This window comes from Mustela nivalis, assembly GCF_964662115.1.
Source record: "Mustela nivalis genome assembly, chromosome: 11".
Taxonomy (NCBI): domain Eukaryota; kingdom Metazoa; phylum Chordata; class Mammalia; order Carnivora; family Mustelidae; genus Mustela; species Mustela nivalis.
In genome coordinates, this window is record NC_139030.1 from 23,733,913 (window position 1) to 23,878,091 (window position 144,179).

A 144,179-nucleotide genomic window follows, 5' to 3' on the forward strand; every position below is an offset into this window, starting at 1 on the left:
GCTACACATGCCCTCAACCACCTCTCACCAAGTTAACTAGGAGAAGGAACACCCAACAGAGGAAATATTCAGAGTTTGTGCCCTCTCCATAAAAACTATTTGATATGGACATAAACAGTATGTCAGAAAGGGAATACAGGGTAACAATTATCCAGGCAATGGCTCAGTTGGAGAAAACCATTAGTGACCACATAGAATCTCTAAGAGCAGAAGTGAAAGCCACCCAGGAAGAAGATAAAAATGCTATCAATGTGTTCTAATCTAATATAAATACTCTAACAGCTTGGGTAAAGGCAGAAGATAGAATTTGTGATCTAGAGGAAAAACTGATAGAGAAAAAGGATCAGGAGGCATGGAAGAAACAACTTAGAAGCCACAAAAACAGAATTAGGGAAATAAATGACACCATGAAACGTTCCAATGTCAGAATTATTGGGATCCCTTGGTGGGGGGGGGTGGAGAAAGAGAGAAGACTAGAAGATATGGTTGAACAAATTCTGGATGAAAATTTTCCCAGTCTGGGGTATAGAATCAGTGGTCATGTCCTAGAGCAGAAAGAACACTTCCCCAAGATCAAGAAATCTAGAAAGACCTCAAGACACTTGATTGTGACTCATGAATCATAATTTTAGACAAGAGGTTCTGAGGGCAGCTGGGGGAAGAGATTCCTTATGTACAGAGGATGGTCCATCAGAATAATGTCAGACCTGTCCACAGAAACCTGACAAGCCAGAAAGGACTGGCAAGATATATTCAGGGCACTAAATAAGAAGAACATATAGCCAATAATACATTATCCAGCAAGGCTCACATTCAAAATGGATGGAGAGATAAAGAGCTTCCAAGACTGGAAAGGTTTAAAACAGTATGTGACCACCAAGCCGGCACTGTAAGAAATATTAAGGGGGGTTCTATAAAAACAGAAAGAAATTTCTGACATAGAACAGAAATTTACAGAAACTATAGAAACAAGGGCTTCATAGGCAACATAATGTCCATAAAAATGCATCTTTCAATAATTACTCCCATGTGAATGGCCTAAATGCGCCCATAAAATGGCACAGGATTGCAGATTAAATAAAACAACAGGACCCATCCATATGTCGTCTACAAGAGACCCATTTGGAAGGTAAAGATACATTCAGACTGAAAGTGAAAGGATGGAGAAACATCTTTCATGCCAATGGGCCTCAAAAGAAAGCTAGGGTAGCAATTCTCATATCAGATAAATTAGATTTTAAAGACTGTAATCAGAGATAAGGAAGGACACTACATCACTCTTAAAGGGTCTATCCATGAAGAAGATCTAACAATTATAAATATGTATGCCCCCAAAATGGGAGCTGCCAACTACATAAGCCAACAGTTAATCAAGATAAAGAGTCATACTGACAACTGAACCAGGAAGAAATAGAAAACCTGAACAGACCCATAACCAGTAAGGAGATTGAAACAGTCATCAAAAATCTTCAAACAAACAAAAGCCCAGGGCCAGATGGCTTCCCATCCCTTTGATCTAATTTTTGATAGATCAAAAATTTAAAGAAGAACTAATTCCTATTCTCCTGAAACTGTTCCAAAAAATAAAAATGGAAGGAAAACTTCCAAACTCATTTTATGAGGCCAGCATCACCTTGATCCCAAAACCAGACAAGGATCCCATCAAAAAAGAGAACTACAGACCAATATCCTTGATGAACACAGATGCGAAAATTCTCACCAAAATACTAGCCAATAGGATTCAACAGTACATTAAAAGGATTATTCACTACAACCAAGTGGGATTTATTCCAGGGCTACAAGGTTGGTTCAACATCCACAAGTCAATCAATGTGATACAACACATTAATAAAAGAAAGAATAAGAACCATATGATACACTCAATAGATGCTGAAAAAGGATTTGACAAAGTACAGCATCCCTTCCTGATCAAAACTCTTAAAAGTGTAGGGATAGAGGGCACATCCATCAATATTATCAAAGCCATCTATGAAAAACCCACCATGAAAACCATTCTCAATGGAGAAAAACAAAAAGATTTTCTGCTAAGGTCAGGAACACAGCAGGGATGTCCATTATCACCACTGTTATTCAACATAGTACTAGAAGTCCTAGCCTCAGCAATCAGTCAACAAAAGGAAATTAAAAGCATCCAAATTGGCAAAGAAGAAGTAAAACTATCACTCTTCGCAGATGATATGATACTATATGTGGAAAACCCAAAAGACTCCACTCCAAAACTGCTATAAATTGTACAGGAATTCAGTAAAGTGTCAGGATATAAAATCAATGCACAGAAATCAGTTGCATTTCTCTACACCAACAACAAGACAGAAGAAAGAGAAATTAAGGAGTCAATCCCATTTACAGTTGCACCCAAAACTATAAGATACCTAGGAACAAACCTAACCAAAGAGGCTAAGAACCTATACTCAGAAAACTATAAAGTACTTATGAAAGAAATTGAGGAAGACACAAAGAAATGGAAAAATGTTCCATGCTCCTGGATTGGAAGAATAAATATTGTGAAAATGTCTGTGCTACCTAAAGCAATCTACACATTTAATGCAATTCCTATCAAAATTCCATCCATTTTTTTCAAAGAAATGGAACAAATAATCCTAAAATTTATATGTAACCAGAAAATACCTTGAATAGCCAAAGGAATATTGAAAAAGAAAGCCAAAGTTGGTTGCATCACAATTCTAGACTTCAAGCTCTCTGACAAAGCTGTCATCATCAAGACAGCATGGTACTGGCACAAAAACAGACACATAGATCAATGGAACAGAATAGAGAGCCCAGAAATAGACCCTCAACTCTATGGTCAACTAATCTTTGACAAAGCAGGAAAGAATGTCCAATGGAAAAAAGACAACCTCTTCAATAAATGGTGTTGGGAAAATTGGACAGCCACATGAGAAAAATGAAATTGGACCATTTCCTTACACCACACATGAAAATAAACTCAAAATGGATGAAGGACCTCAATGTGAGAAAGGAATCCATCAGAATCCTTGAAGAACACAAGCAGCAACCTCTTCGACCTCAGCCACTGCAATATCTTCCAAGGAACATCGCCAAAGGAAAGGGAAGCAAGGGCAAAAATCAACTATTGGGATTTCATCAAGATCAAAAGCTTTTTCACAGCAAAGGAAACAGTTAACAAGACCAAAAGACAACTGACAGAATGGGAGAAGATATTTGCAAATGACATATCAGATAAAGGGCTAGTGTCCAAAATCTATAAAGAACTTAGCAAACTCAACACCCAAAGAACAAATAATCCAATCAAGAAATGGGCAGAAGACATGAACAGACATTTCTGCAAAGAAGACATCCAGATGGCCAACAGACACATGAAAAAGTGCTCCACATCACTCGGCATCAGGGAAATACAAATCAAAACCACAATGAGATATCACCTCACACCAGTCAGAATGGCTAAAATTAACAAGTCAGGAAATCACAGATGCTGGCTAGGATGCGGAGAAAGGGGAACCCTCCTACACTGTTGGTGGGAATGCAAGCTGGTGCAATCACTCTGGAAAACAGCATGGAGGTTCCTCAAAATGTTGAAAATAGAACTGCCCTATGACCCAGCAATTGCACTATGGGTATTTACCCTAAAGATACAAACGTAGTGATCCAAAGGGGCACGTGCACCTGAATGTTTATAGCAGCAATGTCCACAATAGCCAAACTATGCAAAGAACCTAGATGTCCATCAACAGATGAATGGATCAAAAAGAGGTGGTATATATACACAATGGAATACTATGCAGCCATCAAAAGAAATGAAATCTTGCCATTTGCGACAATGTGGATGGAATTAGAGGGTATCATGCTTAGCAAAATAAGTCAATCGGAGAAAGACAATTATCATATGATCTCCCTGATATGAGGAAGTGGAGATGCAACATGGGGGGTTGAGGGGGTAGGAGAATAATAAATGAAACAAGATGGGATTGGGAGGGAGACAAACCATAAGTGACTCTTAATCTCACAAAACAAACTGAAGGTTGCTGGGGGGAGGGGAGTTGGGCGAAGGGGGATGGGGTTATGGACATTGGGGAGGGTATGTGCTATGGTGAGTGCTGTGAAGTGTGTAGACCTGGCAATTCACAGACCTGTACCCCTGGGGATAAAAATATATTATATGTTTATAAAAATTTTTAAAAATAAATAAATAAACAAAAGAAATGGAGCTGAGCCTTCTGAAGTGACAACTAAGTAGGGCTAAGGAGAGGTCAGTTCATATACACACAAGACACACTATCTCTTAAAAGTAGGAATTAATAAAGGCTCATGCATTGTAACAATAATCAGATTTGGTATAAATCTGACCATCATTAAATCATCTTTATCTTTTTTCCTAATAAATTAAGAAGTGCCTTTCACATGGATCATATTTTATGGTTCACCACTTCTTTTATGAGTAAATGATTAGCATATACATGAACCCCTAATAAAACCACACAACCAACTTATACTACAATAGTCTACAGTTCTCAACAAACAAAAGACAATCTCTGGGGACCAACATGGAAGTATGATTAGAGATCATACCTATTTGCTCTCTAAACATTGTCTATAAACTGAGTAAAATATTCTTCATACAATTCTGTATTCTTTGTCATATATATATAAATGATCTGGTGATTAATAAAATACATTCAAAATCCTTTTTTAAAAAAGAGTCATATTGATATGAACCCATTAATAGTAGGGGATCTTAACACACCACTCAGCAACAGAGATCACCCAAGCAGAAAATCAATAAGGAAAGAAGAGCATTGAAGGACATATAGGACCACATGGACCTCATAGATATATACAGAACATTCCATCCTAAAACAACAGAATACTCATTCTTCTCAAGTCCACATGGAACTTTCTCCAGAACAGACCACATATAGGGTCACAAATCAAGGCTCAACTGATACCAAAAGACTGAAATTATTACCTGCATATTCTCAGACCACAATGCTTTGAAACTGGAACTCAACCATAAAGAAAAGCTTGGAAGGAATTCAAACACTTGGAAGCTAAAGACCACCCTAGTTAAGAATGTTTGGATCAACCAGAAAATCAAAGAAGAACCTAAACAATTCATGGAAACCAGTGGGAATGCAGACACATTTGTCCAAAACCTATGTGATAATGGCAAAGGCAGTCTTAAAGGGGAAAAACATAGCCATCCAAACCTCACTCAAAAAAAAAAAAAAAAAAGAAAAGAAAAGAAAAAGAAAAAGGAAAAGAAAAATCCAGAATACACCAGCTCTCATTACATCTTAAAGAACTGGAAAATCAACAACAAATTAAGCCAATCCCACTCACAAGAAGGGAAATCATCAAGATTAAAGCAGAGATCAATGAGATAGAAACTCAAGATACAGTAGAACACATCAATGAAACTAGAAGCAGGTTTTTTGAAAGAATCAATTAGATCAATAAACCTCTGACCAAACTAATCCAAAAGAAAATACAGAGGACCCAAATTAATAAAATTATGAATGAAAAGGGAGAGATCACGACTAACACCAAGGAATAGAAACAATCATCAGAAATTATTATCAACAGTTATATGCCAATAAGTTAAGCAACCCAGACAAAATGGATGCATTCCTGGAAACCTATAACCTTTCAAAACTGAATCAGGAAGAAATTGACAACCTGAATAGACCAATATCTAGTAATGAGATTGAAGCAGTGATCAAAAACCTCCCCAAAAAACAAGAGCCCAGGATCTGATGGATTCCCTGGAGCACTCTACCAAACATTCAAAAAAGAAATAATACCTATTTTCCTGAAGCTGTTTCAAAAAATAGAAACAGAAGGAAAACTTCCAGACTCTTTCTATAAAGCTAGCATTACCCTGATCCCCAAACCAGGCAAAGACCCTTTCAAAAGGAGAATTTCAGACTAATATCCCTGATGAATATTGATGCCAAGATTCTCAACAAGATCCTTGCTAATAGGATCCGACACTACATTAAAAAGATTATCCACCTGGGACGCCTGGGTGGCTTAGTCGGTTAGCCGTCTGCCTTTGGCTCAAGTCATGATCCCAGGGTCCTGGGATCGAGCCCTATGTTGGGCTCTATGCTCAGCAGGGAGTCTGCTTCTCCCCCTCCCTCTGCTCTTCTACCTGCTTGTGCTTGCTCTCATTCTCTCTCTCTCTTTCAAATAAATAAATAATATTAAAAAAAAAAAAAGATTATCCACCATAACCAGCTGGGATTTACCCATAGGATGCAAGGGTGCTTCAACATTTGCAAATCAATAATGTGATAGAACAAATCAGTAAGAGAAGAGAAAAGAACCACATGGTCCCCCAATTTGATGCAGAAAAAGCATTTGACAAGATACAACATCCCTTCCTGATTAAAATGATTCAAAGTATAGGGATAGAGAGAACATTCCTCAACTTCATAAAATCTATTATGAAAAACACATAGCAAATATCATTCTCAATGGGGAAAAGCTGACAGCCTTCCCTTGGAGATCAGGAACACAAGGATGTCCACTCTTGACACTGTTGTTCAACACAGTACTAGAAGTCCTAGCAACAGCAATCAGACAACAAAGAGAAATAAAAGGTATTCATATTGGCATAGAAGAAGTCAAACTCTCTCTTCGAAGATGACATGATACTTTATATGGAAAACCCAAAAGACTCCACCCCAAACTACTAGAACTCTTACAGCAATTCAGTAATGTGGCAGGATACAAAATCAATGTACAGAAATCAGTTGCCTTCTTATACAGTAACAATGAAAATATAGAAAGGGAAATTAGAGAATTGATTCCATTTACTATAGCATTAAGAACCATAAGATACTTGGGAATAAACCTAATGAAAGAGGTAAATGATATGTACTTAAGGAACTACAGAACACTCATGAAATAAATCGAAGAAGACAAAAAAAGATGGAAGACCATTCCACGCTCTTAGATCAGAAGAATAAACATTGTTAAAATGTCTATACTGCCTAGAGTAGTCTGTACTTTCAATGGCATCCCAATCAACATTCTACTAGCATTTTTCAAAGAGCTGAAACAAACAATCCTAAAATTTGTATGGAACCAGAAGAGACCCCAAATTGCTAAGGAGATGTTGAAAAAGAGAAAGAAAATTGGGGGCATCATGTTGCCTGTTTCAAGCTTTACTATAAAGCTGTGATCACCAAGACAGCACGGTACTGGCACAAAAACAGACACATAGACCCAGTGGAACAGAGTAGAGAGCCCAGATATGGACCCTCAACACTATGGTAAACTAATCTTTGACAAAGTAGGAAAAAAAAAAAACAGTGGGAAAAAAAATCAGTCTCTTCAATAAATGATGCAAGGAAAATTGGATAGCTATGTATAGAAGAATGAAACTCAAATGTTCTCTTACACCATACACAAGGATGAACCCAAAGTGGATAAAAAACCTCAAGTGAGGCAGGAATCTATCAAAATCATAGAGGAGAACATGGGCAGTAACCTCTTTGACTTCAGCCACAGCACGTCTTCTTTCAAGACATGTCTCCAAAGGCAAAGGAAACAAAACTGAAAATGAACGTTGGGGACTTAATCAAGATCAAAAGCTTCTGCCCAGCAAAGGAAACAGTCAACAAAAAAAAGAGGCAACGCAAGGAATGGGAGAAGATATTCGCAAATGACAGGACAGACAAAGGGCTGATATCCAAGATCTCTAAAGAACTCCTCAATCTCAACACACACAAAACAGATAATCATGTAAGAAAATGGGCAGAAGACATGGACAGACACTTCTCCAAAGAAGATATACGAATGGCTAAAAGACACGGGAAAAAATGTTCATCATCATTGGTCACCAGGGAGTTTCAAATCAAAACCCCTTTAAATACCACCTTACACCAGTTAGAATGGCCAAAATCAACAAGACAGTAAACAAATGTTGGAAAGGATGTGGAGAAAGGGGAACTCTCTTACACTGTTGGGGAAATGCAAGTTGGTGCAGCCACTTTGGAAAACGTATGGAGATTTCCTTAAGAAATCAAAAATAGAGCTACCCTAGGACCCTGCAATTGCACTACTGAGTATTTATCCCCAAAGATACAGACATAGTGAACAGAAGGGCCATCTGTACCCCAATATCCATAGCAGCAATGACCATAATCACCAAACTGTAGAAAGAGCCAAGGTGCCCTTCAAAAGACAAATGGATAAAGAAGATATGGTCCATATATACACTGAATTATGCTTCCATCAGAAAGGATGAATACTGCCCCCCCCTTTATATCAACATAGACAGGACTCTAGGAGATTATGCTAAGTGAAATAAGTCAAGAGAGAGTCAACTATCATATGGTTTTACACTTGTGGAGCATAAGGAATAACATGGAGGACATTGGGAGATGGAGAGGAGAAGTGAGTTGGGGGAAATCAGAAGGGGAGACAAACCATGAGAAACTATGGACTCTGAGAAACAAACAGGGTTTTGGAGGGGAGAGGGTGAGGTGTTGGGTGAGCCTGGTGGTGGGTATTAAGGAGAGCACATATTGCATGGAGAACTGGGTGTGGTGCATAAACAATGAGTGTTGGAACATTGAAAAAAAATTAAATTAAATTAAACTTAAAAAGAAGGTGAAAATAACTATTGAAAGATATGAATTTAGTGCCTTTGCATTACATGTAAAGTGACTAGTGTATGTTGTCTTTGCTCCTTTCTGGTCTGTTACTTTTAGTCTCTCTCTTTGCTTAGAGGACCCCTTTTAATACTTCTTGTAGGGTTGGTTGGTTGATCACAAATTCTTTAGACTTTGTTTGTCGTGGAAGCTTTTTATCACTCCTTCTATTTTGATGACATCCTAGCTGGGTAAAGTATTCTTGGCTGCACATTTTTTTTTTTCATTTTATACCCTCAATATATTATGCTAGTCCTTTCTGCCCTGCCAGGTCTCTGTGGATAGGTCTCCTGCTAATCTAATATTTCTACCTTCGGAGTTTACAGACCTCTTTTCTCTGAGCTGCTTTCAGGATTTTCTCTTTGTTTCTGAGATTTGCAATTTTCACTATTATATGCTAGAGTGTTGATCTTTCTTTTTTTTTTTAAATCCTGGATTTTGATGCCTGTTTCCTTCCCCAGATTAGGGACATTCTCTGCTATAATTTCCTCCAATTTACAGTCTGTCCCCCCCCCCTTTCTTTCTTGTTCTGGGATCCCAACTATTCTAACCTCGTTTCCTGTTATGGTGTCAAGTATTTCTCGAATACTCCCTTCATGCTTCAGTAGTTGTTTATCTCTTTTTTCTCAACTTCTTTATTCTCCATCATTTGGTCTTCTATATCACTCATTCTCTCTTCTGCCTCATTTTTCCTAGCAGTTAGTGCCTCCATTTTTAAAAAATTTATTTATTTTTTTCAGCATAACAGTATTCATTGATTTTGCACCACACCCAGTGCTCCATGCAATCCGTGCCCTCTCTAATACCCACCACCTGGTTCCCCCAACCTCCCACCCCCCCATCCCTTCTAAACTCTCAGGTTGTTTTTCAGAGTCCATAGTTTCTCATGGTTCACCTCCCCTTCCAATTTCCCTCAACTCCCTTCTCCTCTCCATCTCCCCATGTCCTCCATGCTATTTGTTATGCTCCACAAATGATAATTGACTCTCTCTGCTTGACTTATTTCACTCAGCATAATCTCTTCCAGTCCCATCCATGTTGCTACAAAAGTTGGGTGTTCATCCTTTCTGATGGAGGCATAATACTCCATAGTGTATATGGACCACATCTTCCTTATCCATTCGTCTGTTGAAGGGCATCTTGGTTCTTTCCACAGTTTGGCGACCATGGCCATTGCTGCTATAAACATTGGGGTACAGATGGCCCCTCTTTTCACTACATCTGTATCTTTGGGGTAAATGCCCAGTAGTGCAATTGCAGGGTCATAGGGAAGTTCTATTTTTTAATTTCTTGAGGAATCTCCATACTGTTCTCCCACTGTTCTCCCAAGTGGCTGCACCAACTTGCATTCCCATCAACAGTGTAAGAGGGTTCCCCTTTCAACATATCCTCTCCAACACACGTTGTTTCCTTGCTAATTTTGGCCATTTGGCTTTCTGGTGTAAGGTGGTATCTCAATGTGGTTTTAATTTAAATCTCCCTGATGGCTAGGGATGATGAACATTTTTTTCATGTGCCTCCATTTTTTATTGCATCTCATTAATAGCCTTTATTATTTTGACTTGATGAGATTTTTAGTTCTTTTATTTTTCCAGAAAGGAATTCTCTAGTGTCTTCTATCTTTTTCAAAGCCCAGCTTGTATCTTTATAATCATTATTCTCAAGTCTAGTTCTAACATTTATTTATGTCCCTACTTATTAGATCCCTGGTAGTCAGAATGTCCTCTTGTTCTCTTTTTGAGGTGAGTTTTAATGTCTTGCCATTCTATCCAGAGTAGAATAGATGAATGAGAGAACCAAACACTAAAATGGCAGCAATAATCCCATACAATAAAAGGATAAAGTGTAACTGTAAAAATGGAAATTAAAAGACAAGGAAAAAAAAAATAGAAAAACAACAACAACAAAGGCCAGTATATAAACAGACAGGTGAACAGAACAGAGCAATACACTATCTCCTCAATGAGTGTGTTTTGATCAGTTTGTCAGAAGAAACTACATCTCAAAACTGTAAAGAAAGAAAAACTAATATATACAAAAATAAAATTAAATACATTGAAAGTATAGAATATAACTGTAAAGATTAAAAAAACTATAAAGATGAAAAAACAACAAAAAATGAAAAAGGAAAAAAATGACCAAAAAAAGAGAGAATATGATCTGACAGATGAATAGAACAGAGTCATAAACTAGATTTTGGGTGTATTTTGTTCTGTTAGAATAAGCTGCATCCCAAAATTGTAAAGAATGAAAAACATATATATACACACAAAAATGAAGGGATAGAATGAAATAGTAAGAATGAAAATTTAAAAAGATTTTTAAACAAAATGAGTTGATAAAATAAGAAATTAGTTGAAAAAGGAAAGAAAAAATAACACCTATCCTCCTGAAGCTGTTTCAAAAAATTGAAGCAGAAGGAAAACTTCCAGATTCTTTTTATGAAGCCAGCATTACCCTGATCCCCAAACCAGGTGAAGACCACATCAAAAAAGGAGAATTTCAGACCAATATCCCCGATGAATATGGATGCTAAGATTCTCAACAAGATCCTAGCAAACAGGATCCAACAGCACATTAAAAAGATTATCCACCATGACCAGGTGGGATTCATCCCTGGGTTACAAGGATGGTTCAACATTCACAAATCAATAAATGTGATAGAACAAATCAATAAGAGAAGAGAAGAACCACATGGCCCTCTCAGTTGATGCAGAAAAAGCATTTGACAAAATCCAGCATCCATTTCTGATTAAAATGCTTCAAAGTATAGGGATAGAGGAAACATTCCTGAACTTCATAAAACCGATCTATGAAAGACCCACAGCAAATATCATCCTCAATGGGAAAAAGCTCACAGCCTTCCCATTGAAATCAGGAATACGACAAGGATGCCCACTCTCACCACTCTCGTTCAACATAGTATTAGAAGTCCTAGCAACAGCAATCAGACAACAAAGAGAAATAAAAGGTATCCAAATTGGCAATGAAGAAGTCAAACTCTCTCTCTTTGAAGATGACATGATACTTTATATGGAAAACCCAAAAGACTCCACCCTCAAACTAATACAACTCATTCAGCAGTTCAGTAACATGGCAGGATACAAAGTCAATGTACAGAAATCAGTTGCTTTCTTATACACTAACAATGAAAATATGGAAAGGGAAATTAGAGAATCAATTCCATTTACTATAGCACCAAGAACCATAAAATACCTGGGAATAAACCTAACCAAAGAGGTAAAGGATCTGTACTCAAGGAACTACAGAACACTCATGAAAGAAATTGAAGAAGACACAAAAAGATGGAAGACCATTCCATGCTCTTAGATAGGAAGAATAAACATTGTTAAAATGTCTACACTGCCTAGAGCAATCTATACGTTTAATGCCATTCCAATCAAAATTCCACCGTATTTTTCAAAGAGCTGGAGCAAATGATCCTAAAATTTGTATGAAATCAGAAGAGACCCCTAATTGCTAAGGAGATGTTGAAAAACAAAAAGAAAACTGGCGTCATCACGTTACCTGATTTCAAGCTTTACTAGAAAGCTGTGATCCCCAAGACAGCATGGTACTGGCACAAAAACAGACACATAGACCCAGTGGAACAGAGTAGAGAGCCCAGATATGGACCGTCAATTCTATGAGCAAATAATCTTTGACAAATCAAGAAAAAATATACAGTGGAAAAAAAAAAGACAGTCTCTTCAATAAATAGTGCTGGGAAAATTGGACAGCTATATGTAGAAGAATGAAACTCGACCATTCTCTTACACCATGCACAAAAATAAACTCAAAATGGTTAAAAGACCTCAACATGAGACAGGAATCCATCAGAATCCTAGAGAAGAACATGGGCAGTAACCTCTTCTATATCATCAGCAGCAACTTCTTTCAAGATATGTCTCCAAAGACAAAGGAAACAAAAGCGAAAATGAACTTTTGGGACTTCATCAAGATCAAAAGCTTCTGCACAGCAAAGGAAACAGTCAACAACAACAACAAAAAAAGAGGCAACCCACGGAATGGGAGAAGATATATATGCAAATGACAGTACAGACAAAAAGTTGATATCCAGGATCTATAAGGAACTTCTCAAACACAACACACACAAAACAGATAATCATATCAAAAAATGGGCAGAAGATATGAACAGACACTTCTCCAATGAAGACATGCAAAAGGCTATCAGACACATGAAAAACTGTTCATCATCACTAGCCATCAGGGAGATTCAAATTAAAACCACACTGAGATACCACCTTACACCAGAAAGCCAAATGGCCAAAATTAGCAAGACAGGAAACAACGTGTGTTAGAGAGGATGTGTTGAAAAGGGAACCCTCTTACACTGTTGATGGGAATGCAAGTTGGTGCAGCCACTTTGGAAAACAGTGTGGAGATTCCTCAAGAAATTAAAAAATAGAACTTCCCTATGACCCTGCAATTGCACTACTGGGCATTTACCCCAAAGATACAGATGTAGTGAAAAGAGGGGCCATCTGTACCCCAATGTTTATAGCAGCAATGGCCATGGTCGCCAAACTGTGGAAAGAACCAAGATGCCCTTCAACGGACGAATGGATAAGGAAGATGTGGTCCATATACACTATGGAGTATTATGCCTCCATCAGAAAGGATGAATACCCAACTTTTGTAGCAACATAGATGGGACTGGAAGAGATTATGCTGAGTGAAATAAGTCAAGCAGAGAGAGTCAATTATCATATGGTTTCACTTATTTGTGGAGCATAACAAATAGCAAGGAGGACAAGGGGAGATGGAGGGGAGAAGGGAGTTGAGGGAAATTGGAAGGGGAGGTGAACCATGAGGGACTATGGACTCTGAAAAACAATCTGAGGGTTTTGAAGGGGCGAGGGTTTGGGAAGTTGGGGGAGCCAGGTGGTGGGTATTAAGGAGTGCATGTATTGCATGGAGCACTGCGTGTGGTGCAAAAACAATGAATTCTGTAATGCTGAAAAGAAATTTTAAAAAACCAATTAATTAATTAAAGAAAAGGAAAAGGGAAAGAAAAAAATTAAATTTGAAAGACTAAAGAATCAATGGGAAAAAGGCAGGAGTTCTATGTTCTGTATTCCACTAGCAGTGGAGTTTTGCAGTTCTCATTCATGGGTAAACTTGGCTGGATGTTCTTACAGATCTTGGGAGGGGCCTATTGCATTAAATCTCAAGTATCTTTGCCTTAGGTGAAATTGTACCACCCTTGCCAGGGGCCCAAGCTAAGTAATCTGCTCTGATTTCTTCTCTGTGGCTTTTGTTCCCTGAATGTTTTAGAGGGTAAGAATAAAAATGATGGCCTTCCTATCTCCGGTCCCAGAGCTGAAAACTCAGGGCCCCACTCCTCAGTGCACTCCTAGAGAAAAGCAGGCCTGTCTTCTTGGTCTCTGGCTGCACTCTCTTCAAACCTTGCAGACTCTTGTGTTGCACTCTTGCACTGCTCCCCCCACCCCAAGGAAGGAAAGGAGGTCTCACTGTTTCTGCTGCTTTGTTGGGGCCCTGTTCGGAGAGCAGTTGCCTGAATGTGCCGCAGTTTGTGGGTTATGGCAACCCCAAGCTAAGAGCCCACTGCTGGGCTTCCCCACTCCTATACCTTTGAGCCCTGTCACCCTCAGGCACCACCAATCTTCCTTGACCCCAAGGATCCTGAGAGCACATTATTCCAGCCGGGCTTTTGCCCCCGCTTAAACATTTGAATGACTTCCCTCACCAGAGCACACTTCTAAAAGTTCTGATTTTGTGCTCTGCTACTATATCTCTTGTCAGTAGCCAGCTTATGGAGGCTCCCTGCCCCCATGGCTTATCTTCCCATATATCGCCTCAGATTCACTCCTTTGCATCTCCTCCCTTGAGGAAAGTGGTCACTTCACTATTTGTAGAGTTGCAGCTATTCTTTTCTTAGATCTCCTGTTGAGTTTAGAGGTGTTCAGAATTGATAGCTACCTAGCTGAATGCCTGGGACCAGATGAAATTAAGGTCTCCTACTCCTCCATCATCTTGGATTCAGTCCTCTTTTATGTTTTTATTAATTGTTTTATTTATTTGGGTGCTTCCATGTTGGGTTTATAAATATTAATTTTTTTTGTCTTCTTGTTGCATTGTCCCCTTTATTATAATATAGTGCCTTTCTTTGTGTCTTGTTGCAGTATTTCTTTTAAAGCCTAGCTTGTCAGACTTTACTGAACCTGGGTGGCTCAGTCAGTTAAGCATCTGCCTTTGGCTCAGGTCATGAACCATTATCCCGGGATCGAGTCCCATGTGGGGTTCCCTGCTCAGCAGAGAGCGTGTTTGTCCATTTCCTCCCTGTTCATGCTCTCTCTTACTATTTTTGTCTCTTTCTCTCAAGTAAATAAATAAGATCTTTTAAAAAGGCTTTTAAAAAGAAATAAAGATAATTTTAAAAAAATAATAAAGTCCAGTTTGTCAGATATAAGTATTGCTTCTCCGGCTTCCTGTTGATATTCATTTGTAGGTTAATTTTCTCCATCCCCTCACTTTCAATCTGCAGGGTTTTTTTTAATTTATTTTTTTTAAGATTTTATTTATTTGATAGAGGGAAAGACAGCAAGAGAGGAAATACAAGCAGGGGAAGTGGGAGAGGGAGTAGCAGATTCCCTGCTGAGCAGGGAGCCCAACGCCAGGCTCAATTGCAGGACCCTGGGACCATGACCTGAGCCGAAGGCAGACACTTAACAACTGTGCCACCCAGGTGTCCCTGCAGGTGTTTTAGGTTAAAATGAGTGTCTTATGGGCAGCATATAGATGGCTCGGTTTTGTTTGTTTGTTTTTAATCCATTCTGACATTCTATGTCTTTTGATTGGAGCATTTAGTCTATTTATACTCAAAGTAATTACTGATAGCTCTGTATTTATTGCTGTTTTGTTACTTGTTCTGTCATTGTTTCTGGAGATTTTTCTCTGTTCCTTTCTTGTCTTTGTTCCTTTTGGGCTCTCCTTTGTAATCAGAGTAACCTTTAATATTTTTTGCAAGGATTGGCTTAGTGGTTAAGAACTCCTTCAGTTTTTGTTTTTCTGGGAAACTCTTTTTCTCTCCTGTTCTGAATGAAAGTCTTGCTGGATAGACTGCTGCAGATTTTTCCCATTCAGCACTATGAATACCTCATACCACCCCCTCTGGCTTACCTCCCCCGCTAGCCTTTTAGGACATCCCTTATAAGAACTTCATTTGTTTTACTGCTTTTAAGAGTTTTTCTTTATCACTGTGTTTTGCAAATTTAATTACAATATGTCTTGCCAGCTTTAATTGATTTTGATGGGAGTTCTCTGTGCCTCCTGGATCTGCAGGTCTGTTTCTTTCTCCAGATTAAGGAAATTTTTAGTTATTATTTCTTCAAGTAAATTTTTTGGCCATTTTGCTCCCTCTTTTTCTTCTGGGATTCCTATAATAGGAATGTTATTACATTTGATGGAGACACTGAATTCCCTGGTCTATTTTCATGTTATATAATTCTCTTTCATCCAGTTTTATTATTTTCCATTATTTTGTCTTCTAGTTCACTAACCTGTTCCTCTGTTTCTTTCAACCTTCTGTTCATTGCATCATGCCTATTTCAGAAACTATTCATTGTAATCTTCATCTCTGATTCTTATTTTAATTCTTCTATCTAGTGGTAAGGGTCTCATTAATTTCTTCCATTCTTTTCTCAAGTCCAGTGAGTATCCTTAAGATCATTGCTTTAAATTCTCCATCAGGTATGTTACTTATATCTGTTTCACTTTGATCTCTGGCCATGACCTTATCTTGTTCTTGGATAATTTTCTCTGTCTTCTCACTTTGTCTAAGTCTGGGACTGCTTCTCTGTGTTAGAAAAGCCAGTTATGTCTCCTGTTCCTGAGAGTAATGGCCTAAGGTTATATAGGTTATGTAGTGCCCAGGGCCTGGCAGTTCCAGGGAGTATCTCCAGTGTGTTTTGCATGCACTGTTGTGTTCTGGCTACTTTGTCCTTTAGGCCAGTTCTCCACAAGATTTTCCTTCTCTGCTAGAGGAAGTGTTTCCTTTTTTTCTTTATTTTTTTTTTAATTTAAATTTATTTTTTTTCAGTGTTTCAAAATTCATTGTTTATGTACCACACCCAGTGCTCCATGCAATACATGCTCTCCATAGTACACACCACCAGGCCCGCCCAACCCCCCACCTCCCTCCCCTCCAAAATCCTTATTTTTCAGAGTCCAGTCTCTCATGGTTTGTCTCCCCCTCCAATTTCCCCTATCTCACTTCTCCTCTCCATCTCCTAATGTTGGAGGCAGTGGTTTCATCCCTGATGTGAATATAGTTTTAACTAGGTGTGCTCTAGGTTGCTTGTAAAATGAAATCTGTTACCACCTCCACAAACTGAGGCCCTACAAAACTCTCTGTTTGGGAAACATAGTGTGGGCAATTTTTTATGCTGGGAAGGGTCCCACCCACTGGGACTAAGGTGAGTGACCATGACTGAGAAGGACACAGCAGCACAAGGGTGTGGGGGTTAGCAGTTAGGCAGCTAGTGTCCACACTGCACTACTTCCCACAGGTGGCTCTGTGGTATGCTGGGGATGAGGAAGGGAAATGGCACTGGCCAGGCAGTTCCTTTGTTCTCAGAAAGGTATCTCTGTGAATGCTGCCTCTTACTGACATGGTCTAAGAGAAAATCTCCTTACTATGTGCCCCCAAGTGTTCTTCAGTTCACTGTTTCTGCACTGACCATCCCTGGGTTGTTGGCCTGCTTTCCATCCTGGAGCAGCACAGTGCCCTCTCCCAGCCAAGACTGCTGACCTTTAAAACTCCATGCTTTAAGCTCTGCAGGCTACAAGACCTCACAATATTCAGCACCTCTCACTTTTCAAGCCAATAGCTATGGGGTGATGTTCTCCTCTGCTTTCCCCCATATGCTCCTTTCTCTTGCCCTTCTGCATGACCACAGTTGTCTCCCCTCAGCAGCAGTCAGGATCCCTTTCTTCCCTAAATCATGTCTCCACACTTTCTACCTTCTTCCATGCGGCCTCTTCTCCTTAGTTGTGGAGGTTGTTCTGTCAGTCTTCTGTCAGGTTAACTTCTGGGGTATTTAAGATGAGCTCACAGTTATATAGTTGCATTTATGGGACAAGGTGAGCTTAGGGGCCTCCTACTTTCCTGCTATTTTCCTGTCTCTCAGCATTTTTCCACTAATTTTGTTTCAGAAGACTCTTAAGGATGAACTGGTCTTCTAATTCTAAATAAGTGGAAAATTATTTCCTTCCATGATGTCAGGAGAGCTACACTTTATTATCTTCAGCAGAATATCCCCTCCACACACACCCTCAATATATACAAAATATACCAGTCTTCTACTTCTGGCACAGATTTAGTAGGAGCCAGGCCAGACTACCAGAATACAGCCAGGCATGCACTCAGGCCAACCTGATGATCCACACTTTCAACACTTGTAAAACCTTCCTCATCATGGTCCCTATTTTCATTTTTGCATTACCCCCATACAATTTAACTTCAAAACAGAAATCAGAGTATTCTTTAAAGATGTAAGCTAGATCATGTTACTACTTTAGGCAAAATCTTGAATTCCATTTGAACTAAAGGTTAGAGTCTTTACAGTGGCCCAGGGGACCACATAGAACCTAATATCCCAGGCACTGTTCCACATAGACTCTTTGACATCTTTGAATAAATGAGAGTTGGACAGATTCAGCAGATTCTATTTTGAGAGTAGCACTATTAAGATCTGCCAATGAATTTGCTGTGGTAAGATCAGGGAAAGGGAACAATCAAATGTGGTAAATGACTCCTTGATTTTTGGCCTGAGCACCTAGGTAAATGATTATGTATTAACTTTTCATAAGAAAGACCAGAACTAATATACATATGTGGGGTTATAGGTAATAGGTAGGAATTCTATCACATACATTTGAAATTTTAGGAGCCTATTAGAAATCTAATAGAAGAGTAAGGTTATACAGTTGGTTATACAAACCTGGTAAGAGAAAACTAGGTGAGTGTGATTTCACGGAACCCCAGAAAAAAAATGTTGTATCAAAAAGGATGCAGTGGCAATCTATTTTTGATGCTACCAAGGTTGAGTAAAATTATGGTGAAGTTAAAAATGGATTAAACAAATGCAGGCTATTGGTGATCTTGGGAAGATGGTGTCATTTGGGTGGTAAATGGATTAAGGAGAGAATGGGAGGAGTTAAATGGAGGAGAGCTTATACAACTGATTTGATGGTAGAAAGGTAAGTCAGTTCCCCCTTTATTATATCCATTTTTATTGTGAACAAGGAATAAGTTTAACCTTCAAAGTGTATAATTTAGGGATTTAGTGGCAATATTTGCTATATCTAGAAGGCTGTACAACAATTACCACCATTGTGATTTTAGGACATTTTCAATATCTCTCACCCCCAAAAAACACCATATAATCATTAGCAGTCACTTTCCATCTTCTCCAACCCATCCCCTAACCTCCAACCCCTGGCAAGTACTAATTTACGTTTTATCTTTATGAGTTTGCCTATTCTGGACATTTCATGCAAATAAACTCATACAACATGCAGTCTTTTGTGTATGGTTTCTTTCAGCTGGTATTTTTTCAAGGTTCATCTATGTTATATATGTCAAGATTTAATTCTATTTTTTTAAAGTTTTTAATTATTTGAGAGTGACAGTGAGAGCGAGCACAAGTTGAGGGGGATAGGCCGGGAGAGACGGAGAAGCAGGCTCTCCACTGAGCAGGGAACCAGACATTGGGTTCATTCCCAGGACCCCAGGATCATGACTTGAGTTAAAGGCAGATGTTTAACAGACTGACCATCCAGATGCCCCTATTTCATTCTTTTTATGGCTGAATATTTTTCCACTATATGGTTTTACCACATTTTGTTTATTCATTCATCGGTATATAGACAATTGCAGTTGTTTCCACCTGTTAGCTATATGAGTAATGTTCATATAAACACCTATGTATGACTGTTTGTGTAGACATGTTTTCATTCCTTTGTTATACTTAGGAGTGGAATTGCTAGACCATACAGTAGTTGTAATTTTGGCAATTTGAGGAACTGCTAGACTGTTTTTGAAAAAGGCCATACAATTTTATATCCCTAACAGCATTGTACAAGGAATGTATATTTCTCCACATCCTTACCAACATCTATTGTCATCTGACTTTATGATTATAGTCATGCTACTGAGTAGGACATGGTATCTTACTGTGGTTTTGATGTGTATTTCCCAGATAACCAATAGTGTTAAACACCTTTTAACAGATTGTGTTTACTGACCATTTGTATATCTTTAAAGAAATGCATATTCAAATCATTTGTCCATTTACAAGACCAGTGCTCTAACCCCTGAGCTATGGAGGCTATTTGTCCATTTAAAAAATATATATTAACTCATTTACTATTCACAAGAGCTATAAGATATGGGTGGTACAATAGTCCCTAGTTTACACATAAGGAAACTAAAGCAGTGTTTCAGTACCCTGCTCAGGAATGCATAGCCACTAAATCCTGGTTTGAGGTTTAATGCTCGGAACTACAATGCTAAACCCCAGTGTACAGACTCCTGATTCTAAATTTTATCCAATCTTCTTCAGCAATATCTCTGTCTGCACCAACTCCATACTTCTACAATTGTATTTTCACATGTGTTTTAATTTCTAAAGAGAATTTTCTACCTTTCTTTTACTTCTGCATTTTCAGGATATTACTTTCTTTCTTTTTTTTTTTTTTTAAAGATTTTACTTATTTATTTGACAGACAGAGATTACAAGTAGGCAGAGAGGCATTCAGAGAGAGGAGGAAGCAGGCTCCCTGCTGAGCAGAGAGCCGGATGCAGGGCTCGATCCCAGGACCCTGGGATCATGACCTGAGCCGAAAGCAGAGGCTTTAACCCACTGAGCCACCCAGGCGCCCCCAGGATATTACTTTCTATTTTCTCTACCATTTGACCTATAGAATCAGCTTAACTTCCATAAATGATGATTAGGATTACATTTCTAAATTACCTTGGGGAGGATTTATATCTCAAAGGTAGTGTCTGTTAGGAAGAAGCTATGTATCTACATTTATTGGGTCTTTTATTGTTTCCAAACATATGAATCATATTTTTGTTAGATATCTTACAGTTTTGTTGTTGTTGAGAATAGGTTCCTTTTTCTGTTTCACTCTTTAACATATCGCTGATAATACATAGGAAAATATTCATTTTTTTATACTAATTGTGTATCTAACCATCATACTGAACTATTCATTGATTCTAGTAATTTTTTCCTGGATTTTCAAGATAGTTGTTTTCAAATAATTATATACCTGTGTCATCTGTCCATTTTTAAATTGTTATTCAACTTTTCTTGTTTTAAAAGATTTTTTTTAATTTTAAAAGTTTTACTTTAAAAGTTTTTTTTTATATTTTCTAGATCAAAGTTCCTTCCAAATATTCCCTTAGTATCCTTTCACTGTCTGTAGAATCTCTAGTGATGTCCACCCTTATTCTCGATATTGATATTATGTATCTTGTCTCTTTTATTTCCTGAGCAGTCCAACTATAGTTATATCTGTCTACTGATCTCAAAGCATTATCTTTTCGTTTCATCGATCTTTCTCCATTGTTTTTTACTTTTTATTTCTGTTTTGATCTTTATTATTTCATGCTTACTGTTCACTTTGGTCTTAATTTCCTTTACTTTGTTTCTCATGGTGGAAGGTCAATCACTTCAAACCTTTTTTTTTTGTAAATATAGGTTTGATGGTATAAATTTCCAAGGAAAATATCCCACTGATTCTTTTTTATGTTTCTATTTTCATGTAATTCAAAGTAATCTTGACTCCTTTGATTAATGGGTCATTTAAAAGTGCATTATTTAATCTTGTAATATGTGGGAATTTTCAAGGATCTTTACATTATTGATTCCCAGTTTGATTCCATTGCAGAGAACAGATTCTGTATGATTGGAATTTTTTTTTTAAATTTCTGAGATTGTAATATGGCACAAAATATGATCTATCTTGGTAAATGATTCCTACATACTTGAGAAAAATATGTATTCTACTCTTGTGTATAGGGTTTTATAAAGGTCAATCAGATCAAGTTGGTCATGAGTGTTGTTCAAGTCTTCAAGTTCATTTGTCTATTCCTCCTTGTGGTTCTATCAGTTTTTACCTCACTTTTTTTGAAGTACTGTTAATAGTTGCATAAATATTTAGGATTACATCCTTTTGATGAGTTGACTACTTAATCCTTACAAAATGACCATTGTAATCATTACAAAATGAAAATTTTACAATAGAAATAAAAATCATTTCATAAGAATTATGAAGGATTAAGTCTGGTAATACTCTCCTCTCTGAAAATGTCTTTGTCTAATGGCCACCTCAGTGTTCTTTTGACTACTTTTGGCCATGCTGTATCTTTTTCCTATCCTTCTAACATATTTCTGTCTTTATGTATGAAGCATACTTCTTGGAGGCAGCATATAGTTGGATCATGCCTTCAAATCCGATCTGATAATTTTACTGTTTTAATAGCAATGTTTACACTATTTACATTGAATGTGATTATTTATATGGTTAGGTTTGTTTTCTATTTATCTTTGTTAAATATGTTCTTTGTTCCCCCTTTCCTTTTATCCTACCACCTTTTGTATTTTTTTATGAATTTGCTGCTTTGTTGGGTTATTCATTATGTCTTTCTTTACTTATTTTATTGATTGCTTTATCTTGTTTATATTCAAGTGATAGTATAAACTTAAGCTCTACAAAAACTTTAATTTCTCCTCCATGACCTTTATGCTAATGTTGCATGCATCTTACTTATATGATTATAAATCCCACAGTATACTGTTACCATTATTTAAACAGTAAGTTATCATTTATTATTATTATTATTATTATTAAAGAGAAAGAGAGGGAAATAACAGATCAGGGGAGAGGGAGAAGCACAGCTGAGCAGGGAGCCTGACCTCGCTCTCAATCCCAGGACCCTGGCATCATGACTGGAGCCAAAGGCAGATGCCTAACTAACTGAACCACACTGGTGGCCCTAAACAGTAAGTTATCTTTTAAAGGATTTGAGTAGAAAAATATATATATATTTACCTATATAGTCACCAATTATATAGTTCTTTATTCCTTTGTGTGAATTTACATTTTGTGTTTGAGGACCTTCTTATAACATTTCTTACAGTATGTGTCCACTGGTAATGAATTCTTCTAGTTTTTGTATGTCTGAAAATAGCTTTACTTCACTGTTGTTGAAAAATATTTTAGCAGGACATATAATTCTAGGCTGACAAGTTTTTTTCATTACTGTAAATATGTTCCACTGTGTTCTCATTTGGATTATTCCCAATTAAAAAAAAAAATGTTTTCATTCTTATCTTTGTTGTTTTGTATGTGTCTTTTATTTTTGGTACTTGTAGGTTTTTCTTTTTTTTTTTTAAGATTTTATTTATTTATTTGAGAGACAGCGATTACAAGCAGGCAGAGAGGCAGGCAGAGAGAGGAGGAAGCAGGCTACCCATGGAGCAGAGAGCCCGATGTAGGGCTTGATCCCAGGACCTTGGGATCATGACCTGAGCCGAAGGCAGAAGCTTTAAACCACTGAGCCACCCAGGTGCCCCAAGGTTTTTCCTTTTTTACCACCATTTTTTTTTCAACAATTTAGTGATGATAGACCTTGCTGTAATTTTCTTCATGTTTCTTGCACTTGGGCTTCATTGAGCTTCTTGGATATGTGGGTTTATAAAGTTTGGAAAGGTTTTGAACATATTTCTTGAAAAAAATTTTCTGCTCCTCTCTCTCTTTTCTGGTAATTCTAGGCCACTTGAAGTTGTCCCACAACTCACTAATGCTCTTAATTCGGGAATTCCTTTTTCTCTGTGTGTTTTACTTTGGATAGTTCCTATTGCTATGCTTACAAACTCCTATCTTCTGTTACACCTAATTTGCTGTTAATCCCATCCACTATATTTTACATCCTAGACATTGTAGCTTTCAACTCTAGAAATCTGATTGGGGTCTTATTTTTTTAAATCTCTACTTAACTCTTTGAATATACAGAATGTAACCACAATTGTTTTGATGTCCATTGCTAGTAATTATATTATCTGTGTCAATTTGGAGATAGTGCTGACCAATTGGTTATTCTATTGTAGGTTGTATTTTCCCATCTCTGTGCAGGTGTGGTATTCTTTGATTGCATGCATACTTTGTGATTTTATTTTGTTTGGTGCTGGATACTTTTAATTCTCATAAATCTTGAGTTTTGCTCAAGAGTAATGCTGTTATTGGAAACAGTCGATCTGTTCAGGTTTTGCTTTTATGGTTTGTTTGACAGATTGGGAGCAGTTCTGAGTCTAGAGCTAATTATTCCCTGCTAGTGAAGAAGACATTCTTGAGTAATCTACCCAGTATCTTATAAACTATGTAGTCAGGTTGGAGGGAACAGGCACTATTTCTGGCCCTTTATGTGCTCCAGGTATAGGTTGTCTTTATTCCTTCCAGATTCTTTCCTGGGCCTCGGGTAGTTTCCTTACAGCATGGGCTGATCAGGACTTCACTGAGCATTTTCACACCAGTACCACTACACATTGCCAGTTTTCTTTCTGTGTAGCTCTCTGCCCTTTTCCCCTCAACCTATCAATTCTAACTGCCCTAATGTCCCTGGACTTATACATCTGTCTCTTCAATTTGTAGTCTTAACTGGTCTTCACCTCAGCTTCCCTTCCATACGTTAGGGCCTGAAAACTCTCTCAAGTTAATATCCTGGGGCAAAAGTAGGTCTCTTCTCTTGTTTCTTGTCTTTCAAGAATCAATTTGTAATAAATTGTCCTTTATTACCTGGTATCCAGTGTCCTAAAAACCACTGTTTAATTTGTGTTGGTTTTGTTTTGTTGTTTGTTTTGGTTGTTACAGGTGGGAAGGCGAATTTAGACCCTGTAACCCCACCTGTGAGCTTTTATTAAGCAGAGGTAGCAGGAAGCACTCTGAATGGCTCCTCATCAATGTCTTTTCTTCTTTATTTATGATGAGAATGAGAAATTTGGCCTACACACACAAACATGCACACACACAGAAATACGCACACACACACACCCCAATTTTTTGTTTCTCAGATCTTTAAACACACACACACACACACACACACACACACACACGCAGATGGAGCAAACACTGATACCACAAACAACTTCCTTTTCCAGAAACAAGATAATTCCACTGGGGAACACTCCTTTATGTTGTGGTGTGCTAGCCCAAGCTTTATCCTGATAATTTACAAATCCAAATTTCTCCCATAGATGGGAAGTTATAGGCCAGATATAATATACAATTTACTGGGGAAATTGCAGTGAACGTAGAGGTAGGCCTGGCCCAAAGTCATTCAAATTCAATAGTATAATAGCAAGTAAGAGAGCCCTAACTTTCTGGCTCAATTTTATTGCACATCTTCACCCTCAATTCTTACCACCTACCTCAGTCATAAGACTTTTTACTGAAATACCCTATGGGGAAAAAAAATCCTTAAAAGAGGAGCACTATATAATATTAATAATTATAGTTGTATTATTATTACTGATTATACGTCCTTCAAAGAGGACCTCTAGCCCCCCAAAGAAAAGTTAACCAGGAGGTTACAAAATCATAGATGAGGAAATGAATCTAGCTGCCCTGAAGCAGTAAGTATCCTTTTTACCAGTCTGGGAGAGGCTGTGTGTCCACGAAGCTTAGCAGTACACTCATGTTAAGGACAGTACATCTCTCTGTCTTCCCAGCGAAAGTACCCTATTACTACTATCCGCTTCTCCTGTTTTACAATCTGCTTTGGTCAATATTTCCTTAAGCTAGGAAGAATGCTAACCAACACAGAGATGAGAAACTGCTCTTAGAAACCTGTTGACAATATGAGCTAAAAAAGACAAGTTTGGAAAGCTAGAATCAGTATTTTTAAAAATAATAATTTCTATTTTTTAAATAGCTATGGTTTGCTTGCCAGTGGTAATTTAATGATAACTAAGAATATCATATTAGGAATTATAATATGAAGGAGTCTACTGATTATGGGCTAGCCAGGATGCTCATAAAATTCTAACTCCTATTGCTACTAAAGGTAGTCTACGCAAGTACAGATCCAGAATATCGAGTCATATTATGATTGAAATATATGTTTCTACTAATATTCAATGATGTCTTAAAGGACATCAAAAGACAGCAACATATGATATTCAGATATAATGTATTAGTGTGTTTTTTAATACCTAATATAAGTAACAGAAGGAATTAATTTTATGAAGAAAGCCCATCTTGGTTAGGTAGTTCAATCACAACACTAAGCAGCAAGATTAGTCTCTCCAACGTAAATACTTAGTGAGACTCATTACTGCTGTTACAACAAACACTAACTTTCCCTGCAAGGTTTATTGATCTCTTAAAATAAGTTATGTTTCATGGCTGCATTTTTAAAAGTCCTCCCACATAGTCCTCATTTTTAAAAGTCCTTCCTCATAGTCTTCTTTAGAAAGCCAAACTCCATTTTTTTTTTAACAAGTTAAATTAATAAGAGGTGACATTTTTCCAAATAGGTTTGGTTTGATCAGTGATTTTGCTTCTCTTTTTCTCCCCTGGACATTTGCCAATGTTTACAGAAGTTCTGGTTGTCAAAACCAAAGGGGAGGGTGCTACTGGCATCTACCAGACAGATGCAAATATTCTACTAAACCTTTTACAAAGTACAGAACAGCCCCCTACAACAAAGAATTATCTAGTCCCAAATGTCAACAGAACTGAGATTAAGAAGTCATATGTTAGATATAATGCTACTAAACTTCACTATAAATTCCAATTGGGGAATACCTTTGCTGCAACTTTTAAAGTTACATTTGTTTTAAGAAAAAATAACTAGTCTTACTCACAGTTTTTAAATAACCTCTTGCATTTGCTTCGCATCTTATTGCTTCCAAAATTTTTTCATACGTTTTAATCTCATTTGTTTCTCCCTCTGATGAAGTCATCTTTTCCCTGTTATACTACCAAGGATGTGTTGTATAAGAGGAGGCCTGGGGTGGGGAGGGGGACTGTACCTGGGTGGCTCAGGTCATGATCCCAGGGTCCTGGGATCTAGCCCTGCATTGGGCTCCCTTGCTCAGCAAGGAGCATGTTTTTCCCTCATCCACTCTCCCTACTTGTGTTCTCTCTCTCTCTGTCAAATAAATAAATAAAATCATTAAAAAAAAAAAAAAGAAGATGAAGAAGAAGAAGAAGAAAAGGGTTAGGCAAGTAAGGTCACACACACAGATTCAAATTCTGGATGAAAAATCCATGCCCTTTTTTGCTATCTTACAGTTGTGACACTTGTTAAGAACAATATATAAAAATGAATTTAAAAATTTTAAAAAAGCAAATAAGTCATCAACATCCATGAGGGTATGACTCCAAAAGACAAATGTCATATGCTCTCAGGATGGTAGGTGGCAGAGAACAGGGAATGGGTTGGGTGTTTTGGGAGGTGGGAAGCAAGTATGGGAGATAAGAAGCAAAAAGAACAAAGACATTAGTCAAGCCATGGGGATAAGCACAGATAGATCCCTGAATTTAAAATGAACTACTCTGTGAAAATAATTTTTCCCTTATAAATAGGATAAAATCCTTATGAAAACATAAAATGGACAAAAGTGCTGAATCCGACCAGTAAAAGAGAAACCACATTCATTATTTCAAACGGAGAATTTGATACAAGGAATCTATTGTACAGGTGATGGAAAATGTGAGAATAATCTAGAGATTAGTAACCACAGAAAGCCACAACAGTTTTAAATGGGAAGGAGAGTGGAAACAGTATTGCCAGGGCTCAGGGCCTGTCCAGTAGGAGATGGAACCCGAGAGGATAAATAGTTGTTGCTGCGAACAATGCCTAACGCAGAAAGAGAGGGGGAGAAATACACTGGTTTCTCCCTTCTTCCCACCCTCCAGGCGTCTGACAGTGCTTCCAATTGGCCTAACTCAGCAGGAAGCCAGCTGACACAGGGCACAGGAAACAGCTGGGAGCTGGCTAAGATTGGGAGCACAGAAGAGCCAAGGGATGAATCTAAAGGAGACAAGCTTAGAGCCATCACATTGTCCTGTGGGCATTTTGCCAATGCAAGGACACCACAAGTTAGTTCAAGGCAATAAATGAATATTCCTGTACTAAACTGTTTTCCTGCAAGGCAAGAAAAACAGGTCTTAAGTCTATTCTGGACCCAACAAATAAGTAAACTAAAAATCAAACTCAGAAAAGGAATCTGACAGATGAAGCACTGAATAATTTTTCATAAATATTTAGACCTAAGTAGTGACAACTGAGAAAAATAAAAATACAGATAAAACCCTGCTATAATAGATGCTCAGAAAGGAAGTTTGGATTTTGTCACACCTATTTTGCACACAGTAGGCTCCATATTCAAAACAGAAGCAATTTCTGAGCTCTTGACAACATGAAAATAAAAACATTCATCACCTTTCATCTTAAATTTGTAGACTAGAGCAGAACACGATTTTTAAAAGGCTAGCCTAATTTTCTTTTTGGGGAAAAAAAAATACTCAGAAAGTAAACTAAAGAGGCAATAATGTATTACTGTAACGTCTCCCTTTTAACTGGTTCACAGTGTGTACTGAATGTGCATAATTAAATTTAAGAAGTAGCTTGAAATTGTAGAAACACTAGTATGAAACTAGAAATGATGAAAAGTAAAAGCCAAACTTCTAATTGTTATTTCAGCTAAGTAATGGTTAATATTTAAAAGAGATATTATCTAGGGTAATTCCTGGCACATTTGGTTTCTTGTGTATACTCTCAATCTGCAATAGCGAATGATCATTAAAACCTTCAGAAAAGTATACCAGTGATGCTGTTGTTAACTGAGGCATAAAAGTCCCCCTTTAGGGAAGGGGATACCTAAAGCAGATAAATATAAATAGGCACTGAAGTGAAAAAAAATGTAAAGTGTGATTTCTGGTAGCTCTCCTGCCTCAGACACAAGTGGGCCTTTCTGGTCAGTCCCAGCAGACAGGGTAAGACTGAAGCATCCAAAATACAGCACTGGACCTGTTTCTTTGAGTGGAAGAGCCACCAGACAGCTGGATGCAGCTGCAGGCTTATGAGAGTTCAGTGTGTAGAGAACATCATCATAGCTACAGGGTCAAGGAAACAAATGCCATAGTCCAAAGCTACAGTTTCCTAGGGGGGAGGAGGCTTTAAGATTGTAATGGCGGGCCTACAGTGGTAGAAGCACTGTGAAAGCAAATCTAGGGTCTTGTGATGCTGTGAAATCCCAGAGGCTATTTGGAATAAAGGGAGTGTCTATGTGAGCAGCGTGAATAAAAGGTGAGTGACCTAGGCAGGGAATCAAACAGAGAAGCCCAGTTATTAAAAACTAGAAAAGAAAAATATTTAATTGATGATAGGAGGTAGAGGGGAGGGCTTGAACCTGAATCCAGTGTGGAAGAGTTTATATCCTTCCCTCCCAGAGACATTTTTTAAATCCTTTTAGGGTTCAGGTTCTAACTAAAGGCACAACCCCTAGAGTCCTTATACTTTTCCAGGTTTTACCAAATGGAGAGCTGGAAAAGAAAAATATCTTGGCTCTAAAAGCTACAGAAAACTGTGAGGTGAAATTAATATATATTTTAAGAGGAAAATTATATGAATCTTTCATTTTGCATAACTGAACATTGTATTTTTCATGTGGGATATGACTGTATTTTTGAGTTTCACAGGATGTGGAATAAAGCCTCTAAAAGAATATCCAGATATTATGGCAGCCCTTTAGTTGGCCCTTCTTTAGCCTGGCGTAGTTCAGGCCGGGAAGGTCAAGAGTGTGTCAGAACTTTGGCAAGGATGGACAGGCAAGAAGAGGAAGGCAGAAACCCAAATCACCAAGACCAGATCGGGGTAGGGAGAAAAGGGAGGCTTGGGGGAGGGGTGTCTGAGACAGATGCAGAGGTTGGGCTTGACGGGGAGCTGGGAGGGGCAGTGCACTGTCCCCGGAGATGGCACAGCTTGGTTTCTAATTTTGGAAATGGCCATACCAGGATTTCCAAACTGGCAGGCAGGCTGGCAGCAAAGGGCTCTGAATAGTAGAGAGAACCATCTGGAAGCAGGTGGCCACTCAGTGTTATGGAGGGGTATGATGCAGAATCAGTAACACCTGGACAGTAGGGCTTAGTTTCTAAAGGGGGGAAGAGGCAGAAGGGAAGTAAGGACTTAGCCAGAGAACTGAGTCCTTCTAAAGGAGCAGAGAAGTGAAAATCAATGAGTCAAGGAACACTAGGGCACAGAGGTTCCAAGGCTCCCAGGTTCACTTAGTTTGATTGGCTCCTGGGCAACTCCAGGAACACTGCCAGAGCTCAACCAATGGACCTCCAGGACTTCTAGTCTGGGAGTCTGGAGCAGGGCCCAATTCTATATGCTTTGCCCTTGAGAAGAGGGGTACCTTAGTCTAAGTGAAACAGGGGGTCATCAGAGATTACTCTGGAAGCAGGGCCCCTTAATGTGCCCAGAGAAAATAGCTTTAGAGCTATTGTTCCTTGAATCAGGGTCAGAGGGGACTGAAGTGATCTCAATTTTCAGGGAGAAAGCTAGAGACAGGAACCACCCAGCAGGCTTCGCAGGGGCAGATGTTTAAATAAACTCTTTTAGCCAGAAATTGCCCTGATAGGCAGACGGGTGTGTCTCTCTGGGAGGGGACCAAAGACCCTGACCTGGAGACATTGTGATGACTGAGCAGAGATAAAAGAGGAGGAGACTGAGCAGCTGTACCTCTTCAGTCATTTGAGGCTGCTGCAGGGGCTGGTGACCTCTGGCTGGAGAGCACAGTGGAGAGCTCTAGGCTTCCACTGGGACGATCTCCAAGGTCCAGGATCAACCACAACTTCTCAGGTTACCTGACAGCAGAGCACGGCCAGGGCACCAGCAAAGGAGAAAGAGCTTAGCTGGCCAACCTGAAGAAGAGAGAGGTCATCAGGGACTACTAGATCATGGCAGTAGCAATCACTTGGATCCTGGCACACTAAAAGATTTCCAGCAACTGTAAGTGACCCCGATGAGAGTGAGTTCTCAGGGCATGCCTGGAGGGATGGTGTAGGGGCTTTGGATAATGTTGTCAAGGAGATCATTTTTGTTGTTTTTGTCCTATTACATTGTAAACAGGGAATTTGTAGATTAGAGTAACCAAGATTTTTTTCCAAGACAATTTATTGCTTAGGTAAAAGTTTGCTGTTTCCCATTCATTGTGTATTAGTGATCCAAAATCTAGGGATAGTTAATGTTTTAAGAGCCTCAAAAATGTTTCAAAACTGATTTAAATTAATATTTAATTCAATGGCTATAAAATTTAACAGTAAGCCAACTAGTGAACTGCAACTCAACACAACTCTTCACATGGTGATAGAACAAAAATAACAAAAATCACCTTTCTTGTAGTAGACCCCACAGATTATCCAAAGGACCAAAGCATTAAATACATGAGTACATACTTAATTTGAAACAAGAGTATCTTGAAATATTTGACATAAAGTGGCTAGGGACATGAAAATGAAGGTGCCAGAGGAGGACGTAAAGGACACAAAAATGATCCTGTTCTCAAGATTCTGGGTGGGCCCTATCTCAGTTTTCTGGGAATGTCTTTTGAATAAAAAGTACATCAAACTTGCTGGCTCTTTCTGGCTATAGGCATCACTACACAAAGGTTGTAGGTTCTTGATTCTAGAATTCTAAAGTTTTTGGATCCTTAATGAGTATCATATAATGCAAAAGTACTACAAAACTAGGAATTCACATGCAAGGTGAAAAGCCAGAGACCCAAGAAAGAAATGGAGGTATGGGAAAAGGAAATGAAATTACGTGTAAATAACTCACAAGTTATTAAAGAGTTTTAGTGTTTTCTTCCAAATAAAAGACCTAAAATTTATAACAGTGAAAAATAATTAGCAACCAAGTTGTTCTTTTCTTTCCACATAAATTACAAAACATAAATGTCAAATATTTGTCTGGCCACAAGTGTTAGTTTATGGAAGTAAAGCCTGAGTTTGGTTCCTTTGAAGAAAATTTAAGACGGAAAGGGATAATGGCTAGAAAACTATGAGGAACCCAGCTCACCAGGAGAGAAGAACTTGGTTGACATTGGGAAGGTTGGGTATGAGCAAAATGTCCAGGGAAGCAGAGTACTACACTTGGGATTCATGAAATATATCATGTTTACCAAAAAGCTTAATACCACTTTCTTGACTCTAAACAGAATAATGAATTTGGGAATTATTTGCAACTGCATGCTTTAGTTTTTGTTTTTAAGATTTTATTTATTTATTTGTCAGAGAAAACAAGCAGGGGGAGCAGCAAGCAGAGAGAGAAGCAGGTTTCCCACTGAGCAAGGATCCTGATGCAGCAGGACTTGATCCCAGGACCTGGGGATTATGATCTGAGCCAAAGGCAGATGCTTAACCAAATGAGCTGCTCAGGTGTCCCTGCTTTAGTTTTTTTGATAGCTAGAACTGGAAAATAATAGTACAAAACAGGTGATGGTATGGAAGGCAGTGGTGTGTCTATTGTGTGTACCCAGTCACGAAACGGGATCATTTGTGATTTTAACTTAGAAAAGAAAAATAAAATGCTGCAGTCACTAAAATACCAAAGTGGGACGCATGGTTGGTTCTTCAGATGAGCCTCATAGGGTTAGGTCAAGAAGATCCAAAGTCTAGTCCTCATCTGCGCTCATGACGCTCAGAGAACGACTCTTCTGATTTTTACTAACTGCCAACCTATTAATTACAATGAGTACAACTTTCAAGTCATCCACTGAGGAGTGTGAATGGTTTTCTACAGAAAACTAGCACTGGAGAGAAAAATGAGTATCAAAAGTTTCTTGGTGTTTAAGGAGTTAGAACACCTTGCATTGCTTTGAGCAATGCAAATCTGATAAATGACTAGTGGAAGAACACTATGCACAATACCAGTGATAAAGCTGTTACTTATTTAAATATTTATAAAAATCACTTATGGCAGTAATAAACCATAGCCTTTAACAGTTTAGTTTTCCAGTAGATATCCAGTAAGTTCAAAATCAAATCAACAAAGGTAGTTCTTTAGGGGATTGGTATAATAGCATCAAGCTTTAATCCAAGCTTATTGACCACTGTGTCATCTTTTACTTTGTCAAACCATAAGTTTTACTGGCATTAGTTATAAGCCATATTTACTCTTACTCTTTCCTATTACTTTATCAGTGGATAAAGTCACCAAAAAAAAAGAACGGCATGTCCCAACACTGCAGAGAGAGCAAACCTAGGGAAAGGACTTTATGAAAATACCCTGAGGAGCTATTTGACATTCTTGTGGTAGAACGACCTCCAACCAGAACCCAGTCAAGTGTCAAAGGTCACCCAAGTACCACTCATTCCTAATTCCCAATTGAAAAATCTACTTCAAAGATTTATTATAATGATTGTTTGGGTGTATTACATGTATCAGTGCCTAACAATGACTGATCAGTGAAAGAGAGGGTGTGATATAATTTAAGGGGTTGAAAGAAGTAAATGGGCTGGGCAGAAATCTTACACAATTTTCAGTGTTTCTGTCACAAAACATAAAGTTAACACAGACCTACCATGAGTATAGCAAATAATTTAACTGTTCATTGTGTTTGGAGAACACGAAATTTTGCACTAATATTTGCTTTCCCCACTCACAAGTCCCTAGCACACTAATGCTCACTTCCACTTTTGCTTTTTAACCCTTGACTAAGATAATTTTGAACTTTATGGTTATGGTGATCTTACCTTTTTTTTTCCTGCTACTCTTTGGCACTGGTTGTATCCCTCGCATGTTTTGTGTGTTACATCGTGAATAACACAAAGTAATATTAATTTGAAGTGAAGGAGATCTGCTTTCCTGGTATTCAAACTCCATTCACCCTTGAATGAATTACTTACTATTTCTGATCCTTAGCTCCTTTATCTGTAAGATGGGAATCATTCCTACCATGAAACTGTAAAGTTGCTGAGAGGATTTTAAAATATCATCCAAGTTCGTGCTTACAGTGCTCTCGATACAGAGTAAAATAGTATTTTTCTCCCACCTCTCCTTTTCTTGGAAAAGCAGGTAAACAGTGGACTGATGCGCAGTTTTTTAAAAAGTTAAAGGAATTGGGGGGGGGGGGGCTGTCTTTAAATGATATTCGTGCCTGCACTGTCCCTTAAAACTCTTTAAATGAGTGCATTCTCGGCAGCTAGAGCAAGTTTTCGCTCACGAGTGCTGAAACAATGTTCTGTAGGAGGTCACCTTTCTTTGAACTCCATGAGGAAGTCTCCTCATGTCTTAAGACGTTTGCTTAGATACAGCATTATTTACCGACGTTTAGTCATGGGATGCCACCTGTTCTTCCTTTGGCAAGCAAGCTCAGTCGCCTTTAGGCGGACCCCTTCCTTCCTAGGCCTGAGACTTCCACTGCAGGCTCGCCTGCAGCCAAAAACCGTTCCACTGTGGCATTTCATTTGCCGACCTGGAGTTGTCTTCATTTCTCCCTGGAGACTGTATATTGCTGTTTTCGTTTTCGCACTTCACAGAGTTAGGAGCTCGCAACAGGGGCTCGGTAAAAGTTGCACCTTGGCTTTCCAGTCTGGTGCAGCACCAAGGAAATCGTACCGAGAAACGGTGGCCGCCTATAGCACCTACGTCTATCCATTTAAGAGGCGTTATCAGAGGACTTTTTAGGCAAGGAAAGTTTTACGCTGGTCGAAGGGAGGTCCCGCAAGACGAGGGAACCCCTGGTCCCCTCCAAGGGTGCCCCTGCTGCGGGCGCGCACAGCCCAGGGCCCACCGCCTGGCGCAAGCCGCGGCAGCAGCGGCTGCGGCGGCGGCTCCCAAAACCCGGCGGTGGATCCCGGCCGGCCCGGAAGTGCCCGGTGAGGGAGGGAGGAAGAACCTTGCGAGCCCACGCCGCCGCCGCGCGCACGCGCCCTCGCTGGCTGGGGCTGGGGCTGGAGTCGCAACTCGGAAGCCGGAGCCCGGACGGGCCCGGGGCGGGGAAGGGGGGGCTGCGCGGGGGCGGGAGCAGCGGAGGCAGCCGCCCCTGGCGGCGGGTTTGTTTATCCCCGGGAAGAAGTTTAGGAGCGGGAGACAGGGAAGGAAGGCGGGCCGGGGAGGAGGGATGCGGCTCGGTGGAGGCGGCCGCCACAGGGACTCGCCGCCATCACCTCCGCCGCCGCGGCCGCCGCAGCCGCCGCCTCAGCGGGAGAGAAGTCGCTGCCGGGACTGCCCGCCGCCGCCCCGCACGCCCGGGTAGGTGCCCCTCCCCCTCTGAAGTCCCCGCCGCACCTTGGTTGCTTGCTCTTCCAACTCCCAGCCCTTTCAGCTCGCTTGCGCTGGAGCGGGGCGGCCTCCTGCTCACCCACGGCACCCCCATTCCTCCTGGCTCCAGACCCCCTGTTCCGGCGGCGTGCCTTCCCTTTCTCAGGGCTGCTTTTCGCCCCCGCCCCTCAGCCCCACCCGCTACCCCCCCCCCCCAGGCCTTCCCTTCCCAGTCTTGGCTTGCTCCTGGCGCCCCCCCCCCTTATCGATTTCCCAGCCTCCGCCTACCAGGATCCCCAAGACTTTCCTCCACGAACCTCGCCCCTTTTCCTTCGCCAGTCTCGCTCCTTTATACCTACGTATCTCCACGCCCGCCCCTTTATACCTGGTCTGTTTTCTTCCCCTCTTGGAGTAGTGCCCAAAGATGGAAGCCCCTTTGCCCGTCTTCTCCCCCCCGCTCCCCAGCGTCCCCATCACCTCTCATCCCAAACGTGTGAAGTTATCCCTATGAGCCCATGTTAGCGTGAATTCTCTGCTCTCCAGCTAGACCACTCAGTGTTTACTGCGGTGTTCAGGCCCTCAGCCTACTTCCCTACCTCCAAGCACACCTTGCCCTCTCACAAATTCTGTCACGTTCACAAGGGAACATCAGACTAGCTCTGAGGTTCAGGGTTCCAATGTTCACTTTCCTCTTTTATTCCCTTGCGTTATCTTTTCCCCCGACTCCTCTTTCTTTGGAGTCCCTGTGTACTGAGTAAAGGGGAGAGGATGGTCGAGTTTTCTTCCTCAGGGCAGTAGATCCAGTAGAATTAAGATTACCTTTTACTTATCTCAACTTTTGACCTCTTTTTCTGTGAATTGTGTCATTCAGCCATACTTTTGAGGCTGTTGCTGCTTTGTCTATATTTGAATGATCCTGGGCCTAGATTATTCCATTATAATACTTGTCTTCGCAGTTTTTCCTGATAGCTGAAACCACTGTTTCTTAGGAAATTTAAGTAATAAAAGGTTTATACCTTGGAAAATTATATCTCTGCTGCCGTAATGGGAAAGCTGGAATATTTCAAATTATCATCCTGTTATTCTTAGGAGAAATGGTGCCTAGTGGTTAAGAGCTCAGATGTAGCTGAACTGCCAGGATCTAAACCCCTGCTTTGCCACCTACCAGCTCTGGCCTTGGGCAAGTTATTTAATCTCTATGCCTCAGTATTCTTACACATCTAAAAGGGGATAGTGGTATTCTTGATAAGATGGTGGTGATAATTGTATAACTTATTGCAGGTAAAATACAACAGTTCCAGGCACCTGGTAAGCATTCAGCAAATGTTCTTTATTGTCATCTCTTAGCTTGACTTCTCTTGTCTATTGGTGGGTGAATTTTGAGGAGGGAAGGTGGGAATGGAAGGCTGCTTTTTGCTCTTTTTCATTTAATACCTTTTTTGATGTAGTTATGATTCATATTTTGTTACTGTATAAATTAATTCCTTCTGGTGTGAAAAGTACAGAGTTTTAGCTCCTTGTTTGAGGGTAAGTTACTAGGCTACAAGCAAGTCAGTCCCAGCTTCAGGTGTCCTTAAAATGTTACATTTGTTTTGAGAATAGATGAAATACAAAGCAAATTTACAGTAGTGGAAAATGACGGTTTTACTGGTAAGTAAAACTGATTGTTCATACTTACTATTTCTTTATGTTGAATTGGTACTCAAGAACCTGGCTTCACTCAAAAGACTTGTGGCTTTTCTCTCTTAACATATTATGTATGTATGTATGTTTGTTTGTTTGTTTGTTTGTTTTTGAAAGATTTTATATATTTACCTGACAGAGATCACAAGTAGGCAGAGAGGCGGGGGGGGGGGGGGGGGGGCGGAGTAGGCTCCCTGCTGAGTAGAGAGCCCAATGTGGGGCTGGATCCCAGGACCCTGACATCGTGACACCAGCCGAAGACAGAGGCTTTAACCCACTGAGCCACCCAGGTACCCCAACATATCATGTTTATTAATACAGCCATGCCTTGATGTTTCCCAGATTTTACTCACTCTTTAAAACCCTGACAGTTTTTGTCATATTTGCTTACATCCTGTGCATTATTTTCTTGATTTTTTTTTTATAACAACTCAGTTAAAACCCAAATAGGTGCTGTTGGTATTGTTATAAATAGTGCCATATGCGCTATCTAAATAAAGATGTTGCCCATGTATAGCTTAAAATCATATTTTATGTCATCAGTGGAATGTACTCCAAACTTTGAGTGACAGTGACTTTGCCTATGCTAGTCTCACCTAAAATAACCTCTGCTCTTTTCCCCACATACCCAGGTTCTACCTATCTTTCACATAGTTTCTGCCAACACTGGTTTCTTTGTCTCTTGGTTTTCCTGCTGTCTGTATGCAGCATTTTTTGGCTTTGAGTAATATAAGCCCATTCAAGAAAAATGACTCCCTTAGAATAAGACTTCAGAAGTTTATAGGAACTTTGAAGGGGTGGAATGAAATGGACACTTAGCATCTTCTTTGTGCTAAGCACTCTTGCTTTGGTTTTGTACATATTCATCCTTTCTAAAAATATTTAATGAGCACTTACTTCGTGCCAGGCATTGAGGATATGCAAGAGCAGTCCTTCTGAATCAAGAGTTCTAGTGAGTATCAAGCCCTAATGCTCTAGGGCATACAGGGTATGTAATGAATTGACTCCTCTCCTATGTATCTAAAATGGTACTAGCTATGTACCTTGAGAGAGAGAACTGAGGAAATAATCACTTAAGTCAGTTTCTGTAGGGTTTAATTTCTCACAGAACCCTGGCTGAGAAAAGCCCCATCAGAGAATAATAACAGACTCTGCTTTTTTGTAAGTTATTTAATGTGGCACTGACAGAAAATAAGCAAGAAGGCAGATAAAATTACTTTATAAGAGACTGGTAATATTGAGGATGATGATAATCACTAACATTTACAAAACACTGTGCCAGGCACTGCTTAAAATAATTTAATATCTTCTTTAATCCTTATAACAGTCCTTTGAAGACTTTATTGTATCTCAGTTTCAAGATAAGGAAACTAAGAAATTATTTAACAGCCACAAAATCACACAGCTTTGTAAGCAGTGGAACTAGATGATATTGTTGAAGTCTATTACCTTTTGTTGCCTCTCAGATCTTTTAGTTCCTTGTTGGTTACTTTAGACAAAGTTCTTTACCTTTTGGGGGAAGAAAGAAAAAATAATTTCGACAGTGAGGTTTTCCTGTCTTTTTAGGTGGTTTAGGGAAGTAAAGGAGATATAACTTTTGTAAAGCAAGGGGTGCATAGACTTATCCAAGTCTTATACATGACTAGATACTGAAGGCATTTGCATTTTTGTGGTCCTGCTCACCATTATGTTTCCTGACATAGGTTTATTCACTTACCAAAAATTTATTGAATGACGGATAATGTGCCAGGCACTGTTCTAGGCTCTGATGATGTATGTTAATGGAAGGAATGTACCTGTATTTATGGAGGCAAAAGCTATTGGGATAAAGAAGCTAAACAGCTAATTACAAAAATAATAATTACAATTGTGATTACTGCCACAAAGGAAAATTATTTTAAGCATTGAAAGCCCACTAATGTTAACAGGGAATGCTTCTCTGAAGAAATGACTTTTAGGCTAAATCTGAAGGATTAACTGAAGTTACCCTAGTGGTGTTGGTAGTTTCAGCTTTCTAGAACTGAAAATCCTGTCCGTGCTGGACCTTAGCATATGAAGCTGGTTGACGCAAAATGACGCCAGAGCAGATCACAATGGTCTATCATTGTTAAACATTTTGTATTTAAATTCTGGCAATGGGAAGCTACTGGATAATGTTAAAAACCTGAATAAGTTACTTAAATTTTTACTTTAAAAATATCACTTGACTGCTCTGCAGAGGACACACTGGAGAAAGGCAAGTGTAAAGGCAGGGAAACCAGTTAGGCCAGTCCTTCTCAAACTTAATGTGGAGAAGGACCAGTTTAGGTTGGTTTGGTTTGGTTTGGTTTCTAATCTGTACTGGTACCTTAGTGACACAATAAAATGGACGTTGTGGCAGTTGTCAAATTGCTATAAAAATTTCTAAATACGTCTTTCAGTTTCTGTATTTGCCTTGTCTCAGACCAGTAACAGTAGTTCATGGATGACTATTGGTCTACAGAACACACCTTTGAGTAGAATTGAGTTCAGCTATTATAGTAAGTTGGGCAGGAGACGATGGAATGTTAGTCCAGGATGGCAGAAATAGAAAGTAGCTGGATTGGGGGAAAGTTAAATTGATAGGATTTGGTGATGAGTTAGAGTAGTGGGTCTAGAGAGAGGAGAAGGCAGGTTTCTGGGGTTGGTGGTTCTTGTTGGTAACACAGGGAATAATACTAGGGAGAGGAGCAGTTTTTTGTTTGTTAGTTTTGGGAAGTGAAGAGAGTATTGATCATAATTCAGCTTGAAATCTTCATTATATGGCTTACAGTTGATATCTTACTGTGGGAGCTGGTGAGTGGGATTTCCCAGAGAGATGGTAAAGGAATATAATAATCCCCTGTGAATTTTCAGCATTTAAACATTGGGAAAAAGAAATGAAGCAAAGGAGACTGAGAAGGTGTAACCAGAGTTGGGAAGAAACTTTCCTTGACATCGCTGAAGCCAAGGCAATAGACTGAAAAAGGAGTGGGTAATCAACTATTTCAACTATGTTGAATGAAGCTGAGAACTCAATTCAGTTGGCAACTAAAAAGTACTCTTTGGATTGAGCAACATGAAGGGAATTTAATTTTATTATTTGTTTATTTATGGGGGCAGGGGCAGAAAGAGAGAGAATTTTTTTTTTTAAGATTTTATTTATTTGATAGAGACGCAGCGACAGAGGGAACACAAGCAGGGGGAGTGGGAGAGGGAGAAGCAGGCTTCCCATCAAGCAGGAAGTCCAACGTGGGGCTCGATCTCAGGACCCTGGAATCATGACCTGAGCCGAAGGCAGCTGCTCAACCACAGCCACCCAGGCACCCCCAGAGAGAGAGAAAATCTTAAGCAGGCTCCATCTCACAACCCTGAGATCATGAGCTGAAATCAGGAGTTGGATACTTACTCTAATGAGCTACCCACAACATCAAAATTTTTTATTTCTTAATAAATAGTCTGTCCATAAACTAGTTGGTGATGAATTTTGTTTTAACCTGCCAAAGCAAAAATCCTAAATTTAGGATAAAATTATCATATCTATAGTATGAGCCATCTTCATTCCTCAGTTTAGACCTCATGTTAGACCCATGTTTCTATTTATCACCATGTAGATGTTCTACAAGCATCTTAAATTCTACAACTCACGCATCAGAACATATTCAAACAGTGTTTTTTAAGGTGTTTAATACTAAACTTGTAGAAATGTGATTAGACTTAAGAGACTAGGGTCATTGGACAGTTAAATATTGTTACAGTGTAATTAGTATTGTCACTGAAGCGTATTCAGGTTGCCTTGGAAGCACAGATAAGGCATTAGGGAAGACTTGAGTAAGTGTCTGAAAGGTGGAGAGGTGGAGAGGGCAGTCCAGTGTAGTTAGTGGTAGAGGAGTTTAAAGAAATGATAAAGGCTACTAAAGAGGTGATACAAAATACAGGTATTTTGAAAGCATGCAATGGCAAGGAATTGGGACACTAGCATGTGCATGATAGTTTGGAGAGGTTAGTGTGCCATTCAAAAGGTTTTCTCTTCAACTTATGTACCTCTTTCTGTTTGCCGTTTTGATTAATATCACTACCCATGTAAAGGCACCAAGCTTGGAGATACCTACTGAATATTTTCAAAAGTTAAAGATAACTATGTTATCAAAAGTTAAAGATAACTATGTTGTAGCATTTATCGTTCAAGGTGATAATTTATTTTTATTGGTTGGCTTTATATTTCATACATTAACACCCATACTTACAGAATCATTAAGTAATTTATAGCATAATTTAAAAATATTGGTTATGCCTTGGGTTTTTTTTTTTTTAAGATTTTATTTTATTTATTTGCTAGAAAGAGAAATAGCACAAGCAGGGGAGTAACAGACAGAGGGAGAAAGAACCAGGCTTCCCACTGGGCAAGGAACCAAATGTGAGACTCATCCCAGGTCCCTGGGATCATGACCTGAACTGAAGGCAGATGTTTAACCGACTGAGCCACCCAGGCATCCCTGCTTTGGTGATTTTTTAACGGGAGAAATTTAATACATATAACTTTTTTCAAACTTGGAGAGTTGAAAATGAAGGCCTTGGTAAGGATTGCTAAGAGTTTACTACCAAACCTCAGGCTATGGTTAATGATGGTGTTTTTGGACAATGAAGAATAAGAAGAGGCCCCTGATACTAAACACTATTTTAGATAGTTGTCTAAATGTTCCTAGATTTACCCTCTTGCACCGTAGTAGAAAGAACACAGTTCATCTGCTGGGATTACTCTCTGAAGAATACTATAGTTGGCAAAACCTTAATTGGCACAATCAAAGGCTCATAGAAAATAGTGTGTTAAAAGGGAAAATTAAGTTAAATGCATTTTAAACTTTTAAAATAGTAAAGGTTATAAAATTGATCTGCCTTAAAATAAAGGAGGAATGGGTTTTATCAAAATTTGCTTCTGAGTTCAGTGAGTTACTGTGGAAATGTTGTTATTCTGATCTGCTAAGGTAGTTTCCCTTAAATTTTGTACTAGAAAATTGTAACTCTTAATTGTTTTTTAATATCTTTTGCTTTTGCCTTCTCCCTGGTTTTTAGTTCCTTAAATCTTGCTGAATTCTTGTGTAACAACTGTATATTTTTCATATGTTACCACGGTTCTTAGAGGCATACTTTTTCAGGCCTCTTTTTTATATACATATGTAGAGCTCTGATGTTTTCAGACTTGCCTACATGTTCTAAAGGAGGACAGAATAATTACTAGCATTATATTTTGAATTGTGCTCTGTAACTACTATATATGAAACAAAACTTTACATAGATAAAAGATAGCAGATTAAAAAGAATTATCAGCAGATAGAAAATTGTGTTACCTCAAACCATGATTGGGATAGGTTGTTTATACACTGAGAACAAACGTATGATGGAAATAATACATTTATACAATATGAACATGCTTACAAAATACTCCTTTGAACTTGTTGTATTTGCTTTCATTCTTAATTGGATATGAGAATAAATAAAATTAGGAATGACAATTTAAAAAGAGGTACTTTACACTCCTATTGAGTAATGCGATATCTCAAGGGTTGTGGTATGATGCTTTTAAAATACTACTTGAGATATATTAGCAAAGAAGAAACCACTGTTTCCTGTCTGGATATGTTTTTTGAAGCAAATTTAACAATTTTTTTATTGTGTATAAATGGATTTGTACTTCTCCCACCACCCTGTTCCCCCAAGGTAAATTAAGTGACTTTAAGGTAAAGAGTGCAGTTGATACAAGGTGGTTTTTTTCAGTTGTAATTTGGATACGATTTTTGGTGTTTTGGTGGGAAATTCCCCTAAAGGTAAATAGTTTTCATCCTATAAAATCGAAAACAAACACACAAAAAATCATTGAATATAAATTCATTCTGAAATCATCAAGGCAGATGTCAACACAAGATGCTATCAAATACTTAAATTAATTGAATTTGTGTTAGTTAAAATTTTTGGTGGCAATTCTTAGGATCAGTTTAAACCTTTTTTTAGTTATTCAGCATGGAGGTTGAGCTTCAAGTTTAATATGTCCAGTTTTGTTAGAGCTCGAGTGGGCACACAGCTAAGCAGATTGGTCATTTCTGATTGCATTCAAAGTGTATTTTTTATTATGATGATCATCATTTACTTATTTATTTATTTATAGAGAACACGAGCTGGGGAGAGAAAAAGAGAGTCTTAAGCAGGCTCCATGCCCAGTGTGGAGCATGTCGCAGGCCTCGCTCAATCCCATGACACTGAGATCTTGACCTGAGCCAGAATCCAGTCAGACACTTAACCTACTGAGTCACCCAGATGCCCCTAAACTGTATTTTTAAAACTTGAAATTTTTTTTTTATGTGAGCATTTTATCCGTGGCATTTGAGAACTGGCTTGAAGCAAGTGGTATTTGGGAGTATCCTAATTCATGCTTTATTCTTGATGATTTTAATTTTTCTCAGATGTCTTATTTTTACTGTTGTTTTGTCTGTCTGCTTCCTCCCATAGCATATCCCTTATCAAAGAAAATTTCCTCACCAAGTTATATAATGAAACCAGTATTTCTTCCTCACAAAGGATATAACCTGGTCTTTCTACATATATAACATTTGCACATGGTCTGAGAAACTGACAGTACTGTAAAGGTATTTTCATAGAATTTTCTTATAGATTATCATGGTTTAAAGGGAAGAACTTCCCTGTAAAACACTTGCACTGTATTTTTTATATTTTACTATCTTAGGTATAGATAATAGCATAATTTTTTGAAATGTACTTGCCTTCAATTACTGGATGCATCATTATACATGTACCCCAAAGAGAGAAAATAGTATCATTTACAAATATAAAATGCCATCAATTTTAACCCATATTTTTTAACCCACTGAGCCACCCAGGTGCCCCTAAAATGCCATCAGTTTTAGAAATGTTAAAATATGAGAGAAAACGGGCATCTTAGAATTCATGAAATGTGGCATTAATGTACCTCATCTTATGGTTATCACCCAAATTCCTCAAAATAACTAACGTCCCAACATGAAGTGAAATTATATCCTGCTTTATCTTAAAGCTTTCTGAATTCTAAAATTCTGCTTTACTTCAGAGCTCTTTAAGCAGCATAGCACAGAAATTAAGAGCATGTAACCAGACTGCTATTTATTTAATAGCTTTGTGAATTTAAGCAGTTAGCATCTTTGTCTCAACATTCTCATCTGTGAAATGGAAATGGTAATAGTATTTACCTTGAGTGTTTGTTTTATAAGAACCAAATGAGTTATATTTACATTTAGAGTTGTGCTTTATACATAATTAAATGTTTTGTGTAAATATTATTTCTGATTTAGGATATATAAGTATATATAGGATATATAAGTAAATGATGTGTTTAAAAGGGAGGGACAAGGGGCCTTATCAAATGGGTCATTGGTATTTTGGGCACCCAGTGAAGATTAAATTATTTTGTTGATTTGTCTTCTTTTTTTTTTTTTTTCCTATGTCTTTTAACTAAATGTGAGATTGCAGTCTTGACAGCTTTGATAACAAAGTTGCATTTTTATTTTCATGAAAATAATACTATGTAAAGATTCAGCTGAAATTTGCTTTTTTTCATCTGTATTAAAATACAGTTAGAGTTTGACATACTATGACGGATGTCTTGAAAATAGCTTGTGATACACTTATGATTCCTGTTAACCTTATAAGGAATTCATTCAGATATTTTTAAAGAGTTTCAAATTAAAGAACAATGTTTTAATTTTAGTTTAAAACATCATACTTTGACATTGTGAAATACATGGGGGAAAATAATGAGGCAGTTTTTGTGTATTTTGATCGTATATTTTATATGTTCATAATTTTGTTGGTTCATTGGATATTTAAAAATATTGTCATATGCTTTAATAGTAAAAGTAGATTAAGACCTTCCTTTGTACTTCTGGATTTTTTCCTCATTCTCACTTTTGCTTTATTTTCCTTTTTTCTGTTCTATTTTGAGCTCACATCATTCATTTATTCCGTAAGTGGTTATTGACCCAACTACTAAAGATCAGGTTCTGTGTTTACACCATTGTATTGGAAATAGCCCTTAACCTGAAAGCCTCATTATTTGGGATATAATACTGTCTACTCATTGAGTGCTTAAGCACAGTGCTGCAAATTGTATATGCACTCTTTGTTTTAATCCTTATAACTAACCTGCTAGGGCAGGTTATTACTTGTCAAGTGTTTCTTCTAAGTGATTGGCAGAAGAGTGAACTCTGCTGATGGAAGGAAGGTGAAGGTCTGAATGGTCAGGGTTATGGTGGAGGCAGAGCTTTAGTGGTAAAATTTTTTTTCAAAAATTTTTAGTGTTTTCTTCTGGAAAGGATTTGGCTCTTGCATTCTATAACCTTAATACAACCTTCTTTGTTTTCATATAAAAATGGTTTTAAATTAGCATGAGAGAAGAATCAAAAAGTGTTCTCTCCCAATTTTAGACTAGAAGGAGCATGGCACTGGGAACATGATTTTATTACAGACATCTAGGCATCAAGCTGCTTATTTATTTATTAATTTTTTTTAGGTAAACTTTTTATTGACATTTAATATTTAAAGACATACATACTACATCATATAGCAAATACACCCTTGTGTCTGGCTTCTGACACAAAACATTTCTATTTTTTCTTATTTAGTTATTTATTTATTTACTTATTTATTTTTGAGAGAGAGAAAGTGTGGGTGTATGTGCAGGGGATGGTGGGAGAGGAAGGGAGAATCTTAAGCAGGCCTCACGCCCAGTGTGAAGCCAGATGCAGGACTCAGTCCCACTGCCCTGAGATCATGACCTGAACTGAAATCAAGAGTCAGATGCTTAACCAACTGAGCCACCCAGGTGCCCCCCAAAACATTTATTTTTATATGATCCATTCATGTAGTGTGTAGCAGCAGCTTATTCATTCTCACTGTGTAAAATTGTTTCAGTTTAGCTATATACCGTAAATTACCCACTCTACTGTTAATGAACATTTAGGTTGTTTCCAGTTTTGAGCTACAGCGAATAGTGCTCCTGTAGAATATTCTTGTGTATGTAGTATACATTTTTGTAGTATATGTTCCTTGTAGTGCAACTGTTGGGTCATGGTATGTGCTTGTATTCAGTTTTAGTATGTATTACTCTGTTTTCCAAAGTGGTTGTATCAGTTTATACTTTCATCAGTAGTGAATGAGAATTCCATTTGTCCCAGACTCTGCAACATTTGCTTGATATTGTCTCGTTTATTTCGCCATTCTGGTGGGTGTAAAGTGGTACTGCATTGTGGATAGGCTAGGTTTTCAAAATAAACGTGATTTCCTTCCCCACTAATACCCACATACCCTCCCACATGTGCACCAAGGAAAAGTGGAATAGAGACATGTTTATTTTCACAAAACCCATCAGATGATTCTGGCTGCATTGTCAGTTGATAAGATGCAGGAATATAAAGCAAATTTAAGTATAGTTTAGGGAAAATGAGCAAAATGAGCATGTCATGAAAATGATAGTTTCATTGTATAGTTCACTGACTTTCTGACAGATGGCGCATTTCTGCCTAACTGTTGCTAAATGTGGGAAGGTTTTAAGATTTTGCAAGCTGGTGAAAAGTTTTGTAGTCTAGTTTATTGAGTGTGTCTGTGACATTGGCTCAAAGCTTTCATTACACAATGCTGGCATGCACTTGCTCTTAACTTGATTTCTACCCAGACTGCAGGTTGTGTAGGTTCATTTCTTTTGTGAGGTTCTGCTACCTCTTAAATAAGGGAAACGCTGTGTACGCAGCAGGATTTACTCAGTTTTCAGATTTTGAATGTTGAGAAAATTTTACCATATGCCCACAACATGCTGTGTGCTGTTTTATATTTAATTTCTTGTTATATATGGAGTTTTTTCTTGTGTCAACAGAAGGTAGTGTTGCTAATATATTTTTTGTCATCATATTGTATAGTGAAAACCAGGGAATGCAAAAAATGTTCCTACCTGTGAATCCTTTTCAGTGTTAGGATTGTGGTTATTCCTTATTCTTCAATGAATGTAGACCTTAGAATTGATGTAGGGAAGTGCCATTCCTGTCTTTTATTCTTAATTAGTTGTTGACTTCTGCTATTAAAACACACATATAAATTCACAACTACAGATAAGATAGTTTAACCTTTTTAACATTCTCGTAAGCTTTTTCATAGCTAATATTTTTATAGCTTATGATAAATACTTGTACTCTACATATTCTTAAATTGTTACTGATTATTGCTAGTCAAAAGAATCTTGGAATTATTAGCTCATGAGAAGAGCTGAGATGGCATTCATGTCCTTTAAAGTGTTCCCATGAGGTATTAAAACGATTTAGTTTATTCTGCAAAGCATTTCCTTATGAGAGAGGTAGGGCTGGTAGGTGATGGCAATAACCTCCTTTTATTAAGTCCAGTTCGACCAAGTGCTACATCACTTCAGAAAAGACTGGCTTAAAATTTAGGATCTCCTAACACATTGTTCTTCATGGATCATTTTGCTTTATTTCTTTCTCTTTCCCTTTTGATTTATTTTTCTTTCTTTTCCTTCTTTTATTCCTGTAAACTAAGCAGCTATGTGAAATGTTCTTCTTCAAGAAAATATTTTTAAGGAAAATAAAGTCATTTTAATGGTGATGTACATGCAGGGTATAATGATGTAGACATATAAATACAAGTATTTATCAACAGCTGCTCTACCCAGGAACGGTATTTTGCAGAAGTAAGAAATGAAGTCAGACATAAAAATATTAGCTATGAAAACACATATGAGAATGTTAAAAAGGTTGAACTATCTTATCTGCAGTTATGAATTCATATGTGTTTTAGTAGCAGAAGTCAACAACTAATTAAGAATAAAAGGTACAGGAATGAATGGCACTTCCCTACATGAATTCTAAGGTCTACATTCTACATATAGACTACCACCCTTTATCCTAAAGCATACTATTTTGCCAGTTTTTTCCCAGAGATTTTAATAACTGAAAGGTCCAGTAAATGTAGTTTCTCTTATCTTTTTCAAGGATGATGGTTTATCCTGCTTTTACTTAAGATAGTACTAATTTTAATTTACGTCTTGTGTCCCAGCATCCTGGTCTTATTCAGCATTTGTAATGTTTAATTTTTAATAAAATACTATTAATAGTTGAATTAAAATAAGCCTGGGTTGGTTTGGCAGATTTTTACTTCCAGCTGCTGCCACGGTCTAGTGTAGTGGTATGTGAGATACATGTGTAGTAATGAGTTCTGTCTTGAACAGGTGGTAAAATCTGGAATCAACTAAGTATACCTCTCTTTTTCTAACCCTTCTAAGATACAGTGCAACCAACACCTTCCTTTAATTACCGTCTCAGGATGGGGATTTCCATGATTAGAAGTGGGCTGGGATGCAAATGACTAGGAGCAACAAACTCCTTTTGGTCTCAGGTGATTTTAAGAGATAGGTGTGGTGCCACTGCCCTTATTGACTGCTTTAGGAACCATTTCTTCCGTGTCGGGTGCTAGAGGTTGAAGTCACAAGGAGGGCAATAGATAGTGGGAAATTACAGGTCATGTGAGCCAATATAGTGACTGAGTAGTCCTACAATGGAGTGTGTAGAACAGCAGTATTTAATAAAGCTTTGTGCAATGGTGACAGTGTTCTATAATCTCCACTTTCCATTTTGGTAGCCACCAGCTGCTTGTGTCTATAGAACACTTAAAATGAGTCTAGTACAACTGAGGAGCTGAACTTCTAATTTAATTTAATTTAATTTGTTTTATTATTTAGTAAGATCTATTTTGCAACAAACCCTTTTGACAATAGTTAAAAATAGAAATATGTACTTAATGAAAGCATCCACTTAAGAAACCACTCTTCTGCTTATAAAGATTTTTCACATGCTCAGAAACCTAAATAAAGGAGCAGACCTTGGGTAGTTAGGTTGACGAGGAGTAGAGAGGGTTTTCAGAATGGTTGTAGTAGAAGAGAAAGGGAATGAAATGTGAAGTGAAGCATGCTTGCTAGAGAGTGTTTGGAGTGAGGCATTGTGGGTTTTGAGTTTGATAAAGAAGGAGATTAGCCCAGAATGGGCATAATGACTTAAGAATGGAGAGGGCTCAATGAAGTATTGTGAATAAGTATTGGGGGATTAAATTGGTGACAGATGGGAATAAATTCTCTTAAGAAACTGATATACTGAGGCTTAACTTTCATAGTTGACTTAAGCTATTTTAGGTAATAAGTTCCAAGTCAGGATCTTTGAAAAAGATTGCTAAAATTTCAAGTGGGTGAAATCATTCAGGAAGGTGAAGGAGTTCTGATGCTGGTAGATTGGAAATCAACAGCAGTGCAGTCATCCAGTGTGATAGCAGGAACTGCGAAGAAGACATGGAGACAGGTGTTGATATCTTCCACTGTAAAGGAGCCTATCTGGAAGAAAGGTGAGAAGAGGAGAGAAGGGAGAGGAGGGTAAGAGAATATAACATTGGAATCAGCAGTTGCCATACAGTTTTGGCAGAAGATTAGAAAAGTGGTCTGGAAACAACTCTGGTTGGAAGCAAAAGTGGTTGGAAGAGAGGTGCCTGGGTGACTCAGTTGGGTAAGTGGCTGCCTGCCTTTGGCTCAGGTCATGATCCCAGGGTCCTGGGATCAAGCCCCACATCAGGCTCCCTGCTCAGCAGAGAGCCTGCTTCTCTCTTTTCAGTCTGCCTGCTGCTCTGCCTGTTTGTGCACTATCTCCCTGTCAAATAAAATAAAAAGTGGTTGGAAGAACTGTCCTTCCAACTCCTTTCTCTAGATTCTTTGCAGGTATAAGGAAAGGACCTTATTTTAGCAATTCTATTTTATCTGCTTTAGTTAGGTATTTATTTCTCTGACCTTATATTTGTTTCTCCAGTACCTGACCTATTTAGATACTTAATAATGTTTGCTCAGTAAATGCTAGATGAATGTGAAATTGTTCCAGTGTGCTGGAGTTCTAGAACAAAGAGCATTGCTTAGACACTTTCAGAAAATGATTTGAGGGTGCCTGTGTGGCTCAGTTGTTAAGCGTCTGCCTTTAGCTCCAGTCATGATCTCAGGGTCCTGGGATGGAGGCCCACATCCAGCTCCCTGCTTGGCGGTGGAAGGCCTGCTTCTTCCTCTCCCATTCCCCCTGCTTGTGTTCCTCTCTCTCTCTCTCTGTCAAATAAATAAATAAATAAACCTTTAAAAAACTGATTTGAAAACAGGAACTGTTACTTTTACACAATTACCCCAATTTAATTAGGTATGTTTGTATTTGTAAGGGCAATACCAGAAGTAAATTATGTAACTTTACATAAATCAATGGATGGTAGCTTCTTAATGGGTTATTAAGGGTAGTTAAAATATTTGGGGAACTGTTCTTGATTTTTAAAGGTTGACAAGAGGACATTGCAAAATTGATATATGTCTTTCAGATCTTTAGACAATTATTAAAATTGTAATCTCTGGCAATACGTTACTGTGTTGTTTTTGTTATTGGAACATTAAACTCTTGGAGAAAGGAATTGTAGCAAATTGATTAACTTTGCACAAGGCAGGTAGAGTCTTCACTTATTTAAGGTAAAAATTTTTGATCCTCGCTAAATGAGCAGGAGAAGTATGAAAGCAAAAGATTCCATTATGACTTTGTAAACAAACAAAACACAATTGGGGGCAAAAACTTTAATGAAACAAAATGGGGAGAAAGTAGGAAAAGGGAAATACAGCTTTTATTTTAAATACATGTTTTAGGATTTAGGTAAATTTGAAAAATGTCTAGGGTTAATTTTAGTAGATCCAGAATTGGCAACTAATGGCAGAAACTACTGTAAGTACTTTTCTGACCTTCTCTCCTTCAGTACTAAAATCTTCCTGGGTGAGTAATTACTCCCTTTCTGAAGATGAGAATGCTAAGGGTCAGAAAAGGAAAGTAACTTGTTCAAAGGTTGTAAGTCCTAATTTTTTTTTAAATTTGCATTGTTTTATATACAGGTCTTTCAGTTATATTTCAGCAAGTTTTAACAAATGTATTCACCTGTGTAACAACAGCCCAGTCAAGATATAGGTCATTTTCATTACTCTAGAAAGTTCCTTTGAATATTACACAATTCCCAAGAGATATTTGGACATCAGTCTTATCTTTTTCCCTCTATGCCTCCGCATTACTTGCATTAAAAGAGAACTGAAACTGTTAGAAATAGTGATGTGAAAGCAACAGAGTTAATAGTTGATGTAATATTTATTGGAGATCCAAGTGATAAAGGTTGAAAAAACAAAAATAAAACCTGAAAATACACATTTAGGGAAGTTTCACTCTGCTCTTCTTAATAGTTCATGAGATTATTACTGTTTTGTAAACTACTACTATCTTTGAGTTTCATATTGATATTCATACACATTAAACTAATTTATTGAGTGCTTTCTATGTACCAGACACTATCCTAGATGTTTTATATACATTCCCACTCAACACAGTCATTTGAGGTAATTACCATTTATTATTTCATTTGTTGAGATATTACCATTTATTATTTTTATTCTTACTACTGTTATACAAACAAGAAAACTGAGGCTGAGAGCCCTCACACAGTTTTATGATTTGAACTTAAGTCTAATATCAGAAACCAAATTTTTAACCCTGATGGTAGTCCCTGGATCATTCTGTAGTACTAAATTATATTTGGTACTTTGCTTTTTAGGAGGCAATAAATTATACACTGCCTAGGAAATATATAATACTTTTCAAGTAACTAACTTAAGATCTAGTCAGTATGTCTTTGCTTACTATCTGCTGCCTTGTATATGAAGCAATGGTTACATAAATGCGAAAGTATAGTACTTAACACATTTGATTAATTAGAAAAATTGTATTATCAATGAAAACTCTTAGATATAATTTTTGACTAATAGGGGTTTTTTGTTGTTTCTTCACTATATGACCTTAGAGCACATTGCATCTGTGTTTCAGTTTCCCTAACTATAAAATAGAAGTAAGTATTTCAGAGGGTTGTTTATTTAGATGGTCCCATGAGATAATACATGTAAGAGTAAAGTTCTAAAGTGTGAAATAAAATCTTACAGATAATTGTACTAATAACTACAATAAATTTGATTAATTATTTGAGAGAGAGAGAGAGTGCAAGCACAAGAAGGGGGAGAACCAGAAGGAGAGGGAGAAGCAGGCTTCCCACTGAGCCAGGGAACTTGACATGGGGCACCATTCCAGCACCCTGGGAAGATGACCTGAGCCAAGGGCAGACGCTTAACCCACTGAGCCACCTACACACCCCTAAATTTGATTAATTTTGTGCAAGGGCATTGGTTATAAAAGTACTTGAGTGGCTAGGGAATAATTCATTTTACTGAAAAAAATCATATGGGGTTATAGATTGGTTAGTAAAAGTTTTACGAAAGAGGTGGCACTTAAGATGGGCAGATTAAAAGGTATTGGTGCTTAAGGGTTAAGACTAAATTATCATTTGTTAATTAAGATAATTTACTACTCTGAGTTGGGTAAAAGAGTGGTATGGTACTATAACTAACAAATTCATGCTTGGAATAAATAAATTAACTTTAAATTTTTAAAATTGTATCAGAAGTTTATAACATTGTATATAGTGCCATGCTGTCACACGTTTTAAATAAATTATGCATTGGTAATTTCTGATTAAGTGTCTTGTTAGGACCTTTAAGCCATTGCTAAAATTTTCAAAATTTAGGCTAATATCTAGGTAAAACTTGCTTTTAGAGACTGTAATGAACTCAGAGTTACTGCTTTGGTATTAAGAGTATCTGGATGATCTTGTTCCCTTAATCATGTTTGTGCTGCCCAAAAATATTACGGGGGCACCTGGGTGGCTCAGTTGGTTAAGCGTCTGACTTTCGATCTCGGCTCAGGTCTTGATCTCAGGATCATGATGGGTTCAAGCTCTGTGTTGGGCTCCACACCCCTACTTTTAAAAAGAAAAGAAAAAAAAAGACATACACACATTTGGGTAACAACATTTAGTTTTAGTTTTCTGAAATTTTTACCAAAAAAGACATGATTAAGTTTTTACTTTGTTCTCTTAAGCACATTTGAAATTACAGATTTTCCCTGGGAGACCTATAAGATCTAGTTCAAATGATGAGGTCAGGGGCTATCTCTCATCCTTCCTTGTTTCCACAGGCTCTAAGTGTACGTTCTCCAGTGGATTAGTACATAAGAGAATGACTAAAGGAAGGAAGGAATGATTTAAAAAAAAAAAAAAGATATCTTGTAATTTGGCCATATTGAATGAATAGTCTCCTGACTGCTGGTCTCACCCCTTTTTAGTTTACCACAGTTTATATATTACTACAATTTAAAATCTTACCTTATGAGGTTATTAACCGTACTTTAAAAAACTATCATGTTAACTGAAGCTGATTTTTGAAAACCCCAGTACCATCTTTATGAGATTTCTGGAAATAATCTCCTTTTAAAAAGTGAAATATTTATTTGTAGATAGACTTCTGTTTTTCTTATTGTGCCTTGTATATGATGTATCACTTAAGTAATAAGAAAACAATTGAACTTGCAGCAACTAACAGGAAGTATAATTGTAGTTGTTTGCAAATGGTGATTTTTTAAAAGTGGCTTCCAAAGAGCCAGAGTGTCCTTATTATTTTATGCTGTAGGAAAAGCAATCAGGTTCTGAAATGATCTATAGTTGATTTTTTTTTTTAAAGACATACATTGCAGTTTGAGGAAGTTAATGTGATACCAAGTAAGTCTTAGTCTTAGTGTAGGGTATGAGACTTAATGATTCATGCCTCAAATTCTTTGTGTAGCTAAAAGCTCAGTGCTGTGCAAAAGGGCATGTGGCCTAAAATCTAAAATGGCTGGGAATAGAATCCAAATCTCTCAACACCCACCCACGCATCCATTTTTACTATTCTTAAGGAAAATGACATATCTATCTCTAGAAATGCTGTTAAATGACTTCTTACTTTTAGTCTTTTCTTTGAAATTACAATAAAGAAACAGAAATGGAGTGATTTTGGTGGAGTTGCAGTGTATGTATACCCAGGGGTTGTGTAGTTTGTTCTTGGTTTATGTTTTAAGGGAGAACTTTGGTGTTGAATGACAAGGCAACAGTAAGCAGAAGCTTTAAATCTCTGTAGAAACCTTCACCAGCATGTATTAATGGCTTTTAGGATTTACCAAATAGAAAAAGAGTTGGCATTAAATGTCTATAAGTATTTTGCCTATCCTTGTAAAGTTTCTGTGAATGTCTTCAATTAAAATTACCTGCTTACTTTCAGTGTCTGATGTTGAGGATTTCAAAAGAGATTCCATAACATTGGAATAAGACCCTGGTACAAAAAAATTGAAAGCTAGTCCAACTCCACAGGATAATGCTTAGGTAAAATGGAAGATTCAATCAGAGCTGTAAGGACACATGGATGGTTGGGCAGTGATGATGAGATTCTTGTGTTTACGGTATTAAAAGCTTTCTGGTCTAACCCTCAGACTAGATCAGTGGTTCTCAGGGTGAGATCCCTAGATCAGCAGCATCAACACCAACTGAGATCTTTGTTGGAAATGCACATTCTCGGGCCCAGTTCAGGCATACTAAATCATTAACTCTGGGTATAACGAGCCTTCCAGGTGATTCTAATGCACATTTAAATTTGAGAATCACGGGGCACCTGGTTGGCTCAGTGGGTTAAAGCCTCTGCCTTCGGCTCAGGTCATGATCCCAGGGTCCTGGGATCAAGCCCCACATCGGGCTCTCTGCTCAGCAGAGAGTCTGCTTCTCCCTCTCTCTGCCTGTTGCTCTGCCTACTTGTGATCTCTGTCAAATAAATAAATAAAATATTAAAAAAAAAAATTTGAGAATCACTGCCCTAGAGAACTATAACCTGAAAGTACCATTTGTCATCCCTTAGAGACTGAGACTATTAAAGTGGACCATATAAAATATTCTGCTTTTGACTTATAAGAAGTTCAAAGTGTAAGACCCATTGTTTTACTTAGGTCTCTCAATAGTCAAAATAGGAAAGAATTAAGAGCCTAGGTAAGTAGACTATAAAGTAAGCAGAGGTATTGGCTCAACCCCATTTGTTTTTTTTTTTCTTTTTTAAGACTAAGGCCCTGTGTAATTTCATCAGCCGCAGCCATGGCTCCTGGGTGCTGGTGTACATCTCCTACTCCCTGCAGTTCTTTTGGTTTTCCCCTTATAGTCAGGAAGAATTGATCTTCCCATCCTTAGCCAATTTTTTTCTTGAGGGTTTTTCATCACCTCCTGTTCCTTACCTCTAAGATTCTTCTCAGTAGCACCTGTGTCTAGAAATACTGCCACTGAGTGAAATTATTATACTGAGTCATAGCTGTTTCTATTTGGAAGAAGAGACTTTCTCGCATGGTATGCACATTTTAGTGAACTTTAGATTTTTAAGCAATGGCAACTACAAGATGAGTTTTCTGTTTTCATGTACATATATTATAGCCATAATTAGCTATTCCATTAATCCTTAGACCTTGTAATTAATCCTCCTTCTTCTTTAAACACTAAGGCTTGCACTATAGAAATAGATAAAACACAAAAACCTTCAAAAGAGATCATAGTAGACCAAGTAGTAAAATGCACTAAATGAAAGGGGTGACGGAGGTGATAGAGTAGCAGGAGTGTTTAATGTGAGCTCACTATGGCAGTGAGTAAACAATTTCAGTTTTCTAAATAAGCATACTAAAAAATAGTAATAAAATAAATGGGCATACTGTGTTATATACCGCTCCCCCCTCCTGGCTAATAATACTTTTCAAAAATAGAAGTCCTAATTGTGTTGAGATTCATGTTACATGAGAATAAAAAAGAGGATAAGATAGGGCTTCCCTCTTTCCCCTCCCAGTTCAAACTTTTCACTATAAATGGTGCCTGCTTTTATTTCTGTTAGTGGTTTTTATTGATAATGTTATTTTTTATTTATTAGCTCTAGACAGTAGTACCTTCAGGAATGATAGTCTTGGTCCTCTCCTTATCCCCCCATCTCCCAATTATTCATTGTTAATTTTATATCTGCATTTTGTTTTGTAACTAAAATTCTTTTTTGCTTTACTTACAGATCAGTTCTAAAAACTTTAAACCTTGAAATATGTACAATGTGATTATATAACTTAATGTAGAACAAAGTAGAATGGTCTTACAGAGAACAAAATGTAATCGTATGTACATTAAAACTTTACAATTGAAAATTTTCCAAATTTCAAATTCTGGGGGATTCACCTTTAGTTTTTTTTCAATTTCCTCCTCTTCTTCTGAGACCTGTTCAGTTCAGTTGTTTCTTCAGTTCCATGTTTTTTTTCCCCTTGGATTTCTTTTTCATGTGGTTTAGAGCTGTGGTCTTCAAAATGAGGCATCCATCCACATTAAAGAGGGTACGTGGAATAATTTTGGGGGGTGTTGGAATATACTTGAAATTACGTGTTTCATCTGATGATTATTTTTTTAAAGGTTTTACTTATTTATTTGACAGACAGAGATCACAAGTAGGCAGAGAGGCAGGCAGAGAGAGAGAAGAGGAAGCAGGCTCCCCACTGAGCAGAGAGCCCCATGCGGGGCTAGATGCCAGGACCCCTGGGATCATGGCCTGAGCTGAAGGCAGAGGCTTTAACCCACTGAGCCACCCAGGCCCCCTGTCTGATTATTTTTTAATTTTTACTTTAATGTGCTTTAAACATACTATTATAATGGTATGCTAATTTATAAATATAAGATATTATAAAATATTTATAAATATTGAGAGCATATGTTCATATGATTTTTACTTATAAAGGTGTGTCATAAACAAAAACATCTGGATTTCTTTTGATTCAGAATACCTCATTGAGGAATTATCAGTATAGACTAGCACATTTTCCAAGTATTTGCTGTCTGAAAATATCCTGTATTTGGCTTGCATTTATGAATACATTTAAGTATAGAATTCTAAGTTTACATTTTTTCTCCTTATAAATCTTAAAAGCATTAGTTCTGTGTCTTAATAGCATTTAGATTTCAATGTGACTTGTTTCTTTGTGGATAACATGGTGAAATGGAACACTTTTACTAAGATGTGTCTATGTATAGATATATTTTTCACTAAGCATTTTGGTACTTAGTGAGCCCTGTCTATGAAGTTGTGTCTTTCTTCAGATCATGGTAATAGCTTCGTTTTTTTTTTTTTCTTTCTTTTTATATGTCCCTATTTTTTCCTGTTTTTATCCCCCTCAGGAAGCATCTATTAGCCATATTATATCTCTTCAACCTGACCTTTAGGTCTCTAGTTTTTCTTATTTCCAATATTCTTTGTGTTTTAGTCTGTCTCATCAAAAATAGTCTTCAACTTCCTGGCGATTTACAGACCTGTACCCCTGGGGATAAAAATATATGTTTATTTAAAAAATTTAAAAAAAAATAGTCTTCAAATTTATTTTACACTCATGCATCAGTTATGGCCATTTAAAAGAATTTTAAGAATTAATCTTCTCTGACTACTTTTTCAAAGCAGCTTATTTTTGTTTTATTCAGGTGTACTTTATGAGAAATTTCTTTGAGTATGCCATTCTGCCCCCTGTATGGTCTCCATTTCTATCAGTTGTATGTTTTCATTTTTGGATCTTTTCCCAAATGTCTGTAATCCTTGGTTTTTCATTAATATTTTGGGATGAAGAGCTAGGTTATTAAATAACGGTGTCTGGCTGGCATGGTTTTCCCTAAGGTTGCATAGGTCTCCTCCCCATCAGCCTTATTCCCTGAATGGGAAGGCTGTGCATGAATTCAGTGTAAGGGGACATAGTGTTAAAACATTATCTACTTCTCTGTAGATTGTGTCAGTAGGTTGGGGACTACCCCCTTCCCCATTCCCACACATTTCAAAATAAAGAGGACTTTATTTCATGTAGTAGAGTATTTAATTTCTGTTAGAAATTATCTCTTCTTGTCCCATTCCTAATGTCTTTTATTATATTCAGAGTTTGTCCAGTCTGTGTCCTGTTTGTCTCTTAAGCACTGATAACTCTTATAACAGGTGGCCAATTTCCTTTAGGAAGCAGTTCTTTGACTTTGGCATGATGGTAAAAGTCACAGCAGCGAGCCTTGGGAAAGGGGAGGTCACAGCTGTCTCAGCTAGCCCAAATACTGTTTCTAAAATAATTAACCTTATTATTGCCTTGGCCTTTTCCTGCTTTTTGTATTTGGTGAAAGGTTGGTTCTTCTTTGGGCCTCTTTGAAAGAACTGTGGATACTTCTTCTATCTTGGATTGTGATATTTCTCCCTTAATTTTTCCATAATTTTCCCATATGATTGATATCTTTGCTAATTTATTCCCATTTATGGGCCTTGAATTTTTCAGAATTTCTGATCCACCATTATTACCCTTATTTTCCAATCCTACTAATGTCTTTATTCTTTTGTGAAAACTTGTCATCTCATTGATAATGGTGGAAAGTAAGAGACAGATAAATGTGCTCAGTTCTCTGCCTATAGCTATGTTTTGTTTTTGAAGTTCCATCTTAAGTGCAGAATTTGATCTAGGTATTTAGAAATTAGAAAATTGATAGAAGGCTCTATATCTTTCACATGAGTTTGGAAGAGGGTATGAATCTCCTTTGTTCTGTTTTTGTTTTTGTTTTTTTAAGTACTTATATTTATTTTTGCAAGAGAAAGAGAATGAGCGGAGGAGCGAGGTGGGCAGATAGAGAAGCAGGCTCTCTGATGAGGAGGGAACCTGATGTGGAACTCGATTCCAAGACCCTGGGAACATGACCTGAGCCGAAGGCAGATGCTTAACCCACTGAGCCAGCCAGGTGCCCAATGTTCTGGGTTTTTTAAACCAGGCTTAAAATTACTTAAAAAAACATAACTTACCAAAACTGACACACAATATGAAAGGGAAAATCATAAATAGTCCTATTTTGATTAAAATTGAATTCATTATTACAAACACCCCCACAATGAAAACTTACACAGATGGCTTCACTTTATAAGCTCTTCTGCAGAATAGGAGACAGAAACAAACTTCACAGTATGTTTGATGAAACCAATGTTAACTTTTATACCAAAACCAGTCAAGCACTATCATAAGAAAGGAAGGTAAGGAAAATCTCTCATCAGCACCATATGTAAGAACCCTAAATAAACTAACAGCAAATCAAACCTAGGCCTGCATAAAAAGTATTACAATTTCATGACCAATGGGATTTTATTTGAGGAATGCAAGGGCAAATAATATTAAAATCTATTAATGTAATAATAGATTCTATTAACAAAGAAAAATAGATCACCTTGATACATCCAGAAAAAGCTGTTGATGGAATTAAGTGCCCTTTCAGAACAAAAAAATCTTTACAACTAGGAATAAAAAAAAAAAAAAAAAACTTCCTTAATTTTACAAGTGTCTTAAAATATACACCAACACCCCTACAATTTGAGATGAGATAAGGGGCCATTATCAGTGTTTTCATTCAATACTGTACTGGAATTCTAGCCTTAAGGCAAGAAAAATAAAAGGTATAAGAATTGAAAAAGAAAAGAAAAGAGTCAGCACTCATAGATAACATGATTGTATACAAAATAATGAAATTAACAAGCAGTTTTTTTCATGCTGTTGCACACAAGGTGAACAGACAAAAATTCATTTTATTCCTATAAGTTAGCAACAAATAACCAGAAAATAAAAATCTTAAAAAGATGCCATTTATAGCACAATTTAAAAACCAACTTCTAGAAATAAATCTAGTTAAGGATGTCACAATTTCTACACAGAAAACTACAAAATGCTGTAAGAGAGCAAAGTTAAGGGTCATACTCTGAATGATCACAATGACCTGAAATTTGTTTGCAAGGCTTTCTTTATCATGCAAGAATATGATTAGTTTTGGTAAATGTATTCTGTGTAGTTGAGATGACTTTATTCTTTTGCTGTTGGGTGTTGTGTTCTGTCTCTGTATATGTATGTATATATGTCATTAAGGTTGTTCTTTCGCTTGTTGAGGAAATTAGTCTCCTGCTATAATTTTTAGAAGCAGTCCTATTATATGCAGACATATTTAGAATTATGTTCTTGTGTGGCTCAATGAGTTGAGTGTTCAACTCTTGGTTTTCAGTTTAGGTTTTGATTTCAGGGTGTTAAGATTGACCTGGATAGGTTCTGAGCTTAGGGCAGAGTCTACTTGAAATTCTTTCTCTCTTTTTCACTTCCTCTTTACCTCTCCCCCATGCACGTGCATGCTCTCTCTCTCTCAAATAAATCTTAAAAAAAAGAAAAAATTATGTTCATGTAATTGTCCTTTTTCTCTTTTTATTACTTTTTTTTTTTTAATTTATTTGACAGAGAGAGATCACAACTAGGCAGAGAGGCAGGCAGAGAGAGGGGGAAAGCAGGCTCCCCACTAAGCAGGGAGCCCGATGCGGGGCTCGATCCCAGGACCCCGGGACCATGACCTGACCTGAAGGCAAAGGCTTAACCCACTGAGCCACCCAGGTGCCCCTACTTTTCTTTTTATCTTTCCTAATGTTTCTTGCTTTAAAGTCTGTTCTGTCTGATCCTAGTGTAGCTATACCTGCTTTGTTTTGGATAGGATTTGCAAAAAAGTATACATTTTCCCATCCTTTTAATTAAAAACTTTCTTACCCTCATATTTTGTCTTCTGCAAACAACAAACAGTGGCAATTTATTCTTTCCTCACATAGTTTCCTATCATGTTAACACCATATTAAGTTTCATGTTAAACAGCAATTAAATGTAAATGCTTTGTTATTATTGAATACAACAACAACATTAAATTTAAAAAAAAAGAAATTACCGTTTGTATAACATACGGTTAACTAACTGTAGACTTGAATCAGATTTTTGCCAGTATTCCCACTACTGCCTTTTTACCATTCCAAGATCTGACATTGTACTTAGTATATTTAATCCAGTCTGATAATTGGCATAGTTAACATACTTATATGTAAATGTAATATATTTACATTATATATTTAGTATATATATAAATGTAGTTATTTATATTATCTATCATCTTGCTATTTCACTTTTGTATTTTTTTCCTTTTTTGTTGTTTATCACATATTTTTTAAAGATTTACTTATTTTGGGGGAGAGAGAGAATGAGCATACATGCACACGAGTTGGAGGGGCAGAAGAAAAGGGAGAGAAAAGACTCCATGCTGAGCACAGAACCTGACCAGGGTGGGCAGGACTTGACTCAGGGCTTGATCTCACAACCCTGAGATTACAACCTGAGCCGAAACCAAGTCTGAAACTTAACCCACTGCACCACCCAGGCCCCCTTGTTTATCATATTTATAGTTAAGCTATCTCACTTCTCTTTTAGTGGTTACCCTAATGATTATAGTATGCTTCATTTACTTATTACAGCTAATATCAGTACTTAAACTTACCATTTCTCCAAGAATGTTAGAACCTTAGAACACTTTTTATTCCATTTATCCTGATGTCTTTTACATTCTGGAATTTGGGGATCCCCTGTCCTGATTGCTTGAGCAGCTCTAGATAGATGCCTATAAACAGATTTTATTTTTTATGTCAAGTTTTCTACTTAACAGCAGAATTTAAGTTGCCTTTTTATATACATTAATTACTTGTTTTGGTTATTATTCATCCTTACCACCATTTACCCTCATATGTCACTTGTGAAGTTTAAATTATTATATGTGTATTCTGGTATTCAGTTTGTGCAAAGTGTAAGCATGCACATACCCATCCACATTTTACAAATGAAGGAATCTAAAGAAATTTTAAAATTCCTTTAATACAGAAAGGAAAGGACCGGTGGGTATAAGATTCAAGAATCCATGACAAAACCGTGATCCAAGCTGGTCTCAGCATAGAACACTTGCTATTAAAATCTGTGCTGTAGTTTGTGGTCTTCCTGTCATTTATTTGCTTCTTCCAGAATCCAGCTCAGGGACTATCTTCAGGATATCCTTCTTGTCCTGAAAGTGTTCATTATTACGGTGTACATTCCTCTGTCACATTATCATAGCAGAAGTATGCTACCGTGTATCTGTTTCTCCTACAATATTACGGTCTTCTCCAGAGTAGAGACTGTATGTTACTTCTTTGCAGTTAAAGGTACATTAGAGTGCATGATACATATCTAAGCATATAGTAAATACTTACTGTTCTGTCATGAAGTCATTGTATGCTTAATTCAAGAGATTTAAGAAATATATGATACATGTATTATTATCATTTTTATAAATATTTATTAGTCTAGTTATTCTTATTTCTGTGATAAGTCTTAGCAAAACTATTTGAACATGATATATTAAGTTACATATTAACTGATCTCCTTTATTTTGTAATCATAGTCATCATGTATATAAAATTGCTTGGGCAATTTCAGACTATTTTCAGTTATAACTTCATGATGCAGTTCAGAAAACTTTAAGCATAAATATGTTAGTATTTCACAGTTGAAGAATGATTTACAGTTTTTAGTTGAAAAATTAATAAAAATGCTTCCTAAATGTGAGTATATCATTGTTTTCAGTAAATTTGAGAAGTTTTTAGTCATTTCTTCAAATATTTTTTCTCCTTTTTGTCTCATATTTCCTTTTGATGTCAATGTGCTTAATAATGTCCTAGATTTCTCTGTCTCTATTCCTCTTTCTTTCTTCATTCTTTTATCTCTAGATTGTATAGTCTCTATTGATTACTCAGTGAGTGTAATAATTTTTCTCCAAGTATGTATCTGCTTTATATGAACATAGCCCTTTATGTGAAATTTTAATTTTAGTTATATATAGTATTTTTCAACTCCAGAATTTCCTTTTTGTGTGTATATAACTTGAGACTCTTTATTGATGTTCTTTACTATCAGTTTCCTTTTGTTCTTTGGGCATATTTATAGTAGCTACTTTGAAGATTTTGTCTGTTAAATTCAACATCATCTTGGAACCATAGTTTCATCTCCTTTTTTATCCTGTTATGTGAGCCATGCTTTCTTATTTCTTAGCATGTCTCAAAATTTTTGTTGAAAACTAGACTTTTTATACAATGTATAAATTCTTGGAGCTGGTTTTTCCTTTCTAGTGCCTGTTACTGTATCTCACTTGTTTGTTTATTTGATGACTGGCTGGGTTAATTTAACAGAGTCTACATTCCTCTTCTTCTATCCCCACATTCCCTTACACACACACACACACCACCACCACCTCCTTCCTTCAGATGTTTCTCCTAAAGGGGCACAACCTTGAGTGTTCCTACAGTTACTCTGGGATGACAGTAGTTTGAGCAGGGCTCTTTTAGACTATATCATCGTGACTACATGTAACTTTTAAGGTCTCTTAATACAGTGCTAATTACAATCTTGTTTTCAACAGTGCCTCTGGCTTTAATTGCTCTACAGATTAAACTAATCAAATTTGAGTTCCTTTGGAGGGATAGTTTCTTAAATCAGTGCTTGAAGCTTGTTCTGACTCCAGGTAGGTTACTTCTTTTATCTCTCTTTTTTGTTCAGTCTGGCAAACCAGCCAACCAACCAACCTATGGTTTAGTCTTTATGTCCAGTGATTTCTCCAGACTCCTCTCAGTTGCCTTTCCACCAGGGCCTCCACTGTTTTTCATAGCACGTTTGTCCATTTGCTTGCAAATGAAGTATTTCTTAGAGAAGACATTTGAATCTGTATGTTTTATGGCTCTCTTCATCTCACAGGCAGTATCTCCAGATCAGGTCTCAAGTATACAGTGGGGACAATGATGTATTTCTCTTCCAGTTATATCTCTGCTGTAGGATCTGAGCTGTTTGTGTAATGAAGGGAATAGTATACACATGTCTACTTGGGTTGGGTCTCCCAGTGTGGAATTCTCACCTTAGAAGCTGGAATAATAGCAGTCAGTGCCCCAGCAGCTTTATGGGAAAGTTAAAGCCTACATCCCATCACTGTAGGTTGTATGGAAAAAGAGAGCCTTCCCTCCCCCCATATACTTGGTGGCACTTACCTAGTACTTTACCTTCAGCAATAGGTACCTGGAGGCAGGATGAGAAATGTTGATATCCTGACCTTCCCAATAAGATAGACTCCTGAGCCACAGGGGAAAGAGGGAGCCCTGTTCTCGGCTGTACCAGTCTAGAGTGGAGTTGACACCTTCTGAGCTAGGGCAAAGGGACCAGGGGAGTCCTGGTACTAACATCATAGATTCTCACTTGTCTTAAAATCCCTTGTAGATTTTCTTGAGTAAATCTTTCCTCATTTGCCCTCTGTCCCCAGGACCATTTCCAGGAACTACAATAAATGGTTGTAGTTTTGTAATTTTCAGTGGAGAGCAGATCTGTGGAGTTATCAAGCTGTCATGCTTCGAAGTTTTTTGTTTTTGTTTTGGGGTCTGCTTGTTTGTTTGTTTGTTTTTGATTAATAATTCAGTGTCTTTACTGATTATAGGACTGTTCCAGTTTTCTGTTTTTGAGTCAGTCTTCATTTGTATTTTGTTTTTTTAAGGAATGTGTCTATTTCCTCTAGGTTATCTAATCTCTTGGTGTACAAGTGATTAATATTATTCTCTTATGCATTTCATCTCTGTCAGGTTGGTAATGATGTCCTCACTTTTGTTTCTGATTTTAGTCATTTCAGTCTTCTTTTTTGTCTTGGTCAGGTCTAGCTAAAGGTTTGTCAGTTTTGTAGATTTTTTTCAAAGAACCAACTTTTGTTTTACTCCTTTTGTTGTTTTTCTATTCTCTATTTCATTTTTCTTCCCTCTAATTTTTGATATTTCCTCCATTCTGTAAGCTTTCAGCTTAGTGTTTTCTTCTATTTCTGTTAGGACATTACTTAGGCAGGCTATTTAGAACTCTACTTTCATCTTCACTTTCTATATGGTACTCAAAGGTGAGCCAGAGTTAATAGCTTATGGTGTTCTCTCATATTTGGCAAGCATGTGTTTGTTCCCAGATATGCACGTGGTCTTCTAGTTCCCTCTGTTTACTCAGGATCTTTTCTTTGTTTGTTTGCTTGTTTCTTTCTTCGGACTGATTTTAGAAAGAGAGAGAGAGAGCGAGCATGAGCAGAAGGGACAGAGGGAAATGGAGAGGAATCTCAAACAGATTCCACACTAAGCATGGAGTCAAATGTGGGTTTCATTCTCACAACCATCAAATCACAATCTGAGGCAAAACCAAGAGTCAGGATGCTTAACAGGCTGGGCCACCCAGGTGCCCCATGTGGGAACTTTTCAAAGCCCTTTGCCCCCCACATAGCTTCTTTAATTTTTTTCTTCCCAGACTTTCCTGTCTGGGTATTGCTTATTAACTCTTACCCCGTGTTCCAGGCAGCTGCAGCTAGGTAATACATTGGGCTTTAAATGCTTTGACAAAGGCTGCCACCCAGAATACTGCTTCTACCCTGTGGAAGCTCCAACGCATGTGAAACAAAGGCAGGCTCTTGAGCTGATCCTTTAAGGAGTTACAGACCTAGAGAAAGCACATAACCACAGTTCTTTTGGAATAAGTCTGTATAGCTCCCTCTGGTATCAGCAACCTGCACCAGAAATGTGGGCTCATGTCTTCATGGCTGCTGCTTAACTGAGGAAGGGACCATGGTAAGTACATATGTAAACGTACTTCCTGAAATTTTAGCAGTTGCATTCTTCATCAGGCATTTTCCTGATGTAAGTTTTCATTTGATTTCAGAGTTCCAAAACATTTTTCCCAGCTTATTCATTGCATTTTTGAAGGGATGGAGTTTTGGAGTTCACCACTTTGCTATTTTTGATGACATCTATGTTCATATACTTTATTATGTTATCTGTGAGCTTCTCTCTATATAGTTCAGAGATTCATAAGTGGGTAATAAGAATGTGAAGAAATTTCATCACTGTGAGGACAAATTCAGGATATAGATAACTTCTTGTGGGGGGAGAGGAGATTTGGTGGTGGGAGGGCACACAAGGATAGTGGGAGGAAGATGGTTGATATTTTTTGAATATTTGAAGTTCTTTATAATTTATGGAGTTATGTGTATGTCTATGACATATACATTTGAACACTAATTTGGCACTCAGACATTTTGTTAAGGTAGAAAATTACATGTGTTTATTTCAATAACAAGAGACTTGTTTTCCTTTAGTACATAAAACTAGGCAACACTACTTAAAATTTTTAAAAGCCTATGTAGAATATGGAAGAAACTTTTACTTATTTGTTAATATCTGTTGATTGATTATCTTGTATTATTCTCTAGATCTTATTTCTAGTTTTGTGCTCTCTGCAAGCTCTTCTGTGAGAACAAGATTAGGAAGTCCTGAATGTCCTGGACATAGTTGATAGTTGATAGTCTACTGTGCTTTTTTTTTGGAAGAGAAAAAAAAATAGAATACTGGAAACAGCACTGAAATAGACTTTGGGAGTTCTTTTCCTTTCTTCTAATATTTACCTAACAGTAAAGCTTGGACCATTTATTTCTGTACCCAGTCTCTCTCTTGGTCCTCCTCTGTAAAATGAGAGTTGGACCAGGGCTGTTTCAGCTCTGTAATATCAGAAGGGGCAGCTGATTCCATGGAAAGGGTATATATAGGCTGTGAAACCCATTAAATTTGTGTTCAGCCATTTTCTGGTTATCTGTAGTCTAAAGTAAGCTTTCTAACCTGCCTGATGATTTTCTCATGGTTAAGATGGGATTATTACCACACATCTCATAGATTTGTTGAAAGATAAAGAAGTATGTAATGTCTTGTAAGCGCTCAGCGGCATTCTCCATACTCCCATTCCATAACTGCATCATTTGCAAGAATAGTTGGAAAAGAAACAAAAATCTGTAGCCTTTTACTTAGTTGGCTTTATTTATGAACTATGTTGTGAGTTACACTTGAGGAGGTAATAGCTCTTGTAGAGGCATTAAAGAACTCTGTTCTTTATGCTTCTGGTTTTTTAAACTTACTTATGTATTTTATTAATGTTAAGTTAGTTGGTATCTTATGAAAATTTAAATATTAGGAAGATTAACATTAACATTTTCTTTGAACATCTCTCAATCTCTCCTCCTTAGAGAGTAATACATGCACACACACACATTACATGTTTTCTGTGTGTTCATATGGCATGCAAATAACTGTATTTTCTACTTTTAAAAATAATGACAAATTTATTTATTAATATAGAGAAAAATTAGAAAATCTTACCATCCAGATACAGCCTCTATTAATATTTAGGTGTATAACTTATCAGTGTTGATACTGCAGTGCCAAAGTATAACTCATTGATCTTTGTGCCAGTCTGGTTTTTTTCATGCACCTATACTTGTATTGACTCTGGGTGTTATTTATATAAGTAAAATCCTTTTAGGCCTACTCCTTATGTACATATGTATGTATATAAATATAAAATTATATATCAGTAAATATATTAATTAAAATTGTATATACCCATGCACAGCAGATTTGAATACTTTCCCTGACATTAAGAACATTTAATGCTCTTAATGGTTGCATAATCCTGCATGTATATCACAAAAGCATACTGTATTTATACTTAATTTGTTTTTTCCACAGTTGTAATACTTTTCTCAGGATAAATATGTAGGCTGAATCTGGTAAAGAGTTTCTTTAGATACTAATTGTAAAATTGTTTTACAGAAAAGGCTAACTGGGGGCGCCTGGGTGGCTCAGTCATTGAAACTGCTGCCTTTGGCTCAGGTCATGATCCTGGGGTCCTGGGATCAAGCCCTGCTTCTCCCCGTCCCTCTGCCCCTCTCCCTGCTTGTAGGCTCTCCTCACTTGTACTCTCTCTCTCATAAATAAAATCTTTAAAAAAGAAAAAAAAAGACTAAATGTCTGCCTCTCTGCAATTTTGTTGGCTGTACAGATATTAATGATTTAAAATAACCTTTGACCATAGTATAGGTAAAAAATTGAATGTGTTCTTTTTGTATGCATTGATTACAAAGGAGGTTAAATTTTTTCATGTGACTTGCTTTTATATCTAGCTATTTTTCTGAATGTTTTTTGAAATCATTCTGAGTTGCCAGAAATTATATAAATTCTGCTCAGGGCCATCAAATAATGCCATAGGTGTTCTCATATTTAAAATAAAATTTGTATCTTTTTTATTAGAATTATTTCCTTCTCTTTTGCCAGGAATTTCACCATTAAAAAAAAATGAGAAGGGTGATTATTAAAACAGCTGTATAATTTATATTCCCACTAGAAATGTATGAATCTTGTGGATTGTTGTTGCCAGTCTGATAGGTTAAAAAATAAATTCTTAATTTTCTTTTAAGTTGTATTTCTCCAATAATGAGTAAAGTTCTTTTCTGTGAATTATTTGTATTCTTTTTCTAATTTTCAGGAATTTCTTACATACTGGGGAAATTAACCCCTCGTGATGTAATACAGTGCAAATATTTTTCTTGGTTTGTGTTCTTGCAACTGTTCATAATGGTTTATCAGCTTGCTTTAGAGCAGCTGAAAGTATTAACTAGGACCCCTTTCACATATTTCTAACAGCTAACTCTGATAATCATTACTCTTTTTAGTACATTTATTAATTGAATTTGGTTAAGAGAAATAACCAATTCATATTTCTGCTCATATTTCCACTCCCAGCCCAGTAAACAACAGTGGCAGTTTTATCAGTCTGGGCCTAGCCAGGAAAACAGCAGTTTTGCCACCAGATCAGGTGGATTTGATTTGGGGCCAGAGGGTGGGGAACCTGTAGTTTAAATCAACTAAAGGTAACAGACTCAGTAGAAGGAAGGGGAACAGCCTGCAGTTTTGCTAAGTAACTAGAAAAAAAAAAAAAAAAAGTAATAAAAAGCCAGGAGGAACAACAGCAGCCACACAGTAAGTATGGTGGCAACAGATACTAGTGTTAATTCCAGGCAAGTTACTAAAAAGAAGACAATAATCCATAGAAAAACAAATCAGAATTCAGTTACTATAATATATTAATCATTGTCCAGCTTTCAGACAAAAATTATGAGATATGCAAAGAAACAGGAAACTATAACACACATTCAGGAAAGACAGTAGAAGCCAGACTTAAAACTACACATGATACAGTTCTATTTAAATGGAACATCTAGGTAAGGTATAACTATGGAAAGCAGATTAGTGGCTGCCTAAATGTGGGGGTACAAAGGACCTTTGGGGATCATAGGAGAATTATAATACTGTATTGCATTGATGAATGCACAACTGTATAAATTCACTAAAAATCATTCACCTATAATGAGTGAATTTTGTGATATGTAAATTATACCTTAATAAAGCTGTTAAATATGTAGGGGAACTAGTATCTTTAAAGTGACTGTTAGTGATCTTAACTTACTGTTGTGAGTGCTTGTCTTATGTTCTGCTTTCAGATAAAAGTAAATAACCATATGTGTTTTATAAAAGCAGTTGAAGGTGACAACTTGGAGGTATTTAAGACCAGTACCTAATTTTTATGCATAAGTGAGAAATTCTTGTTAAAGTGACAATGGGCAATGCTTTTAAATTACATATTCACTTTTCTTTGAGGCATACTATTTACCATCATTCATCGCTATTTTGGCTTTTTTTTTTTTTTTTTAAGATTTTATTTGACAGAGAGAGAGTGTTCACAAACAGGGGGAGCAGTAGAGGGAGAGGGACTCAGAGCTCTATCCCAGGATCCTGGGATCATGACCTGAACCAAAGGCAGATGCTTAACATGGCTGAGCCACCCATGTGCCCCTATTTTTGCTTGTTTTGTTAAGGAACATCCACTTTTTTTTCTAACCTCTCCTTTAATGCTGTTGTGATTTTTAAGTACTCCTGATAGAATAATCCCAGTGTTATTATTCTGATTCTCTTGCTGGATATTTTGGTGATTCTCACATTTTGCTGTGCTTCAGATACATCACGTGACAGGAACTCTTGTATGTGAGGAACTTGCACAGGTATAAGTACATTTGTGTGAATGTATTAATTTAGTTGTCATACTTTAAAGGAGAAATGACACAGTTTACTCATAAAGGGTTAATTTTAAAGCTGTTTCATTTGAAATATTTTCATCATTGCACGTATCACTTTAATGAAGTTGCATCCCCCATCACCCCCAAATTACTCTTTTATCTCAGTCTTTCCCATCTGAGTACGGCATTGCCATCCTCCCCGTTCCACCAGTCCCAAGCTAGAACCTCTCTTTGATTTATCCTTCCTTTAGTTTTATTCCATCACAAATTCTGTTGATTTTTGTGTTTTTAATTTTTAACAATTTCTTTTTATTTTTAATACTTATTTCAGTTGATAGGACCACATTCCTCACCTCCACTGTTATGCTGTATTAGTCTGTTGTCATTGTCTCTTGCCATACAATTCTTAACACCTCTCCAATTTGTTTTCTTGCTTTTATTCAGTTTATTTCCTGAAAAGTTGTAATTCTGATCTTACTACTATCTAAATTACATTGTTAATCTGCTAAAAATCCATCAGTGACATGACTCCTTTCTTTTCCTTAAATTTTCTCAGATTCTTTCTTGCCCTAGGGCCTTGACAATGGCTGCTCTTTCTCCTCTTACACACACCTTTTCCTTGACTTGTCTTTGCTGTTTTTCTTACCTTTTAGTTCTCAACTCAAATATCAACTCTCAGAGCATAAGACATAACAGATTTTCCCCATATCTAGTTGAAGAATTTTCAGCCATTGCATAAAAATTACTTTCCTTCTTTCTCTTTTCCTTTAGTTTCATTTACTGTCGTTTATTGTCTTACTTAGTAATTCATTTAATTTATTTTTTCCATGTTTTCTGTTTTTGAATGAATTAGTTTTCAGTGGTTCAGTGAATTATAATTAATTTGTAAGGTTTTTTCCTTTAAACTAAACCTTAAATCATTTAAGTTAGTGAGTTTTTCCCCTCAAACCTGGCTTTTGATTTAAAGTAGCTATTTCTTGATCTAAGGGTCAGATGAATAGCACCCCTTCTTTTATAGATTTCTACTGATTTTGTGCCTTAAGAATAACTTCATAATTTTACTTAATATTTTATTCATTTGACTTATTTTGTCACAGTGCTCTAAGAACTTTTTTTTTTTGATATCTGTGAAGTTTTAAAACATAGATTTGTTTTACATGTTCAGAGGTATAAAAATGAAAACTTAACATCATGGTGGAAGTTTTTGTCTCTGTTCTTGCTCTTGAGTCACTTAGAACTCTATAGTAATTATCCTGTTACCCTCAGGCATTTCACAGTGAGGGGAAAAATAGGGCCATCTTGATTTTTGTTCCTTTAAAGGAACACATGTATACTTGTAATATTTTCTTTCTCATTTTGAATTTCACAGAAATATATCTCAGTGGTAGTTTTGTATTTTTATTGTTTATTTCTGGTGCAGATTTTAAATGTGCTTCTTCATTTGTACTTCTAAATTTTTTTATATCTTTTATAGGTCCTTTTGTTTCTGTGCATCTTTCCGATAGCTTTCTTCCATCTTTGTTTTCTTGTTTCATACCTCGGTTTCATTGTAGACACAGAACAAATATTTTCTTATGAATTTTGTATGATGTGCCTATGTTTGAATGTAATCTTCAAACACCCCCACCCACATACCTACAAACTAACTACACTTAGATCCTCTTGAGTTTCACTTTTCTTTTATAGACTTTACACGTTGCAAAGAATCATCCTTTAGTCACTAATATCCTGGCAAGATAATGCTGAATTAATTATGTTTCTAAATGAATGTAGTAAGACAGCAGCTGACTAGGAGGAAATTTTATGATAAGTACATATTATCTGGTAAGGGACACTCCGATTGGGACAAAATCTTCAACAGAGACCTGTTTATATGAGATAGACTTCTGTGGACTTCTGTAGACTTCTGTGGAAATCTATGTTATTCTTCACATAAATACTGCTTGTTAGTTTCTACTCTTGTATTTTGACCAAAACTTAGAAAGATGAGTGACTAATATTTGTAGTTTTCAGGACTGCTCTAACTTCGCAATCCTTTTGATATATCAGAAGATAAAGGTGAATCAGATATTAGTTGACGCTTGAATAACATGGGTTTGAATCATGCAGGTCAACTTATATGAAGATTTTTTTCAATAAATATTGTACAGTAAATGCATTTTCTTTATAATTTTCTTAATAACTTTTTTCTCTAGCTTTATTTTAAAGATACAGTATATAACATATGTAAAATATGTGTTACTCAACTGTTATGTTATCAGTAAGACTTCTGGTCAACAGTAGGCTATTAATAGTTAAGTTTCTGGGGAGGTAAAAGTGATATGTGCATTTTTGACTGCAAGGAGGTTCAGTGCTCCTAACCCCCTACCTTGTTCAAGGCTTAATCATAATATTATCAGTAAGCGTCCATGTTATTTTGTGCTTTTATGTTTATACTCTTACTATTAAACTATATGTTATTTTTTGCTTTGTGGTATTTTGATAAGTATACCTTTATAAAATAAGATCTGTAAGCATTAAATTTGTTTAGTTTTTAAGTGTTACATGTTACAAAATGTTTTGATTTTTTTCTTTTTTAATTATTGAAATAATGAAATTCTTGCACGTTCCCTCATAATCAAATTTGGGAAACTAATTGTCTTATGACTGTTTAAATACTCCCTCTTGATTCAGTCAAACCTTTTGATCAGTAAATGGAACTTCTTTTCTTTGTAGTAAAGTATTCATCTGTGTGGGATATTGCATAAATCTTGGAAGACTGCAGTAAAGTGGCAATGTCTCGGGAACCCAGCCCACCTCTCCCTGGAGATATGTCTACTGGTCCTATAGCAGAAAGCTGGTGTTATACACAGGTACGTGCTGTTAAAAATGCCTTACTTTATATCACTAAAAAATTTTATAGTATTTTGAAAATATTGTAAAGCATTTTGTTAGAGTTACTATAAGTGTTTTTAATGTGACAAGTTAAAAGCAAAAAAGTCATCATTGTAAAAGTGGTTTTCTGAATCTCTTAGGTTAAAGTAGTAAAATTTTCCTACATGTGGACCATTAATAACTTCAGTTTTTGTCGAGAGGAAATGGGTGAAGTGTTAAAAAGTTCAACATTCTCATCTAGCCCCAGTGACAAAATGAAATGGTAAGATTTTTGTTTTGAATTTTTGTTTTTGATATTATCAGCTACTTTATGGTTTTGTTACTGTTTCTTAATGGGTTATATTAGATTTATAATAAGTTCCTAATAGTATAGAGAATTATAAAGAACTGGAGATATTTAATAGGAGTGCTGTTTGTGATATTTAACAACTAATTTCAGCATTGCCTCTCTTTTTTGAATGTTTTAAGTTTTATATTCCTCCATATGAGCTTGTTGTTTTGTTTTAGGTGCCTGAGGGTAAATCCAAAGGGATTAGATGATGAAAGTAAAGACTACTTGTCCTTATATTTGCTTTTAGTCAGCTGCCCAAAAAGTGAAGTTCGAGCAAAATTCAAATTTTCCCTTCTAAACGCCAAAAGGGAAGAAACAAAAGCAATGGGTAAGTGGTTTGGAGTAAAGTCTCTGAGTAACTATGTGTTAACTTATGTACTTTTGCCTAGAAAAGGATATATTTTTTTTCCCCACTGAAATCTGCTTAACCTCAAACGTGCCATGTAGCCATTGTTTAATTCTAAATGCTGGTATGGACATGGTTATTTAATGAATCTTAGACTTCCTAAGACATGTAAAATTTGTTAAAAATAATATTAAAATTCTATTTTTCATGTCCTAAAACAGTATATACTTGTCACTTAGAAAAATAGTTGCTTTTAGGGCATGATTCCTGGCAAATATAATTGGTGTTCAGGAAATAGTTCTCCTTTGCTGTTTTTCCAGATAATAAAATCTGAGGAACAGTGTGAAAGGAGATTGAATGTTCTGGTATTCTGTCACTGGAATTTTTTTTGAGGGATGGACTGAACACTGACCAAGGAAATCAGTTTTTCTTAGTCTCAGGACCTATTAACTTCATTTCAAAGCTTCATGTATATAGCCAACTGAAACTCTTCATAATAGAAGAGCATTGTAGGAAATGTATAGTGTGCATAGTAGGAAAATATATCATGAACTGCCACATTAAATATTTTTAATTTTACGTGATTTCCAGAAGTGAGTCATAGAATCAAGTAATATCATTACCAAAAATAAAAAAATAAAAAAACCTTCCTCCAGATAAAATTTTAAATAATATCTTTTATTGCCAAAGTAATACATAGTTTTATATATATTTTCCTCATGTCTGACATTTATGGTAGTGGAGTGTCTTGGTTTAGGCTGCTAAACACAAAGTACCATAATAAACAACAGACATTGGCTTCTCACAGATCTGAAGGCTGAAAGTTCAAGATGAGAGTGCCAGCATGGTCAAGTTCTGGTGAAGACCATCTTCTGAGTTGTAGATTGCTGAATTCTCACTGTCTTTATATGGCTGATGGAGCTAGGGAGCTTTGTGGAGTCTCCTTTTTAAGAGCACTAATCACATTCATCACGTCTCTACCCTCATGAACTCATCTAATTCTAATCACTGACCTCCTAATACCATCCTTCAGGGGCATGTGATTACAACATAAGGATTTTGAGGGGATACAAACATTCATTCCATAATGTGGAGTCTTTCTATTAAATTTATTACTTGTTTTTCACCTCTAGTTAATACTTTGTGTAACAGATTGTAAATACTTTCTACTGAGGATCTTGTTTATTTTATAATACACAATTCTGTAGTATGCTAGGCATTATTGGTTGTCTTTTAAAAATTGTACTAAAATCATCTTTTAGACTTCATGGAAGTTGTTTTTAGGGATGAGGGGATAGATCTAGGAGTGATAAGAGACTTTGTTTTGTTTTATCGGTTGATGGATCTTTCTCTAGTTGAGTAAAACTTAAATTAGTAGGATAGATGCCCCAGGAACGTTAAAGGATGCCCTGGTGATACAGAGCATCCATTTTTAGAGCGAGAATAAGAAATGAGGGATATGTGTCTATAATCAGGTTTTGATGAGGAGGAATATGGCTATGTCAGTGTATTTTGTTCCTCCTCCATTATTCAAGGGCCCCGCACTGTTAGAGAGATGTCTTCTCCAAGAATTTTGATACGGCTTTTCTTCCACTTAGAGATACAGAAATCTGAATATGAGCTGATTGATGGTGGCCAGAATTTGAATACTGCTGTGAAACAATCTTGTCATGTGTGATATAACTCTTAAGACATTTCATTTATGAACACATATATCTATAACTCTTATAGTGGATATATTGGCCAAGTTTAATTTTTGTGCATTTATTTAACTATGTTATCAATTAGATGATTTTTTTATTTGAATTTCTATTCTGTTTTCCACCAGAAAGCCAAAGAGCATATCGGTTTGTACAAGGGAAAGACTGGGGTTTTAAAAAATTCATTCGAAGGGATTTTTTGCTTGACGAAGCTAATGGTCTTTTACCAGACGACAAGCTTACATTATTTTGTGAGGTGGGTATATTTTTTATTTCAAGGAACTCCAAAGTTATATCTCATGATAAACAAAAATACAAAGTAGAACAATATTGGGTATACTTTTCTAAATTTAAGGGTATATTTTTAAAATTAAGTAATTGGTATAATTGATAAGGTTTCATTTGTAAGTGTTTTACTAGTAAGACTAGATTGTTTCAGAAATCAGTGTAGTAAGTAGCTTATCCTGAAAAATCTGTCATGTGTATAGCTATAAATTCTATATGGTAGTTATACTACATCATACTAAATACTTCTTCCTCCTAGGAAGACTGTGGATATGTATATCTTTTTATGAAAATGTGTAAGTATGTTCTTCATTCTGAATAATTCTAACATAGATGTTCATCATTTTTTTGTCATTTTCAGGTCGACCATATTAAACATGATTAGTAGTATATCAATTTGAATACATACTGAAATAGATACATAATAATGAAAGTGCCTGAAAAGATTGGGAGGCTTTTTGTTTGTTCAGACATTTGGGTTCATTTAATTAAATAAATGTTAGCATTTTAAGAAATAGCATCCCAAATTTTTAAAATTTGCCCGTGTCTATTCACAAATTTGCAAGGTATATTTATTTGTATAAAATGTCATATTTTAACAGTTACCAGCATAGCCCCTGTAATAATTTACACCTATGATTTGTTGTAATTTGAGGTTGGAATTTGCTTTTGTCATTGTTACCATTACATGGTTTTACTCATACAAATTGTTGCGATTCCTCTTTGGAGTGAATTCAAGGATTATGTTATGTTACCAATACAGTTTAAAGAGAATATACATAGTTTTATCAAAATGTTTAAGGTAGTTGATAGTTTTCATAGGAAAACTGATTGAAAAGTTATGATCAAGTAAACTCAGTGTAAAATATATTTCAGACCAATGAGTGTCTTGGAAGTATGGTAGCTTATTTTAACAGCTACAAAATTAGCCTTAATCTCATTGTAGGAATATGTCGAATTTCTTGGCAACATTATAAACTAATTGTATGATTTTATGCTGTGTCAGAAAAATAATTGAAATGTGGCTCTAGAGAATACATAATGCAAATACAGTGCATCTTATTTCCACTTAGGCAAGTTAAATGAACTGTAGGATGAATTTGTTATGAATATAATTATTTGGTTGGTAAAGCGCATACCGCTAGTGTCTTCAGCAGAGTTTATCATTAAATAATTTGTAGAACAAATACTAAAACATTTGCTGCCAATAGACATATATCCAGAGTAATATTTTAAATAAATACAGGTTATATTATTTTAAAATTTTAGCATCCTTAATGTAGACTTCCAGAATTTTAGCAGTTATCGTAAATTCCAACATGTTAAATTTTTTAGGTCATATAATCTTTAAATTTAAAGGACCTTTGGAGTTATGTAATCCAGTTTCAAAAATTTATTGCAGTTAAAAGTCTTTATATAAATAAACTCTTTCGAAAATAATTTCTTTTTTGTTGTTGTTGTTGTTAGAATTCAAATAGTGTTAACAGATATTTTCCTAAGCATATTATATTGGAACCTAGTCAACCAAGAAATTCAGAATGAAGGCTGAAATTAAGATCTTTTTTCAATATATACTTTTGAAGTATGTTTTTTATCTACCTACTAGTGAACTCCTAAAAATATAACCCACCATGACTTGTAAGTTGGCATTGGTCAGATTCAGTTTTGGATAGTTGTAATATGTACCTTTTTACTGATGTAGAGACTTATACTCTGGGCACTGTATTTAGCATCGGTGGGCAAAAAGTAATCTAAACAAACATTCCTCATGCCCTCCACCATTTCTTCCATACCTCTCATTGATGCCCTTCCTTCTACAGCACCTTCAGCACTGCTTGCAGAAGAGGAGGAAGCATTGCACTGCCCTACCTAAAGAACTGCCTCCTCCCCCTCCCCTGCAAGTGGTGCTGTAGACAGGTAAGGCAGTTTGGTGCTACCCTTTTTCTGCAAGACCTAACTTCATCTTGCAACTTCCATATCATGAATCAAGTAGCCAGAGGTAGATATTTCTAGCAGTGTAAAGATCTCTGCCCCTTCTCTCCCTCCCAAAATGATGCAGAAAACAAGACTTGAGGAATACCTTTGAAAAATAGAAAACTGTTTAGATTAGTCCATCTTTTTAAATCCGATAGATTTTTTTTCAAAGATTTTATTTATTTGACAGAGAGATCAGAAGTAGGCAGAGAGGCCGGCAGGGAGGGGGGAAGCAGGCTCCGATGCAGGGCTTGATCCCAGGACCCCAAGATCATGACCTGAGCTGAAGGCAGAGGCTTAACCCACTGAGCCACCCAGGCACCCAGTTCAATAGATTTTAAACCTCATAGTCTTTAGACCCATAGTATTCCATGATTGCTGAAGATTATGTATATACAGATAGAATATATGTATGTATTGAGTATTTCTTGAAGTTAATTCATTTAGAAGGATACACCGTTTTTCCCATCCTATCTTTTTGTTGCTAAGTTATCACTTCTGTTTTAAAATATTTGTGATAATGGATGGAAGTTTGGTTTTATTCTTTAAAAAGCCCTTTTATGGGGGCACCTGGGTGGCTCAGTGGGTTAAAGCCTCTTGCCTTCGGCTCAGGTCATGATCCCAAGGTCTTGGGATCGAGCCCCACGTCGGGCTCTCTGCTCGGTGGAAAGCCTGCTTCTCTTCCTCTCTCTCTCTCTGCCTGCCTCTCTCCCCACCTGTGATCTCTTGTTTGTCAAATAAATAAATAAAATCTTAAAAAAAAATTAAAATTAAAAAAAATAAAAGCCGTTTTATACCAAAATGACAACCTTGTTTATGTCAACCAAATTTTTTTTCGTTTTTTTTTTTTTTTTCCAACCAAATTTTTAAGAAGGATACCTATCTAGGACAGTCAGAAAGTCTAAGATCCGCTATTTTAGAAAATGTGAAATTGGACTATCAAAAGTTTCTCACTGGAGCCACTGTGAGGGATCATTAGATAGTTGATTAAGAGTGGCAGAATTTGTACTATTAGGAACCATTGTAAATTCCTAGCTTTTATTTATTTGACAGAGAGAGAGATCACAAGTAGGCAGAGAGACAGGCAGAGAGAGAGGAGGAAGCAGACTCCCCACCAAGGAGAGAGCCTGATGCGGGGCTTGATCCCAGGACCCTGGGACCATGACCTGAGCTGAAGGCAGAGGCTTTAACCCTCTGAGCCACCCAGGCACCCAATTCCTAGCTTTTAAAACTAGTTTGGAGAATTGAGATTTTTAAAAACTGGAAACACAAGTCCTTCAGTTCACACTATGAGAGACCCAGATTTCTAGGGTAGTCACAGTTGATTAGAATCTGTACGTGTTCATCTTTAGTCTAAATCATAATTCTCACAATTGAGCTAAAACCAAATTTGAAGAACAGTTTTCAGATGTGTTTCATGTTTTGCTTTGCAGCATTTGTCAGTTTTGAATATTATAACTTTGCCTTTTTATTTTGAAAGAACAATAATTTAGCCATAGGAAAGAATCTCAGACTTTTTTCTGAATTTTTTACTCTAGGTTCCATTCAGTAAGAATGTTCATTACCTGTGTTTGAATATGTGCTAGAGAAAACTAAATGTTACTGATTTCTTAATTATAGGTATCAAAAGAAAATCAGATTTTGTTCTGTTTAATTCTGTTAATAGGTTGTTAATTTTTGCTGCATAATATACCTTGAATATACCTTGAATATGTGAAATTGGACTATCAAAAATTTCTCACTGTGGAGCCACTGTGAGGGATCGTTAGACAGTTGATTAAGAGTGGCAAAATTTGAATATACCTTGAAGTATGAAATCTTAATTAAGTCTTAGTTAAAACTTGTGGTCGCCATGATGATACTGTGTAGATGAATGTTAATAATACAACTTCTGAACTATGATTACATATACAAAATAAAAATAAAACATTATCAATATCTGTGCCTCATAAAAATGGCTGTATTTTTTCATTTTATTTTTTCTGTCACCTGATTCTGGCCAAATTTTTCTATTTAATGTATTATTTTGAGTTAGGATAATAGACAATAAATAAAATTTTAAAAATCCTTTCCTAAATTATGTTGTCACATTTTTATGACTTGACTGCATACTTTATGCAAGTAATTGAACTAGTCCACTTCTACTGTCTAGAAATTTTTAAGAGCAGTGCTTGATAGGAAGAAGTGAATATTGTTTAGTGATCTGTAACTAAACCCTGACTATCAACACCAGCATTTTTTAAGTATCATTAAGTTATAGTAGGTGGCAAAATAGGGTAATTAGGTAGGGATTAGTGAAGTTCTTTATTTCTTTTTTGTAGTCATTTTAGAAACAATTTAGAAGTTTAAACAATTAACAGAATAAAGAACCTTTATTGTTGGATTTTATGTATTTATGTATGTATGTACATACACAATATCTTGGCTCTTATATGTAGAAAATCATCTCACAGTGTCTTTGCAATAAATCCTTTTTGAACCATAGTTGCATTAAAGTAGCACTACTGATTTTAAAAGATATCCAAAGAAGTATTTGTGTAGTACAAAGAATGGTCTAAAAAAAAAGTATCTTGAGAATTATAGTCTCTAGTCTTCCTTTGATACTGATTTGCTAGTGTGATTGACACATTAGTTACCTTCTTTGATCTTCCTTTGAAGTCTGTCTGTAAAACACGGTGATTAAATAAGATGATTTCTATGATATACAGGATTCCAAATAGTTATTAATACAAGTTGTAAAAACAATGGCTAATAAAAATATCCTCAGAAAAATAAAATTTTTCTCTAGAAGTATCTGTTTATTCGCATGTGATACATGTTTATATACATCAGGATGAAGATTTAATATCTTCAAATATTTTATACTGGGTCATTATTACACGTTCTGTGTTAGCTAACAAATGACCACAAAACTTAGAAGCTTAAAACAGTAGATAACTAACATGTAGCACTAATGCACTAATGGTTCATTTACTCTGAAATATTTGCTTTACTAATTGACTGGTATTTTCTTCCACTTATTAAATGTAATATGAAATTTCTAATATTAGTAACATACTTTTTCTAAAAAGTCATGCACAAGAATCAGTGGTCTTTTAAGATTTTTCAGTACATAGTCATCTTTAATGAGAGAAAATTTAATCCAATTATATTGAAATCTTTATAAAAGCAGTGTTTTAATCATACTAAGTTTTATTTATTATTTCATAGATAAACAGAAGGTCTACAGATTGAACTAAATTGTATTTGTATTATTCTTACTGTTGATTATATTAAAAGATTTCCATGAATTTTAATGAGCACAATGCTTTTGTGAGAATTCTTGTACTTTACAATTTAAATCAATATTACTAGATATTTAAATCAATTTTACTAGAGTCAAAACATGTAGGAATTACACTTAAAATACTTCAGAAATTGCTTGTCATACACTATAGTTGTATAACCTTTTTTAATACTCTTAAAAAGTCCTTTTGAGTGTGATGGCATGTTTATGACATGTATAATAAACTTTAAATGTTGATAGGTCTTTGGTGTAAGTGAGAAAAATTAAAGAAATTTCTTCCTTCATCTCTCAGAAATGTCTCCTGCTTGTTCAGTTCACCCTCATCTTATGACTTTTATTTTCCTGAGAAATAGTTTTTGTGATTAATTTAATGACCAAGCATTCCAACCAATCGATAAGTCATCTATTTACATAAAATGTCACTTGAAAATGATCTAGTGTTTCTGATCTTTTTCTAGTCTCTCCTTTAAATTGTATCCTTAAATTTAGTTCCCAGTGTTAACATTTATGATCAGGAGTACTTTGAATTATCCAGATTATTTTAATGATAAGAAATCTAAGTATAGACTTAATTACTGATACTAATTTATAAAAGTGTTTTTCTTGCTGTCCCTTTTTTATTAGGTGAGTGTGGTCCAAGATTCAGTAAATATATCAGGACATACTAATACAAATACTTTGAAGGTGCCTGAATGTCGACTAGCAGAAGATTTAGGTAATCTCTGGGAAAACACAAGATTTACAGATTGCAGTTTTTTTGTGAGAGGACAAGAATTTAAAGCTCATAAGTCTGTACTTGCAGGTACTTTTCAACTTTTGGGCAATATTGTACATTTTTTCCATACATCTGTACATTAAATAATGATGCTTAATCTTGTTACAGCTCGATCCCCAGTTTTTAATGCAATGTTTGAACATGAAATGGAAGAAAGCAAAAAGGTAAACATGGTTTAAAGGCTAATATTTAATTTGTGCTAATGTAGAATAGTGAAATGTATGTTTTGAAAGTAACGGTTCATGTTCTCATTGTTACATTATGATTTTAGAAATAGAGGGATAGGGAAAAAAATGTTCTGTAATAGAACAATAGATGTAGCCTAATGTGGGTGAATATTCCAAATAATAGCTATTTTGATGTCCATCTGGTGGCAAAATAAGTGGGTAGTTCTTATCCAAAAGAGTGGTTCTGGTCCATAGCTATTTGAGATTTTTCTGGTTAAGATGTTTATTCTTCTTTTCTAAACTATCCATTGATTTTGGAATTCTGCATTCTTTTTACCACTAAAATAAGATATTTATTAGATTTTTTTAAAAAATGACATAAATTACATCAGTGTTACTGTATGTCTGCTGTAACCAGTATCTCTTTGGTTTTCCCAAATGTTTGTCCTTCACTGTTGTCTTAAAATTTAGTCAGATTAAAGATCAGAAATTGATTCTTTGCTGGTTACATTACATAGCAGCCTTCATGCTCTAACTAGATAACTCCAAAGTTTACTTATATGGCTCTCCTTCATTCTTTCTGTAGAACTAAAGGCTGCAGCAAATAGCTGCTTTCTTTCCTTGGATTGTTGTTCTGCCAGATGCTATGATTAGCTTTCTGATGACTACCACACAAGGAAACATGAATAATGTCAAATATTATTGTCAGCAAAGGGTCAGAAAAGTCTGGTATGGTTTAGTGTTGGATGTTTAGCTTCATTGATCCCTTGAAGGGAAATCAGATACAAAGATGTAGGAATAAAAAAGGGATTACTGCTCAAAAAAAGGGGGGGGGGGATTACTGCTCATTGGACTTGAGTATGTTTTGAGCAAAGAGGTGATAGGCCCAGAGATAGTATGACATGTCATTTTTGCAAAAGGGAGAGTTTCAAGGTAGTGGCTGTGGAATTATATGAAATACCTGACCCTGCTTTTGCTTAGTGCTAGGAATAGCACCATTGGTTTTAGGGTCATAGGCATTGTGCTATGACCTTGGAATTCAACAAAGAAAAAACTAATAGCTGTCTTCTTCTAAGAGAGAGGTTAAAAACTGAACACACATATTTTGTTTGGCCTAAAGACTTTTGTTTGTTTACTCTTTTTTAATTGAAAAATTGAGGTTTTATGTGCCTACATGACAGTACTTGTCTGGGTATACTTCTGTTAGACCTGCTTGCTTCACTTTGCCTGCTTAGCTTACTGAAGATTTACTTATCTCCATTTTAAAGTAGAGTTTAAATAGAGCATTCGGGTGCAGATTTAGTTAAATTATTATCAAAGTTTTGCTTTGGTTCATTTGTGCGTGTGTATGTTCTTTAAGTGTAACTTTTTTATGTTGTTTTCAATATCAGAATCGAGTGGAAATAAATGATGTAGACCCTGAGGTTTTTAAAGAAATGATGAGATTCATTTACACAGGGAAAGCACCAAACCTTGACAAAATGGCTGACAACTTGTTGGCAGCTGCAGACAAAGTAAGTAATTAGGTCTTAAAAAGCTGAAAAATCTCCTCAACTTGTTGTATCTAGAAAGCTATCATCAAAGAAAAACTCCAAATAACTTAAAATATTGAAGAATTAATTTATACTATTTATAGATGGCTCTTGAGCATATTATGAAATAGCAGACATTGAAGATAATATGGAAATTAGATTTTTTTAAATCAATAAGGCATAAAAATATCTTGAACTAGTTAGAATATATAAATAAAATAATAAGATAAAAAAGAAGAAAATATTGGATTTTTTTCTAACTTAATTCCCAGTATTCAGACATTTATTTTTTAACATGATAACACAGAAAGAGAAAAAAAAGTTCTTATATAATGTTCTTTTGTAATGGTGATTTTTTTTTTAAAGAAAATTTATGTATTTATTAGAAAGAGAGAATGTGCCCATGAGTGGGGTGGGGAAGAGACAGAGAGAGGGGGAGAAGCAGACTCTCCGCTGAGGAGGAGTCCAACATGAGACTTGATCCCAGGACCCCAAGATCATGACCTGAGCTGAAGTCAGATGCCCAAACAATTGAGCCACCCAGGTGCCCCTATAATGGTGATTTCTTGAAGTTTGAGAATCAATGCAAAAATGCCAGAAAATCTCAAATCCCAGTAGTTCTCAATCCTGAAGGACATCAGGAGGTTTTTCTGAAAAGTATTGATGTTCATGCCATTTATATCTCTCTATATAATATGTAAGTTTATGCATACGCCTTTGTGTGTGAATATGTGCATGTATATATTCGTACATATATACACATAGACAGAGGGAAAGAGAGAGTATGTGATATTGTACTTTTTTTTTCTTTTTAAGATTTTATTTATTTATCTGACAGAGAGTACAGAGAGAGGGAGAAGCAGGCTCCTCATGGAGCAGGGAGCCCAACCTGGGGCTCAATCCCTGGACCCTGGGATCATGATCCAAGCTGAAGTCAGAATTTAACCAACTGAGCCACCGAGGCACCCCAATATTGTACTGTTTTATAAAATATTACCAGCGGGGCCTTAGAATCTGTTATTTCTTTTATTGCCCCAAGTTGTTATTTAAATTTTTGTTAGTTAGCATACAGTGTAATATTAGTTTCAGATATACAACATGATGATTCAGCAATTCATATATCACCTGGTGCTCAACACAAGTGCCCTCCTTTATTCCTATCATCCATTTAACCCATCCCCCATCTACTTCCCTTCTGGTAGCTAGTTTATTCTCTGTAGTTAAGACTCTGTTTCTTGATTTGCCTCTCTCTGTTGTTTTTTTCTCTCTTTGCTCATTTGTTTTGTTTCTTAAATTCCACATATAAGTGAAAACATACAGTGGTTTTTTCACTTAGCATAGTACTCTCTGGCCCCATTCATGTCACTGCAAATGGCAGGATTTTTTTTTTTTTTGGCTGAGTAATATTCCATTCTATATATATCACAACTTCATTACCCATTCATCCATCGATGGACACTTGGGTTATTTTCTTAAATTGACTATTCTTGATAATACTGCCATAAACATCAGGGTGCATGTATTCCTTTGAGTCAGTATTTTTGTATTTTCTATTTTTAACTTTTTGAGGAACTTCCATACTGTTTTCCAAAGTGGCTCTACCAGTTTGTAATCCCACCAACAGTGCAAGAGAGTTCCTGTTTCTCCACATCTTCACCAACTCCTCTTGTTTCTTATGTTGTTGATTTTAGCCATTCTGACAAATGTGAGGTGATACCTCATTTCAGTTTTGATTTGAATTTCCCTGATAATGAGTGATGTTGAGCATCTTTTAATTGGTCTGTTGGCCATGTGGATGTCTTTGGAAAAATGTCTGTCTTCTGCCCATTTTTAAATTTTAAGTTCTTAAATATATAAGCTCTTCATATATTTTGGATATTAACCTCTTACTGGATATATCATTTGCGGATATCTTCTCCCATTCTGTAGGTTGCCTTTTAGTTTTGTGGATTGTTTCATTTGCTTTCAGAAGCTTTTTATTTTGATGAAGACCCAGTACTTTACTTTTGCTTTTGTTTCCTTTGTGTTAGGAGACATATGCAGAAGGAAGTTGTTACAGCCAATGTCAAAGAGGTTACTGCCTGTGTTCTCTTCTAGGATTTTTGTGGTTTCAGGTCTCACATTTAGGTCTTTCATTTTGAATTTATTTTTGTGTATGGTATAAGCTAGTGGTCCAGTTTCATTCTTTTGCATGTTGCTGTCCAGTTTTCCCAACACAGTTTGTTGAAGAGGCAGTCTTTTTCCCATTGGATGTTCTTTCCTGCTTTGTTGAACATCAGTTGATATATGATTGTGGATACATTTTGGGGTTCTCTATTCTGTTCCATTGTTCTTTGTGTCTGTTTTTGTGCCAGTACCATACTGCTTTAATTATTACAGCTTTGTAATACAACTTGAAGTCCAGAATTGTGATGCCTCCAGCTTTGCTTTTCTGTTTTAAGGTTGCTTTGGCTATTCAGAGTCTCTTGTAGTCCTGTATTAGTTTTATGATTGATTGTTCTAGCTCTCCAGAGAATGCTACTGATATTTTGATAGGGATTGCATTAAATGTGTAGATTGCTTTGGGTAATAAAACATTTTAACAATATTTGTTCTTCCAGTTCATGAGCATGGAACACATTTCCATTTCTTTGTGCCATCCTAAGTTTTTTCATTAGTGCTTTCCATTCTTCAGACTACAGGTCTTTCACCTCTTTGGTTAGGTTTATTCCAAAGTATCTTATCATTTTTGGTGCATTTGTAAATGACATTGATTCCTTAATTTCTCCCTCTGCCACTTCATTATTGGTATATAGAAATACAACAGATGGTTTTATGATGATTTTGTATCCTGAGACTTTACTGAATTCATGCATCAGTTCTAGCAGTTTCTTGGTGGAGTCCCGTCTTCTGCAAATAGGGAAAGTTTTACTACTTCCATGCTGTTTTAGATGCCTTTTATTTTTTGTTGTTGTTGTCTCCTTGCCATGGCAGAAACTTCCAGTACTATGTTAGTGAGAGTAGACATCCTTGTCTTCTTTTTTTTTTTTAAAGATTTTTATTTTTATTTATTTGACAGGGAGAGACACGGCAAGAGAGGGAACACAGCAGAGGGAGTGGGAGAGGGAGAAGCAGGCTTCCTGCTGAGCAAGGAGCCCGATGTGGGGCTCGATCCCAGGACGCTGGGACCATGACCTGAGCTGAAGGCAGAGGCTTTAACCCACTGAGCCACCCAGGTGCCCCCATCCTTGTCTTCTTGTTCCTTAACATAGGGAAAGTCTCTCGGTTTTTCCCCCAGTGAGGATGATATTAGCTGTGGGGTTTTCATATATGGTCATTGTATGTTGAAATGTGTTCCCTTTAAACCTAATTTTTTAAGGGCTTTTATCAGGAATGCATTTTGTACTTTGTCAAATATCTTTTCTGCACCTATTGAAATGATCATACGGTTCTTATCCTTTCTTTTATTAATGTGATCTGTCATGTTGATAGATTTATGAATACTGAACCAAACTTGCAGCTCAGGAATAAATTCCACTTGATTGTGGTGAATGATTTTTTTTTAATGTATTGGATTCAGTTTGCTAGGATTTTCATATCTGTGTTCATCAGGGATATTGACCTGTAGTACTCCTTTTGAGCGGTGTCTTCATCTGGTTTTGGTATTGGTAATATTGGCCTCATAGAATGAAAGTGGAAGTTTTCCTTCTTTTTCGGTTTTATAAAATAGTTTGAGAAGAATAGGTATTAACTCTTATTTGAATGGTTGGTAGAATTTTCCTGTGAAGCCATCTATCTGAGCCTGGACTTTTGTTGTTACAAGTTTTTTGATTACTGATTCATTTCTTTGTTGGTTATCAGTCTCTTCAACTTTTCTATTTATTCCTGTTTTAGTTTGGCGATTATTATGGCAGTTATGTCTTCTGTTCCTGAAAGTAATGGCCTAATGAAGAAGAAGTTATGTAGTGCCCAGGGTCTGGCACTTCCAGGGCACATCTCAAGTGTGTTGTGCATGTGGTTCACTGTTGTATTCTGGTCACTCTGTCCTTTAAGCCAGTTGTCCACAAGACTCTCCTTCTTTGCTGGAGGCCTTGTTTCATCCCTAATGTAGATGTGGCAGATTTTAACTAGCTATGCTCTGGGCTGTTTGTGAAATGGGACTTGACACTGCTTCATCTGGAACTGAGCCCTGCGAAACTATGGGCAGGGTTTGTGCTGATTTTCCGGAGGAAGGGCCTGCTATGTTGGGACTGACAGAAGCTTGACTGAGAAGGGTGGTCCTGCTGGAGTGCAAGGGAGTGGGGCTTGGTGTTAGCAAGTAAGGCAGCCAATGTGGATGCAGTGCTGGGTCTGTATTTATGCTGAGGGGTGGGGGAGTTAACTGGCACTGACTAGCTCCTTTGTTCTAGGAGAAGTGTCGCTGTGAATGCTTCCTCTCAGGGCTATACTCAGAGAAAAGCAAATAATGTGACCCTGATATGTCCCAGACATTCTTCAGATAGCTGTTTTCACACAACCTACCCCTGGGTTCTTTGTCTGCCTTCTGTCCAGGAGCAGGGCATTACCCTCCAAACTCTATCCTAGCCAAGCCCACAGAACTCTAGCCCCACTTATTGCAAGAAGTCATGAAATTCAGGTCCTCTCATTTTACAACCCATCATTTTTGGAGAAACATTCCCTTTTGAATTCCTCTGTGTGCTCCTCTCTCCCTCATCCTTCTCCATGACTGCAACTGCCTCCCCTCTACAGCACCCACAGTCCATTCTCCACTAAGTCAGGTCTCCACACTTCCTACCTTTATCAGTGTGGCCTCTTCTCTCCCTTTAGTTGTGGAGTTTGTTCTTTCAGTCTTCTAGACTATTCCTGGGGTATTTAGGATAATCTGATAGTTACCTAGGTGTGTTTGTGGGACAGGAGGAGCCTAGAGTCCTTCTACTCTGTTGCCGTATTTCTCTCAAGCTGGAATCTATTAATTTCTTAAAACTACACGTGAACCATAGCTATCTCAATAAAAATTTAAATTTAAAATGACATTTGCAGTAGCATCAAAAATATTAAATATATACGCATATATCTAGCAAAAGATGTCAAAAGACTGAACTGATAATTATAAGATATTGATAAGTGAAATTCAGGGACTACCTGAATAAATAAAAAGAGAAATTTTGGGGGGTGCCTGGGTGGCTCAGTCGTTAAGCGACTGCCTTTGGCTCAGATCATAATCTCAGGGTCTTGGGATCAAGCCCCATATGGGGGGGGGGGTCCCTGCTCAGCGGGAAGCCTCCTCCCTGTCCCACTCCCCCTGCTTGTGTTCCCTATCTTGCTGTGTCTGTCAAATAAATTTAAAAAACTTAAAAAAAAATTGTTTTTTTGTTCATGGATCAGTAGTCTCAGTATTAAAATTTCAGTTCTTAAAATTCACTAGTAGAACCAACATGTCCTTAGCAGGTTTTTTTGTTTTGTTTTGTTTTTTGACAAGTGGATATAAAATTTACGTGCAAGTGCAAGAGCCTAGAACAGTCAGATAACTTTGAAAAAGAGATCAAAATGAAAGGCTAAAACTACATGATAACAAGTCTTCCTATAAAGCTTCAGGATTTAAGGGGCTCCTGGGTGTCTCAGTCAGTTAAGCGTCTGCCTTTGGCTCAGGTCATGATCCTGGGGTCCTGGGTTCAAGCTCTGGCATCAGGTTCCCTGCTCAATAGGGAGCCTGCTTCTCTCTCTCCTGCTGCTCCGCCTGCTTATGCTCTCTCCCTCTCCCTCTCTCTCCAATAAATAAATAAAATATTTTTAAAAAGTAAATAAAGCTTCAGGATTTAAGAAGTGTATTGGTTACAAGATAGACAACTTATTGGAACAGAATGGAAAGTACAGAAATAGACTGTTACATATATTGATACCTAATTTTTGATAAACGTGAAAAGACAATTCAGTGAAGAAGGAATAGTCTTTTCAACAAGTGATACTAGAACAGTTGGATATCTATATGCCTGAAAGAAAAAAAAAAATATGAACTTCTTATATGAACTTTAAGCCCAATACAAAAAGTAATGCAAAATGGATTATAAATCTAAAACTTAAAACTTTGAAGAGAAAACATAGGATAAAGTCTTCATAGTCTTGTGTTAGGCAAAGACTTTTGAGCTATCACACCAAAAAACAATACATAAAAGAAAAATTGATATATTAGGCTTAAGTAAAGTTTTAAAACTTCAGAAAACACATAATGAAAAGACAACACAAACTTCAGAAAACACATAATGAAAAGACAACACAAACTAGGAGAAAATACTTTGCAAAGCATCTATACAGTTAGCAGCTTTTATTCAGAATATAGCTGCTAAAAGACTGTTTTTTTAAAAAAAAACAGATTTATTTATTTATTTTAGAGAGAGAAAGAGCACATAAGCAGAGGGAGGGGTTGAGGAAGAGAGAGAGGATCTCAAGCAGACTCCTTGCTGAGTGTGGGGCCTGATGTGGAACTTGATCTCACAACCCTAACATCAGGATGTGAGCCAAAATCAAGAGTTGCCTGCCTAACTGACTGAGCCACCAGGCACCCCGGCTAAAGGACTTTTGCATTCAAACTATATAAAGAACTGCCAAAATTCAATTATAAGAAAACAATATTTTTTTAAAGGAAATATGTATTTCCTTTTTTTTTAAGATTTTATTTGAGAAAGAGCTCGAGCCAGGGAGGCAGGGGAGTGGTTAGAGGGAGAAGCAGACTCCCCTCTGAGCAGGGAGCCTGATTCAGGACTCAGTCCCAGGAACCTGGGATCATGACCTGAGCTGAAGACTGATGCTTAACTGACTGAGCCAACCAGGTGCCCAACAATGTTATTTCTAAAAATAGAGAAAATATTTGAACAGACATTTTCTCAGTTAATGTCAGTTAACTATTTCAAAAAATACTCAACATCATTAGTTATTAGGGGAAGGTAAATTAAAACCATATGAGTTATTTCTACACATGTATTGTAATAGCTAAGATTACAAAGACCACATTAAGTATGGTCAAGGATGTGTAAGTTAGAACTTTTATACACTGCTGATGGAAATGTAACATGTTACAACCACTTTGAAAGATTGGTGACTTCTTAAAAGTTTCACACCATGTGATCTAGTGAGTCTACTATTTTATCTAAGAGAGAAAAAAAGCATATTCCCATACAGTGACTTATATGTGAATATTTATAGAAGCTTTATTTGTAATAGCTAAAAACTGGAAACACCCAAATGTTTATCAACAGAGGCATGCAGAAACAAATATGGTATGTCTTTATGCAATGGAATTTTTTTTTAGCAATAAAAAACATTGAACTGTTGATAAAATAACAGACATGCATGAATCTCAGAATAAATATTCTGAGTAGAAGAAGCCAGTCAAAAATGAGTACATATTTTATGATTCCATTTATAGAAGACACCAGAAAATGCAAACTACAGCAGTAGAGAGCACATCAAAGGTTTAGCCAGGGGTAGGGTGAAAGGGGAGGATTACCAAGAGGTAGGAAGAAACTTTTAGAGATGTTGAATATGTTCAGTGTCATGTTTTAATAATGGTTATATGTTATAAACTTACCAAAGTATAAACTTCAAATATGTGCAGTTTGCTATATATCACTTATACTTCAATAAAGCTGCTAAAGTTGTCATAATAACTAAAGAAGTTATCAAAATTATTTTTTCAGCTTTATAATTCATTCTTCAAGATTGAGCAGTGGCAACATACAGGTACCTCCTGGTACACTTCGGCATTTAAAATGGAGAAGAGAAATTCACTCATTAAGAGTATTGAGCAAAAAAGATTTTTTTAAAGGAATAAAACTGTTTTAAAAATTGACAGTATGTATTTTGCATAAATTGAAATTTCCTAAAGAAAATTAGTCTTCCTCTTGAATTCATTCAAGAGAATCTTAACATTAAGCTTCTTAATATTTATTCAAGAACATCTTCTTAATATTAGGTTAAAATAACTTTGAGGGTTTTTTTTTTTTTATTATTATTCTCAGTCATAGGGGCACCTGCATGCCTCAGTCCGTTAAGCGTTGGCCTTAGGCTTAGGTCTTAATCCCGCAGTCCTAGGATCAAGTCCCATATCAGTCTCTCTGATCGGTGGGGAGTCTGCTTCTCCCTCTGTCCCCACCCCCCACTCATGCGTGCTCACGCGTGCACGTGCTTTCTCTGTCTCAAAAATAAATAAATAATTTTTAAAAAATAAAAAACCTTTTCTTAATTCTCAGTTCAGAGTATAATGTGCTTTAACCTTATTTTCTAGTTTACAGATACCAAGTGTTTTCTAAATTACAAATACCAAGTGTTTAAAACTTGGTAGTTTGAGTAAATGTTTAATTGTTATGTTTTCCTTTTGGATAGTACGCACTGGAACGGCTGAAGGTCATGTGTGAAGAAGCTTTGTGTAGTAACCTCTCAGTAGAAAATGTTGCTGATACCCTTGTCCTTGCAGATTTGCACAGTGCAGAACAGTTGAAAGCACAAGCCATAGACTTTATTAATAGGTAAGCTATGCCTGTATTTCAGTGGGCATGACACCTTCAACATTTCTTCACCGGACTTTTTTTTAAGTGTGTTTAAATCTTCAATGCAGGTGCAGTGTACTTCGACAGCTTGGGTGTAAAGATGGGAAAAACTGGAACAGCAAGTAAGATGACATCAGTTTCTGACTTAAAGTTGATCTGCATACATGAAATTAAGTGTTTGCATAGCCTTTTGCCCATCTGCATAAGTATGAATCCAGATATTAGTTACATGAAGTAAACTGCCAGTTATTTTAAAAATTAGTAATTTGACTTAGTGGATTCTTGAGGCTATGCTTCCTTGTAGATCAGCTTCTAATGTGAACTGGGATCGACATTTTAATTTCTTATGCATATATGCTTATAGTATATAACTGAGTCCAGGTATTTCAATGGCTATTGGAGATCCTTTCCCTGCCCCTTCAGAAAGCATTTCTAAAAATGTGGGAAATACTCATTTTATCCTCTAAGGCGTGTTCCTCCAGATTTGCTTAGAAAGTCTTTATATTTGAATGCTCATCTACTGCTTCTTAGGTTAGCCAAGTAACTTGAATCATACAGTATTTTAGACTAGCTCCTGGTTCAATTTGTTCTTTTCTTTCTCTGATGAAACTGTAAGAGGTATGATAGTTGTTACATGTTTTTAAGCCTGGGCCTTCTGAGTATGAACCACTAGAACTTATTATTCCCTTCTTATGTTTTCTTCTCTCATTTTTAGAATGATTTGTCTATGTTTTATAATTTTTCAAAATCAAAGAAGCGTTGATGGTGTAAAGAATTTGTCCTGCTTTTGATTAGTATTTATCTGTAAACCCTTCAGTTAGTTCTATTTTCACATATTATCAAAAGTTGATATAAGTGAAAAAAAGACAGTGTTAGAAACAATAAAGTGAGTGTTGACCATTTAATTACTTCCCATTGTTTTGATCTATGACCACTTTTAAGTTACTGGTTGTTCCATATATTGATTGGTGTGTGATAATATATTATCATCATGACATTTGATCCTAAAAAATATATTTGAATCAAAAATATAATGTTTTAGCTGTAAATGATAATTTTGTGATCCTTTGTACTTAGCTACTTTCAAGTTCTAATTGTATTCTGTTAAGAAAATATTACATTGAACAACTTTTTTCCACTGTCAACAAATGTTGGTTTATTTCACATCCCTTCAAGAAGCTGTTGTAGGTGCAGATCTTCAATAGATATTTTGTTGAATTAAATAAATGAAAATGCCAGGTATATTGATAGGTATCTTTGTGATTCTGAACAATTAGTTGAAATTATAAACACAATGACATAGAGCTAATATAATGTCAGGCAAATTTAAAAAGTTGTTTTATTGTTATTAGCTACTGTTTAGTTCCACAAACATTTACCTAGTATTCTTGTATCTCAAGCACCATGCTAAGGAGTTTCATATAAAAATGATTAGGAAAAATCTTCTCTTGAGAATTTTATCTATTGATACAAACTAAGTACATGAATATGTTATTATAATGTGGTAAGTAATGTGATAAAGGAAGATATGTACAGGGCACTGGATAAAGGTTGTATGGTTTAGGGATGGCTTTCTGGAGATGACTTCTGAGCCTTTAAACATGAATAGGAATTAGTAAAACTGAGAAGGAAATAACAGGCATTGTGAACAGAAAGGATAGCTCCATCCAAAGTATAGAAGCATGAAGCAGTAGGTGATCATTCAATTAACAGGTATTTATATTTACTATCCAGTAAATACCCTAGGCACTGTGTATATTCAAAGAATATCATGGTGAACATGATGAATGTTCCCCTGCCTTCATGGGGTTTATAGCTTAGCAGGAGGCAAATTGGAATTAGACAAGTAATTGAAATAAAGTGTAACAATAGATACTATATAACATACCCATCCAAGCATATAGCAAAAAAACCTTACCTAAGCTAGAGGAAGAAAGCCTTTTTGAGGTATTATTGAAAAAAACGCCTTAAGTATTAGTAGGAGTTGATAGTATTGAAGTAGAGGGAGAAGAACAGAGGGCAAAAGTTGGAACTCTAGAGAAAACCTGTGTGTAACAGCCATGGAAAAGAGCTGTTGAAAGAGCTGATACACAAATGGTAACAATGGGAGTTAGGACTATGGAGAAAACTTTAACATAGTTCCAAGTATAGAACTTCCAGAAGAATTTAAGAGTTTCTGTTGCAACATAAAATACCAGTAAGGTGAAGATGGTATTTTCATGAATTCATGGGGCCTGATGACATAGAGAAATGAAGTGTTTAAAACATTTTGAAATTTGTAAGTTTTAAAAATAATAATAATGTGTTTTGAAAAGTACTCTTTAGTAAACATAACATAACTTTATTTTTCAGCCAAGCAGCGGACATAATGGAAACATCGGGGTGGAAGTCCATGATTCAGTCTCACCCTCATTTAGTAGCAGAAGCCTTCCGAGCACTAGCATCTGCACAGTGTCCACAGTTTGGCATTCCACGCAAACGGCTAAAACAGTCCTGAAATCTTCCATGAACTGTAGAAAAATGGAATTGACTTTTACTCCTCCAGGTCCAGAAGGATTCTAATATACAAACCATAAGCAAGAGTTGTTTCTGTTGTCTTGTCCACAGAACAGAAGCTGAAAAAGCATATTGCTTGCATTTCAGGTGGATAATTTATGGTTTATTCTTCAGCTTTAAATTAGACTGATTATACTCTAATTCACTTCAAGGCCTTAAATTATCTTCAGTGACTTCTCTTGTTCATATAATACTTTAATTTTTTTATTGTGCCTTGTCATTTTGACTAAGGCTATGCAGGATTGCACTAGGTCCATAATGCAGTAATATTGATAACTGAAGATATTAAGTTTCAAAAGGATCTTCCATTAGTTTGAGAAAAAAGCAAAATGAATTTTATAGGGTTTGTCCTGTGCTGTCTCTAAGTTTAAAACTAGGTTCTTCTTAAAAGCACTTGAATTGGAGATTACTGATAATGTCTCCAATCTAAGTTCTATACATATAGGAGAACCTGCTTACCTTCAAGGTAAGTTACGGCAATACACTGCTTCAATTCTAATTTATTTTTCATTTCAGGGGGCAAATATGCAATGAGTTGGCCCAAATTTTTAGTAAAATTTGTGATGTTTGTCTGTGTGTTGACTGTCCAACAAACTGAGAAAAGCATAACAAACTTTTGCTTGTGTTTTTTGTGGATTTATTCAAGTTTACAATGATTGAGAACTGATTGAGGTTAAGATTTCAATAAAAAGAAAGCATGTTTTATGCTGAATTAATTTTTTTAATTTATAGTGACACACATTTATATGAAGAATTCTGTCCGTGTTGAAAGTAAGGATGACCAAATGTAAATTTAAGGAGTGGGCCAATTAAGAAAGATATAATGCACTTTTAATGTGTAACTTTTGTATGCTAAATGGTACATATATTTTTTTTGTTTTGTTTTTGAGGGAATTAATAAGGTATAATTAATTGTGTCTTAACTTTTGAAAGAATTTTTTAAGACCAATGGAGGCAATTGGGATGTTTGTGATAATAGATAAGAACATAGCCTTGATTGTAGTTAAATTGGTTTAAATTTCAGATATTTATTATTGAATTTATTCCTGTCTTATCACACTTTGGAGAAGGCAACTGAATAAACAAATCCTGGATACTCTACTCTCCTCCTGAAAACAGTGAACTTATATTATTTGCAGACTAAAGGAGAGAGCCCTTAGAAATATGTCAGGCCACACTCTGAACCTTTTTTCTCCCTTAGCTTTCTCCTTTCTGTTTCAGTTACTGTACTAACATTGTGGATGATATTGAAATTCTGCATAATGTGAACAGGATAAACTATTTATAAACTGCTTTTCATGGGCCAGTTCTTTATTATAAATGAATTTAGCTTTAAACACATACACATGTTCAGTATTTGGATAGCTCTGTTCACAGTGGAGTCTGTTCTGGTGCATTATCCCAGAGAAGTAGGAGTGATCAGTGGCAAGTCACTGCATCTGATTTTCTGTGATAGTGACAGTATGCTTTGTAGGCAAGATTTATACTTGACCACAAGGGAAAAAGTGTCACTGGAAAAAAAAAAAAAAACACATATACTTATATATTCACGTACATACTTTATTCCCCCAATTAAAATTTGTATGCTATGTTTAATTTTTGAATTTAGGACAAAAGGAGAAAAATGAAGCCTGAGGATTTAAAATAGATTTCGTTTTTGTTATCTCTTTGTTAGGTAGTCACTGAAGCAATTTTAATATATAAAGAGTGATTCATACTTACATTAAGCAAGCACTGTCAAATAAGCATTTGTTAATCCACAACAAACTGTAGTTTGAAAAGATCATATTTTCAGATAGCTTCATTTCTTTCTGTGTAGTTTAATGGAAATCTTTCTTATGTTAACTTATATTTGAAATTGGAAAAATCCCTTGGGATAGAAGGAAAAAATCCCTTGGGACATGTTATTGGACTCCATCCTGTGTAAGAATACTATAGGGAGTAGAACCTCGCTTCCTTAACCAGATTGAATCTATTAAATTTACAATGTACAAATTTTATACACACACATACATATACATGTTAAGATTTTAATATTTTTCCAAGGTCTTAAAACAAAATTCCTCAGGCTCTAGAACCTTGTTTTCAAAAAAAAGTACTGGTGTGTCCATTTATATCAAATATGCACAGGCTCATTGTGAATTAATTCAATGCTTATATGTACATTTCTAACGATAGTGACTTCAGTAATAACACCCATATAATGAACACTGCAGCTTGCTCCTACCTACTTACTTTAGTGTTTATTGCAGATCTTAAGGTTTTTATTATAAAGTTGTTTTTTGGTTTTGTTCTAAGTTTGGTAGCACATTTTGTACCAAAAACGTCAAACACTGTGCTGTGAGGAGATACACATTTGTAGAAATGTCCACTTTTCAGATTATATAATGCCTACCATTATACTAACAGAATCATATCATAGTTGATTTATTTTTTTTATTTATTATGGGGATTTTTTTTTTTTTTTGGTATTGTGGGTTTTTGAGGCAATGGAAAAAAAAGTGTATTCTGATGTGAGTGCTCTAATAGCCTTTTTATTTTTTCATTTTGAAACTACACACATTGTTTTCAGTAGGGACAGAATCTGTCTGTCCTGAACAATTTTGCCTTTTATTAGCCTGCTCTTGTTTCCCTTTTGTCACCTAAACAGAGCTTTCCTTAGAAAAGTAGTGACTGGTTTTAAATGTTGTTACATGTTATCAAAGTAACCATTGGAGAGGTGTTCATTAGCTTGAGATACAGAAATACTGTATTTGTGCCTTTTTTGTTTTTAAATTTTAACATACATTGGTATTTAGAGCACAAATATGAAGGTGCCATAATGTTATGGCTTGCCATTGTTACCTCCTTGAATATTCATGTGTCATTGTCTTGAAATAGTAATTGGAGAACCATGCATGTATTATGTCATCTGGGTGGGTGGGTGTGTGTGTGTGTGTGTGTGTACACGTACTTGTGTTTGCTTGGTCTTGCGTGTGGTATGTTCAGAAGAGTGAATTTCTGAAAATAGGACTCAGTTAAATGTTGAAAATTCAGGTTAGTTAAAATATTTCATTAAATGAGCTTTATTTTGGGGGCAGTTGATAGAAAATTATAATTTTCAAAAATGTGACCATTTACTGCATGATGAAATGTGAAAACAGTGCCTTTTTAGGACATTAAGTTTAAAGTTAAGTTTTAAAATATTCACGAAGATATCTTAAAAACTTGTCATGAACATTATTAGCTTATTTTTAAACTAGACCTAAGTTAGAATTTAAATTGCCAAAAGCATAATTACTGATTTATTTTCCCATTTAAGTTCTGTGCAGAAATGTAAAACCTAAGTAAAAGATTTTATAAAAATGTGGCTCATACATGCTACCCAGTGTTACTAAATTAGAACACTAGAGACTTCAGTAAATTGTTTTGTTAAAATCCAACTCAACAAGCTTTCTTCCTAGTAAGGTATTTGAAAGATGAATTATTCTGACGTGGACATTCTTGCTCTTTGATGGATAAAATAAAAATATTCAGTGTATTCTTGCAAAAGGAGGTGGATGAATGGGCTTTACTGTTTTCAGATTATAAAAACAGCACTTTTAGCACATAAGAGTATTTTTTTTTTGTAAACCTCTTTTATACAAATTATGAGCTCTACTTTAAGTGTTCATGGAATGATGTCAATTTTAGATCTAGTTGAACAAATATTGAGTGCCTATCATATGCAAGACTCCTCTTCACTAGGAATGAAATCACCACACCGTGTCTTCTGTTTGCAGTATGTGGACTTTATGTTTAGAAAGAAATTCTTATATTTAAATTTTTTTCTGTTTGTTAGAGTTTATCGTTGTATACTGTAACTCACTTAATTTCACATCCAGTTTTTTAGAATGAAGATATAACTTAAGTGAGTCCCATTTTTGAAAATAAAATTCTGCTAAAATTATTTAAAAATTAATTCTGGGGGAAATTGATTTTCAAGATTCAAATGTGTAAAGACTTATATGAACTTTTCAGCCTCATTTTTAATCAGCTGATGTTAATGATGAGATACATACTTTTGTATCTTGTTGCTGAAAATATTTTTTGCATTTCAGCACGTTGAGTTAAAATAAAGTTGTTACTACTTATTCAGAATTAATTGGTTTATTTTGTGTTTATTTGAAAATAAGAACTCTTTCATTTTCAGTTCCTATGATGTTTTGCAAAAGAGCCATGTGTTTGATGTAGTAATTTTAAATTATGCATAGTAGTTCATTCTCCTACATAGGAAAACTAGTATTTTTTGGAACCTACTAAAGACTTATTCCTTAACTATGAGTTATACCTATATTTGCTTTTATGTGTACATTATCAATATGGGAAGATTTATGCTAATGTCCTGTAGCTTTAATGTAGTACTTAAAGATCACCTCTCCACTGGTCCTCCTATTCCTTCTTCATTATTAACAGACAACTTAATTATTTGCTGCCATCAATAAGGGCAGAATTGGGGCAATGCATTCCTGGCCTCGTTTAGTAACAGTAACACAATTAGTGCATAAAAATCGTGGCCAAAGTGGCAGTATGAATGCATAGTTAAAAAAACTTCCATACACCCAACACACATATACACATGTGTATGCATACTACATTACCCTTAGAAGAATAAAGGAAGGCCTGAAAAACCTAAGAACATTGTCTATTCAATTAAAGTAAAATAGGACAGGTAGTGGTTATATTCTAAACTTTAAATGAATTATGTATAACCATTCCCTTTCACTCTGCAGCAGCCAGCATTCTGAATATATATTTTTTAGAACATTGGAATGTAGTGTTTCCTTAGTTCTACCACCCAAGAATCATTTATTTCTAAGAGAATGCCAATAGTGGTATTTGTTTTGATCACTACTTTTTTTTTTTCCCCAATATCCATTCAATTTTAATTTGGTCACACTTTTAAATAGAAGACACACTGGTAGAAATCTTGCATGTGATACATTGTTGCTACTTTTTTGGTATCAGAAAGGTTTGCTTGTATCTGCAAAGGATAGTGGCAAAAAAGGTTTGTCCTTTCTGTTATGAATGCTGCCTTTTCACCTCTTTTTCTATTGCCTTACATTCTTAATTTTTTTATGAAGGATTCAGATATAGCCAGACAATTGTAGGATTTAGGAATAACAATACAGCATACTCACCTATGTGTGCCGCACACACGCACACACACACACACATACACACACCCTGAAACCAACCAAACAAACAAAAAAAACCAGTGTCCTGACAATTCTGATACTTACTTTGCTCTAAAATAAATTTATTGCTATGGCAGGTGATTAGAATGTGCTTGAATTTTTAGCTAAAAAGTTGTGCAATTCATGAAAATGGAATGGGCAGAAATGAGGAAAAATAAAAATGATGTGCAGCTGAAAAAGAGGAACAAAATTAGATGCATCAAACTTGATAAATACCAGAGATGCAAAGCAGGAATTTGAATCAATAGGAAACAAAGCTCATAAGTGCTCCCAGATTACAAAGACAAGAATAGATGAAAATAAAGATGATTCAGTTTAATTTCTATATCCAGATAATTAAATAGAGTGCCAGGCATTGTACCAAACTTGGTAATATAAACAAAATATAAATAGCTCATATCCTCATAAGTGTATTCTTGAAGAAAGCACAGTTATATAATATGTATGTGAATTGTAAAAAAATAATAATATGTATATGTATGTGAATTGTGATAGGAGTACATGAGGGCCATCTAATCTGGGAGGGTGATGGAGATCTCAGATACCCTCTGAGGAAATGATACCTAAATTAAAATTAAGTGGAAGTTAGGCAACTTAGTGGGACTGTCATTCACCCCATTATGTGAAATTCCAGAGGTTGAACCAAAGTTCATGTAGAACCTGTATGGGAATGAAGATGAACATGGCTATATCCTTACGTGTAAGAGAAGGAAAGAGTAAACCAGAAGATGAAGGTCATGATTTTTTTTGAAGGTATCAGAGGAGTCAAGTTTTAACTTGAGGGATTTGAAGTATGGTTGTGTCATGATCAGTAATTTATCAATCTTCAAAAGAACTGCTGAGGCCTAGAGGAGACGGTAAGGAAAGTTCTGAAGAGATGAATGCTCTGCTCTGCGAGGCCAGGAACTCTGAAATGGAACAAAAGGGAGAAATCTGTGAGGAAATACCGCGAGGGCTTGGAAATAAATTGCATATAGTAGAAGGAACAGACAGGATTCAGGAGTGACTCCTGGGTGTTGTATTTAAGCAACAGGATGGAGGGTGGTACCATTCACTGATACAGTAATCACAAGGGTAACAGCAGCTTTGAGAGAAAAGCAATCATTCTGATTTGGAGCCTGTTAGGCTTAAGATTCCTATTGGACATTCTGATTGGGTATGTGAATCTTAGACAGGAGAGTGATCTGGGTTATCAAGTCAGGAATCCTCAACATAAAGAAGATAATCAGTGCATGCAGGTTAGTAAAAAGCATAGGGAAGAAACAAGAATAGAGAAAGTGGCTAACAGCGTCAAATGCTGAGCTGTCAAGTAGGAAGCTAGAAAATGAATTCAATATTTGAAAGAGGACCTGACAGGAGTCTGAAGTGGGGGAAGAAGTAGGTAGGATTGGAGTGAGAAAATGGATGCTCCAAGTACAGAACATAGGATGTTCGGCGAAGACAGCAGGAAAGAAACTAGCTATGGGATAGGGTTTAAGATCTGTTTCTTACTTTGATCTCTTTTATGCTAGGAGAAGTGTGGGTATATTAAGGTAATGACAAGGAGTCAGAAAGTAGAAAACAGATGGGATTATTCAGGTTTTAGAAGAGAGGAGAAATGGAATTAGATACCAGACAGGAAGATTGCTTCGAACATGTGCAAGGGAGAAATGATGAATGCAGAGTCAGACTTATACATTGTTTTGTTTTTGTCTGAAAGGTAATATTTTATGTCTCATTCCTTGTGAAGTCAACTATTCAGAATAAAGGCAGGTGATGGGTTTAGAGCAGGGGTCAGCAAACTTACTTCATAAAGGACTTAGATAGTAAATGTTTTACCTATTCAATTATGCTATTGTAGCATGAAAATGCCATAGACAGTATGTAAACAAACAGTGTGGTTGTGTCCGGTGAAAACTGTTTACAAAAGCAGGCATTCAGCTGGATTTGACTATTGTGCCATAGTTCACTGAGTTCAAAAAGTTCGAGAAGACCAGAGTAGTTTTGGAATAACAGATATGAAAATACGTGGATGGCCCACTTGAGATTGGAGACCATGACTTTACAGAGGATGAGTTAAGGGTAACAAATCTTTAGATAATTGATAATATCAAAGACATAATTGGAAGACAGTGACTAAAGCTATTAATTACTTTTCTTTTAAAAAGATGAAATTTTGGGGGCGCCTGGGTGGCTCAGTGGGTTAAAGCCTCTGCCTTCGGCTCAGGTCATGATCCCGGAGTCCTGGGATCGAGCCCCGCATCGGGCTCTCTGCTCAGCAGGGAGCCTGCTTCCTTCTCTCTCTCTCTGCCTACTTGTGATCTCTGTCTGTCAAATAAATAAATAAAATCTTTAAAAAAAAAAAAGATGAAATTTTGGAGTGCCTGGCTGATTCCATTGGTAGAGGATGTGACTTGATCTTAGGGTTGTAAGTTCAAGCTACACTTTGAGTGTAAAGATTACTTTAAAATATTTTTTAAATGAATTTTGGAAATGAGAAAATAAATAGCTCTCCGGGTAAAGTTCATTAACAGTTATCCAAACCCAGACACAATGGGTGACTTATAAATTGGAAAGATAGTGTGAGCATCCAAGAAGTAAGTATTTTAAAAGTCCTGTTTCTCTGACGAGACTTTAGTGAAAGAAATTCTTACTCAAAAACTTTTAGCTGTGTAATAATTCACTTCTAAAGTTAACATTTAAATTATATAGAAGTAGTGTATTAACACAGTTCCTAAAGTGTAGGCAATGATGAATATTAACAAAAATTAATCTGAGCATAGGAAGTTGAGGCTTACAAGGACTGCCAATGAGTATTAAACTTAGAAGGAAGTCTAACTTATTGTAACATAACGTAAACATAAATGTAAAACTTGACCACAACTCCCTCACCCCAACCTGGTGTGTTCCCAACCCTGCCTGCTCCTCCGCCCCCGCCTTCAAGATGACCTATGGAGACAGCTATTAGCCTCCCTGCAGAGGGGTCTTCTTACCTCGCTGATGAACCTTGGCTAGTTTAGAAGTATAAACTACATAAAATGTAAAAATACAAATGTTACAAATGTTAGAATGGTCATCTATTGTAAATATAAAGGAAACCAGACAGGAGGAAGATGGGGAACTGGAATTGGGAAATAAAAATATAAAATTCTTCCTCTTGCATAAATGGGAATTAAAAATATTTTTTCTACTGATTTTTAAACATTGAGTAATAAACATTTAAGGACTTTTTAAAATTAAGAAGCTTAAACTATCCATTGGTAGAATTTAAAATAGACTACATATATATGCTCCAAAACATTGTGTGTGTGTCACAGTGGGGGAGAACCCAATTAGGACACCAAAAAAAAGAGAAGGCAAAGAAAATTACAAAGATCTAGCAGAAGTAGTATGACCATTGGAATAGGTTAAACACACCTGCTATAAGAAAAAGTTATTTAGCAATGATCTCATTCAGCAGGTTGTGTGAGCTCGAAATGTAATAATGAGAGAGAAATGCCCTATTCTGATAGAGTTTACTATAAATCCAATAATAAAAGCCTTGTGAAAGGGAAGTAAAGGATTTTGTGGAGCACATCTCACAGTCCAGAATTGTTAGCTGGCATAGAAGAAGAAGAGCATTTTTTATAAAGGGCAAGTGTGACAGCCCAGGGGAAAATGGGGGTGATGATTTTACTGAAATACAGTAGAGCTAAAGGGTAGTGCTTTTTGTTGTTGTGTAGTGTCTCTGTGTTTCTGTGTCTTTTCTTGAGGATTGAAATCCAAGTGAGAGAATCCCAGTAGGACTAAGTCAGGGAAACCCTTTTAAGTTCTAAATTGCCCAAGTTGACTAGACCAAGGAAAAAAAGTGGAAACCATTATCAAATAATTACCTCGACAAAAGGCTTGGAATTAGGTTTACTTTATATGGAAATGATTTCAAACTTGGTAGGAACTGATCATTCCCATGATACATGAATTGAAGTAAACACTGAGAAGTACTTTCTTTTAAGCTACTATAAACCAGGTAACCTTAGGAAATTGCAGAAAGTAAAGGAAATCATACGTGTAAGACTGATGCAGCATCCTAGTGGTACCGGTAGCCTAATAAATATTCTCACCAACTGTAATTGTGGATTTGTTCATTTCTCCTTTGAGTCAGTGTTTGAATTTGAAGCTCTTTTTATTAGATACACACATAGTTAGGACTTTTACATTTTTCTAATGACTTGATCTTTAATCATAATAAAATAGTCCTCTTTATCGCTCAATGCTGTCTTGAAGTCTAAAGTTCACACATTAGCATGGTGCATATAATGGCACTCTTTCAATTGCAACCTACTTGTGTTTGTATATCTAAAGTGAGTGTTTTGTAGACACTGTATAGTTGTGTCTTATCTTTTTATCCAGTCTAATTCGTTCTGCTTTTTAACTGGTGTGTATAAACTATAAAATACATTTTATAAATTACATTATATAATTACTGATATGTTAGAATTTATGTGTTGCCTTAATATTGCTTTTCTTTATTTTGTCTTTTGTTCCCTCGTTGCTCCTTTCCTGCTTTGTATTCTTTTTAAAGATTTTATTTATTTATTTGACAGACAGAGATCACAAGTAGGCAGAGAGTCAGGCAGAGAGACAAAGAGGAAGAGAAGCAGGCTTTCCACCGGGCAGAGAGCCCAATGCGGGTCTTGATCCCAGGACTCTGAGATCATGACCTGAGCTGAAGGCAGAGGCTTTAACTCACTGAGCCACCCAGGACCCCCCTGCTTTTTGTTTTTTTTTTTTTAGGTTTTTAATATTTTATTTCTTCTTTTTATTACATATTCTATGTTATTTCTTTTTTTTTTTGCTTTTTAATCTGTACTTTTTTGCATTTTTGGTCATTGTTCTAGACTTTACAATAAGTATCCTTATCACAGTCTACTTTCAGTGTTGCATCATTTCATATAAACTATAAAACATGTACAACTGTTTCATTTATTACTGTCATTTGCACCACTCTTGTCATATGCTTTACTTCAACATATATTATAAACCCTAAAAATCATGTTACTTCATGTTATAGTTATTGTTCTAAATATGTTATAGTTATTGTTATCATGTTATAGTTATTCTTCTATCATGTTATAGTTATTGTTCTAAATACAATATCAAGTTATGGTTATTGTTCTAAACAGTGAATAGCACTTTTAAAGAAACTAAAGAGAGGAAAATTAATGAAAAATATTTTCTATTTACCCATATTTACTATTTCAATGCTCTTATTCCCATAAATCTGACTTTCCATCTATTTATTGCATTTTTTAGAGAGCTCCAGAGACAGTTTTGGATAAGTTAGTGATTGATAATCTGAAAAGTAAACAAATGTACAAACAAAACCATCAACTCCTGGAACCAAAATAGTCCTACAGAGAGGGAATGCAATCAGCATACTTTGTGCCCCACCTGAGAACGATGTTTTTGTACCAGCATCATGTTGTATACACTGAATAGTATCATAACCACAAATTGTGACTTTATGCTCTGATCTTTCTTAGTGGGAAATTAATAATATCTGAAAATAAAAAGTACAAAATTAGGTTAAGAATTTAAGTCATAACAGCAAGCTTGGAGTTTGGAAAGAGGAAAGTAAGTTTAGAGAGGGAAGATCGGACAGTTGGCAGAGTTCGCCTCTGGGAAGCAGGAGTGGCAGTTTAAGGGAGGGACTGCTGTTTCTCCTAACAGATTTAGTTTTACCGTTTGACTTTTCATGTTATATACGTGTACTAATCTGATAATTAAAACAATTGTGAAGCTAATAGGACTATTCCAGTGAGAGGAAAAACACAAGTATAGAAGAAACAGACAAATGGACCAGGTAAGATTTCTGACTACACACATTGGTTTGATAATCCAAAAAGTAAATGGCCTTAAATACAAGAAAAGATAGTTCTTCTGGTCTGTTGAACAAGAGGAAAGGATGATAGGATCAGAGCAAATGATGGTAGTTCTCTGTGTCTGGTGGTAGGAAACTGAAGAGTGTCCTGATTCTATTATCTCTATGACTGCAGCATGAGAGTAAAATGTAAGCAAAGTGTTACTGCTTTTCCCTGAGGCCCAGCTGTGATGACAATGAGAGGGTTTTTTTTTTTTTTAAATAATTAAAAAATTTTTCATTCATTTTCTTTGGATTATTTTTGTTATCATGTTCATCCTTATAGCCTGATACGTTACTACTTAATTTATTTTTTATGCTTCCTTTCATAATTTCTTTTTTCTTTCCACTTAGTCTCAGGTTTACTCCCCTTAAGTGACTTCAGTCTTTCGAAGATGTGTTCTTTTCTGTTCTGTGAAAAACCAAAGTAAGGTTTGTTTACAGATACCTGAGGGCTGTTAGTATCTGCAGAAAGATTACAACTGTCTACGTCATCCCTATAATTTCTTAACTCCTGTGCTTTGGATAGTGTATCGTCAAAATGTTAAACAAGTTTAAAATCAAATGGGAATATAAAACAAAGTCTACTGTGCATAAATTTCTATCTTGTAGAGCCTGTGGATGTGCTCTGAGCCTAAGAAAGGATTTGGTATGCCTGATGATAGTGACGAGAGAAGGCTGCATAGACATTGAAGGATGCTTGGTCTAAGTCTGACGGTTAGAACTTGGGTCCACCAACCACCAACATTTCCTGCTCTCAGCCCACATAGGAGTTATTAAGCAACTGGGAGTTGGTATCACTGCAATTGAATCCTCTATTGCTTACCAGCTGTGTGTTCTTGGGCAAGTTACTGAAACTCTGAATTCATTGCCCCATTTCTTAAAATGTTGATAATAACTTCATTACCTTATAGGAATATTGTGACAATTGAATGACAGAGTAGATATGAATGCACCCGTTACACCTGACATACATACAAGCATATACTTGGCTATAGGAGGCAGTAGCTCCTGTATAAATGTAGGTTTATCATGAAACTAATAAAGCTTCAGCTTCAAAGCTCCCTTACTTGCACAGACGAGCTCCTGCCAGGGCTCTGGGAGATAATCTGGTAATGTGATTGCATAATCAAGTGTTTTCATAAAAACTGCAAAATGTTTTAACTGCAATTTTAAGACCATTGCCTTTTGCTTCAACTTTCTGTTACCCTTCCCCCTTGTACTAGGGGGGGTGTTGGAGTGGCCACAGGAATTTCGAGGCTCCTACCAAGGAAAGATGAGTTGGGAATACATTTAGTTTGAGTTTTGTGGGCTGTATGTATGTGGGTTACAATGTTCACATACAGTTAAGCTACTGCTAGTTGTTCTGGTAGGAATGGCTTCTAGGAATAATCCTATACACACTATGCCATTTCCCTAAAACCTGTAAAAACAACAACAACAACAACAAAAACAGGTACAGGATCATATGTTGTATCATGATATAAACATGTCATATTACACCTGGCATTGAGTAATGGATAGTGAAGGAGAAACAATGTTTGAAAAGTATGGAGCCAAATGGCTTGTGGGAAAGTCTTCTATCAGATGTGTAAATTTTCCAGAGGTGAATTTAGTTCTCATTAATACCTAGAAAAAAACAAAATCTGTGTTAAGAATATACTCAATAATTCACCATATATAATTATCAATGCATGATCATTTTTTTCCTCTTTTGATGGAATTTGTGTGAAATTTATCCCAATATCTATATTTACAGCACAAAACCTGTAGCAGTATTGAAGATGTGGTACACCTGGGTGCAAAGTCATGTTTTATGCATCCCAACATACCGCATCTCATCAATAGCAAGTTGTAAGGCTGACTTTAAAAAAAAAAAAAAACTAGCAGTACTATAACAAATTTCATCAGCCATGTTTCAGGCTGAGTTATATTTGTTACCTCTTTAGAGACAATATACCACAAAATTTCCAATATGAAGAAGTGTTCAAAGGTTATGCTACCTAAGAAAAAGAAGTATAGCATATGTCAGGCAATTAGTAAAAATATGGTATTTATATTGATTTTGTGATGTCTATCAACTTTGATAAGTTTGTAGTTTACTGCAATTTTGTTCCCCATTCAAAATAATGTTCACTTTTCTAACAAATTTTGTAGTAATATTTTAGTTATTTTCTCTAAAGAGCCCCCTCCCCAAATTGTATAAATCTCAAACCTCATGAAATTGACACTGTCTATACAGTGAGATAATGCAGGACAGAACAGTTTTTCCAGAAAGGGACATTAGTTCACTCCTAACACTGCTGAGAGCTTCCAGTAAAGCACTAAACTCAAATGAATCATACCACAGACTGGGCTCCTCTCAGAAATTGACTTCTTTTCTTTTAGTACCTAACTACAGTCTCTTAATTTTCCATAATGGATCAGCTGTATCCTGGAGCAGATGCTGGCCAAAGCCTTGGGGCATCCTTGCACTTAATGACTTTCTCTTTCAAATTAACATGAGACCTCTCAAGTCTTGTTTCCTTCCAACCAAATGGGGCAGCCAGGACATGGGATCTAGAGATACCAAATGATAATCTGTGATGTTGTTTTGTTACTCCTCTAAGTAAAGAATTTCTTAATTTCTCTCTTCCCACCCCCTTTTTTTTAAAATGAAGGATAAATCTAGGAAGTTGTCTTTATGTCTTACAAATCCAAAACGGGGCTTGAATTGTTTCTGAGATAAAAGCAGGTGCCTTTGTTGCGGGGATTAGAAATAAAATATTAATATTGTGGATCTAAATTTAACTTTCATCTTTATCAAGGTTGAAACCATAAGTCTTTTTAATAAGATCTCAATTCCCAAAACAAACTTTTTGAACGAACTTCCTGAGCTAGAAACCATGGGAAAGAAAAGACAGCAGAGGAAACATGAAGCTGCAGCATTTGTTAATCTGAAAATTAAATGATCCTCACATGGTTTGTCTTCCTTCTGCATGGATCAGACATCTGCTTGTTTGTCTTTTCCAATCAGGCAGTGTTTCATTCCTTCCCTTCCTCTCCGAAATGTTTCTTTATTTTCAGATTTGTAGAAAGGACTTTACATAATGGCTATATTTATTCCTTTTGTAGCTCTTGGAATAAAATGTATCTCTCTAGCTCATCTACATTTAAGTTTAGTGATTTCCTGTCTTCTTGGTCACTGTTTGTATCTCTTAGGGTATTGAGTTTGTTTTGTGAAAAAGATGCTGAGAGCCTCTTTCCAAAATTGTCTCAGATTAAGTGACCTTCTACTTAGTCTTAGGACATATATTTTTTAGCTGATGCTTTCCTTCTTTTCCCCTCCATTTCCCCATTCTTTGTTCCTTTCCCTGGCCGCTTTATCATTCAAGGAAGGGTGGGGAGAGCAAGAAGTTATTTGCTGATTCCCATACTCTCTCCTGGGACTTGAAGGTGACTTGGTGTACCCTGACAAGATGACGGCTGATGACATCAGGCAAAAGAGCAGTTTCCTCCTAGAGACCATTTGGATCTGAGACTGGGTTGCAACCATTGATGAAATCAGAACATCACATAAGGAAAGGACACTCTGAGCCACAGAGAGAAGTAACTGATTGTGCATTTAGGACAGTGCTTCTTAGAATTGTGAAATGAAGTTTTATCTTTTTGCTTCTGGGAGAGCTACAGCCCCAATCCTGTTTATGATATCATTTTGAGAAAATATTCACTCAGGGTACAAAAAAAACTTTTAAAACGTTGGACTAGAGCTTATGTCTTTCCAGCCCACTGAACTCAAGGTCCAACCTGCATTTTTATCTATGCTTAATCCACATTCTTCACTTAGTCCCCAGTGTTCTTCTTAATAATTTGTCTCTTACATCTTCGGTCCTTATTCCAGCCACAAGGGAAACATCTTCAGAGATCCAAGCGGAAACAAAAAATGTTGTGTGTATCTTGACTCTTTGATTAGTGTATCCTCACAGACCTTCAGTACCTTTTATGTGACTATCTGAAATCAAGGCTTAATTTATCTATGTACCATGACTATTACATCTTCCATTTCCACTGGATAGGGATGGTCACCAGCTATTTAACAACAATTATTTTTGTACTACACCTTTTATAATTAAACTTAATAGTACAGAAAAAAAATTTAAGTATGCACAAATTAAGAAGAAAAGAACAAGGGAAAACAGGACAACCATTAAATGTCAATATTTGAGATTCTTGTTAGCCAAGACAAAAAGCAAAAACTGATGAATTAACATTATCCCATAAAAGGAAATGTACCAATTCCTCAGATGATACCTTTTTAAATGTTGACTTGTTAATGTAATTGATTATATTACAACATCCCAATAATATCAGCATCTCCTCTGTTCCAGACTCTCATGTACATTCAAAATCTGTAAAATGGCAACAGCAATAGTAACTATTAGAAATCACCATTTTTATAGGTCAGAATACTTACAAATTGCCAATTTCATATGGCATAACCCCACATCTCATTAGCTTAAGATTAGTAATATGGGGAAATTTTATTTCTATCCCTATATCCATTCAAACCCATTGCTCCTTTTAGTGGTAATTTTATCTTCATCCAGAATATCTTTACATCAATATAAGCAAAAAACAAAAAAATAAAAACCAACATAATCTTTATTTTTCTTTGCAAAATTAAAAAATAAAAAAGTAGACCATGCTCAGTTATATGCTTTGCTTTTAAAAAAAAAAAACATCATAATTTTTTATCAGTAGCTTCTTGTCCTCCTCACCTCTCCTCCTGTTAAAAACAAGTATATAAATATTCCATTATAAGAATGTAATATAACTCATTTTGTCACCCCCAATTAATGGATTTTTCAGGTTGGTGGTATTTTTAAGATGACTATTGATATCACCAGGCAAATCTTTGCTATTACGAACAATGTTGTAGTAAATAACACTGACGTTACATCCTATGTGTGCAGATGTGGGATTAAAATACATTCTCAGAAATGGAGTTGGTGGGTCCAATAGTAAATGTACTTGCACTTTGGATAAACACCATCATATTGTTTCTATAGGGGTAGTTTATGTTCCATCAAGCAATGAATTAAAAAAAAAAAAAACATTTCCCCGAAGCTCTGCTAACATGATATGTCATTAAATGGTTAGAATTTTTGCCTATATGATAGGAGGAAAGTAACAGTTGTTTGGTTTTAATTTATATTTCCATTACTATGAATAAAGCTTAGGGGTGTGTGTGTGTGTGTGTGTGTGTGTGTGTGTGCGCGCGTGTGTGTGTGTTTTATTCAAGGAATTCTCCCCATCCCCTGCCTGGCAAGGAAGCTATTCATCACCTTTCTCCTTTATTGTTAAGTTATGAGTCTTATTCTTTTCATTTTCTAGAAGCTCTTTATTCTTTATTAAGAAGATTGGCACTATACTTCTTTTTTTTTTTAATTTTCAGCATAACAGTATTCATTATTTTTGCACCACACCCAGTGCTCCATGCAATCCGTGCCCTCTATAATACCCACCACCTGGTTCCCCCAACCTCCCACCCGCTGCCGCTTCCAACCCCTCAGATTGTTTTTATACAAACTGTAAGTACTTTTTTCAGTTAGTAATATTTTGACTTTGCTTTTGGTCTTGTTTTTTAGTTGAGTAGAAGTTTTTATTTTTATAGAAGTGAGTGTGTCTATTTATTTATCTTTTCTTTAATAGCGTCTAGATTTTGAATCCTAGAAAAGCTCCAAGTTTGTAAAGGAATTTGCTCAAGAAGACTTGAAAACGTTTTTTAGATAATTATTTGATTGATGTGGAATTTATCATATTACAAAATGGAATATTTGAAATAACGTTATTTATTAGATGGCTGTTAAGCTCTTCTGACATTATTTATTTAAAAGTCCATCTTGTCCCCTATCATTTCAAATGCACTTGTATATAGGTCTATCTCTGGATCTTTTTTTGTTCCATATTTACCTTGTTACATTGCCTATTCTTGCATCTATACCACACTGGCTTCATTATGCAAAATTTATTATCTGTTTTAACATCTGATAGTTTTAGTTCCTTTTCAGTGTTCCTCTTTTTCAGAATTGTCCTGGTTTTTCGTTTGTTTGTTTGTTTTTCCACACAGTCTTCAGAATAACTTTTTTTTTAGTTCTTAAAAGTGTCCTGTTGATACTTTTGACATTACAGTACATTTTAAAATTAATTTAGGGAGAACCAACATCTTGTTGTGTTTTCCCCCTGCAAAGCTATACATTTTTTTTGTTGCAATTAGAAATGAGATTTTTTTTTCTATTACACTTTGTAACTTGTTTCCGTTATATATGAAATCTATTGATTTGTGAATACTAATTTTCTACTCTACTACCTTATTGAATTCTCTTGTTGCTTCTAGTAGTTCTCAAGTTAATTTTATTTTCCAAGTATATAATCATATCACCTGCAAATAGTGACAGTTTTATGTCCTCCTTCCCATTTTATATAAGCAATATATGAATACATTATTCATTGTATAAAAAATCAAGCAATACAGAAATATTTTGAATCACAAATAAGAATCCTTTTTAAGCTCCCCAACCAATCATTTTTTTCAAATGCAGCCCACTTCATCTAAAGTTTTTCCTGCATATTTTCACAGGTTTCTATGTAAAACTATGCAGAGTTTTGTTTTTTTATTTTCATATTTCTAATGTACTTTATATACTGTTTTACATAGTTGTCTTTAAGAACCTTTTAAAATAATCACAGATGTAGAAATTTGCAGCTGCAAAACAAAGACTTGCTTTCCTGAATCGTTTGAGAGGAAGTTACTGACCTGACCTGATAATCCATAATCCTGAATACTTTAGTGCAAACTTCCTACATTCGAGGATGTTATCCAAGAAAATCATCAAAGTCAGATAATCAACATTAGTACATTAAAACCATCTAGTCTGATGGGGCACCTGGATGGCTCAGTAGGTTAAAGCCTCTGCCTTAAGCTCAGGTCATGATCCCAGGGTCCTGGGATGGAGCCCCACATCGGGTTCTCTGCTCAGCAGGGAGCTTGCTTCCCTTCTTCTCTTTCTGCCTGCCTCTCTGCCCACTTGTGAGATCTATCTGTCAGGTAAATAAATAAAATCTTAAAACACACACACACACACACACACTCACACACATCTAGTCTGAGATTCCATGGATATTTCAGTTGTCTCAGCAATGTTCTTTAGGACAGAAGAATCCAACTCAGCCTCACTTGTTACATTTAGTTGTAATGTCTTTAGTCTCCTTCAGTTTTTCCTTAACTTTAATGATCTTGACTCCTATGAAGATTACTGTCCAATCATTTGGTAGAATGTCCTTCAATTTGAGTTAGTTTGATTTTTTTCTCCTGATTAAATTCAGGTTACACACAGGAATACACTAGCAGGAATATCACCGAAGTAAATCTGTGTTCTTCTCATTGTGTCTTATCTGGTGATAGGTCACTCTCCTTTGTCCCATTACTGATTATATTCATTTTGATCATTTAATTAAGATGCTCCCTGCCAGGCTTTTCCACTGTGATGTTAGTCTTTTATATTTTGAAATTAGTTAAGTCTTTTGTGACGAGTTACTTTGAAACCAAGTACATATCCCACTCCTTTATGTATTTATTTATGTCCATATGAACATGCATACTTTTCTGTTTTTTTTTTTTTTCAATGGGTTATAACCCATTACTCTCATTATTTCTTTTGATGATCAAATTGTCCCTAATCTAGTTAGGGTAACTTCTGTGGTCTTTTGGCCATGTCTTCTGATATTCTTTAAGCATTTTCTTGTTTCCTAATAGAGCAAGATATTTCAGACTTATATTTTTGCCTCTGCCCTAGAATCAGCCATTTCTTCAAGTAACCTCAGTTCCTTTAGTGGAGAATGGTATTTAGATCTAGGCACTTTGTATGCTTATTGCTACTAGAATATCTGTTCCAACATCCTTTTCATGGACAGAGCTAGAGAATATATGTATATGTATATGTATATGTATATGTATATGTATATGTATATGTATATATATATTTATATGTGTATATATTTTTATACTTATACCTTTAAACTTATTTTACACCCATCTCTATATTGAAAACCACAGGTTGACATCAATACTTCTAAATCCAATACCAAACCACACGATTCCTTGTAATGTTCTCTCTTTTGTACCATATGCTTCTTCTTTGCCAGTGATAAAACTGTCTTACATTATCCTTAATAGATTTAGTTGTTTTGTCAGTTCTCCAGAGTGCAATCAATCTCTTATCTGTACCACCACCCCACTCTACAAGCTTACACTGGTATCCTTTCCACCCTGTTCAGTCCCTTCCATCCTACTCTGGGACACTGTAGCTTCTCCTTTCTCTGGTGTGGTCACCTATCTTGTTCTACCTACATAATGACTATAGAATTGAGGTTGTTCAGGAAGGAGTAGGGAATTGGAAGTATAGCTAGATATCTTTAAAAAACTGTTTTGTTGTAAAATAACCCAAACATCAACTTTGAAATTAAAACCAGTCTTTATTTTAATTTGCTTTGTGTTTTACTTAATGCATGCATTGGAAATCTTTCAGTGTGAATATACACGTAACTACCTCATTCTTTTTAAATTTCCTTGATTAATTCTATAATATGGTTATACTATAGTTTGTCAATAGAAGGATAACGAAGTATACATTTGGTTTCTTGAATTTTTAAATTTATAAACAATAGATATCTTGTACATATTCCTTCTTTGTGTATATTTCATTTTTTCTTTAAAGATTTTATTTATTTATTTCACATAAACACACACACACACACACACACACAGAAAAAAAGAGAAAGAGGCAGGCAGAGGGAGAAAGAGAAGCAGGCTCCCCGCTGAGCAGAGAGCCCAACATGGGGCAAGATCCCAGGACCGTGGGATCATGACCTGAGCAGAAGGCAGACGCCCTACTGATCTACTGATCTACCCAGGAAACCCGTTGTGTATAATTCCATGTAGAAAATACAAAGTGGGATTTCTGGACTGAAGGATATTACTGGTATTTTATTTTAGTCAACATTTTTGCTAAATTTTTTTTGAACTCCCTATGTTTTTTTTACTGATTTGAAAGAAATTCTGCTTATTAAGACTATTAAAACTGTTTCATAAGTTGCAACTCTCTATTTTTGGTCTACAATTTGTTTTTTCATTCTTTTATGGTGTCTTTAAGCCATATATATATGACATACATATATTTATATGTAATATAGATATATATGAGGATTTAAGAGGATTAATATATCCATCTTTTTCTGTAGCTCTCATTGATTTTTTAATTTTCTTTAGAAATTTCTTCTAGTTCTTTTTTTTAAATGGCGTTTCTTTTCCTCTGATATTTTTAACTGGGATATAACTTACATACAACAAAATGCATGGTTCTTAAGTGTACAGTTTAATGAGCTTTTCTTATTGTCAACCTACCCCAATCATATTGAACATTTCCATTACCTCAGAGAATTTCCTCATGCCCCTCTGCAGCCAGTCCTCTTGCTCCAGAGGAAACACCACTAATTTCTATCACTATAGTTTTGCCTGCTCTTGGCCTTCATATTAATGAACTTACACAGCATGTACTCTTTTATGTCTGGCTTCTTTCACCCAATATAATGCTCTGGAGATTTACTAATATGTTGTATGTATCAGTAGTTTTTTCTTTTTAATTTCTAAGCTGTAGTCTATTATATGTTTATGTAACAATTTGTTTATTAATTCTTCTGTTGATGCACATTTGTATTGTTTCTATTGAAGAACCATTATGAATGACACTACTGTGAACATTGCTGTACAAGTTTTTGTTTTGTAAGTCTAGGATATTTTCATTTCTTTGGGATAAATACCAGTGAGTGAAATTAATGGATTGTAGGATGTCTGTATGTTTAACTTTATAAGACACTAGTTCACCGTTTTCCAAAGGGGTTGTACTTTTTTACATCCCTACAGTAAAGTATGAGAGTTATGGTTATTCCACATTTTTGCCCACATTTTTAAATTATTACTACTCCATTGTGTGTGAAGTAATATCTTTGTGATTTAATTGTTAAATGAATGACATTGAACCGTAACTGTTGTTGGTCATCCATATATCTTCTTTTGTGAAGTGTTCAAGAGTTTTGCCCACTTTAAGAAGTTTTTATTATTTATTTTATTTTATTTATTTCTAATACAATTTAATTACTGTATTACTTACTTATCATTAATTTTATTATTGATTTATTGTTCTTTGTGTATTCCAGATATAAATCCTTTGTCAAATATATCTATTTTTTTCATCCTAGTTTGTGGTTTGTTTCTTCATTTTCTTTTGAAGGTTTTTTTTTTTTTTAAGAGTTTATTTATTTATTTGACAGAGAGAAAGAGAGCACAAGCAGGGGGAGCAGCAGGCAGAGGGAGAGAGAGAAGCTGGATCCTTGCTGAGGCGGGAGCCCCATGTGGGGCTAGATCCCAGGACTCCAGGATCGTGACCTGAGCCCAAGGCAGACATTTAACCAACTGAGCCACCTAGGTGCCCCTCTTTGAAAGGTTGTTGTTGTTGTTGTTTTGTTTTGTTTTGTTTTGTTTTTTATCGATTTATATGACAGAGAGAGAGAGAGTACAAGTAGGGGAGCTGCAAAGGGAGGAGAAGCAGGCTTTCCCCATTGACGTGGTGCTTGATCCCAGGAACCTGGGATCATGACTTGAGCCTAAGGCAGATGCTTAATCTACTGAGCCACCAGGTGCCTATGTTTCTTCATTTTCTTAATGGGGATTCTCAGTGAGCAGAAAATTTTACATTTTGGTGAAATACCACTTTTCTATCTTTTAAAATGGTTACTGCTTTTTGTTTCCCATCAATTTTTTTTTTTTACCTGTTCCAAAGTTCACAGAGACTTTTTTTTTTTTGTTTTCCTCTTAAACATTTGGAATTTAACTTATATGGACAGATTTATGATTCATTTTGAATTGATTTTTGTGATGGCATGAGGTAAATGTCAAGGTTCTTTTTTTTTTTTTTTTTCTAAATTTCAATTGAATATCTTGTTCAATTGCTATCGTGTTGAAAAGACTTTCCATTACCTCAGTGAATTCACTTGATCTTTTGTTGCTGTTGTTAAAATGAAATTTGCATAACATGAAATTAACCATTTTAAGTGTAAAATTGAGGGGCATTTAGTACATGCACAATGTTGTGCAACCATCACTTCCATCTGGTTTCAAACATTTCATCACTCCCAAAGGAGACTCATAACCATGGTTGCCCCCCCCAGTTCCTTGAATACTTTTCCTAAAAATCAAATCATCAACAAACTGACCAATATGTTCAGGTCTTGATTCTGTTCTGATGAAGTATGTATCTACCTGTATGCCAATACCCCAATTTTTTTTTATTATTATTGTACCTTTATAGCAAAGGTTTGCAATCATGTTGTGAAAGTTTTCCAGCTTTGTTCAGTTTGAAGATTGTCTTGACTAAGTCTTCTGTTTCAGTATAAATCTTAGAATTAGTTGTCATTTTGCATTAAAATAAAGCCAGGTAATATTTTGAGTGAGATTTCATTGAATCTATAAATAAATTTGAGGAGCACTGACATCTTAACAATATTGAGTCTACAAATTCCATGCATATCATATATTTATTCACTTTAAAAAAAAAAAAGATTTTACTTATTTATTTGACAGAGAGAGAGATCAGAAGTAGGCAGAGAAGCAGGCAGAGAGAGAGAAGGAAACAGGCTCCCTGCTGAGCAAAGAGCTCGATATGGGACTTGATCCCAGGACCCTGAGATCATGACCTGAGCTGAAGGCAGAGGCTTTAACCCACTGAGCCACCCAGAGGCCCCTATTTATTCACTTTTTAAGACTTCTTTTTCTCAACAGTGTTTTCTATTTTCAGGGTAGTGGTCTCTTATTTATTCCTAGTTCTTCAATTTTTTTTTTTTTTGATGCTAAGATGAATGACATTTTAAAAATTTAATTTAGAATAGTTGTTGTATTTAGAAATGCAAAAGACCTTGTCAAATAAACTTACTATGACCTTGCCAAATAAACTTACTAATTCAAATAGGTTTCTGTAACTCCATTAGGGTTTTCTATCTGTATAATCATATCATCTCCAAATAACAACCTTTCTTCTTCCTTTTCAATCTTAATATAATTATTGCACTTCTCTTGCTCAAATGCCTTGGCAGAAACCTCCAATACAACATAGAATAGCAGTTGTGGGTGTTACATCCTTACCTTAGTCCTGATCTGAGAGGAAAAATATTATATATTCATCATTAAGTTTGATATTAGCAGACTTTCCATAAATAGCATTTATCAGATAGAAGAAGTTCATGTGCATTTCTGGTTTTCAATCATTATTATTATTGGTAATTTATTTTGCTAACTTCATTTTTTAGATAATCCAACTTATCTCTTTATTCTCTTCATATAGAATTTTTTTAAGTTAAAACTAAATTTTAATTTTAATTTTTTAAAATTTTATTCCTGAGGTAAACCATTTGCTATTTTTCTCTTATATTTATATTTGATTCCCAAGTATTAAAGATATTTATATATGCTTAAGAGGAATATTGTAATATTATAATTTGCTCATCTTGTAATATCTTTGTCATATTTTGGAATTAGGGCTATACAACCTCAAAAAATAGATTAGGAAGTCCTCTGTTTTCTGAGTGTTTGCATATCATTGTTTTCTTCCTTTCTTAAATGTTTGGTAAAGGCCTAGAATTTTCTTTGTGGGATTATTTTTAATGATACACCATTTTAAAAATATAAAGCTATAAAAAATTTTTATTCCTTTAGTACATTTTGGTAAGTTGTGTTTTTTAGGGTATTTGTCCATTTCACCTAATTTATTCAATTTAGTGGTATTATGTTGTTTATAATATGCTTTTTAAAAAATCTCTCTAATGTCTGTAAGCTCACCTCCCCTTTGGTAATTGGTTGTTTATATTTTATCTCATTTCATCTCAATCTGGTTTTGCTGTGTTTATCCATTTTATTAAACTTTTCTAAGAATGAACTTCTGGTTTTATTGTTTTTTAATTTTTTTCTATTGCATTGATTTTGATTTTATCCATATTAGTTCCTTTCCTCTACTTACTTTAGGTTTGATTTCCTCTACTTTTCATAACTTCTTAAGGTGGAAGTTTACATCATTTATTTTGTGTTTATGTCATTTTCAGATATAAGCATTCAATTAACACTATAAATTTCTCTCCAAGCTCTATTTTAGTTTCCTCATAAGATTTGATTATGTTTTTACCATTTAACTTGAAATGTTTTCTAATTTCCTTTATGATTTATTGTTTGAATCAAGGATTATTTAGAAATGGGCTGCTGAATTATCAAGTACTTGGGAATTTTCTAGACATTTTATTGTTATTGATTTCTGACTTAATTCCATTGCCACCAGTGAACATAGTCTGTGTAATTTCATTTGGAATTTATCCAGACTTGTTTTATGGTGTAGCATGTGTTCTATCTTGGTGAGTTTTCCATGTGTACTTTGGAGTTGTTAAGTGTAGTGTTCTATGCTGGGTGTCGCATTCAGGAAAACAAATGTCAATTCTTGTGAAAGGAAAATTTTCCACAGACAATTTACTAGTGGACTTTTATTCAGTTATGTGTGAATCAGACAGTACCCAATCTTAGCTGATAAGAAGGAACTCTGAAGAGCTGCACAAGGCAAGAGATATCTATAAAACAAAGTGAGGAGGAACAAAGAAGTTATACTGCACATCTACTGATTGGTTAACGCAGAATTGCTTTCCCAGTGTGGAGCAAAGGGAAGTCTAGGAGCGGGTCAGATAGCTTGTGCAAGGAAACAAGCTGTGATTGATTGACTTGAGCCTCCCTATTCTGGGTGAGCTGAGCATAGAAACTTAGTATTTGCTTTGCTGACATGGGCCTTGGCACAAGCAACCCAATCTTGGGCCTGCTTTAGATATCTTAACAGTCTAGTCCTGATATACATATAAACTTTATTTTTGAATGTGTGAAGATATAGGGATGTAATTTTTTTCTTGATAATTGTTTCAATACCTATCGTAGTTGATTTAAAATGCTGCCCTTTACATGTCAGTAACTATTCTTGGCTGCTATATTACTTCCTGGGATCAGGTACACAATTACCTAATATGAGACCTGACATAAACAATTAATTCCACCAATTATTGACTGGAGGAAATATTTTTTGCATAGATGTAATTCATGAACACAATTACAGTTCTTCTTCGTCTCTCTCTATAGCATCCTAGCCTATTTTTCAAAGGAGATTTTATTTATTTATTTGTCAGAGAGAGAGAGAGAGAGCACAGCAGGCAGAGGGAGAAGCATGCTCTCGGCTAAACAAGGAGCCCAGTGTGGGACTCGATCCCCGGACCCTGGGTACATGACCTGAGCCAAAGACAGACGCTTAGCTGACTGAGCCACACAGGGTTCCCTAGCCTATTTTTATGTATATACTACCTTATATGTATTCTAAATATAAGATGACTACGTATGTTTAGGGTGATATATAAAATCCATTCACAGCAACCTGGCTATGCAACGAATCACCAAGAGATAGCTGTCAGAGACTGCACTCTTAGAGAACTTATGACTTGTACTAAATAAATGCTCAACCTATATCACATAATTTGAATTGGCTTAACTTCCTGATATTTTTTCTTAACTCTTACAAATAATACTATTTGGAGTATTAGAATCTTCCTATAATTTAACTAACTGTTAAGTTGTGACTTGGAAGACTGTCTCATGAGAGAAGTGGTATGAGTAGTGGTGTTAGTTGGTCAGGGAAGGATGTGAGGCATATGGTAGTGGCTGACAAGTGTTTACTCTGGCTTCTTCTCCTTCTTCTTCCCCTTCTTCTATCTCTTCTTCTTCCTCCTCCTCCTCCTCTTTCTTCTCCTTCTTCTTCTATTACTTTTCCTGTGCTTCCTTGGCTAGAATTAATTTTTCACTCTTAGAATGCTTAGTGCTTCTCTCTTAGGATGTTGGTCATATACTGATTGGCACTATTATTCAGAGATATGGCCTATTGGTCTATGAAAATGTTTCTCCTGGATATACTTGCACACATACAACAATGGAATTCTTTGTCCATTCATCTGTTGGCAGACATTGGGTTGTTCCATATCTTAGGTATTATGAAAAGTGCTGCAACATACATGGGAGTACAGATATCCCTTTGCGATAATTGATTTTGGTTCCTTTGGATATATACCCAGATGCTGGATTGCTGGATTATATGGCAATTCTATTTTTAATTTTTTCACAGTGGCTGTAACAGTTTATATTCTCACAAAAAGTGTACAGGGGATCTCTTTTTCCATACCTTCAGGAACCTAAAAACATTGAGAATAGAAAGGTGATTGACAGGAGCTGGGGGCTAATGGGAATATGTTTCTCAAAGGCTACACACTTTGAGTTAAAAGATGAGTTCTGAAGTTCTAATGTACAGAATGGTGATTATAGCTAATAATCCTGTATTGAATCCTGTATTGAATACTTACAATTTGTTAAGAGAAAAGATTTTAAAAGTTTTTAACACCTCTCCCCCCACACACACAAACAGTAACTATGTGAACTGATGGATGTGTTAATTAACTTGATTGTGGTAATCATTTCACAGTATACATATATATAAATCATCATCTTGTACACCTGAAAAAATCAATTATACAACCTAAATATACAATTTTTATTTGTTAATCATACCTCAATAAATCTGGAAGAAAAAAATTAAAAACCACAATACTAATGCAAGTTTTATCATTATCATTCTAAGCCTGAAAGAACCAAAATTCAAATTTAATTTGCAATTAATTGAAGGTTTTGTTTTTGTGGAAGAAAAAGCTATAGACATTATGTCATAGTAAAGACTTGTGCAGAGATAAGTATTTATGGAAAAATGATTTTTTATTTGTTTAACTGACAATAGCTGGCTGCCTTAAGCAGATTTATATAAACTCTAAGCACCATTTGAATATAGGTAGAAATGGTTTAGCTACAGAGTTCCAAATATACTCCTTTAAACACAATCATCTCTCATGGCAGAAAAAGTCATGTATGATCTTGGTATGAGTATGAATTAGTAATGTTGGAAGGTAACTTGGAAATTTCCATCAAAATACTAAAAAAGAAGTATACTTTGCAAACTAGCCATTCAAGTCCTATTCACTAATTCTTCAAAATCAGTGTACATACTAGTTTGTATGTATAAAGCTATTCAATGAAGCATTTCCAAAATTGCAAAAAATACAAATGTCATAAACTCTAGTTGATAAAGGGACAGTGAAAATGCTAGTTGTTGAAAATAATATGATAGATCTAGTTATACAGATGTAAAAATATTTCAAGACATATTGCTATGTTTAAAAAAGGCTAGTCACAAATAATACATAGTTCTTGACTTAATTGATGTGAAAGGAGACCATATATGTGTCTAGGTACACTAAGCTACATCCTGTGATTACCTGGGAAGAAGAAAAGGATCCTGGTGGAACATAAAAAAATGACCTTGGGTTTTTGCTACATACAATTTTGTGTTTCTTGAATATTTTAACATGAGAATGTTGTCTTTTATGTAATTATCTTCATTTTAAGAATTAAAACATAGAGAAAAAGTAGAGTAATGATTAATATCTTGCCCTGTCAAATTGAAATCATACTGTAGAGGATAAGAACATGAACTTTATAGTCAGGCTAATCTGTGATCTGAATCTGATTCTAATACTTAACAGCTATGACTTTCTATAAGTTATAACTTCTCTGGGTCTTTTTTTTTTTAATCTGTAAAATAACAATATCTAAATGAGATAATATGTATACAGCATAGACCACAATGTTTGGTGCATAATAATTCTTTGATAGTAGCTTCCTTTTCCCCCACTTTCCTTCCTTTTTATTATTATTGGTATCATATCATTAAAAATGGTTTCAATTTAAGGCGTCCACATTCATGGACTATTTAATGTCAGTATATAGTGTGTATGTGTGTTTGTGCACATATACTGTTTAGATGTCCTAGTTTATGAATGTGATTACCATGGCCAATTTTGTCTGTTAGGTCCCTATGATAATGAGACAGTGAGCCAGAAAACTAAGCTAAGTGGAGTCACTGGACACTAATGACTGCAGTATTGCCCTTATGCCTGGACAAGAGAACTCTTTGGCTCTGAACCTTCTATATTATAGTAACCCATACATCAGGTTCCCGAGACACCAAATTGCTTATACTCTATCTCTGAAAGAATAGTTGATTGTGAAAATTTGGTGTTTGAGTTGCTTCCAGATTTAGAGACAGACACCAGTTTGGAGTTTGAGGAAGTCTTGGATGTGAAGAACATTTAGAGGGTGCCTGGGTGGCTCAGTGGGTTAAAGTCTCTGCCTTCAGCTCAGGTCATGATCTCAGGGTCCTGGGATCAAGACCCATGTAGGGCTCTCTGCTCAGCAGGGAGCCTGCTTCCCCCTCTCTCTCTGCCTGCCTCTCTGCTACTTGTGACCTCTCTCTCTGTCAAATAAATAAATAAATAATATATATATATTTTTTTAATGAGGAACATTTAGATAAAAGAAAAGGTGAATAAATTCATTTGTCCAGTCTTCCCTCTCTGATAGCGTAAATGTCGTAGATTTTGCCTACCAAAATGTCTTTGCCTAGTAGTGCCCAGCATTCATTTACTTTTCTTTTCTTTTTTAGATTATTTATTTATTTACTTGACACAGAGAGGATGCTGGGATTAGGACCCAAGCTGAAGCCACCCAGGCACACCTATTTTCTTGTTTCTCTTTCTGTGCCAATCCATGAATTAGCACTGAATCAACCTCAATTTACATAGTGACAGCTAAATATTTCGTTATATGAAATAATCCCAATATTTTATACATACACACATGCATATTCATGTGTGTGTAAACTATAGAATATATTTGTATAGTCAAAAGAAACCACATGTGAGTTACACAATAAAAATACTTGTCAATAAAATGTAAGAAAATTAATTAGAAGTTAGAAACAAAAATAACTTAAAGAGAAGTAAATAATATATGCAAATAATCCTGAAACTAATGTTTAAGAGGGCACCTGGGGGCACCTGGCTGGTTCAGTGGTAGAGCATGTGACTTGATCTCAGAGTTGTGAGTTTGAGCCCCATATTGGGTGCAGAGATTACTTAAAAATAACATCTTAAAAAAAATTGTTCTCTCTTAGTATAGATTAATATAGAGTCCTGTTTGAAGAGAGATCTGAACAAATCTTACAAGTTAATACAACTATTTTCAGGTTTCTTTGTAAACATCCCAATGTTGAAATATTTGAAATAAAACCTAAAGAAATGTGAAATGGCTCTAGATATTGCTTTAAATAATAACCAAAACTATCATATATAAGTGATAACAATTTTAATAATAAAACTAAATGTAACTTTTTTCTATGATAATTTTTCATATGTAAAAGAATTATGTTTGAAAATAATGTATAAAATTCATGACTCATGTCTTAACCTAGGCATTGTTTTATGCATTTTGTTGAAAATATAAGTTGTTCTTGCCTCAGCAGAGCAGTTTCTCAAGATTAAGATTCATAGAAGCTACCTAAGAACAATAATCACTCAAGAAATTTGGTCTAATTTGGCAATCCTGTCAATAAAACACAAATTATGTGAAAAGCTTGATAACAACAACATGATTAGTACATTTTCTGAAATTAAGGCAAGAAAAATAAATTCTATGAGATAAATATATGATGATTTATGGATTATGTATGCCTTTATTTTATTACACATCTTAACATCACCAGTCCTTCAATAGAACACCCAGGTGGATCACCATTGATATTTTTCCAACTTTCAGTTAAATCAAAACCATAGCTTTCCAATTTATTTTAAAATTTTGTAGTAATGTTAGTATATTTGTCAAAATAAGAGAACAGAACATATTTTATTTAACAATATGTGGCATGAAACATAACTTTGAGATAATTAGACATATGTGATGCGGGTCTTTGTATTCTTATCCTGAGCCCTGCAAATGTCAGGGGCAAGCTAGTATGTTGTGATTACATTAGTGACCTCTCTATACATGCAGTGAACAAGTAACCCTATGTGCCAGAGGTCTTAGCGCAGAGGATCAGATCTGCTAGGAGTGAAGAGTGAGGGAGGGAAGCCCTGACTATAGCACTGCTTGTTTTTCTGTATAAGTGTCATGGTGTTTCAAGCCTGACTCATGATATTATTTCTACCAGAAATACCCTCTCCTCTATATTCACTTAGATGCTTCCTATTTGTTCATCATGTGCCAATGTTGTGGGTTTAATTGGGTCCCCTGAAAAGCTATGTTGAGGTCCCAACACCTGGCACATTTGAGTGTGATCTTATTTGGCAATAAGGTAATTGCAGCTATAATCCAGGTAAGAGGAGGAAGTCATACTGAGTTAGGGCAGGCCCTAAATCCAATAATTGGAGTCCTTCTAAGAAGACCATGAAAGAAACAGTGAAGACGACCATGTGATAACAGAGGCAGAGAGAAGCTAAGGAATACCAGCAACCACCAGAAGCTGGAAGAGGCAAGGAAGGGTCTGGTGTTTTCAAGCCTGTAGGCTGAACTCACAACGTTCTTTCTTGGAGAAATACCCTGTCCTCTTTGTTCAGTTGGATACTTCTTTTTCATCCTTCATGTACCACTCACTGATTCCAACTTTGTTGGACTTTGTTGACAGCCCAGGGCAGGTTTGGTTTTATGTCAGAGTAGAATGTGGCGAAGTATAGGGTGATGCTGTTTCTTCTAACCTTGGATCATATTATTGTTTCTCCTGCAATTGGGAAGAACCATGCACAGTCTTAAGGCAGCCGCCAGTCTTTCTAATATCTCTTGGTATCATCTGTCTAACAAATCGGACTGACACAGCCTTGGATGATTCTTTCCAGCTCCACCTTTTGGACAGAGGCAACCTTGGCCAGTAGGTGCTCATGCTCTAGGAAGGACAGCTATCTTAGCACTTATTCATCTGGGCAAAAAAACAGCCTTTTGCTCCGCAGATGATTCCACCAGATACAATGGCTGAGCTTCTATGACTGATCCCCTGTGTCTGAAATCTTCAGTACCACCTCCCTGGCATTTAAGTCAGGAGCAGCATTTTCCAAAGGACCCTGGTGTCAGCAGCTGCTTGCTTGGGTAACACTAGGTGTAATCATCCACTTATGCTCTCAGATTAAGAGCTGATTAGGCCAATTGTATCCAGATCATTTTTCCCTATGAACAATGGCAGCTGCAGAGCATGTTTTCAAGAAACCTAGTCCAAAATATGAGGAAAAAATATTTCTTTTTTCTTAGAAATAAAATAGATTGTACTTAGCTCCTGAATTTTATTTTATCTTTCTGTGGGTTTTTATAGCAATCTTAACATAGCTATATTAGAAAAGAGCATTTTAATCTGGAGGGAAAAGTTTGCTCTCTCAACAAATCAACATTCTCTTCTCTGCAAAACGTGGAGCTTGAATATGCAAATGATCCCCTAGTAGAAATTATCATTAGTCATGCTTTCACAAAGAAATAATTGAAGAACATTGTGATATATGACAGACAGCATTAAGATTCATCAAGTTTCAATTCTTGGGATCTGTCAGCTTGTCAAAAAGCAGATGTCTGATTTTGTGGCCCTGCTGGTGTAACATTGGACTCTTTCTCTTAGTGCACAATTGTCACCTCCTATAATTTGCTTTGAAATGAACAAGATCTGGCATGGTACATCTTCTGTTTAATGGGCAATATTACAAACAAGATTAAAAGAAATGGCTATAAAGTTGTCTTTGCCAATTGAATCTGGCAAGATTCTACCACAGGCAGCTAATAAGCTTACGAGATATATTACCTGGACTGATCACCCAACTCAAGAATGGCATAGTTTATTTCACAGGCCTTGGGAAATATAAGGGGGGGGGGGTTGTCATTCAAACACTAACAGTTACAAAATCTAGGATGGAATCCAGCAAGAAAACCTGTAGTTCAATTATAGATGCAAAGGAAGGAAAAAGAGATCATTATTCAGCATAACTTCTACTGTTCACTTTGATCTTTGAGATAGAGTTGAGGAATCTGTAAATTTGAAAAGTTTTACTATTAATGTTGATAAGAGTTACCATTTACTGAACCGTTAGTATACAGCACCCATTGTATTAGTGCTTTCCATCTAATCTTCATCGTGATAAAGGGAGGTAAGCAACACTCATTCTCATTACCTAATGAGTAACATAAAGGTTTTAAACATTAACTTGCCCTAAATCAACAGCTAGGAAAGGGCAGGGTCAGAATTCCATCTATGCCCATTTGACTCTAGAGCCTGCACTTTTTAGTCACTGGGTTAAGTATCTCTGAGCCAGAGAAGACCATACTATTGTTGAGAACTTCTGTTTATGAAGCCAACTGAGCCACCTGATTGCTTTGGCTGTGTAACCTAGATCTACAGGAAACATGCATGAGGAAGTGGCGCAATGTGCACTTGGCTCTTAGAACAGATATGACTTCTTCCTAGTTTTTGCTCACTCTGAGCAAACAGACATTCTGTACCTATGGAAGCACTTTAGCCTCTCAAATGAGAGGTTTTAGGAGTGTGGTATTGTGATTTATAATAAGAAATAGATATTTGGTCTTTGTCCCTCTTCCTGGTGGAGCTCGTAAAACCCTTGGAATTGCCTAAGTGGTAAGAGTGATGAAGGTGTTTCATATTCATAACGAATGCCTTTCAAGCACACCTGAGTTTATGTGAATAAGTTGACTTTTGCAAAGCACAGAAGGATGGGGACTGGTTGCCAGAGGAGCCAACCATGTGACTGGCAGGTTGAAACTTTTCAGTCCCAGCCTGCTGACCTTGGGGGAGGGGGAAGGAATATGAGACTGAATCAACTGCTGAAGGCTGATGATTTAATCAATCAATCAAGTCTATGTAATGAAGCCTCATAAAGCCCCAGAAGGATGGGGTTTGGAGAGGTTCTGGGTTGGTGAATACGTAGAGGTTTGAGGAGAGTGTGCACTTAGAGAGAGCATGGCACTTTCCACATACCTTGCCCTACACATTTAGTCCATCTGGCTGTATCTGAGTCATATCCTTTTATAATAAGTAATCTAATAGTTAAAATGATTATGAATTCTGTGAGTCACTCTAGCAAATTAAAAAAGAAGGGGGCCAATCCATAGCCAGTCAGTCAGAAATACAGGTAATAACCTGGATTTGTGATTAACATCTGAAATGGGGGGAGGATCAGGATTGTAGGACTAAACCCCTAACCTGTGGGATCTTATGCTTTCTCCAGGTAGATGGTGTCAGAATTGTGTTATAGGAAACCCAGTGGGTGACAGAGAATTGTTTGGGGTGGGGAAAAAAAACCCCACATATTAGATTTGATACCAGATTATAGGGGCATTGATTAATGTGACTTTAATTCAAAGCTTTCTGTGGCAGATAATTTTAAATGAACTTCAACCTCAAATACTTACAACTCTTTTCTTGACACCTGCTGACCTCCAAACACTATTTTCCAGTCTCTCTTGAGCTAAGTGAGGCCATATGACCTACTTCTAGACCACAAGAAATAAGTGCAAGTCTGTTGGGAAGGCATTCGAGGAAAGTTTGTGCTCTCTTGATAAAGGGGGATGATGAGACTATTGATCCTTGAACCAAGTTTCCCCTCTTCTGTTCTATGAGAAAAATAAACCCAACTCCTAAAATTACTGTGAGTTGAGCTGTTTCTTTTGCTCAGTTACACTCATAACAGCTACAGCTCCCAATATTTAACCATAATTAAATTTTTTTTCTTATTTAGTTTAATTAGGTCAATAGTCATATGTAATAAATAGTATGATATTATCTCCATTTTGAAGATAAGGACAACACAATCTATGGTTATAAAGCTCCTGGTGCAAGAGCTGGATGTGCAAGCCAGGCCTGCAATACCTGGCTGGTGCCCTTCAAACCCTCAGTGAAGAAGCTGTGAATGCCATGGCGTCTTTCCTGACCTGTGCATTAGTAGCATTGAGGGTCTCCAACACCACACTGTTCTCTTGCCTAGACATCCTCTTGCTCATGTGTTTTGTCTGTTTAACTTTGATTCAGCCTTCATATCTCCCCTCAAATATCACCTCCTCAGAAAAGCTTCCTCTGACCATTAATATTACAACAGAGTCCTCATTATAAATTTTCTAGGTACAACATACTTTTCTTTTTTGGCACTCATCACAGTTTTTATTATTATGTGATTCCCTGAGAAGGAAATGCAAGTTAGAGGAAAATTAATGAAGGGAACTGGTTATAAAGATGCTGGACTTGTGAGAAGCAATTGTTGATGAAAACCACTGCCACCCCTGGGCCTGTAGGTATGATGGGGAGAGAGTATATTATCAGAGCCCAAAAGCTGGGGATGCCTGATGGATGCTGGGGAAGAAGCCACATAGTTAGGGAGTTAGAGTCACAGCCAGGGCTGTCCAAAGGAGATAGAGTGAGAGAGGAGAAATATCTCATGGCTTTCCTCCTCCAATAACCCTCCAATCCTGACTGTGCTTCTGTTGGCTGAACTTCTCAAGAAGTCAGAGAGCAAAGAAAATGCAACAGATAGGGGAAAGAGCAGAAAACAGCTCTGAGAGCAAGCACCATACTGGCAAGTTATATATTTATTTATGTGATTTTTTAAAAAGATTTTATGTATTTATTTGGCAGAGAGAGAGGTCTGGAGAGGGAACACAAGCAGGGGGAGAGGAAGAGGGAGAAAGAGGCTCCTCACTGAGCAGGGAGCCCGATATAAAGCTCCATCCCAGGACTCTGGGATCATGACCTGAGCCCAAGGCAGATACTGAACCATTGAGCCACCCAGGTGCCCCATGCTTATGTGATTATTTGTTATGTGGTAACTTATCTCCCATCTAAACTGAGCTTCTTGAGCAAGGGCTGTGTTAATATTACGGACCATTGATTTGTCAGTGTTTTTTTCATTCCTCAGTTAAGGACTAACACCTGTCCTTAATATTTGTTGAATGAATGAATGAATGAATGAATGACAACCAAGAGCACCTAAGAATGGAAAAAAATGATCTACCATATCTTGATAGGCATTAACTTGAGAATGGACATGCTTTTCTCCATTTCTTCCATTAACACCAATCTACTTCCCTTTCTAGAAGTTTCCTGTGAAGTCTTAGTACTCTAACCTGGTGGTATGTTGCTGGGAGAACTGACAAAAGGGAAGAGACTTTGATGCTAATTGCTCACATTTACACACCCATGCACGAATGCACGCATAAACACACACACACACACACACACACACACACAGGCACATGCCTGCACACAGTTTCTTTCCCTTCCCTCAGCCACAGGAACAGGCCCCTGAGGAGGGTATTTTGTGGCTTGCAGAGCCTATCACAGCAGAATCTGTGCAAAACTGGGCAGATGCCAGGCTTCTGTTTTCCAAGGAGAATTAAATAATGGAGTCCAGTCCATCTGAATTTGAGCAACATATAAAATCTGATAAAAATTAAAGTGCTTACATTCATAACTATCTTACAAACTGAGTGAAATAGATTATTTGCAAACATGTTTTTGGTCCTATTTCCAAAACCTGTCATGAAAGTTATTTGAACTGTTTTGGGGAAACACTGATATTTTGGGTGAGCTGTCTTAGAAATTATAACTTCCAGGAGAGGTTCCTGTAACCATAGCCACAGATAGCAGGTGGTAGTGGCAAAATTGGGAGGAAAGTGACATTCCCAGATGTCCTTTCTAATTAATTCTACGTGTTGTGTAAAATTGTATCTGAACCTCCCTTTATTGGCATTGGTAGTAATATAAGGCAGGCAAAGACCAGGCTCCCTGGACCCATGAACGCCCCTTTCATTCTGTGTTTTTTCCTTGATACCCTTCATGACCAGGGTGGGAGAGACAGAGGTGTTTCACAAACATTCCAGTTGCCATCCCACATCTTTCAGCATCCTCACAGGTAGGCAGAGCTACGTGATTGGTTCTGGCTAATGGGTTCTCGTTGGGAATGATGTGTGTCATTTCCAGGCCAAGGTATAGACAAGCTGCCACAGCACCTGATCTGGACCCATGTTGAAATGTCCAGCTTTGGTCACTGAGTCACACATGGAGGGAAGTTGCTCTCAAGAGTTATATGGACCCACAGGAGACCTTTTGAGAGCAAGAAAGAAAACTGTTATGTTAAACTACTGAGATTCTGAGATTATTTTTTACTACAACATAGGCTAGCCTATCCTGACCAATAATGTGTGAATATAATAAAAGCAAAAAGCCTTTAAAACCTTTCTTTGCTTATATTTTTTGGCCTTCTCTGTCTTTTCTCTTTCCTTCAAGAGTTAAAGAGTACATTGGGGTAAAAAATAACAGTCTAAAAATTGAGCTAATGTGGAATTTGGTTGTGACAGTCTTTATTTCAAATATGTTGCTTAAGAGTTAATAATAAAAGAAGGAATTCCTGGTGAAAGTGGACAGGCCAAATTCTTTCAAAGCCACTGAACTTTCATTACAGGATACCTCCCAGGGAGCATTCCTGGGCACAACCTCTGGGTATCATGTAACCTGGAGAGGGGGTGTTGGAAGAAGTCTTCTTGTAGCTCAAGTGATCATCTACACTTCCTCAAGAACACATATTTGTTGGAATAAGACTTTGTCTCTCATTAGTGTTTGGCGATTAATGGGCAATTCAAGAGACACCAAAGATGTGAAGATAAGAGCCTCTAAATGCCTAAAGGCGTTCACAGGGCAATACTCTCGGACTTGTAACAAGACATTAGAACGGTGGCCAGCCATGAATAAATTAGGCCACGGTTACACTTCAGAGCTTACAAAACTGTTTCATGGCCCTGTTTTATTTCTCTTATATACTTACTGCTATCTGAAATTATTATTTATTAGTTTCCCTGCTTATTAACTGCTTCCTTCATTAGTATGCTGTCCCACAAGAGCTAGGGAGTTGTTTGTGTTCATCAGTGGATCTCCAGAGCCTAAAGAATTCTTAATACAGAGTAGATGCTTGATAATGTATTTGTTAAATGAATGATAAGAGAGAAGTGCTCTGTCCGCGTTCATGGCTGAATGGGAATTGAGTTATGCCTGGAGCAGCATGAGTCCAGACTAGGGGAGTCTGGAAGAATGGCTGTTGGGAAGGTGGGAGCATTGTTCTGGAAGAAAACAGGTAGAAGTGGAAAAAGAAAGCCTACCTTCACAGTGTGCCTTAGAGCCACTGCTAGAAGTCTGACACCAGTTAAGTGGCTAAGAAAACCCTGGAATCTTCCGCTTAGCACTCTCTAGCAGGTCACCTTTCCTGATCAAGGGCACACAAAACCTGTGAATGCAGAGTATAACACAGGGAAAACCCAGTTTTCAAAAGTGGCTTCCAAAAAGACATTTCTTGAGGCTTTGCAATATTTCTAAATATTTCAGAAGCTGTATGGTATTTTGGGTGTTCTGTCCATAGGACCTACAAGAATTCATGAGTGCACCATTTTGATGAATTGCCTGTTGACTATATTGTTATGAGAAGTGGCAGAGAAAATATATACAAATGAATTACATTTTTGCAAAATAAAATAAACCCTAAACTAAATATTAAGTCTGAGCTGCCACTGCTTAGGCACCATTTAAGAATCTTGTAGCCTTCCACTGGGACTTTGGGTGCTTGCTTGGTCCCAGGGTCTGCTGTAGTTCACCCTGAGTTCACGCAGGTGCAGCCTGACAGAGCTCAGCCCCAGGGCTGTGGGGGAAGGGTGGAAACCCTGGTTAAAGTGGGAGGTGCTTGGATTACTTGGGCGGGCACAACCTGCAGGGGAGGGGCAGCAAACCTGGGAGCAAGCCTTCGACCAATGAGAAATGGAAGTGGAGAACCAATACAGGCTTCCCCTTTTCCCCCCCAGACAACAGGCCACCCAGCCTCAGTCATTCACAAGGCTTTATAAAAGAGTGTCCCTTGAGATCCAGCCTCTGGAGGCCAGCTCGGTGACCCTTGCCTGTCTCATTCCCTTCTCCCTATTCCCACCTAGGAATTATAGTCTCTGATAAATATTAGCATACACATTTGCCTCAGGCTCAGTCTCCTGGGAATGCAGGACAAAACACTGTCTAAATATTGTCTCCCACGAATTTTCATAAACATCAAAAGAAAGGTAGGACTGGAAGGTTAAATATTTATTGTGTGCACATTTGTTTTTCACGTTTATACCAAATAACATAAAGAAAGGCCAAATGCTCTGAGGAGCCTATGGAAACTCATTGAGATAAAATAAAAGTCCAACTTCCTGCCAGCACAAGTGTTCTTTCCCACGGACTAGAGTAGGTAGACCATATGAATTAATACTTTCATTAGCAAGCTCTTTATAATTTCAAGAATTTTTCAGATTACTATCTCCTTAGGTCTTTGTACTGATACTACTTTTACATAAGGGGAAATGGAAAGTAGGAGATTTAATTGACATGTTCAAAGACAAACAGTGAGAAGGCTCCCAAACAGGGTGTAAATGATCCACGCCTTCTCCTGTTCAACCAAGGGTTCTCCCTTTATACTTCCCTGTTTCCTTCTCCAGACCTAAGTCTGTAGAAAAGCATGCAGACAGATGTATACGAGTACCTGGAGGCAAAAAGCAAGCACACTGGCTTACATGGGTAGAAAAATTCAAATACTCTTTCAGTTAGTAACTTTAATGTAAATAAACCTCAAATTTTAAATATGATCCTGCTCCCTGGAAGCTAATGGAGGTGTTCCCTTTGAGCTGTTTCTGCTCAGGAGGCTTTGTCCTGTGACAGAACATTAAAAGCTTGGCTTGAAATGCATGGGGGTAATGAAAGAGTCCAGGTAACCTGTGCCAAATTATTGCATGCAAAATCCAAGAACCAAGAAAAAGGAAAATACTGATTTAGAATATAAAGAGAAAGAAGAACCAGTAAAGACGTCAACAGTTATTTCAAGAGCAGGAGTCATGAGTCCAGAACTTTATTTTGCCATTTAAAGTGTTTTTCAAAAGATAGCACTTTCAGGTATATTCCTTGTGGTGGTGTTTTGTTGGCATTCACAGTGGAAGCAGGAGAGTGATTTAGGGGGCCACAATAGAGAGGCTGTGCCAGAGGGTACGCCTGGGGGACTTAGTATCTGAGCCCAGAGTCCTTCTGGCATTCTTGGATAGAAAAAACAAGTTGGAGGCATAGACAGCTATAAGTCCCCTAGCTCACACTAAGGTGCAGCTTGGCATGAATTAAAAAAAAAAAAAAAAAAAAACAAAAAAAAAAACAACAACAAAAAAAACACAATCCCTCCCAGGGGGCTCTGTTGCTGTTACCCTCACGTGATGCCTATTGTGCTGGTCATAGCTCTCCTCTGATGGAGACCACTGCTGAAACCCCACTGGCCGTGCTCTTGGTAACCCTCCCAGCACAACTGAGACACATCATGACGGGACTTCTAGAGAGACTTGGCTGTAAACTAGAGGGGAACAGAAGCACAACATGGACTGAACTTAGAAACTTCAATGACAACGGCAAAGACTAATCTCAGCTTCCAGCGAGTCAGTCTAACTGAAATGCACTTCGAATGGGTCCTTGTCACTTAGGTCCTGACTGGCAGCCCTGTGGCAGAGACCACTCAAAGTGCCCCCTCCCCAGAATACACTCAAACTCCCACTTCCCTTGGGACTATGGCCTAACCATCTTTCCCAATTTCGAAGTACTTGCAATCCAAGGGAGAGAGAGGACTAACCCCACCTTGTTCAGGCTCTGGGACTAGGCTTGCAGAAGGATACTTGATAGATAATTTACTCCACCTAGAGAAGGTGAGTCATCATTCCCTTACTCTCAGGATGGGATCTGGCCTGCAGTTCCTTTCCTAGTCTTGTTCACTGAGCCATGCAGCACACACCTGTGGAGACCACCCGCCCTGTCCCAGGAGCAAGGGGTGAAGGGCAGCCTCCACCAGCACCAGCTTTCTCCAGCAAGAAGAACAAAAAGCAAGTCTGTGTTCATCTCCTCAAGCAGCCCGGTCTTGGCGCTCATTACTTATAAATAACTGTTGAGTTGAGAATTCACACGCCTCTCTCAGGATAGCCACATGTTCCAACCACAGGACAATCTACTCCTGTTTTAGTGTGAAGAATTTAATAATTCAGAGATACACTTTGCGAAAACTCCTAATTTAATTGCTATACAGTTTACTCGGTATTTCAATCTTGAGTATATTTGCTACACACAAGGCTTCCCTCAGGGCAGTATCTGGGTGCTTATCTTACACATGCAAGACTAAAAGGGTTTTTTCCAGAACAAAAAGGTAGGCCACAAAGATACATTATAGTTTCTGGAGCAGAACATCAGAAATTGTAAAGAACGGCATTATGACAACTTTCCAGCTTTAAAACATTGTATCCTCAGTTCCTTCTAGAATAACTAACATTTATCCAACAAGAGCACTGGGGAAAACCTTGTTCAGGTGTCCCTGAAGAATCACTCCCTTTCCTTCCTGTCAGACTCTCAGTCTCGCTTGATGTTTGGTGATTATTTTTGGCATACACCCTGGTCCATATTTCACACTTTTAAGGACCCAATTACTGACTTGTGCTATTGCAGGAGTAGGGATTTTTCTGTCTGACGCAAAGTGCAGGATATACGCCAACTCTTTATATACCTCCCTTCTTATTTCCTTTCTCTGGTATCTGGTGTGTCTGGGCGAGCTGCTTTGTGAATGAAATGGGATAGGATTGTCCTGTGACATCCCCAGGCAAGAGCTGGAAGCGCCTCTGTGCAGTTTTCTTTCTTTCTCTTTAGCTACCATTGTCCGTGTGTGTATAGTGAGAACACTTGAGATATACACCGTTGGCAACTTTAAAGCATATAATGCAGTATTAGTCATACTCAGATCCCCCGAACTTATTCATTTTATGACTGAAAATTTGCATCCTTAACCAACATCTCTCCTTTTCTCTACCTCCTAGCTCTGCCTCCTCTTTCTCTATCTCCTCTCTACTCAACTAGCTAACAATTGTTCTCTGTTACTAGGAGTCCCACTGTGATAGATTCCACATGTAAGGGAGATCAAACAATATTTGTCTTTCTCTGCTTGGCTTTATTCTCGCTTGGCATCATGACTTTCAGGTTCATCCATGTTGCAAACCACACATGGTTTTCTCACTTGTTTTTCCCTTTGTTGAAAGACCTGCGGTGGTGCCAGGTAGAAAGAAGGTGTACTATTCGTGGGTCCTAGAGTGAAGCCAAGTGAAACTGAGCTGAAGTCTAATTGTATTAGACAGGTAGAAAGAAGAAGCGACAAGTAAGTATTCCCTGTTGTAAGCCCTTGCAATTCCGGATTGTTTGCAATCCTTCTTTACCCTGGCTGATCATGCAGAAACACAGTCATGAATATGGTACTTTCCATTAGTTGCAGAATAAAACCATATTGTCCTTAGTATGACACACAAGGACATTCAAAATTGGTCCAATGATCTGCTCCTCAGTCTACTTCTTCTGCCAGCCTGTACGGAGATATTTTATTTAATGCACACAGAAAATGGTAACATCAGAACATCACTCTGAACCCCTATTTCCACCTCTCTGAGAGCCTGTGTGTCCCTAGCACCTGACCTACGGAGAAACAGAAATTGCTTCTGACTCTAGTGAATTTAAGGTGGGACCTACAGCTTACTATTAAGTGGTTTACAGAATCGCTGGAAAGACTAAGGGAACCAAGGAGTGGAAGGAAGCCTGTCACACCCCAGAACCGGCTGACAAAGGAGCCACTGCTTCTACCACATTCACCAAACTGCCTTTTCTGTGTGGAGGCTGCCCCTCCAGCTGCCTGCTGCTAAGCCATGCCACTTCTGTGACAGCTGATGCCAGTGTCCCAGGACTCTTCCCTCCACCCCATACCATCCTCAAGCCTCTCATACGCGCCCGTGGTTGGCAAAGTCCAAATCACACCCCTATCCACCAGCTGCAAGGTCGTCTGACAAATGTTCATAACTTCCAGGCTTGCGATCCAGACAGGCATCTTGGAAAGAGGTTGGAATAAATGCTGATAGGATCATTTCTCCATGATGGGATTAATGTTTTTATAAAAAGAGGAAAAGACCAGAGCGTGCTCTCTCTGTCTCTGTCTCTGTCTCTGTCTCTCGCCCTTCTCTGAGGCTACAGTGAAAAGGTGGACACCTGCAGTTGGGAGGAGAGCTCTTACCAGGAACTGAATTGGCCGGCACCTTGATTTTGAACTTCCCAGCTTGCAGAACTGTGAGAAGTAGATGCACGTTGTTTAAGATCCCAACCCTGTCGCAGCAAGGTATTTTGTTGCAGTAGCTCAAGCTTCCCAAGGCAACCCTCCATAAAGAAGCTTCGGGCATCTTGTTTCCTGAAGACGCCTCCAGAGGTGTAGAATGTGGATCATCATTCCCATCTCTGAGATGAGAAATCTGAGCCTTGGGCATGTCACGTGGTGAAGCCAAGACCAAAACTCAGGTGTGCTAGATACTTACTTGCCCAACGCCCCTCTCCCTAAACCCAGGAATCTAATTTTTTTCTGTGCCAGGCCCTGAGACTTTGAAAATCTAGGCTGACAACAGCTGTTTGGAGGCATAAGGGCGTTATCAGCGGTGTGGGAGAGCTCCCCCAGGAACAGCCCACCCTCCCACAGGGCGGGAGAGTCAGCTGCCTGGAAAATAATTAATCCTCAGTCCTCTGATTCCTATTAGGATAGTGTCTCTCTCATTTGTTATCTTTAAATGAAGTGAAGTGGGCGCTATCAGCAAAGTGGTGCTTCCTCCTTGGCTTGTTGGGAAGTGGGGGGGAAGCAAAAATATTTTCCACATTTTGATTTTCACTGGAAATTTTCACCGGAAGAGATAAGTCTTTGTGGGCCATTCATAGACCTAGAAAATCCCATTTGCTGTTACACAAATCTAAGCGGAAAGGAGAATTGCTGATTTCCCTAGGAAATAATGAAAAGTCATTAATGCATTGATGCCTATGTGCATTTAGGGTTTCAGAGTGAGAACACTATTATAATGTTTTCAGTGGCATTTTTGAGAAAATGATTCACTCCCAGGCCAAAGAAATAAATTTTAAAATTTGAAAGTTTGAAATATTAATTTCATAGCCTCCAAATCTAGAAATTATTAAATCCTGGAAGTTTAAGCCAGAGGAAATCTCAGAAATCATCAGTCTGGTAGAATTTAACCAAATTCAAAGCAAGAAACTCTTTGTTCAACTAAGATTTTATAGAGAATTCCCAACTGCATAAGAACAACATTGTTCTTAAAGAAGTGGGGTGAGATGGTCAAGTCTGATGCATGTGACCACTTTTTCACAATGCTCCCACCCACGCCATGTATCCAAAGAAAGCCAGGCTTCAAAAAATCCAGTTCCAAAGGCATAGAGATTGTCCAGCTCAAGGCCATATAGGGAGCACTGGCTCTGGAACTTGGACCCACACCATCTGGTTTTTGTTCTTTCATTGAAAAATCTCGGGGACTTTTCTTTGGTGACTTTTGCCGATCCCCTTCGCCCCATGTCCAAACACTCACAGGCGCCTCTCACTGTAGCTCCAGAGTCATCCCTTTTTGCTAGTAGATCTGACCTTGTGGGTCTTACCTTCTAGGCCCAGCCATTGTGCAAAGCACTCAGGATGCATGGATGACAAGATAGTGTTCCTGACCTTAAGGGGTGGGAGGTGGGGTACAGTGGATGGTTGAGAGGGGAAACCCAGAGACAGCCAGAAGAATGAAAAGATAAAGACATGGTCTTTAGAGCAAATTCTAATAAATCTTGTACAACTCCTGGGACATGTTTTCTGTGCCCAGCTCATCATCTTTCTAGGACTTGGATAGTTAAAGAGAGGGAGCACGATAAACCATCCTTTCTCTACCCAAGCACTGCTCCAAATCCTCCAAATCCTTTAAGGCAATGGCATCTATTTGCATAAAAATTAAGTTAACTGATAACTTAGTTTTCTCAAACTAAGGTTTATCTCCCAAAGTATTTCTTAACCTTTGGTGTCTACTACTGCTTCTCTGTCACTGGAGTTAACAGATGGCAAAATTAATGAACAAATAGCAAAAGAATATTTATGCGAGACGTAGAAGCAAGTGATCCCACTCAGGTTAGCAGCTCGTTTTTTTGCGACCCAAGGGATCAAGGCTTTATGCTACATCCATTCGTACTGTATAAGCTGTCCTATGTTTGGTGAGGATAAATGTTAATTCATATGATAATGAGAATATAGATTTTTATCCTCATATATGCTTAGGATATCTCTGCATCATTTTTATCCTCATATATGCTTAGGATATCTCTGCCCACTATAATAATAGTGGTAGTGTTTGAAAAGATAATAGGTGTCGGAGTAAGAGGTGGGAGAGGGACTTCATCGGATATACTTGTTTATATGTAGAAATTTTTACCATGTGTGACTTTTTAGTTTTCAAAAAAATTACAATTGAAATACATGTGCTTTGAGCATACTGATGCTGGGGTCTCACCTCACAGGTTCTGAGTATGACCTGGGCACTGGGGTTTTTACAGGCTCCCCAGGTAATTAGAACATGCAGTCAAGACCAAGAACTATTGCTCTCAGCTTTTATCAGAACTCTTTTCTATTATGTACTGATAACTGTAATTATTTAAGGCAGGTGTTCCTAGTTTTTTTGAGCAAGGAAGGGCTCCTTGAATGTCTGAATCTCTCATGGCTTTTCATATAACATATTTTTGGTATGTGTTTATTGCAAAAAGATCAAATATCCAAAGTTATTAATAATTAATTTATTAAAACTGAACATATATTTGAAAAACAGTAGTAAGTATATAAGTATGGGTCAGAAGCAATACCAAGGCTCTTTACGGGTAATTCTACATTTTTATATCTTCTCATCTAAGACTCATGTATGTATAGGTACAAAATCTCCTTGTAAAATTCCTGGTTCCTTAGAAGTCCACAGCCCACAAAGTAGAAGTCACTGAATTTAGGAATTGCTTTTCTTGGACAAGACTGTTGGGAGACATTTTGACCTCTTGGGTGGTAAACAGGAAACAGCAGGTGTTTCCATAGCATTGACTTGAGATCTACTTGTTTTTTGTTATTGTTTTATTTAAATTTCTACCCCCGTTCCAATATTCTCTAGAATACAAACTCTGCCTTGCAATCCTATTTACAAGCTTTGCCTGAATATGCACCAGGCTTTTCTCTCTTGATAAGTTTGCTGGGGCCATTTGCGTTGCTTGGAATTATAGCAGAGCACAAACCCTCATACTCCTCCTCCATCATAATGATGCCCCTGCTTAACCTAGGTTTTCATGAAAACCCCTCTTTCCACCCTTCCTTAACCCTGTGAGGTGACCAGCCCTTTTCCTGTTTGAAGTCAGTCTGGCTTTTCTCTTTGAAGATGTCCTGGCTCTCTTGAATTGGATGTCAATGGAAAGGCACTATGAGGATTTTTCAGAGCTATTGACTGCTTTACGGAACCTAAGGAACCTTTGGACCTCCTCTGTAGAATGACAGTGTGAATATGAGAGGTTCATCAGAAGCTCATTAAAAGTAAAAAAATTGCCAATCCTGAATGCTCCATGCCATGTTACCCCCAATTTTACAGTTATGAATTACATTTACTCTTTTTCACTTCCAATCAACCATCAAGTTTCATTTGAGCAAAATTAACAGATGCTAATCTAAGAACTATTCAATATATTGGATTTTCTTAGATATATTACCACACCATGGTACAGGGTATGATTTTTACTAAGCCTTACACATTTTCCTGTCAGTTCTGAAAACTATGGATTTTTTTCTCCTCTCTTGTGCGTATCTGACTCTACCTTAAAGTTAAAATTCATTAAAGAAACAGAAAAGTGTTTCACCCCTTGAATGGTGCAATATATACATAGCTTAACTTGTACCCAATTTGCAAGCAAGCAAGATTCCATCCATCCATCAACCTGTAGTAACTTTTATTTAATTGTATTTTAAAGGCATATGAGGTGGAAGTAGTAGCTGAAAAAGAGCCAAAATAGCCATATTACAGTTAACTAATAGTGCCAAAGGGTTCACCAGAATTTGCTTTTAGGTCCTCGAGAAGAATGGCTTGTTCTTTTATAGATTTTCCTCTTCAGCTGTTCCTCAGCCATCCCTGTGAAATTGTTTTATAATAAAGTTTTCCTCTCTTTCTTCTTTTATATCTTTTTATATAATCACGAAAGTAATACATGTCTATTATAGAGTATTTTGAAAGAAAAAATATGCATTTAAAAAAATCCTTAAAATCCCATTATAATTTACTATTCAGAGATAAGCATTAACATTTGGTTGCATTTCCTTTTCTCCTTTTTCTGTGTAAATGTGTGTGTGTATATATATATATACACACACACTCACAAGCGTATAAACAAAATAGAATATAGTATGCGTATGCATCTTTATGTTCTGCTTTTTGTTCTTAAAATCTATTATTAGCATTTGTTTCCCTATCCCCCATATCCTCTGTTCTCACATTCATTCCCCCAATTCCCGATCTCATTTCCATCCTGCCCTCCTACTTAGAGTTTTCTCCATCCTCAACTTGCTGCCTCCTAGTCTATCTCCAATGCTGCAGTCAAAGGCATTTTTTTCCACTATGGTACCAATCACTTCACTCCCCTATTTTAAAGCCTTTGACATGTTGTCTTTTTGGTCACAGGATAAATGCAGATTCCCTTTATGTCCTGTATGACCTTCACCTCCCAACTCAGGCTTCTCTTTCTATCATAGCCAGATGTTCCCTCTCTCCATATATTTTGTGCTGTTGTAGCATTTCTCAAAGTGTGACTCCCAGACTACCTGCTTTAGTGTATGTGGGGGAACTTTTAAACAATGTGGAATTTGAGATGACATTCTAGGTGCCCTGAATCTGAAATTCTAGATGTCATTCTATTTTCAATTAGGTCTTTAAGTGTTTCTTTTTTTTTTTTTTTACATTCTTTAACTTATTTTTATATTTTTATTTATTTATTTATTTACATGTAATGTATTATTTGGTTCAGGGGTACAGGTCTGTGAATCATCAGTCTTACACAATTCACAGCACTCAGCAGAGCATATACCCTCCCCAATGGGGATTTTTGAATACTCTACAACATAGAAAATTCTTTGCTAAGACCACCTAATAGAAAAATTAAAATCGATTATTTAGGCTTTTCTCATCTACTTTCATACCCCATTGGATCCTCATTGCATTGCTTTGAAGTAATTTTTTTGTGGGTTTTTAAAAAAATTTTATTTATTTATTCGACAGAGAGAAAGAGATCACAAGTAGTCAGAGAGGCAGGCAGAGGTAGAGAGGGAAGCAGGCTCCCCACTGTGCAGAGAACCTGATGTGGGACTTGATCTCAGGACCCTGAGATCATGACCTGGGCTGAAGCCAGAGGCTTAACCCACTGAGCCATCCAGGCACTCCACTTTGAAGTCGTTTTTATCATCATTCTACTCATTCCACAGATGAGGAAACTATTCAGATCAATTGAAAACTTGAAGAGATTTTTCCAATCCACACTACCAATAAGATCTAGAGATAATATAACATTTAGTCTGCTCTTTCCTGAGCTTTCTACTGTATATTACCAGATTCCCACTTTGATCTGTAAAGGGAGAGACTTTGTAAAGGAGACTTTGTCCTTCTTCAAGACCATGGTGTCTACAGATGCTCTCACCATAGCCCCGAACAAACCACCTTTCCAGTACACATGGTTGGTTGGCCTTCTACCACAAACACTTACGATTCTCTGTTTAATATCTTTCTTTTGATCTGAGCACAGGCAGGCTTGAAATGCCAGAGAGTCAGAGCCCCCAGGAGCCAGTGGCAGATGGGAGCTAGAGGTAAATGTTATAGCCTTGTCACCTGGAGTGGGTGAGGGGACTTTGAGGTGTGTCTACAAAGACACCCCAGAGATGTTCAAGTGGTGCACTGCTTCGCAAAGCTTCCTTTTATCCCCTTCCTTCCCTCTCCCATTTCGCATTCTCATTCTGCCCTGGTACTTTCTGGGAATTACCTGCTAAGGAAAGTACTTGAACTCACATCTTGTCTCTCAGTCTGCTTCAGGAACTCAACTTAAGGCAAAGACCCAGCTTTTAAACATGGTTTTTGAATTTCAAGTGACAGAAACACAAATCATGCAGTGATAACAACAACAGAAACTAATGCACATAGCTGAGAAGTCCAGGTACAGACCTGGCCTCTGACATGGTCAGCTGCTCACGTGCAAAGGACGTTAACCTTTCTGTGACTCTCTCTCTGACTCTTCACCTCTCTCTCGGCCCTGACTTCCCTCTGTTTTGTTTTTCTTCGTATCGTTTTATTCTCAGGAAGTCATGATGGTACCTGAGGCAAAAGGAAAAGTGTGCCCTCATTAATCCATATTTGTATACATTTTTAATGTCTAAATTTTTTTCCAGAATTAGATTTTTATTTTTACTTTTTTATTGTTGTTGTTTAGTTTTCTTTTCATAATCATAAATTTAACTCTGCAATCCAGCTGGAAGACTTGGAAGGGAATAAGGACAATATGGAACCCATAGAATGGTAGCAAGAGCACAAAGATTATAGGTTGTTTTGCGCAGATGGGGCTAAAGGGGTGCTTTCCTGAGCCGCAGAAGGAATGGTTTTGTAGTTAAGATAAAACACAAGTCCAATTTGTTAGATTTGTCCACAGTCAGCATTGGTGACCTTCTTGCTGATCTTCTTGCTATTCCTGGACCCAAACCGCTCCATGGCTTCGGTAATATCCATGTTGTCTTTCACTTTGCCAAAGACTACATGCTTTCCATTCAGCCACCCAGTCTTAGCAGGGCAGATGAAAAACTGGGAACTGTCTGTGTGGGGTTCAACATTTGCCACAGACAAGATGCCAGGGCCCATGTGCTTCAGGATGAAATTCTAATCGTCAAACTTCACCCATTGACGGACTTGCCACCAGTGCTATGATGGCCTATAAAATCCCCATCCTGGCACAGAAATCCCAAAATAATCCTGTGAAAGTAGGAACCATTAAAACCAAATTCTCTTCCCAATGTTCAGAGCATGAAAGTTCTCTGCTGTCTCTGGAACCTTATCCCAAGGGCTCACTGTCCACAATGATGTTGAAGAACATGGTAGGTTGACCATGGCTGGGAGGTGTAGGTGACTCTGGTATGATGGTGTTTGCAAGGTCTGGAATTAGATGTTTAAAATATTGATGATGAGTTTGCTTTCACTAGAGTTAAATTGTAATAAATTATCTTCAGAACAAATAAAATACTTATGCTTAAAATATTATTCTGAGTTTTAATACATATGCTTTTCAATTTTTTCAAGATTTTTTTCCAACTACTCTAATATTCTAGGGAAAAAATGGCCATTAAAAATATATATAGAGGCACTTAGGTGGTTCAGTCAGTTAAGCGTCTGCCTTCGGCTCAGGTCATGATCCCAGGGTTCTGGGGTCGTGTCCCACATTGGGCTCTTTGCTCAGCAGGGAGCCTGCTTCTCCCTCTGCCTACCTCTCTCTCTCTGACAAATAAATAAATAAAATATTTAAAAAATATAAATCAAGGGAGAACATTTTTCCTTTTACCTGAAGCTCCAATAGAGCTCAATATATTATCTTCATTTAAAATTTTGATATTTTGTCCTAAGTTATTTTAATTAATTTTTATTTTTAAAATGTAAATTCAAATTATAATCTATCTTTATTTCTGAATCTTTTTGGCACATTCTAAAATTTTGCAAACTGGTGTAGCCACTGTGGAAAACGTCTGGAATTTCCTCAAAAACCTAAAAATAGAACTATCTTATGAGCCAGTAATCACACTACTGGACATTTACCCAAAAGATACAAAACACTATTCAAAGGGATACATGCACCCTATGTTTATTGCAGCATTATTTACAATAGCCAAATTATGGAAGCAGCCCAAGTGTCTGTCGATAAATGAATATATAAGAAGATATGAAAAAAGAATAAAACATTGTACCCCTGGGGCTAATAATACATTATATGTTAATAAAAAAATAAAATAAAAGAATAAAACCTTGCCATTGCAACAACACAGAGTGAGTTACGAAATACGCTAAATGAAATAAGTCAATTAGAGAAAGACAAATACCCTATGACTTCACTCACATACAGAAT

The 144,179-nt window shown here is 36.5% G+C and overlaps 2 protein-coding genes across 3 annotated transcripts; both read left to right on the forward strand.

The window, feature by feature from the left end:
• Nucleotides 1-27,575: 27,575 nt before the first annotated feature.
• LOC309843468 (uncharacterized protein) lies at nucleotides 27,576-72,411 on the forward strand (the record flags this gene model as incomplete). Its single annotated transcript, XM_082688982.1, has 4 exons — nucleotides 27,576-27,832; nucleotides 34,153-34,980; nucleotides 55,941-56,075; nucleotides 72,289-72,411. The coding sequence occupies 3 exons, from the start codon at nucleotides 27,576-27,578 to the stop codon at nucleotides 55,957-55,959; spliced, it is 1,104 nt and encodes a 367-aa protein (XP_082545108.1). The 3' UTR covers nucleotides 55,960-56,075; nucleotides 72,289-72,411.
• Nucleotides 72,293-98,040, forward strand: SPOPL (speckle type BTB/POZ protein like). Of its 2 annotated transcripts, XM_082689350.1 has the most exons (10): nucleotides 72,293-72,425; nucleotides 72,588-72,709; nucleotides 72,955-73,106; nucleotides 74,953-75,080; nucleotides 80,994-81,171; nucleotides 81,253-81,308; nucleotides 82,703-82,825; nucleotides 91,202-91,344; nucleotides 91,434-91,487; nucleotides 93,718-98,040. In XM_082689350.1, exons 1-10 carry the CDS (start codon nucleotides 72,348-72,350, stop codon nucleotides 93,860-93,862), a joined length of 1,179 nt encoding a protein of 392 aa, XP_082545476.1. In that variant the 5' UTR covers nucleotides 72,293-72,347; the 3' UTR covers nucleotides 93,863-98,040. The 2 variants fall into 2 exon arrangements, with proteins under 2 accessions (XP_082545476.1, XP_082545477.1); XM_082689351.1 differs by lacking the exon at nucleotides 91,434-91,487.
• Nucleotides 98,041-144,179: the final 46,139 nt, after the last annotated feature.

Coding starts and splice junctions, on each gene's coding strand:
- SPOPL (XM_082689350.1), top strand. CDS start 72,348: ATGTCTCGGGAACCCAGCCCACCTCTCCCTGGAGATATGTCTACTGGT. Junction 72,710..72,954: donor CCCAGTGACAAAATGAAATG/GTAAGATTTTTG, acceptor GTTTTGTTTTAG/GTGCCTGAGGGTAAATCCAA. Junction 81,309..82,702: donor AAATGGAAGAAAGCAAAAAG/GTAAACATGGTT, acceptor TTTCAATATCAG/AATCGAGTGGAAATAAATGA.